The 144,179-nt window shown below is 40.8% G+C and overlaps 2 protein-coding genes across 4 annotated transcripts; one reads left to right on the forward strand and one right to left on the reverse strand.

Moving 5' to 3' along the window:
* The first annotated feature begins 1,510 nt into the window (after window positions 1-1,510).
* coro2a (coronin 2A) lies at window positions 1,511-99,793 on the forward strand. Of its 2 annotated transcripts, none has more exons than XM_062971726.1 (12): window positions 1,511-2,000; window positions 70,318-70,518; window positions 76,420-76,536; window positions 79,027-79,176; window positions 81,919-82,098; window positions 83,116-83,232; window positions 85,302-85,406; window positions 88,520-88,616; window positions 93,111-93,223; window positions 93,331-93,421; window positions 96,456-96,703; window positions 98,534-99,793. In XM_062971726.1, the coding sequence occupies exons 1-12, from the start codon at window positions 1,986-1,988 to the stop codon at window positions 98,663-98,665; spliced, it is 1,566 nt and encodes a 521-aa protein (XP_062827796.1). In that variant the 5' UTR covers window positions 1,511-1,985; the 3' UTR covers window positions 98,666-99,793. The 2 variants fall into 2 exon arrangements, with proteins under 2 accessions (XP_062827796.1, XP_008119503.1); XM_008121296.3 differs by lacking the exon at window positions 1,511-2,000 and adding an exon at window positions 62,138-62,841.
* Window positions 99,794-108,315: 8,522 nt separating this feature from the next.
* On the reverse strand, window positions 108,316-128,339 carry anp32b (acidic nuclear phosphoprotein 32 family member B). 2 transcript variants are annotated; one of them, XM_008121294.3, is made up of 7 exons: window positions 128,035-128,339; window positions 118,556-118,705; window positions 114,685-114,807; window positions 112,366-112,552; window positions 111,845-111,957; window positions 111,446-111,506; window positions 108,316-108,935 (listed from the first exon to the last, which is right to left on the reverse strand). In XM_008121294.3, exons 1-7 carry the CDS (start codon window positions 128,086-128,088, stop codon window positions 108,862-108,864), a joined length of 762 nt encoding a protein of 253 aa, XP_008119501.1. In that variant the 5' UTR covers window positions 128,089-128,339; the 3' UTR covers window positions 108,316-108,861. The 2 variants fall into 2 exon arrangements, with proteins under 2 accessions (XP_008119501.1, XP_003227936.1); XM_003227888.4 differs by having other exon boundaries at window positions 111,845-111,960; window positions 128,035-128,338.
* Window positions 128,340-144,179: the final 15,840 nt, after the last annotated feature.

Below are 144,179 nucleotides of genomic sequence, written 5' to 3' on the forward strand. Positions count from 1 at the left end.
TTCTGACTAATCACAGAGAAAGGCTTGGCTCACATGCCAGCATGGGCTGGGACAAGGGATGATTAAGTGTCGATGAATGGGGTTCCTTTTACTGAACAGGAAAAATAACAAAAGTGAGGGCATTTTCTGACCCTACCCAGGAATGCTATTGTCTTATAAGATAAACATGGCATGGCCCCTTAATAGGGCTGGTCTGGCAGTTCAAGACCCAGAGAAACAAAACATCATATATTAATATAATCATGCAAAAATGACAGAGGATGGGTTTGACTGTAGACATGCAGATTCCTTCTGATGCGAGAGGTCCCGTTCATCAAAGGCACTGGTGGTAAAATTGGTTCTTCCCCAAGAGGGCAGGAAGGCCCAGCCCGAGTAAGCTATTGTGTTGCAATGTCCAAGTAAAGTCCAAGAGATGGGTGAGGCTAGAAATTGATGAGGAAATTCCCAGCTTGATTTCTTTTCCCCAGGCTATGCATTGTGTGGGATGCAAGACATCTTTGGGTTCAGGAACAAGATTTCCCCCAAAGGCAAGGAATGGGGATCTCAGGAGCACAAAACATTAGGTTAACACAACATATAGGCCAAATAGGAACACATAGGAAAAAAAACATGGAGCATTTATACATGAGGAGCCTCCGGTGGCTCAGTGTGTTAAAGCGCTGAGCTGCTGAACTTGCAGACTGAAAGGTCCCAGGTTCAAATCCGGGGAGCGGAGTGAACGCCTGCTGTTAGCTCCAGCTTCTGCCAACCTAGCAGTTCGAAAACATGCAAATGTGAGTAGGTCAATAGGTACCGCTCCGGCGGGAAGGTAACGGCGTTTCATGCAACCATGCCGACCACATGACCTTGGAGGTGTCTACGGACAACGCTGGCTCTTCGGCTTAGAAATTGAGATGAGCACCAACCCCCAGTCGGGGGAAAACCTTTACCTTATATACATGAGAGACATAGTTTTCCAAAGTACCTTTAACAAGCCAGGCTTCCCAGAGGAAAAAGGGGAAGGAAGGCAGTCAGAGTGGAAGAAAAGGAGGAAAGGGGGGAAAAAGTGAGGAAGGAAGAAAAGGGGAAAGGAAGGAAAAGAGGGAGGAAAGGAGAAAGAAAGGAAGGGAAGGAGAAAGAAAGGAAGGAAAGGAGGGGGAAGAAGGAATAAAAAAGAGAGAAAAAATGAGACTTCAGTGAGTGGGGACCTGGCCCCGGTAAACTAGACATCCCAAGGACCCAGAGCTGGTTTTCTCCTGCAACATAAATATGAATTAAACCATGAAAACAATACGTGTCTATAAAAACATCATGGCGGGGTGGGGGGTGGGATTCTATGATTGTATGCAAATCAAAAATATTGCAATCGAGCTCTAGTTGCACAATGCATCCAGGTCGCAGAATTCGGGTGTGTGCAGTCCAAAAAAACCCCCCAAAACTCCCCAACTCCTGTTCTTCCAAGAGCAGCTCTGCTTTGCTCCCCTTCGGGGGCTTGCTGGACTCCAAGGGCGGCACACAAAGGCAGGCAAAGAGGGCGGGAGGGGATTGTACAGTATTTTCCTCTCTTCCTCTGGCTCCACCCAATCCCACAATGTTTGTGTGTGTATGCATGCACTTGCGCGCGTCTACTACCCTGCAGTGACTTCCAGGAGCGTGCTTGCAGCTTGCAGGCGGGATTGTTCCTTGCGTTTCAATATTCCCAGGGGCGTGTATTCTTTTCTTTTTTTTCTCTCCAGTAGAGAAAGAAAAGGGGATTGTTCTTTCCTTGGCGCTGCAAGGTTGCAAAGCGGGTCATGATTAATAAATGAACGGGATCCTTGGATCGGCCGGCACCTGTAAGGAGATAGGCGGCCCGGTCTCTGGAGACGGGAGGAGGAGGAGGAAGAAGAGGAGGAGGAGGAGGAGGAGGCACACAAGCAAGCAGACAGGCTGGCATCGCCGCTGCGGAAAGACCTGCCCTTTCACGCTGCACCAAAGGCGCGCGCACCGCTCCAGACCCGGGCTGCATGACCATTGCCAAGGTAGGGACACGGAGGCAGCAGCAGGAGCAGCAGCAGCTTCTGAGCAGAGAAAGAGGCAGGAGGGCTTCAGAGGGGCCAAAGAAAGAGATCAGCAGCAGTCCTGATCAGACCACCTCTGCAATGATAGTACAGTACTTATAATTCAAAGGTGGGAGCTATATCTATGCAAGACTTTTGCTTATGTGTATCTGTGTGGGGGTGTATATATATCAATATATTTTATACTTCTGCATATATATGTATATACACACATATGCAGTAGTATATATGCACACCCATACACACACACATATATACTTTAGCATATGTGTGTATATACACACAACATATATACACAGACATATACACACATACTTTAGTATATGTGTGTGTGTATACTCACATATGCAGTATATACACACTCATATATACACAGACATATATACACACACATATATATATATACCTTTGCATATGTGTGTGTGTGTATATATATACACACACACACATGCAGTAGTATATATGCACACTCATACACACATATACTTTAGCATATGCGTGTGTATATACACACACATATATACACAGACATATACACACATATGCAGTATATATACACACATATATACACAGACATATACACACACATATATATACTTTTGCATATGTGTGTATACATACATATGCAGAAGTATATCTATACACATATACACACACACACATATATATATACATACATACACACATTTATATACTTTTGCATTTGTATGTATATATATACACACATGCTGAACTTGCAGACTGAAAGGTCCCAGGTTCAAATCTCTGGAGCGGCTTGAGCACCCGTTGTTAGCTCCAGCTTCTGCCAACCTAGCAGTTCGAAAACATGCAAATGTGAGTAGATCAATAGGTACCGCTCCGGCAGGAAGGTAACAGCGCTCCATGCAGTCATGCTGGCCACATAACCTTGGAGGTGTCTACAGATGACGCTGGCTCTTCGGCTTAGAAATGGAGATGAGCACCACTCCCCAGAGTCAGACATGACTGGACTTAACATCAAGGGAAACCTTTACCTTTACCTATATACACACATATTTAGAAGTATATATATACAGACATATACACACATATATACATACACACATGTATATACTTTTGCATATGTTTGTGTATGTATATACACACACATGCAGAAGTATATATATACACACACATATATATACTTTTGCATATGTGTGTGTATATATCTATACAGTCATGTGTGTATATATCTATACACACATATACACACATATATACATACACACATGTATATACTTTTGCATGTTTGTGTATGTATATACACACACATGCAGAAGTATATATATACACACACACATATATATACTTTTGCATATGTGTGTGTATATATCTATACACACATGCAGAAGTATATATAATATATATATTTACACACATATATATCCACAGACTTATAAACACATATATATGCACACACACATATGTACATACACATACATATATATACTTTTGCATATGTGTGTGTATATATCTATACAGTCATGTGTGTATATATCTATACACACATATACACACATATATACATACACACATGTATATACTTTTGCATGTTTGTGTATGTATATACACACACATGCAGAAGTATATATATACACACACACATATATATACTTTTGCATATGTGTGTGTATATATCTATACACACATGCAGAAGTATATATAATATATATATTTACACACATATATATCCACAGACTTATAAACACATATATATGCACACACACATATGTACATACACATACATATATATACTTTTGCATATGTGTGTATGTGTATATATACACACATATGCAGAAATATATATACATATACACATATACTCACACACACACATATATATACACACACACCTAGATAGATATATTTCCACACACACACATACACACACACACACACATATATATATATATATCAGGGAATATTGACTCACACATTATATATGGGAAAGTCTTGTCCTATTTTCAGTCTGCCCTACACAGCCCTGGGGGATTGCACCCCAGCTCTCCGTCATTCTGAGTCTGAGGGTGGGGCAAAGGCAACCCAAGGAAATAATAATAATAACCCTTCCTTGTAGTTGCAGGTATTTGACAGCTTTTGTCTTGCCACCAAACCTATTTTGACTCATGGGAGGATGGATCAGAAATGCCCCTGATGGAAGAGAGCACTCAGCCCTTGTAGATCTATTTAGTTCTAGGTGGCCCACCAGGAAGTTGGGGGAAATATTTTATTTAACACTGGGTACCCAGTGTTGCCTAGGTTATTTGAAAAAGTAATTTTTTAAAAATTGTACAAAATACATAAAATTGTGGGTGAGCTACAACTCACATCATGCTAGGTTAACCCCTGAGAAATTCCATCAGTACTTAAAGTTTGTTATGTTGGGTAAGTTTGCTCTATATGCATCATGGGTGGGGTTCAGTGTGTTCTCTTGCTGTAGGGTAAACTACAACTCCCCTCAAACCGCACCAGTAGTTTGAATTAGCCATGGGGGTTCTGTGTGCCAAGTTTGGGCCAGGTCCATCATCGGTGGAAGTCACAGTCTTCTCTGGTTTCGGGTGAACTACAACTCCCAGAAAGGCAGTCCCCCCCCCCCCCCAAACCCCTCCAGCAATCAAATTTCAGCATATCTGTTGTGTGTGCCAAGTCTGGCCAGATCCATTGGTGTTTAGGTTCACAGAGCTCTCTGGATGTAGGTGAACTACAACTCCCCTGAATCAAAGTGAATTTTCCCCAAAGACCTCCAGTATTTTTTGCTAGTCATGGGGGCTCTGTGTGCCAAGTTTGGTCCAATTCCGTCTTTGGTGGAGTTCAGAGTGCTCATTGATTGCAGGTGAACTATACATCCCAGTACCCAGTTCCCTTCAAAACCCACCAGTATTCAAATTTGGGCATATCGGGTACGCATGCCATGTTTGGTCCAGATCCATCATTGTTTGGTTTCATAGTTTGTTCTGGATGTAGGTGAACTACAACTCCTATAAATCCCTCCAAAGACCTCCAGCATTTTTTCTTGGTCATGGGAGTTGTATGCCAAGTTAGTTCCAGGTCCATAGTTGGTGGTGTTCAGAGTGTTCTTAGGTTTCAGGTGAACTATACATCCCAGGGCCTACAACTCCTATACCTCATGGTGAATTCTCCCCAACCTCACCAGTATGATCAGTTGGTGATCAATTAGTTTGATGTGTTCCATAGAAAAGAATAAGGGTGAGGAAGTGGGCGGGGTCATGCAAATTCCTCACCAGTGGAGAGAGAAAGGAACCCTGGTATGCCCGTGGTAGAGGAAAAACAGAAAATCTAGGATGAAATTGTTTGTGTATGAAAGACTTAACTTGGGTGGTGGGCAGTATGGTGTTTGTGGAGGATATTGGCAAGCTCTTGGACGTGTTTACAGCGCTCACTATAACCTGCAATGTCATTGGAGGGAGGGCCATTGGTGTCTCCTGAGCAGTGGGAGCTATAGCTGTTTGTGGAAGTGGGAGCTGGTCTGTGGAAGAGGGCATCCCAGCCACACACATACATACATACCTATTTCCACTTTTATTATGTGTCTAGATATGGTAATTCTTCCACACTCATACATGCATATTTTCACTTTTATTATGTGTTTAGATGCTTAAATATTTTTACTTATGATCTTGGTATGCTACAGCAGGTCATGTTGGTGGCACACTTTTTTAGACCGCAACCCAGTAATTCAGTTTTTACCAGCAAATTGAAAGTTAAACCAATCCCTTATCAGAGATTCTGGACACATACATAAAATGTAATAATGTAACATGTGAGGGCACAACTATCTCATGAAAATCTTGCATTTCATATATTTTAAAATATATGAAATGTTTGGGACCAGGACTGTTTTGGATTTCAGTGTTTGTTCATATTTTAGAATACTTACGATAAGGGTTATTGTGAGTTTTCTGGGCTGTATGGTCATGTTCCAGAAGCATTATCTCCTGACTTTTCGCCCACATCTATAGCAGGCATCCTCAGAAGTTGTGAGATCTGTTAGAAACTAGGCAAGTGGGGTTTATATATTTGTGGAAGATGCATGTTGGGAAAAGGAACTCTTGTCTGCTTGAATGTTGCAATTGGCCAGCTTGATTAGCATTTAATGGCCTCACAGCTTCATAGTCTGGCTGATTCCTTCCTGGGGGAATCCTTTGTTGGGAGGTGTTAGGGGCCTTGATGGTTTCCTGCCTGGAATTCCCCTGTTTTTGAGTGTTGTTCTTTATTTACTGTCCTGATTTTAGAGATTTTTAGTACTGGTAGCCAGATTTGGTTGTTTACTCCTATCTGTTGAAATTGTCCACATGCTTGCAGTATATTTGTCCACATACTTGCGGTATATTTGCATATACATACCTAATGAGATATCTTGGAGATGAAGTTCACTCTAAACCAGGGATCCCCAAACTTTTTAAACAGGGAGCCAGTTCACAATCCCTCAGACCGTTGGAGGGCTGGAGTATACTTGGCCACCAAGCAATAATAATAATAATAATAATAATAATAATAATAATAATAATAATAAGTATTGGAGGACATGTCTTGGGCCATTTAGCCCAACCCCCTTCTGCCTTTGTGCACCAAAAGCACAAGTAAAGCACCCCAACAGATGGCCACTCAGCCTCAATGTTGTTGTTGTTGTTATTATTATTATTATTATTATTATTATTAGTTGGAAGAGACCCCTTGGGCCATTTAGTCCAACCCCCTTCTGCCTTTGTGCCATGGGGGCCAGATAAATGGTTTCAATGGGCTGCATGTGGACCGCGGGCCATAGTTTGTGGACCCTTGCTCTAAACTCATACTGTCAGAGTTCACTAGCAGTACAAGTGGAATATCCCTTCCTTGAAATGTTTGAGACCAGGAATATTTTGGATTTTAGAATACAGTAGAGTCTCACTTATCCAACATAAATGGGCCGGCAGAATGTTGGATAAGCGAATATGTTGGATAATAAGGAGAGATTAAGAAAAAGCCTATTAAACATCAAAATAGGTTATGATTTTACAAATAAAGCACCAAAACATCATGTTATACAACAAATTTGACAGAAAAGGTAGTTCATTACACATTAATGCTATGTAGTAATTACTGTATTTACGAATTTAGCACCAAAATATCATGATATATTGAAAACATTGACTACAAAAATGCGTTGGATAATCCAGAACGTTGGATAAGCGAGTGTTGGATAAGTGAGACTCTACTGTACCTGTTTTTGCATAAACATATACAATAAAGTATCTTGGCGATGGGAATCAACTCACTATTCAAAATTAATTTACGTTTCATATATGTCATATCCTGAAAGTAAATTATTTGCAATGTTTTAAATAATTTTCTGCATGAAACAAAGTTTGTGTCCATTGAATCATCCGAAAACACAGGTGTCGCTATCTCAGCCATGTGGACAATTTAGGATTTTGGAGTACAGTATTTTGGATTTTTCAAATAAGGAATGCTCCACCTGTAATATTCTTCTTTGTTTAAGGCTGCTGTAGTTTGATTCTGGGGAACTGGAAAAAAGAGTTAATTACAGGTCGAGACTCAGGCAAATGTAAAATTGCTAGTGGAAGAATCTGGAGAACTCTAAACTTTGGTTTTTGGCAGTGGAGAAACTGGATGGGCCTGTCGGATATGGCAATTTACAGGGGTTTGAGACCTATGAATAGGCACTGACCTGACCACAAGTGGGAAGAAAGAATTCCCTGTAGAACCTGTACCAATGGAAGAGAGTTTGGTCTCTTTCTCTGCCAGGTAGACAGTAATCCAGATACTTCTAAAATAGGTGTCTGTGGCCAGGCAAGCAAGTAAATACCTTGTGGACTAGTTGTTTTACCATGTCTTAGCTGACCTTGCATACTCAGTCGAGGAATGGGACGTAGTTCAGTACATTACTCCCCATCTTGCCTATCACAAATTACCTTTTAAATTTTATTTCTACCCCATGCAGAAGTAAAAATTGTATATTATTTATTTATTTATTTGTGGCACTTTTATCCCGCCTTTCTCAACCCCGGAGGGGACTCATAGTGAATGCCTTTAAAAACAGAGTACAACAACAACAACAACAACAACAACAATAATGAATAATAATAATAAAACCCAATACAACAAGTTAAATTACGTGATCCATAGGCGTAGTCCAGGGCTGTTCCATAAGTGAATTATACATTTCATATCTAATTAATGCACTAGATTTTCAATACTTGGTCGAATTGCCACGTTTTCACTTGTTTGCAGAAGGTCAGGAGGAAGGAAGCTGATCTAATTTCCCTGGGAGGGAGTTCCACAGCCGAGGGCACCACCGAGAAGGCTCTGTTTCTGTATGGCCATGTTCCAGAAGCATTCTCTCCTGACGTTTTGCCCACATCTATGGCAGGCCTCCTCAGAGGTTGTGAAGTCTGTTGGAAACCAAGCAAGTGGGGTTTATATATCTGTGGAATAATGTCCAGGGTGGGAGAAAGAACTCTGATCTGTTTGAGGCAAGTATGAATGTTGCTGTTGACCAGCTTGATTAGTATTGAATAGCAGTGCTATTCAAAAGAACAACACTCAGAAAACAGGGGAATTCCAGATAGGAAACAATCAGGGCCAGCTAACACCTCCCAACAAAGGATTCCCCCAGGCAGGAAGTAGCCAGGCTTTGAAGCTACAAGGCCATTCAATGCTAATCAAGCTGGCCAATTACAACATTCACACTTGCCTCAAACAAACTAGAGTTCTTTCTCCCACCCAGGATATTCTACAGATATATAAACCTCACCTGCCTAGGTAGTTTCCAACAGACTTCACAACCTTTGAGGATGCCTGCCATAGATGTGGGCGAAACGCCAGAAGAGAATGCTTCTGGAATATGGCCATACAGCCTGGAAAACTCACAGTAACACAGTGATTCCAGTCTTGAAAGCCTTCGACAACACACTATAACTGAATTGTTTTTGCTGCTTGTCCCTTAGGATTGCATACTCAAGTTTGTTACTGCAGATTCGTTTTAAATGCAATAACATCAAATATGAAAAGTTGTGCCAACAAAGTTTTACGTCAGCTTAATGTAATTTCTTAACATTGACTTCTTATTCTCACAATTGATTTGGTTACCTATATTATGTTTCTACGGGCAACACTATCTTTTTACTTTTTTCCAATTCTTCCAGCATCAAATGCCGGTTAACCACTCCCTTGGACGTGGAAGCAGGGTGTTAAATAATGGCGAAAGGGTGCTTTATGAGTGCAATGGGGAATTCCAGTTTATTAGGGTATAAGGGGCAGAAGAGTTCTGGATTTGTGTGGCATATCTTTGACCTCCTGGACTGTGGGCTTGTTCCAAGCACAGATAAAGTTGTTAACTAAAGCAGTGGGACAGATTTATTGCTCTGACTTTGCTCTGGAGCGAGATTGTGGAGAAGGTGGAAAAAAGGAAGAAGATTATTCTGTATTTTGACCTCAGGTTCAGAATGGCTTGATTGGCTGATGCAAAAGGAATAGGGTTTTATTTGTTGTGGAAGGCTTTCATGGCTGGAATCACTGGGTTGCTGTGAGTTTTCCGGGCTGTATGGCTATGTTCCAGAAGCATTCTCTCCTGACGTTTCGCCCACATCTGTGGCAAGTATCCTCAGAGGTTGTGAGGTTTGTTGGATATATAAACCTCACTTGCTCAGTTTCCAACAGACCTCACAACTTCTGAGAATGCCTGTCATAGATGTGGGTGAAACGTCAGGAGAGAATGCTTCTGCAACATGGCCATACAGTCCGGAATACTCACAGCAACCCAGAATAGGGTTTTATTTTGTTTCTTTTTATTACTTTGGCCAGGACTTGTGAATAATGGCTGTAGACATGTTCCTTGGCAGGTTACATCCACAAGTGTATTTTGAGCAGGGTTTGGGTGTTAGGTGATTGCCTAGAGAGGTTGCCTAGTGTTAGTTGAGCTGGCTACTAATTGCTGGGTGCTAATTACTAGGTGGAGATCTCAGCAACAGAGTCTGTTTTAGTACCTTTCAGCTTCTGGAGTATCGTGTGGATTTTTGTTTTGTTTCGTTGTTCACTGGTCAAGCCAGACACTTTATTCTAAATGGGGATCCCAGTTTTTCTCTAGGATCAAATTCTTAGTGATTAATTAAGGGGGATCATTGAGTCATTCTTCAGAGAGTTAACATGTGTTCACCGGGGGAAGAAACGTAACATGAAACATGGGTAGATATCCGTGACACTCCATAGAAGTCGGGATCAAAGTAGCCCTCTTCTTTTGTTCCCATTTTTGTCTTCAGTAAACGTGTGTTTATTAGAGCAGTTGGCTCTCCACATTTGCGAGTTTTACTATTGCAGATTTTATTATTCACACATTTGATTATAACGTTCTCTTTAGGACTCTCTAGGTCCTCCAGTGTGATATTATGGTCAGCTTCCACCAGAAGCTGAATCTAGAAATTCCCAGAGAGGTGTTCTCTCAGGTAAAAAATAGCAATACAGTAGAGTCTCACTTATCCAACATAAACGGGCCGGCAGAATGTTGGATAAGCGAATATGTTGGATAATAAGGAGGGATTAAGGAAAAGCCTATTAAACATCAAATTAGGTTATGATTTTATAAATTAAGCACCAAAACATCATGTTATAACAACAAATTTGACAGAAAAAGTAGTTCAATACGCAGTAATGCTATGTAGTAATTACTGTATTTACGAATTTAGCACTAAAATATCACGATGTATTGAAAACATTAACTACAAAAATGCGTTGGGTAATCCAGAACGTTGGATTAGCGAGTGTTGGATAAGTGAGATTCTACTGTAATTTGATCCAGATTTTCAGTTCCACAGTGGTCCTGTGCCCCTAAGCCCAGTGAATATGGATTATGTTGATTATATTTTATCTGCCATGGCTATATTTTATGCAATACTGGAATTTGTAGCTTAGTACACACCAGAGTTCCCTGGCAGGGAATTTCCATAAAATGTCATATTTTAGATTCTATTGGATAGAGCCATCACATATAGAGGGAGATCAAAGCTTTATAATTGTGTATTATGGATGTACAGTTCTTCTGAGCAGGATTAGAGGGATTATGTGATGTGGAAGGCCTTCATAGCCGGCATCACTGGGTTACTGTGAGTTTTCCGGGCCATGTTCCAGAAGCATTTTCTCCTGACGTTTCACCTACATCTGTGGCAGGCATTCTCAGAGGTTGTGAGGTCTGTTGGAAACAAGACAAGTGGGGTTTATATATCTGGAATGTCCAAAGTGGGAGAAAGAACTCTTGTCTGTTTGAGCGAGTGTGAATGTTTTAATCAGCCACCCTGATTAGCATTGAATAGCCTTTCAGCTTTAGGGTCTGGCTGCTTACTGGCTGGAGAATCCTTTTTTGGGAGGTGTTATCTGGCCCTAATTGATTCATGTCTGGAATTCCTTTGTTTCCTGAGTGTTGTTCTTGATTTACTGTCCTGATTTTAGAGTTTTTAAATATTGATAGCCAGATTTTTTTTCATTTTCATGGTTTTCTCCTTTCTGTTGAAATTGTCCACATGCTTGTGGATTTCAATGGCTTCTCTGTGTAGTCTGACATGGTGGTTGTTAGAGTGTTCCAGCATTTCTGTGTTCTCAAATAATCTGCTGTATCCAGGTTGGTTCATCAGGTGCTCTGCTATGGCTGACTTCTCTGGTTGAGTTAGTCTGCCGTGCCTTTCATGTTCCTTGATTCGTGTTTGGGCAATACTGCGTTTGGTGGTCCCTATGTAGACTTGTCCGCAGCTGCATGGTATATGGTAGACTCCTGCAGAGGTGAAAGGATCCCTCTTGTGCTTTGCTGAACATAGCATTTTTTGGATTATCTTGGTGGGTCTGCAGATAGTTTATAGGTTGTGTTTATTCGTCAGCTTCCCTATTCGGTCAGTGGTTCCCTTGATGTATGGTAAGAACACTTCCTCTGGGTGGATCTTTACTCTTGGTTTTACTCTTGGCCTTGCAGCTCTTCTGATGTCTGAGGTGGAGTATCTATTGGACTGTAGAACCCCGTTTAGGTGGTTCAGTTCACCTTGGAGGAGGAGGTGTTTGCAGATCCTTTTTGCACGGTCTGCCAGGGTTTTAACTGTGCTTCTTTTTTTGACTTGGGTGATGGTTGGAGTTTTGATGTAGGTATATATCCTTGCGAAACTGGAAGATTAAGGATATACCACTGCAGATAAAGTAGTATCAATCTGCTATAACTCGATAGTGTTAACTCAAGAAGGGTGTAAGCACTAGCCCTGCACCTACCTCATTGTCACCATCTCTATACCCATCTTAAGACATGGATTGTGATGAGACTCCATTGATAGACAGGGGAGGATCTTCTTTTGAAAACACTGAATTTCACATGTGGAGAGGTCTACAGAACTAGTGACAAAATCAAGCAGGACTAGCATACTTCTTGTCCTCACACATTTTTTTCACAGAATATGAAAGCCTCAGGTTGAAGATGAGACAACATATTGAGTGTAGTTTCTTGAAACAAGTCACCTCTCCCCTTTTGATAATGTGGATAGAGCAATGTTGCATTTTCAAAAGAATGCAGTGAGTGAGAAAGAAGCCGTTAATAGTATAATGAGATACATTTGTAATTCCCACCCACTTAGTTTAAAATAATGTTTAGAGGCAGTTTGACAGTTTTCAAGTGTTTAGGCCATTCTGTTGCCAACTTAGAGGGTTTCCATTTAAATAATAGAAATGAATGAAAATGTTCTCAGCAATCGGGTACTTAAAATAAAATACCATAAGGAGTAACAAGGAACAAACGACTTTCATAAAGCAATGCTCCATGTCCAATATCCATATAAATATGGGTCCTGCAATTGTCCATGGGCTCTTTGGTGTCAGGGATTTCTTAGTGTCTAAACAATTGCTTCATGTGGTCCAGCCATTGGATCCTCTTGAGGAGGAAGAAAAAGTTTGCTTGAGTGATACGTTGAGAGCTGGGTTGTGTTCTTTGCTTAGTTCAGTGGTTCTCAACTGTGGTTCCAGAGATGTTTTGGCCTTCAACTCCCAGAAATCCTAACAGCTGGTAAACTGGCTGGAATTTCTGGTAGTTTTAGGCCAAAACATCTGGGGACCCATAAGTTGAGAACCACTGGCTTAGTTGGTCTTTCATCCAGATGTCTGGCATGCTTCATGAACTTGCTTCCTGATTTGACTTGGGCCTCTCTTAGTGTGACATTTTAATTGGTATGGAATATCCTATGGAATTCTAGGATTTGTAGTTTCGGGAAAACTACATGGTGTTGTAGACTCTATTTCAAAGGAAGGAACTGGTTAAACCAACTCTGCCTAAGAAAATCCTATGACATTCATGGAGACACTCTGGATGGGCAAATTGAAGACACATGTGCTTACACTTACAATTCTCTGCTATAGAGCTCTATCCCAAATTACAAATCCCAAGGCTTCATAGGATCCAGCCATGCCGGTTGAAGATGAGACCAAACTGCGATGATTGTGTCCCGTGAAAGCGATCTGGCTCTTTGGTTTCATGGCTCGTACTTGGTTCACCTCAGACGTCCTGTGACCCAGATGGGCTTCTCTTATAGATAGGTGTGATGACACACAGTTTCAAGTGGTTCTCTGATGTGGGAGGCCAGTAGTTTCTCCCACCATATGATCAAAAATTTAATGCCCATTGACTACAACTGTTTATTTTCTGGAAGACTGGTCCACAGAGCATCACTTTAAATAGCACTGATCTAGGTTAGGTCTTATCCCATATAGTTCTTGGCTCCTGCTTTGTATCCAAGCCTGGAAGTTCATCTACTCTTTACTCTACTGTGATGATAATAACGCAGATGATGACAGTATAATATTTATTTATTTATTGCCTGCCTCTCCTTGCAGCTCTAGGTGGGGACATGACATTATTACTTAAATTTTTGAAATGCAGTGTGTAAGATTGTGGAATCTGACACCATTTAAATCTATTTCAGCATAACATTTCATAGACTATTACACAATTTGTACTTCTCACCAGTGAAACTTTCTAAAACGATCCCTTGGTCTTCCCACAATTTGTGAGAAGTTATAGTAATGGGAGATCTTCAATGCATATGTTCCTAAAATACGATAAAGTTTAAAAAGTTTTGGAATTATGTCTTAATTTCTTTGTCAGACATGTTAAACCATATTGAAACAAGCTCTTGTGCTCTCCATCATCAAAGGACCTAATTAAACTTTTAAATATAAAGACTTGATTTCTGCAAGAGCCTAGTTGACTAAGGCAAAATGAACCTGAGCTTGATTTCAGTTGGTTGCAAATCACCGCTGAGATCTCTTTTTCTTCCCGGATAAAAAGTAGAAACCTTGTAGAAAAGCTAACACACCAGATAAAAACTGCAAAAGAAGAAAATGATGAGGCAAAAATGCTTTGATATGGTAACAATTTATTACATATACAATATTTGAAACCATGTCATTTGAACTTTCAAGGACAACATTTGAACTTTTGGATATATTTTGTGTGTGTCAGGATCAACTTGAGAAACTGCAAGTCACTTCTGGTGTGAGAGAATTGGCCATCTGCAAGGATGCTGACCTGGGGGTGCCCGGATTCATCCTGTGGGAGGCTTCTCTTATGTCCCTGCATGGGAAGCTAGAGATGACAGATGGGAGCTCACCCCGTTCCCCAGATTCGAAATGCCGACCTTTTGGTCTGCAGTCCTCCAGGCCACAAGGGTTTAACCAATTGCGCATCCAACTTTTGGATTAGCCCATGTCAATCATTTACAGCTAATAAATAGACATATAAACAGTATATTTTGATTTACTGATACTGAATTGATACATAGATCTTGCTATTAGGTTGAATGCCACATTTATTTTCAGTTTTATTTCAGTTTCTGTGCTTTATGCAAACAGTGTCCATTCTGCTTTTCCCTTCACTATTAAACAAATGTAATTTCGTTAAAAATTAAAATGAAAGCATAACAGGTCAGTAGGATCAGTAAGGCAAACCTGTGAACTCTTCTTTAATACACAGAGGACTTCAGATAGTACACAACTTCCATCATCCCTTGAAGTTAATATGAAGTTAATGAAAGGTAAAATGATACTTTGATAAGTTGTGAGGTTTTGTTTTTTTTTTTTGCTGCTTCGGGAGTAAAACGAGCATTTTACCAGAGGCCAAGGAAGAATTTCATGCCCACCCACCACACAGTCCATGTTGTTAGAGATAGTTGGATCTTTTCTTCTTGTGGGTGCAATGCAGGCAGGAGAATGAAAGAGACACTGTGATCTTATATTGATTTACTGAGTCTTGGCTGCTGTGATGTCTCCATGGATTTAGTCATTGGCCAGGCAAAGAACTTGCTTCGTCCAAAAACTTTCAGGTATGTGATATTCAAGACTCATTTGCTGCAGCTGCTCTGTTAAATACTATTCTCTGTGTTTCGGTGTTTTTATCAGTGATGCTGTATTGGTGTAGGATAAAGGCTTCCTCCACTGGTAGGCAACCTTAAGCTTAATACAGATATACATCAGTATTAGGCTTGTGCATTTTGGCTGAACCTCGATCTGTTTCTGCTGGCTGGATTTCGTGAGATCCCCAGATCTGTTTTCTTGCGCCTCCTGAAAACTGGTGGGTAGCTGAATAGCTGTTTTTGGTCCGCAGTCGAAAAATGTGGCTAGATCCAGCCCCTTGCTGTCATTTTTAGACTATCAGGATGAAAATGACTACACTTGGAAGACACATCAATCACTGGTAGCCCACCAAGTTTCATAATGTTTGGGTCATCCCCTGATTTTTAGAAATTTCATTACTCTTTAGATTTTTTTTTGTGTCAAGAGCAATTTGAGAAATTACAAGTCATTTTTGGTGTGAGAGAATTGGCCGTCTGCAAGGACGTTGCCCAGAGGATGGCTGGATGTTTGATGTTTTACCATCCTTGTGAGAGGCTTCTCTGATGTCCTCGCATAGGGAGCTGGAGCTGACAGAGCGAGCTCACCCACTCTCCCTGGATTTGGTCAATAAGCAGTCCCGATGTCACAAAGGTTTAACCCATTTTCCCACAGGGGACACCTTTTTAGAAATAAAATCTCCTTTAAAAAGGCACTATTCCTTCCTGCAAATGTCAAAGATGCATTTCCGTATCACATAGCCCAGTGCCCCACTATTACACGTTCTTCTTTACTAATAAAAAACAACAGCAAGCCACTTCTTCCAAAGCTTTTGTATTTCTTGCTCGCACTTTCCCAACTTCCAGTCCCACTAAATAAAAAGAATCAAGAAAATAAAGGAAAATAAAGGAAAATTGAAAAGTCTCAATGCTAGAGAGAGGCCTAGCCAAGCCAAAAAGTAAAGCTGAAGGCGAGTGGCAAGGCAATCGGACTGAAGCATCTCTCTAGAGCCAGGACGTAACTGAGAGCAATCGAGGTGCTCGCCCCATTAAATAGACACAGCTTGCGTAAGACATGTCACGTCGGTCTTCCATTCTGATTGGCGCAACACACAGGGCTTACAGGGAAACCCCGTAGGAGCACTCAGCAGCCTCTTTGCGTGCTGCGTAATGCCGAATAGAAGAGACGGAACCATGACTGGCTGCTGCGTTGCCCATTTCGGACGAAAAAAACAAGGCGGCTGAGCCCTTACCATTACAGCCAGCCGAACAAGCCAAAAAAGACAGATTGGCCGAATGGAACCGACTAAACCGAATCCGTGCAAAAGCCTAATCAGTACATCAGCCTGTCCCTTGTCTTGAGCCATCTTAACAAAAGCAGTGCTAAATTAACCATTTCCATCCAGGTTATTGCATGAGGCCCCCAAATGTTGTTGTTGTTGTTGTTGTTGTTATTATTATTATTATTATTATTATTATTATTATTATTATTATTATTATTATTACCTACACTGCTGTATAATCCTGTTTCTGAATCGAGATTATCTGCTTTGAACTGGATTATATGGCACTGTATAATCATATAATCCTGTTCAAAGCAGACAATCTTGATTCAGAAACAGGACTATATGGCAGTGTAGATCCAGCCTGAGCTGGTTTATTTCTAAACCAACCCAATGTGTCTGTTATGACTAGCAGCAGATCCAGAGCTTGGAATAAAAAAATGCACATATTGTGTACTGCACCTTCTAACTGATCAAGAAATTCTGGGAAACTTCATATATAAAAAGGAACTTTTCTAGGCATTGCAAATTTCAAGCAGAGATATTTGGAGATGGCAAGAGTGAGACGCGTTTTCTTTGAATTCAGTCCTGAGTCATGTCTGTTCCCTGAGTTGGTGACATTCCTTCTTAATTGCACATAAACTAAAAATATATAGGTGCCATACAAACTAAAAATATACTGTGGAGTGGTATCGCAATAGTGTTTTCGCACTATTGAAAAGCAGTTGTGCTTGTTTAAGTTGGGAAGACCATTTTTTGCTGTTTCTATGATTGCTGTTGCAGTTTCCTGTGACTTTATTCCTTGAAGCTGCCTTTGAGGATTGGGGAACCCTTCTAAATGTAATGGGGGATTTCAGGGAAATACAAGGGATCAGCAAAAACATCAGACGTCTTCCTTTCTGGACCTCTTGATTTATGCAACCGTTGGACCTTAAAAGCAGGGTACCTTTCTCATTCCTATTATTTTATTCATTCATATATTTCTTATGTCTCAATTAAGGGATTCAAGGCTATAGCATGACCAGTTTGACATTCTTGCCCCTTGGACAATGGCAAACCCAAAACCTTCCTCCAAGAGTGGAATTCACATCTTCCAAACAGATTTCTATGTGCATAGCAGTAAGCAGTGGCGATGCTGCAATATTGTGCAGAACAGCTTTGTGCTCTACTATTGGTCAGTACGGTCTTGGCCAGTGAAAGTAAGCAGGGATTTATAGAGCAAATTCTGTTCTCTTTTTTTCTAGTTAATGCATTGAGTTAATAATCCATGTATTTAAAAGGCCTGCTGTACAGCTAATGGTTCATGATTATCTTACTGAAAGTGACAGCGGGGACCTTCTCTGCCCTGCTTTCAATAAAAAATTCCCCTCATCAGTTGCAGTCAAGGAGGACTTCCACTTACCTAAGTGTGATCCTTTAGACCAGGGCTTCTTAAATATTGCCACTCAAGACCCCAGGAAGAGAACTTGTACGATTCACATATTTTCATCTGCTGAAATTTTCGGCGGATGTCCCGCAGCGGCCATTTTTTGGGCTTCAAAATCCCAGGACAAAGCAGCAAGCCTGGATGTTGGAGGCAGAAATCCTGGGACCATATGTGGAGCTCTACTCACATTCTGGGTTTATTTTTTTTTTTTGGCCCCTGAAGTAAAACATGTGATTTGGTGCTGTCTGAAAGCACCCGTAGTCAATGGTAGCCGTTGTCAGTGGGTGTATTACCCACTCCAAGATTGTCTGATTTTAAAGGAAGATTTGGAGTTCAGACTAGAACCAGAAGCAAATTTTCCATTCCGCTGACAAAGAGGTGACAATCATAATTGGATTTAGATATTAATTATATGGTAATATGATAAACATATGCTGATGTTCCTTTTTCTGGTATTAGAGGGTGCCATAGAAGGATAGGTAAATAAGGGAGAAAACTTGGAGCAGTTTTAGAATAAATTTGTATTGTTATATTGTGTGTTGAGGCCTTGGCCTTTGTAAGCCACATCGAGTCCTTCGGGAGATGCTAGCGGGGTACAAATAAAGTTTAATAATAATAATAATAATAATAATAATAATAATAATAATAATAATAATATCTCCTTTCTGAGACATGTACTAATTGTGGTTTATCTTGTGGCTAAACCACAATTAGTACATGTCTCAGAAAGGAGATTTCTTCTAAAAACTGCTCCAAGTTTTCTCCCTTATTTACCTATCCTATGGCACTCTCTAATACCAGGAAAAAAGGAACATCAGCATATGTTTATCATATTTATCTTGTGGCTGGAGCCCCCGATGGCGTAGTGGACTAAAGCCTCGTGACTTGAAGGTTGGGTTGCTGACCTAAAAGCTGCCAGGTTCAAATCCCACCCGCGGAGAGTGTGGATGAGCTCCCTCTATCAGCTCCAGCTCCATGTGGGGACATGAGAGAAGCCTCCCACAAGGATGGTAAAAACATCAAAACATCTGGGCGTCCCCTGGGCAACGTCATTGCAGATAGCCCATTCTCTCACACCAGAAGCAACTCAAGTTGCTCCTGACACGAAAAAAAATCTTGTGGCTTTTGTATAGAAACCAGATTTTTGTTTGTTTTTAATGCCAGAAATGAGCAAGTGGTGGCTTGCATGATAATGTATTTATTGACCACAAATATTTTTTAGTAGAACAAAAGCATGAAGCTGTTTACAAAACTCTCCCCAAAACAACATTAACAACAACCAGTTTTAAAAAGTGGCACTGTAATTAAATTGACTTGGTGATAGTGAACAAAAACCACACAGAATATAAAATAACTACGACAGTGTGTGATATTATTTTTTTCTATTCTCTTAAGTTGGCTAATAGTTGTTCCCTATTGAACATGTCTACTTGTTATGGCTACATTGACCCCAGATTGATCCTGGAATGAAGCGGATAAATAACAATTATGCTCCTTGCTGGCAGCAGTGATTCTCAGTATAGTAGTTGCCTCTGGGTTTCTCATTTCTAGCAATCCTTTTTCCACTGAGAATGAGCAGCATTGTGGATGACACATAACTTGCACATTTCTGCAAGAAAATATGTAAAGGTGACTGTTTTGCTGTTGACTCATAGCTCCTTTTTTGGCTTGTTTTCAGTTACTAGATTCCTTCTGTCTTCATATTCTCTTCCCTTTTTTCCTGTAGCATCTTTGTCGCTTTCTTGCTATATTCATCAGTGTTTCACCTAAACTTGTTCACGACTAAAGGGGATTGAGAAAGGACAATAATATGGTAGTACCTACAGAGAATTATGTATGATTCCACAAACGTCTGTGGGATCAGAGGCATATATTTTCGAATTTCATTGAGGACCTCAAGTGTAACAAGAAAAACAGGTTCTGCAGAGATAAACAAAATCATAACTAATTTTAGTTTTATAATAATTTTATTGAAAGTTTAAAAATACATTAAATTTACAAAAAAGGGGGAACTGAAATAGAATAAAATAAAAGTCCAAGGTTGCAAAGCTAAAATAGTGGAAAGGAAAAGAAAAAGAATGTGAAGTGGTTTCCAATCTTCATTTGGTGGCTGCGTATGCATTCAGTTATTCATGTCCCTCCAAAATTTTCACATAATTTTTAGAAAATGGAAATTACATCCATTTTTTAGTATCTCCGGGGAAATAGGGTGGACTATACATAAAGTTTATTATTATTATTATTATTATTATTATTATTATTATTATTATTATTATTATTATTATTTTATGGTCTTTGGAAAAGCTTTTGCACATTTCTGCCACATATAATAAAATGTTCTTTTGTGTTGATCACACTTCCAAGATACATTAGACACTTCTTTATACATTTTGCACAATTTCTCTGGGACACATATTAATGATACAACATTTTTCTTTAAGATCCTAACATAATGTAAATTTCACCCTTTTGACTACATATTTCCCCATTATGACTGTAAATTTATGACCAAAGTGGCTTTTAATTTTGTCCCATTCATTTTAGGAATACTCTTGCTGGATCCCACTCTGAATGAAGAAATCTCTGTTGCTACGGTATATATTAGGGCTGAATATGTTTGTAGCATTAGTCCTGCAGAAACATTCTTGGCTAAATTCCTCTTGACATTTCTCAGCATGACACCAATATAACTAACTGACCAAGCATTTTTATGCACACCATGGGAAGTTACTAATCAGAAATGTTCATTTGGAGTCTTCCCAAATGTGCATTGGTGCACATGGACAGACAGCTAATGTGCTACTGAAAAGAAATAAATTAATTAACTATGTAATCCCATATATACATTTTTCTCCTCCTTCTTAATCCCTTTTCCTTGTCCTTTTGTGTTGTGTCTTTTAGAATGTAAGCTGTCAAGCAGGAACTCACTCATTTCTCATAACTTGTGAATCTTGTTGGGAGCCTTTTTGAATGAAGTAAAATGAATTAAATAAATGTCGATACAGAAGTCAGTCCCACTGAGTTCAAAGGGGGTTTAGTCTTTGTTTGTGTGTTCGGCGCACATAGCTAAGAACTTCAGACATGGAAAATTATGAAAAGGCCTATGTGAGATCAAATAATAGAAAAGGAACCCGCGTACTTGTATAACTGTACCTGAAAGATGTTTATGTGAAAGTCACAAAGCAAGGGAGATAAGTGATAAATGGCTATATTTCTGTAATCTATCTCAGGATAGATAGACTTCTTCCAGAAAATTAGAAACATTGGGGGTAAATTTCAGGCATGATCAAAAACAATGATGGAAAGGACCTAACAGAAACCGAAGAGATTAAGAGAAAGTGGCAGAAGATCTTTATAGGAAAGATAATAATATTGAGAATAGCTTTGAAGGTGTGGTGAGTGGATTAGAACCAGACATCTTGAGGAGTGAGATTGAATGGGCCTTAAGAAGCATTGCTAATAACAAGGCAGCAGGAGATGACGGGATCCCAGCTGAACTGCTTAAAATCTTGAAAGAGGATGCTGTCAAGGTGATTCATGCTAAAAAGGTAAAGGTAAAGGTTTCCCCTGACGTTAAGTCCAGTCATGACCGACTCTGGGGGTTGGTGCTCATCTCCATTTCTAAGCCGAAGAACCGGCGTTGTCCATAGACACCTCTAGGTCGTGTGGCCGGCATGACTGCTTGGAGCACCGTTACCTTCCCACCTATTGATATACTCACACTTGCATGTTTTCGAACTGCTAGGTTGGCAGGAGCTGGGGCTAACAGTGGGCACTCATTCTGCTCCCGGGATTTGAACCTGGGACCTTTCGGTCTGCAAGTTCAGCAGCTCAGTACTTTAACACACTTGGCCACCAAATGCCAGCAAATATGGAAAACACAAGAATGGCCATCAGATTGGGAAAAAAATCAACTTATGTCACTATACCAAAAAAGGGAAACGCTAAGGAATGCTAAAACTTTCGCACAGTCGTACTTATTTCACATGTCAGTAAGGTAATGTTCAAAATCCTACAAGGTAGACTAGCAATGCATGGAGCAAGAGTTGCCAGTTGTACAAGCTGGCTTTAGAAAAGGCAGAGGAACGAGAGACCAAATTACTAATATCCGCTGGATAATGGAGAAAGGGAGTTTCAGAAAAAAAAACTATTTTGATCTGCTAGGTGGATAGGTGAGCTGTGACTGATCGCGGGTGCTCACCCCGACCTGGGCTCGAACTGGCGACCTTTTGATTGGCAGGATTTCAGTGGTTCAGCCTGCTAAGCCCTTTATAGGGTTTTCTTGTCGAGAGTTGTTGAGATGGGGCTTATCATTGAGAGAGTACAACTTCCCCAGGGTCACCCAGTAGCTTTCCATGTTCAGTAGATACTTGAACCCTGCTGTCCTGTCATATATTGTTATAGCATTCCGTGAAATGCTCTCACTTTTACTGGTTTTATGGAATTCTGGGGCTTATAGTTTAGTGAGACCCAATTGTCTCTCTCTAAACTGTAAATCCCAGGTTGCTTTATTCCATATGATGTTCCCATGGCAGTGGAATGCTAGCACTCTAATACTGTAGTTTGTTAAGGCCATTGATCTCCCGAAGTCCTAGCTCAATACTCTTACACCTATGCCATACTCCCCTTTGTTCAAAGGACAAAAAAGACTAAAGCATATGGAGAAATTGAAAAAACCACAGTCTTTTTATACCCTTCAATATCTTTCCATATCTCAGAGATTTCTGAAGAACACTGCAAAGATCTGGCCTAGGTTTACCATGTCCATGAGCAGGACCAGTGTTTCTGTTATAACTACTATTAACTAGATTTTGTCATTTTCTACATCATAATGCATCCACATCCAGTCCGTATCTCCTCCGTCATGCAGGTTCTGATATGTTAGGGCTCCTTTTCATTCATGAAGTCTTACAGAGGTTCCAGATGTCTTCCACTTGTAACTTAGACATCATCATGTAAAGTAGTTTTGTACTCAGCACTCTATAAGGCTCTATTTATGCCTTCTCACAGAGAAAACTGGAAAGAATGTGTTCAGTTGACCTATTTTGCCTATAACCTTTTCACTAGCTATCTTGGACGTATTTCCAGAAATTCTTGCTTTTAGGTTTTGTAACCTAAATGATATTCATTGCTGTCTTGGAGTATCAATTTGCTTTTTTCCTGCTCTGTTGCAACCATGGTCGGTATATCATCTTCCTCCAATAACTAAGGAAATAATTTGCCAAGACATAAAAGCTTTGTAAGCTGAAGTTTGCCCTATCGCTGAAACTAAAAGTACACAATTACATGCAGGGAAAACTGATAAGGAGTAATATTTTCTCGGTGTCCAAGTAACAGAATGAAGTGAAATGAAGCATTGTCTCTAGAGAAAGTAGACTGGGGGATTTGCAGTTTATTTATTTGTTTCATTTTCTGCCCCCTTGGTGATCCTTTTTATATTAGTTTGGAAAGCAGGAGTCTGGTCAGCAAGAAAAATAGACTTACTTAGAGGAGAATTTGTAAGAGACAATGAGACTTTCTTCTGAGATTTGGCTTTGATTCTATGTTGTATTGACAGAATTATGCTACTTTGGGGTGGGGGGGCATCCAAGAATATGCTCGTTGGTCAAGGTGGTGATGGAGAAATTATTTGTTACAACACATGGTCATGTTTCTACTATAATAATAACTAAACACAGCTGTCTATTCTAAACAATATCTGAGAAATATGCACCATGATCAAGGTTCAAAGCATAGAACACAATATGTATATTAGAGCATCATATACATAATAATGCTAACAATAATACAAATAATAATACAACTGATGACCAAATTTAGTCAGCTGTAGTGGCACACTGTCGTAACTTACTACTCTGTAAGAGTACAGAGTATAAAGATTTATAGACTGCAATCATCCAGATTTAAATGCTACACAGAGCAGTTTTCAGTATAAAACATATATCAAACATATATCAACCAGACTCCAACTAAAATTTGTTAGCGACACAATATGTTTACATTCAGTCTCTCCAAAATGGTATGTAATATGCATCCTGAGGAGTCCTATAGAATTGCTCCAAGACTTCAGAGACTTTGATTTGTTTTGACTCCAAGCCAGGTTTGAGCCAATTGATTTGTGCACTGATATATTTAGTTTCACAGCATATTACATACCATTTTGGAGAGACTGAATGTAAACATATTGTGTCACAAACAAATTTTAGTTGGAGTCTGGTTGATATATGTTTGATATATGTTTTATACTGAAAACTGCTCTATGTAGCATTTAAATCTGGATGATTGCAGTCTATAAATCTTTATACTCTGTAAGTTACTACTCTGTAAGTTACGACAGTGTGCCACAGTGTGCCACTACAGCTGACTAAATTTGGTCATCAGTTGTATTATTATTTGTATTATTTGTATTATTGTTAACATTATTATGTATATGATGCTCTAATACACATATTGTGTTCTATGCTTTGAACCTTTATCGTGGTGCACATGTTTCTACTATGTCATTCATAGGCCTGGGTTTCACTTGGGTGGTAAACCTGTGTGTGGGTTGGAGAGCTTCAGCCTCAAGAAAATAATGATATCCATGTAGAAAGGTAGTTAGAATCATTGAATCATAGAATTATAGAACTGGAAAAGACCCCATGGGCCATCCAGTCCAACCCCTGCCAAGAAGCAGGAAAATTGCATTCAAAGCACCCTGACAGATGGCCATCCAGCCTCTGTTTAAAAGCCTCCAAAGAAGGAGCCTTCCCCACACTCCAGGGCAGAGAGTTCCACTGCTGAACAGCTCCCATAGTTAGGAAGTTCTTCCTAATATTCAGAGCTGGGGTCTAAGCCTAGCTTTTTGCCTTAATATGTTAGCATTCTGTATATGTGACATGTTTTTGTTGCAGGAGAACTATGACACCCAGCTACAGTTCCGCAGCCAGGATGAATCATTGTTACCTTAAGTGCCAAAATCATCTTCTGTCTGATAGTGTCTCATTATGATATAGTTCTTCGACTTCTTGCCACATCATTGCAGTTGTTTTTTCCCCCAACTAGCCAACATTTCCTCCATTCCACTACTAGTTTGCAATGTTGTTCTGCACCCACCGTAAAGTCCTTACCCGTAGCTTCCTATCTCCCATACCGGTTCTCCATAATACTATGTAATGATTTTTGTTTCTTAGTTATAAATGTCATTTCCTAATTTGTTTTATCATAAAAACATGGAAAAGTTTCTTAAACTGTAAAAACTTTGTTTTTGTGGGACATCCTGCAGTACATTTTGCTAGTTTTTCCAATGAGTATCTCATCAAGTCTCAACAAATTCAACATAGTTTGTGGCAGTCACATAAACAAAGTTTCCGGAGTATAACAACTACTTTCAAAATAAGTACCACACAATTAAATCAGAAACTGATTTTTTTCCTTCAAATTTTGTTATGTAGTGCAATCTTCCTTGTGATTTCTATTTCTCTAGATTGCTCACCATGCAGAAGTGTCTGAATTTCTCCTTTATTGATGCAAAATGAACTTGGCATTTTAAAGAACAGTATACAACAATATAGGAGCCCCCATTGGCGCAGTGTGTTAAAGCGCTGAGCTGCTGAACTTACAGACTGAAAGGTCACAGGTTCGAATCCAGGGAGTGGAGTGAGCGCCTGCTGTTAACTCCAGCTTCTGCCAACCTAGCAGTTCAAAAACATGCAAATGTGAGTAGACCAATAGGTACCGCTCTGGCGGAAAGGTAACAGCGCTCCATGCAGTCATGCCAGCCACATGACCTTGGAGGTGTCTATGGAAAATGCCGGCTCTTCAGCTTAGAAATCGAGATGAGCACCAACCCACAGAGTCGGACACGACTAGACTTAACGTCAGGGGAAACCTATACCTTTACCTATACAACAATATAACAATGGAAAATAAAATGCCAAAAATTATAAAAGAAATCCAAATGCCAGAAGTTTCATCTGACATTAGCTGAATGGTGCTGAACTTTTTCATTGCCTTTCAGGTCATGCATCAAAGTTTTTTGTACGTCATCTGGCCTAGTTATCAGACCAGTAGTCCATAACATGGTCCTCTGTACTCTGACTGGTGGGAACTCTCCATTGCATCAGTCAGTAGAAGTTTTCTTACAGCAAAGTGGTTGCTTTCCCACTGACCAGTGATGGTCCTGTCTATATAATAATGATAACAATACTTTATTTATATTCCACTCTTCTCCCCAAGGGGAATCAGAGCGAATTACAACATATGAACAAACACAGGCAAATATTCAATTCCTAGTTACAAAAGAAAATACAGTGAAACACAAATACACAGACAAAGGCAAAGGCTTCTCCTTTCCAGTTCTGGAGGTGAGGCTCATCTCTGGCTATGGGTCTGGGGGAGATTCTCTTCATTTCCAAGCCAAGGAGCCTGTGTTTAAGTAGACACCTCCTGGTCATGTGGCTGACAAGACTGCTTGGAGCGTATTTTTGCCTATATGATGCCGTGAAGCCAAAATATATGTAAAAGCATCTGTTGCCCATATTTCTTATTCACTGCGTCTACCACTTCCTTCTTATCCTTCTTTGGCTGCAGGGTTATTTCCTTTAATAATAGATATTAAATGTAAATGGGTTGGAAGAGAAAATTTCTGATAGGACTCTATAAAATGCTCTTAACTCACCAATCTGTATTACTAATGATTAATCAATGGGGATGTTTCTCCCTATTTTTATGTCACTTTCTTTTTTTTAGAGACCATAATTTTGAGCACAAAAGACATTGGGTTTTAGGATGTACTGATGTCTGTCTTCATAACTGACCTGTATTTAGGTAATTAGAGGAGCTGGTGTGGTGCATTGGTTTGAGTGTTTGGATTAGGATTTCTGGTTCAAATGCTCACTCAGCCATGGAAAGCCACAGAGTGGCCTTGGGCAAGTTTCTCTTTTTCAGCCTAATGGGAAGGCAGTGACAAGGTAACGATAAAGGTAAAGGTTTTCGCCTGACATTTAAGCCTAGTCGTGTCCGACTCTGAGGATTGGTGCTCATCTCCATTTCTAAGCCGAAGAGCAGGCATTGTCCGTAGAAGCCTCCAAAGTTATATGTCCAGCATGACTGCATGGGGCACTGTTACGTTCCTGCCGGAGCAGTATCTATTAATCTACTCGCATTTGATGTTTTCGAACTGCTAGGTTGGTAGAAGTTGGGGCTAACATCAGGAGCTTACTCTACTCCCCGGATTCGAACCGCCGACCTTTCTGTCAGCAAGTTCAGCAGCTCAGTGGTTTAACCCACTACGTCACCTGGGTTTTTATTTTGTTAATAGAGTCCAAGAATTCCCACATTGTAATGTCAACACTCGCTGGTATGTACACAGCTCTGTTTCCAGTAATAACAGGCAATTTGTCATAATTCTAAAGAAACAACCTGCAATTCCAGACAGATCAAAGCCTGGTAATGGGAAGTATCAAACAAGGACGAGTGTTTTGGCATCTTTTTAATGTTACTAGCAGCAACAAATTTTCGTTTTGGCTGAATGTATGCAAAAGTAAGGCTCCTTTTCTACGCTACCATATAAAATCCAGATTATCTGCTTTGTCAATATGGATTATATGGCAGTGTAGAAGTTTCATTCCACAAAGCTAAACATACATCTTTGTTAATTTAGATCTCAAATACAGTAGAGTCTCACTTATCCAAGCCTCGCTTATCCAAGCCTCTGGATTATCCAAGCCATTTTTGTAGTCAGTGTTTTCAATATATTGTGATATTTTGGTACTAAATTCGTAAATATAGTAATTACAACATAACATTACTGCGTATTGAACTACTTTTTCTGTCAAATTTGTTGTATAACATGATGTTTTGGTTCTTAATTTGTAAAATCATAACCTAATTTGATGTTTAATAGGCTTTTCCTTAATCCCTCCTTATTATCCAAGATATTTGCTTATCCAAGCTTCTGCTGGCCCATTTAGCTTGGATAAGTGAGACTCTACTGTAACAATTTAATTTTTCTCTCAGAATAAGTGGTGGGGTGAAAAGGGGGGAGGAAGAAGAATTATCAGACAATCAGAGACATAAAATAACTCACTGCATTTCCATTGCAGGTTGAATAACTTGAGGGTAAATGTTTGCAATAGTAAGAGCAATAAAAGTGCCCTTTGCCTGTATCTTGGTCGGAAAGAACAAATTATCTGTTCTTCAGATCAGAGTCCTACTGCTATTTAGTCCCTTAGCTTCTAATTACCTTGTTTTGTGCAGTCTAGTTGACTCTGACTTATGGCAACCCTCTCTTAGGGTTTTCTCAACAAGATTTATTTGGAGGAGGTTTGTGACTGCCATGGAGTCCTCCGTGGCGCAGCGGATTAAACCACTGAGCTGCTGAACTTGCTGACCGAAAGGTCGGTGGTTCGAATCCGGGGAGCGGAATGAGCTCCTGCTCCAACTTCTGCCAAGCTAGCAGTTTGAAAACATGAAAATATGAGTAGATCAATAGGTACCGCTCCAGTGGGAAGGTAAAGGTGCTCCATGCAGTCATGTCAGCCACATGACCTTGGAGATGTCTACAGACAATGCCAGCTCTTCAGTTTAGAAATGGAGATGAGCACCAACCCCTAGAGTAGGACAATACTGGACTTAACGTCAGGGGAAACATTTACCTTTATTTTACTAACAAAATGGCCAGAAGGCAGCATGAGCGATGCTGCCAATCTGGACAAAGCGATTTGTGCCAACAGATTTATACAGTGTGACAATTCTGACCTTGGTTAATTCCAGAAAGATGGGCAGTCCATTTGAGAGTCCTGCAGATCTAGGTCATTTTTGCTCTAGGGAGGTGCTAATTCTCTGGGAAGAAGTTGAGGAAATAGTAGTGTTGGCTGGCCAAAGGCAAATCTATTCTCAGGCTTCCTCTTCAAAAATTGCTGTTTGGATGTGGGTCAAAAGCGTTCAATTAAGTCAGCAGGGAGGAGAATGAAGAGGAATGAGATCTTGCGTTTCCTTGTAAGATCAGGCAGGAGCACACTGCTACCTTTCTAAACTGATGCATCTCTAAACATCCTGCCCACACCGATGTTGCTTGGCATGCTTAATACATGTCGAGAATTCACCCATGAAATGTTGGAGGTTTGAATCTCCCAACTAAATTATACAAGCATTTTGTGTGGGTGTATGGGTCAGGGTTTGGCCTTTGAATCCTTAATACAGGCATGTGCAAACTTCAACCCTCCAGGTGTTTTGGATTTCACATCCCACAATTCGTAACAGCAGGTAAGCTGGCTGGGATTTCTAGGAGTTAAACACTTGGAGGGCCAAAGTTTGTCCATGCCTGCCTTAATATATTAGATGAATATGTAATGGTAGTGGAACTCTTTTAGGAGATCCGGCTATTCTAAGCTGGTTTAGATGTAATACCGAACCATGGCTTGAATGCTTTATTTTTCTCTCTTGGCTGCTATGAGGCAGACTTTGATACAGGTAGAGTATCTATATATATAAAAAGAGTGATGGAATCCTGGCACCGAGCAAAACAACAAAACTAAACACCCCCCAACCTCGAAATTTCACAACACAATCCATCATCCACGCCTCGAGGTTGAAACCACAAAATATCACGTCACGAACCTCCACAGGGCCTAAAAAACCCCAAAAACCGGAGCTATTCAGTGCAGTTCCAATGGGCCACAGCAACACGTGGCAGAGCACAGCTAGTCTTTTATATGGAATTCTGAAATCCAAAAATCGTCATCATACCCACAGCTTTGCTTTCTGATGGTTCAGTATACACAAACAATTTCATGCACAAACTTATTAAAATATTTTGCATAAAATTACCCTCAGGCTTGCGGTAGTGCAGCAGGTTAAACAGCTGAGTTGCTGAACTTGCTGACCGAAGGTCGGCAGTTCAAATCCGAGGACTGGGATGAGATCCCGCTGTTAGCCCCAGCTTCTGTCAACCTAGCAGTTTGAAAACATGCAAATGTGAGTAGATCAATAAGTACCACTCCGGCGGGTAGGTAATGGCACTCCATGGAGTCATGCCAGCCACATGACCTTGGAGGTGTCTATGAACAACGCCGGCTCTTCAGCTTAGAATTGGAGATGAGCACCAATTCCCAGAGTCAGACATGACTAGACGTAATGTCAGGGGAAAACCTTTACTTTTTCTTATATGTGTAAGGTGTATATCAGAAGTCCTCAAATTTTTTAAGCCATGGGCAGGTTCACAGTTCCCCAGGCTGTTGGAGGCTGGACTACAGTTATTTTTAAAAAATTAATAAACCATGAACAAATCTGTGCATGCTGCACATATATCCTATTTGTAGTCAAAGAATCACAACAAAGAATACAATATTTAAAATGAACCATTTTAACCGACATAAACTTACAACTAACCATTTTTTTTATTTACTATATTTATATACCGCTTTTCTCGCCCCAGGGGGGACTCAAAGCGGTTTACAACATAATAATGGCAAAATTCAATGCCTAACATACATATGAAACAAATCATAAAATCTAAACAAAATATATAGCTATGCATTAAAATCAAATAAGATGATTAAACTTAAAATAAAAACAACATTTAGACACAAGAACATAAAATTAAAACCATTAATAAAAACATAATCACTTTTTTTGTGTCAGGAGTAACTTGAGAAACTGCAAGTCGCTTCTGGTGTGAGAGAATTGGCTGTCTGCAAGGATGTTGCCCAGGGGACGCCCGGATGATTTGATGTTTTTACCATCCTTGTGGGGGGCTTCTCTCATGTCCCTACATGGAGCTGGAGCTGATAGAGGGAGCTCATCCCTGCTCTCCCTAGGTTGGATTCGAACCAGCAACCTTCAGGTCAGCAACCTAATCTTCAAGTCATCAGTCTTGCTGGCACAAGGGTTTAACCCACTGCACCATCGGGGGCTCCTACGAATGATCCAATGGGAAGTGCGGGTCTGTTTTTGGCTGATGAGATAGTCAAGTGAATTAGGATTATTGTTATTGTGTGCTTCCAAGTAGTTTCAGAATTAGGGCGACCCTAAGTCTAAAGTTCAGGGAGGGACCCGGGTAAATGTCCTTGGAAGGCTGCATCCGGCAGCAATCTGGACAAAGCGATTTGTGCCAACAGATTTATACAGTGTGACAATTCTGACCTTGGTTAATTCCAGAAAGATGGGCAGTCCATTTGAGAGTCCTGCAGATCTCATAGAATCATAGAATCATAGAATAGTAGAGTTGGAAGAGACCTCATGGGCTATCCAGTCCAACCCCCTGCCAAGAAGCAGGAAATGGCATTCAAAGCACCCCCGACAGATGGCCATCCAGCCTCTGCTTAAAAGCCTCCAAAGAAGGAGCCTCCACCACAGTCCGTGGCAGAGAGTTCCACTGCCGAACAGCTCTCACAGTGAGGAAGTTCTTCCTGATGCTCAGGTGGAATCTCCTTTCCTGTAGTTTGAAGAATGTGTTCCAAGATATCTTTGTGTATATCTTAGAATTATAAAATTTTAAAAAACCCAAAAAAATCCAAAATACACACTTCTGGTCTCAAGATTTTGGATAACAAGCTGTTCAATTTTTACTTTGTTTAGCCTAAACCAGAATTGTGGTTGCTTTTCAAACCAGCATCTGAAATCAGGGCTGGCTACAGTATCAAGTCCTGAAATGTAAGGGGTTGCACAACACACAATTTGAAATTTGAGTATAACCGTGGTTCGACTCAAATTCGAAAAGGGGGAATCATTGCATAAAGTTAAGAGGAAATGTTTCACCCCAAAAATCTTTCAGTGTTTGTTCATGGAGCACCAAACCGTGTTGGATTTATTTATTTATTGTGTCAGAAGCGAATTGAGGGTACTGTTATAATTTATTTTAAAACACTAAATTATAATTTATTTTAAAACACTGTTATAATTTATTTTAAAACAGGCTGTGCCGCAGGCTGTTGAGCAGCTGCAATAAATCACTCTGACCATGAGGTCATGAGTTCGAGGCCAGCCTGTGGCAGGGTGAGCACCCGTCAATTAAAAATAAAAAATAGCCCCTGCTCGTTGCTGACCTAGCAACCCGAAAGATAGTTGCATCTATCAAGTAGGAAATAAGGTACCACTTATAAAAAAAAACGTGGGGAGGCAAGTTTAACTAATTTACGACCTGGAATGAGGAAGTGCCGTCAGAGTGGATGATGAAGCAGCTGCTCCCCCCTGTGGAATCGAACATCCCCTCAGGAGAAGGTTAAGTTGCCTCTGCGTCTGTCTGTCTCGGTCTCTGTTTGATGTGTTTATGGGCATTGAATGTTTGCCCTATGTGTGTATAATGTGATCCGCCCTGAGTCCCCTTCGGGGTGAGAAGGGCGGAATATAAATACTGTAAATAAATAAATAAAAACTTGGCATTATACTAGATTTCCTTTGACCAGAAGGGCACTTGGAGTGCCTCTGTGAGAAGGTCCCACATTGTTCCATGTGGCAGGGCTCAGGTTGCATTATAGTAAGTGGTCTGTGGTTTGCTCTTCTCTATACTCACACGTCGTGGACTCCACTTTGTGGCCCCATTTCTTAAGATTAGCTCTGCGTCTTGTGATCTATTCAGCGCCTTCCAAGTCGCCCAGTCTTCTATGTGCCCAGGAGGGGGTTTCTCATCCGGAATCAGCCATGGATGAAAGTTCCGGGTTTTAACCTGCCACTTTTGGACTCTCTCTTGCTGAGGTGTTCTTGAGAGTATCTCTGTAAATCTTAGGAAGTTGTTTCTTGATTTAAGTCGTCAGCATGCTGGCTGATATCTGAACAGAGGATGGGGCCAGAGATGTCAATGCCTTGGTCCTTTCATAACTGGCTGCTACATCCCAGTGAATATCAGGTAGTGCAATATCAGCTAAACAGTATACTGTATATACTCCAAGTATAAGCCTAGTTTTTCAGCCCTTTTTTTAAGACTGAAAAAGCCCCCCTCGGCTTATACTCGGGTGAGGGTCCTGGTTGGCTTATATTTGGGTCAGCTTATACTCAAGAATATATGGTACATTTATTATTTTTCTCTATTATTATTGGTATCATTACATTTATTATTTTTCTTTATTATCATTGCTACTATTACATTTATTTTACTCTATTTTTATTGTTATTATTAATACATTTATTATTTCACTCTGATCTTATTTTATTATGACACAGCAAACAAGATAGATATGCTGGATTTCGTATCACAGAATCACAAGTCGAACACTTCCCAAGTGTCTAGGACTGTGTGATGTATTTTCGGATAATGCGTGCAGATCCCAGTAGGGTGGCCTTTTGCAGTTGTCATATCGTGATTTTGTCAATGTCTATTGTTTCCAAATGCCGGCTGAGATCTTTTGGCACGGCACCCAATGTGCCGATCACCTTATTGCATTTATTATTTTACTCTATTTATTACTACTTGTATTATTTTCCTTTATTTATTATTATTATTACATGTATTATTTTACTCTATTATTATTAAACTAGCTGTGCCCGGCCACGCGTTGCTGTGGCGAAGTATGGTGGTATATATTACAGTAGAATCTCACTTATCCAACATTCGCTTATCCAATGTTCTGGATTATCCAACACAGTCTGCCTTTTAGTAGTCAATGTTTTTGTAGTCAGTGTTTAAATTCATTGTAATATTTTGGTGGCAAATTTGTAAATACAGTAATTACTACATAGTATTACTGTGCACGTAACTACTTTTTCTGTCAAAATTGTTGTATAACATGATGTTTTGGTGCTTAATTTGTATAATGATGACCTAATTTGATGTTTAATCGGCTTTTCCTGAATCCCTTCTTATTATCCAACATATTCACTTATCCAATGTCCTGCCGGTCTGTTTATGTTGGATAAGTGAGACTGTACTGTATATTTATAATCTTATATTATCTGCTTAGAACTCGATTATATGAGGTCCCTTCTACACAGTTGTATAAAATGCACACTGAAGTGGATTATATGGCAGTGTGGAGTCAAAATAATCCAGTTCCAAGCAGATAATATAAGATTATAAATGGGTTATATAGCTGTGTGGAAGGGCCTTGAGTCTACACTGCCATATAATCCAGTTCAAATCAGATAATCTGTATCTTATAGGCAGTGTGGAAGAGGCCTAAGTGAGGCCTAACTCTGCCTGTCCCCTGGGCTGAGTGGGTTGCTAGGAGACCAAGTGGGCAGAGCTTAGCCTTCTAACTGGCAGCAATTGGATAAAAAAAATATTTATCTCCCTCTAATTAGGACTTTATTTTTCTTTTCTTTTTGTTGTATGAACGTAGAGGCATGGATGAAGGGTTGTGCTGCCAAGTTTAGTGTTTCTGGGATGTGTAGTTTTGTTGTTTTGTCCTAGGCCGAAATGTCATTACCCTTTTATATATATAGAAGGATACATAAGCACATTTACTTTGAAGAAGACGAAAATAATGATTTGATCAGGGTTGGACAGTCTTATCTTAAATTTGAGCTTGATGTAGATATTCAAAAACATTTAACCTACTGATGCCTCAATTAATGTAATTTTATTGGTATCTATTTTTATTTCTGAAATTTCCCACCCTCGGCTTATACTGGAGTCAATGTTTTCCCAGTTTTTTTGTGGTAAAATTAGGTGCCTCGGCTTATATTCGGGTCGGCTTATACTTGAGTATATACAGGTAATTTCTCTAGTAATGTAAAGCGTAGACATCCTGTGATGATGCGGCATGTCTCATTAAGAGCCACATCCACTGTTTTAACATGATGAGATATATTCCATACTGGACATGTGTATTCAGCAGCAGAGTAGCAAAGCGCAAGGGAAGATGTCTTCACTTTATCTGGTTGACCGTGTTAGATGAAATGACTCAACTGGTCCCCACTGATAATCTGCCAACGTGAATGTTACAAAGTGATGTAATCTTCATTAGAGTATTGGAAAATTGACAGGACTGAACTCACTGTGTTGAAATTGCTCCATCTTTGTATCAGAACATTTCAGAGAGTTCCTTGAGAGTTCTTTGAGAGTGCATGTGGGAGTCTTTTATTAAAAGTACTCCTTGGCCTTAGCTTCTCATACTTGATACAGATGAGAAAGGTAAGTGCACAGTAATAAATTGGCTTCCTTTACGATGCATTATGCTCCGGGGATGTACAGGGATTTTCTTTAAACTTTGCTTTGAGAGCTGAACTGTGAAGACAAACAATACATTTACTTGTGAGAGCATGTGGAATCTGTCCACCTTGGACACGTCATTGTGAACAACAAATAGGGCAGGAGCATTGCTCTCCCCAGGGATGGAGGCTCGGACCCGCCTGCGGCCGACTCCTTAGCAACTCTGACAAACAGAGATGATTTCACACACGTTGCGGTGAACGTTCAAGACTTTCCGTCTTGCTTTTGAGATAAAACAGCAAATGAGCAAATTAAAACCCTTTGAAAAATGAAGTAGGTATCCAGCGATATTACATTTTTCATTTTTTCAGGAAATGTCCAGGCACACTGGGGCACGATCATAACCCTTTAAAAGTTAATTCTTATGATTTAAAGAGGCTTTAGTTCTAACTCTGATTCTCAGTCTGTGGTGGTAGATTCTAAGATCCCTGGACAGGCTGGTATGATTTAGATTGTGTGTTACCTTTGGAGCACTTGTTTCACTTGGTTTTCCTGCAGTGGATATCTGAAAGATGGTGTTAGAAAAGACAATCATTTTACTGTAAGCGATTCTGATAGTTTTTGTCAGTAAGTACCTGTGATATTTGGTTTGTAAAATTAATGTTTACATTTTATAAAATAAATTTGTATTTTACTTCTTTTTTCTTTGCTTATTTTTATTTATTTTTATTTATTTATTTTCTGTTTTTTTATTATTATTATCATCTTGTTTAACTATCTCTCTTACTTATTCAATCCTTGGTTTTCATCTTGTACTTTAACCTCTCTAATCTTTCACCAATGTTTTCCTCTCTTTCACTGTATACATTACTTATATATCACAATAAAAATCATTATTAAAAAAATTGTATTTTACTAATATAGTTAAGACAAGGTTGCTGTGAGTTTTCCGAGTTGTATGGCCATGCTCCAAAAGCATTCTTTCCTGACATTTTGCCCACATCTATGGCAGGCATCCTCAGAGGTTGCGGGTTCTTTTGAAAACTAGGCAAGTGAAGTTTATATATCTGTAGAGTGACAGGAGCCCCGGTGGCGAAGTGCGTTAAAGCGCTGAGCTGCTGAACTTGCAGACCGAAAGGTCCCAGGTTCAAACCCCGGGAGCAGCGTGAGCGGCCGCTGTTAGCTCCAGCTCCTGCCAACCTAGCAGTTTGAAAACATGCCAATGTGAGTAGTTCAATAGGTACCGCTCCGGCGGGAAGGTAACGGAGCTCCATGCAGTCATGCCGGCCACATGACCTTGGAGGTGTCTACGGATAACGCCAGCTCTTCGGCTTAGAAATGGAGATGAGCACCACACCCCAGAGTCAGACATGACTGGACTTAACGTCAGGGGAAACCTTTACCTATTAGAATGACAGGAAACAATCAGGGTCAGCCAACACCTCCCAACAAAGGATTTCCCCCTGGCAGGAAACAGCCAGGCTTTGAAGCTGCAAGGCTATTCAATGCTAATCAAGCTGGCCAATTGCAACATTCACACATGCCTCAAACAGACAAGAGTTCTTTCTCCCACCCTGAAGATTTCACAGATATATAAATCCCACTTGCCTAATTTCCAACAGACCTCACAATCTCTAAGGATGCCTGCCGTAGATGTGGGTGAAAAGTCAGGAGAGAATGCTTCTGGAACATGGCCATATAACTCGGAAAACTCACAGCAACCCAAATGTAACTATGTTACTCTGACATTGAAAGGTTCATAGACTACATAAATTGACATGGTGGCTGAATTTGGCCTGTGGGTCTTGTGTTTGACGTGTGTGCTCTAAGCCCTATGTCAGACTAGAGGAATAATGGCTTATGTTCAGATTGCTTTTCTGTGGGCAGCATGCCCAGGCAAACCAAATCAGAATGTCTCTTTTTAATTTTATGATGTGCTCATGTCCATGAGGAGCTCTGCATTAGAGACAATTACACAGGAAGAAAGACAGAATGTTTCTTAGGATGAGACTGATTTCATTCCAGTTTCGGATGTAAATAGGTCTGAAATAATTGCATATGTACAGTAGTTTCTGGGAAATTATGCTCCACAAAGCTTGTCGGTTTTACTAAGGAAATTATAATACTCTGGATTAGGATCTTTCGAATACAAAATATTAGATTCAGATTCTTTTGAAGACTGACACATACTTGAACATTTATAATCTGTTTTCATGTTAGGATTCATAATTCCATTTTCATTCCATTCATCTTGCCTCCCCTCAAATATACTTGTTCTTGTTACACAACTGTGTGTATGAGGTCAACTGAACAATGTGAGTGTACACAAGTGAGTAAGACTTTGGTTCCTCAACACTGAAATCCCAAGTAATAATGACTATACTTGGAGCTGAAGCATACTATAAAACCATACTAGAGGACTCAGGCCCCTTCCACACAGCTGAATAAAATCCCACATTATCTGCTTCAAACTGGATTATATGGCAGTGTGAACTCAGATAACCCAGTTCAAAGCAGATATTGTGGATTATCTGCCTTGATATTCTGGCTTATATGGCTGTGTGGAAGGGCCCTTTGAGAGGCCAACAAATACTTTGGGGGGGACGGGGACAATTTTTGGAATTGGGGGTTATCCTCTATTTGTCTTATTTAGAGTTGCATAATGGATCAGAGGGGCCCTGGTGGCACAATGTGTTAAAGTGCTGAGCTGCTGAACTTGCGGACCAAAAGGTCCCAGGTTCAAATCCCGGGAGCGGAATGAGCGCCCACTGTTAGCCCCAGCTCCTGCCAACCTAGCAGTTCGAAAACGTGCAAATGTGAGTAGATCAATAGGTACCGCTCCGGCCAGAAGGTAACGGCGCTCCATGCAGTCATGTCAGCCACATGACCTGGAGGTGTCTATGGACAATGCCGGCTCTTCGGCTTAGAAATGGAGATGAGCACCAACCCCCCAGAGTCCGTCACGACTGGACTTAACGTCAGGGGAAACCTTTACCTTTACTAATGGATCAGAGTGTACTCCAATAGAAAAGGCAGCACACCAGCCTATCTTGGAATGAATGTTGTCCTCCAGATCTTGGATTGCAACTCCTATGAGGTACGGTTATCATAACCTGTGGTGCACAATGACTGGAATTTCAATACAATATCTGGAGAGCTTCTTACTACAGTCAGCTGGGTTAAGGACATAGGGCCCCTGTGAAAGTGGAAAAACTTACAATAAAACATGCTATATTTTTACCTGCAATAACACAACTCTAGGGCCCCTTCTACACAGCTGAATAAAATCCCACATTATCTGCTTTGAACTGGAATATATGGCAGTGTGGACTCTGATAGCCCAGTTCGAAGCTGATATTCTGGGATTATCTGCCTTGATGTTCTGGGTTATATGACTGTGGAAGGACCCTAGGAATCATTGGTTCCCAATCTTTGGTCCTCCAGGTGTTTTGGACTTCAACTCATATAGTTCCTAACAGATGGTAAACTGACTGGGATTTCTGGGAGTTGAAGTCCAAAATATCTGGAGGACCAAAGATTGAGAACCACTGATCAAGAGATTACAGTGTGGTTCTTAGGTCAACTTCCAATTCTGTGGAACTTGACTGTAGAGTCACACTGGATGACATAAATAATTATGGAGAGCCCATACAGTAGAGTCTCACTTATCCAACATAAACGGGCCGGCAGAACGTTGGATAAGTGAATATGTTGGATAATAAAGAGGGATTAAGGAAAAGCCTATTAAACATCAAATTAGGTTATGCTTTTACAAATTAAGCACCAAAACATCATGTTATACCACAAATTTGACAGAAAACGTAGTTCAATGCACAGTAATGCTATGTAGAAATTACTGTATTTACGAACTTGGCACCAAAATATCACGATGTATTGAAAACATTGACTACAAAAAAGCATTGGATAATTCAGAACGTTGGATAAGTGAGACTCTACTGTACCATATTTCCCCGAAAATAAGATACTGTCTTATATTTATTTTTCCCCAAGAAGACACACTATGGCTTATTTTCAAGGGGTGTCTTATTTTTAATAAGTACTAGCTTGGGGACCCGGCGGTGCCCGGGTCAATTGAGAATGGTATTATTTGTCTTTCAATGTTATGTATTCTGTTTGGAGTGGGTGAACTACAATTCCCAGAATTGTGGCTTAATCCTCCCCAAACCCTGCCAGTATGAAAAGTTGGCCATTTTGGGGCCTGTGTAGCAAGTGTGGTCCAGATCTGTCATTGGCTGGTCATCGCCTAGGTGCAGTACTGTCTGGATGGGGGTGAATGACTACAACTCCCAGAGTCCCGGGACAACTTCCCCAAAACATCTGTCAGTATCCACAGCAGGCAATGTTCAGTCTGTGAACTACAACTCCCAGAGCCAAAAGACAATCACCCCGAAGTTTGGTCTAGATCTGTCATTGGCTGGGTTCAGTAGTCTTAGGATGCAGGTGAACTACAACTCCCAAAATAAAGACCCATTCTCAAAAACACCTGCAGTATGTTCAGTTGGTCATGAGGATTCTCTGTGCGAAGTGTGGTCCTGGTCCATTGTCAGTGGGGGTCATTGTTTCTCTGGATGCAGGTGAACTATAAGTCCCTTTTCCCCAAACTTGTCCAATATGTTCAATTGGTTATGGGGGTTCTGTGTGCCAAGTTTGGTCCCGGTCCATCATCGGTGCAGTGCTCATTCATTGCAGGTGAACTATAAATCCCAGTACCTACAACTTCCAAATGTCCAGGTCAATTGCCCTCCAAACCCCCCAGTATTGAAATGTGGGCATATCAGGTATGCATGGCAAGTTTGGTCCAGACCCATCATTGTTTGGGTTCATAGTGTTCTGGGTGTAGGTGAGCTATAACTCCTTTAAATTCCCCAATAGGAGTCAGAGTGCTCTGACTTGGTGCGGGCTGAACTACAATTTCCACCATGTGGCCGTCAATCCCCCAAACTCCTCCAGTAAATGTAGTTGCAGCTCAGTTCTGTTCTGTTTGTTATGCAGACAGATTTGAAAGGAAAGGGCAGTAGGTGGGGACATGCAAACTACACAGAAATGGAGAACCCTGGGATGCCTGCCTGTGGTGCAAGGGCAGTCGGCGGGGTCATGTAAATTTCATAGCAATGGAGAACCCTGGGGTGCCTGCCTGTGGTGGAAGAAAAAGCAAAATCTAGGATGAAACTGTCCCCAAATGAAAGCATTCCTTGCGTGGTGGTTCGTAGTGCTTGGGGAGGACATTGACAGGGTTTGGGATACATGTTCATGGTGCTCGCTGTAACCGCAATGTCAGTGCAAAGAAGTGACTTGCTGGTTTCTCCAGACTGAGAAGTATAGCCTGTTTGTGGAGGCCAGAGGCTGTCTGTGTGAGTGGACACTTGTGCCACATACACAGACGGGTTTTTGCTTTTATTATGGATTTAGATTTAGATTTAGATTAGATTAGATTTAGATGGTACAACTATCTGTGTTAATGGATTGATTTCTCTGGGCTCAGTAGCAGGTGGCTTGCTGAAGCTTTTCCCGTATCCTCTGGTGTTTGTGTGGGGTGAGAGAGACCCACAGACTATTGCTGGTTGGTGCTGTCTTGCACCTCACTTCATTGAGGAGACGTTTACGGTCTTGACGGGAGAGCCAACCTTGTAGGCTGCATAACCATGCCTATCACTATGTCTTATTTTCCGGGTATGGCTTATATTGCACAAATGCTTAGAAATCCTGCTATGGCTTATTTTATAGGTATCTCATATTTTTGGGAAAACAGGGTACATGATAAAAAGTTTAAAAACATTGTTTTCAATTGCACATGGTGGCTGTGGGATTTTGAGAACTATAGTAAAAAAAAAAAGGAAAATTTCCATGTTCTGTTCCTAGCTTTTCATCTGAATATGTTTCTGGTGCCTCTTACTCAGCCACACCAGAATGTGGTGGAATGATAGGAAATGGGGCAGAATGTTCAGAGCTGTTTTTTTTTTAATATATGGAAAGGAGCATGTTTTGATCTCTAGTCACAGACAGTTGCTATACTGGCCAGAACTGGGACAATTGTTATTTGTGTTGCACTCATGGTTGGCAGCATGAATCAACCCCTTTGTAATAATTGTGCATGTGAGAGATGGGCTCTGACCCTGTGAGCTTTGCGTATCAAGAGGACCTGTTTTGTCTCATAGTGCAAGGATGCTTTTTTTGCTGGCACATCTCTTTTTTATGCAGTGTTCCTTCCCTTAATAACTTAATTTTTGTACCCTGCCTCCAATTCCCCAAAGGGACTCAGGGCGGCTTACATATGGCACAAAGTGCCTAAAACAACACATAAAATAAACACACAGTACAATACAAAATAAAACCATTAGTATATAAAACAACAATTTGAACTTAGAACAGCGCCAATAACTGTTTTTACTACAGTGTCATCTGTCGTAAAAACATGGCCAACTGTAAACAAGAGGAAAGGAAAGGGATAGTGCCTTGAACCTATTGGTAAAGCTTTAACTTCCAGTATAACTATCATAACTTAGAACAATGAAGTCATAATTGGTACGGAGGACCCAAAAATTCCTAAAGAGACCATCTTAATCAAACCCATGAATAACCAAATCTGCAAAAATGAAAACTACAGACGCAGAGGGCTAACTTAACTGTATTATATATCAGTCACACATTAATTGTGACCTACCTCACCAGATTTAGTATACCAGGCTTAAAATCCCTCTTTGACTTCTGCTAGGAACTCGGTTGGCAAGCGTTTGGTAGACTTTAACATAGCCTCAAGCGTTGAATTTGTGATAGGTTCCAAGTCTAATTATGCCCAAATTTAATTAGGGATGCCTGCCAAAGGTTGATAACATTTTTCTCTTTGCGGCTGTGACATCATTTTGATATTGTGCAGTATGAACCGGATACTCCTTAGGACTATGTGCTGTTCTGCTTCCAGCTCTTTTCAAGATATTCCAAGACTGGCTTTGGGACTTTGCAATGTCCTATAAAATAAATATGTCCTCCCCCATTGATCTGGTGTTCTTTGGGCTACAATTCAGTCATGGGACCCTTCTACTCTACCATATAAAATCCAAATTATCTGCTTTGAACTGGATTATATGGCAATGTAGACTCAGATAATCCAGTTCAAAACAGATAAAGTGGATTATCTGCTTTGATAATTTGGATTATTTGGCAGTGTAGATGGGGCCTTACTCATGGGTTCTAGATCTGGAAACCAGATCTAGATTTAAACTGCTAATAGTGATAAAGCGGGTCCCCATGTGAGCCGCTCCGAGTCCCCATTGGGGGAAATGGAGGCAGCATAGAAAAATAAAGTTGTTGTTGTTGTTGTTGTTGTTACTAGTCCTGTAGTGATAAGGCCCTGAAGTGGTAAGGGTAAATAAATTCCAGGAGGAAATCCAGCCCCGGAATAAGCAAGTAATGGTATCCCTAATCAGAAGAGGAAGATTATATGGCTTGGAACTGAAAATAAATGCTGTTGCAATAGTTTGAAACATCCAATTAAGGGATGCAACCGAAGTGGCCAATGTATTTGCTGTAAATCTTTGCCTATTGGGCAGTTTCTCTCTTGGCTAATACTGCCAAATAATGCTTTTTCCTCCGCAATCCTTTTAGGGCAGGCATCCAAATGGAAGCATTTTGGTATGTGGAAGATGCTATGAAGGGGCGGGAGGGGGGAAACTAGTTTGTCTGCTTCTGACAGCCCTGTACAAAAGAACTATATGTGAATTATTCTGTCTAGGCACTTAAGTGCATCTCTTGCTGCTTGGATTCTGTTCCTTCTTTTTCCGGGAGATGCTGCGTAATGGAATGCAAATTATACTCCTGAGAGCCATTTGCGCATGAATCTGCCTCCTTACTCTTTAATAATGCAGGTAGCTGTTTTGCACAGGGTGGTATTTTGCCTTGTGGAGTCATGAGTCCAATTTTACCATTGATTTTTGAAGTGTTTATAAGACTGCAATGACCGCTCTCTTGTTATTTTATTATAGTGGACTAGTTAAAGTGTACTACTAGTACTACTAGTACTACTGCCATCTTGCCCTTAAACCAGTGCCTGTCATCAGTGATGGACTGGATGAGGGCGAATAAATTGCACGTATTGTTGTTCAATCACTTAGTCGTTTCCAGCTCTTCGTGACCTCATGGACCAGTCCACGCCAGAGTTCCCTGTCGGCCGTTGCCGCCCCCAGTTCCTTCAAGGTCAAACCAGTCTCTTCAAGGATACCATCCATCCATCTCGCCCTTGGTCGGCCTCTCTTCCTTTTTCCTTCCATTTTCCCCAGCATCATGATCTTTTCCAAGCTGTCCTGTCTTCTCATGATGTGGCCAAATTACTTCATCTTTGCCTCTAATATCCTTCCCTCCAGTGAGCAGCCGGGCATTATTTCCTGGACTATGGACTGGTTGGATTTTCTTGCGAAATTGCACGTAAATCCAGACAAAACAGAGGTACTACTAGTTAGCCAGAAGGTGTGGGATTACAGCCTGTCTTGGACGGGGTCGCACTTCTTCTAAAGTCACAGGTTCACAGTCTGGGCGTGATTCTGGATTCATTGCTGACCCTGGAGCCTTAGATGTCGGTGGTGGCCACAAGTGCCTTTGAACAGTTAAAACTTGTGCGCCAGCTGTACCCATACCTTGAGATGTCAGATCTGGCCATGGTAGTCCATGCCTTGATTACTTCCTGCAACACTCTCTAAGTGGGGCTGCCTTTGAAGACATTTCGGAAGCTGCAACTGCTGTAGAGATCGATGTTCGGGTTACTAATTGGAGCGCCTTATCATGAGAGACGACTCCCATGCTACAGCAGCTCCACTGGCTGCCAATCTGTTTCCGGGCTAAATACAAAGTGCTGGTTGTTACCTATAATGCCCTAAATGGTTCAGGTCCAGACTATTTGCTGAACCGCATCTCCGTTAACAAACTAGCCCGAGAGCTGTGATCTGTGAAGGAGGCCTTATTCTCCATTCCACCTTCGTCTCAAGCAGGGTTGGTGGGAACTAGAGAGGGGGCCGTCTCCATAATCACTCCTCACCTCTGGAACTCCCTCCCAAAAGAATTAAAAACTGCCCCTCCCTCTTCACCTTTAAAAAGTTACTATAACATACCTCTGCACATATGGAGAGGAGGAAGACTTAATATGTGTTAATATATAATTTTGTTTAGATATATTAAATCTTTTTAGCTACTGAACTGTTCTCAGCCTGTAAACTGTTGGGAACTATCTTACCTCCAAACATGGTTTTAGTTATTTTAAAGTTTATCCTGTTTAAATTCATATTATGTGATATGCTTGTTAGGGTTGTCAAGTTCTTTTTTTGTTAATTTCTATTTGGTATTGAGTTTATAGTAATGGTTGTTTTATTTTCTTAGATGTGTATCGTTTAGATGCAATTTGTTAAGATGTCTTTTTCCTAGCATTGAATGTTTGCCATAAGTGTTGGAAACCGGCCTGAGTCCCTTTGGGGAGATAGGGTAGTTATAAATAAATAAATAAATAAATATTATCATTATTATTATGGCTTCATCTGCTTCTGCTTCTTCTCCATCTCCACCCCACTTTCTTTTTATTCATATATTACTTTCCCCTAGGATACCTATCTTCTAGTTAATTCAGATGTAATGGATTTATTAGCAAGTATCACACTGGAGTAAAAATCTAATTCAGAACAAAAGATTAACTGTCTGGGGAAGGAAATACCGTATTTACTTGAATATAATGCACAATCAAAGGTAATGTGCACCTCACTTTTGAAAGTGTGCTTTACAAAAAAAAAGGATTTGCTGTCGAATGTTATGCGAGGAGGTGGTGGCCGTGAAAAGGCTGGTGGGAAGCTACACTCCTCCATCTGGTCTTCCCAACAGCCTTTTCACAGCCACCACTGCCTCTCTCTCCTCTGTCCCCAACGGATATCCTGCCCAACAGTGCAGATGGGTTTAGGTGTTTGATTTTAATGAACCATCAAATCTAATGCACATTTTCATTTTTAGTGATGTAACTTAGCCAAAAAAGATGATGGTTAGAATCGAGTAAATATGGTATTACCTGGTTTCGGCTGGAGCCCCCGGTGGTGCAGTGGGTTAAACCCTCCTGCCGGCAGGACTGCTGACTTGAAGGTTGGGTTGCTGACCTGAAGGTTGCCGGTTCAAATCCAGCCCGGGGAGAGTGCGGAATAGCTTCCTCTATAAGCTCTAGCTCCATGCGGGGACATGAGAGAAGCCTCCCACAAGGATGGTAAAAACATCAAAACATCAGGGGGTCCCCTAGGCAACGTCCTTCCAGACGGTCAATTCTCTCACACCAGAAGTGACTTGCAGTTTCTCAAGTCGCTCCTGACACACACAAAAAAAACCACCTGGTTTTGGTTGTACCCATCAGCAGCGAATGTGGGAATTAGTTCTGTCCTCTACACAACTTTAATATGTCAATGACTAACATAAACTCCACTGCAAAATCATTTTAAATACTACATACAGATTCCTTCTTACAGGGAAAAAAAAACCCTTTAGCTGTTGCTGATTCTGCCAATGTGGTTGCATAAGGTCATGCAAATAGATAAAGGATGCTATTAATGCATATTACCCAAAGTGTGTTCTGGCTGTGTAGCTTCCACATTGCAGTAGTACAAGGAGTGAGACAAGAGTATAACAAAATTTGGAGAGAAAAAATCTGTTCCTGGTTTGAACGTGTTATTCCTGTTTAATTGAGCTGTACTTACTTTTAAAGTAGTTGTTATACTCCAGAAACTTCGTTTTTGTGGCTGCCACAAACTACGTTGACTTGGTTGGGAACTTGATGAGATGTTCATTGAAAAACTACAGCAAAATGTGCTGCAGGATGTTCCACAAAAACAAAGTTTTTGCAATTTAATAAATGTTTTCCATGTTTTTATTATAGAACCAATTAGGAAATGACATTTATAAGCCATGGTGTTACATGGTGTAATCAAATACAAATTTTGGGCTCCTTAGTGATTAAGGTCAGATCCATTTTGCTTATCCTCCTCACCTACTGTATAGAAGACAATAGATTTCGGCTGTTTAAATGGTGAGACATAGTAACAACATTGCAACGTCTTGGGCACATTTGGGTAGGTACTGTATGATAGATTTGAATCATTGGCTGAGCACTTTGAAACTGTTTTGCAGTTTAGGAATGTGGTAATTGGGGATGTGAAGTTAACAGGCATCTCTCTAATCTGCTTTTAACATTGTTTTATCATTCCTCTCATTTTTGAAGTCTAAATTTTCCCAAGGAAGACTGCAGATTATCTTTGTTATAAGAACACAAAGTCTTCTCACTCTTTTCCCCTGAATGCAGAAATAGTAATCTTTCCCAGATGAGTTTCCTTTGAAGGACAGGTCCATGGCCATAACAATAAAGGATGTTGTCTCATAAACTGAAAGGCAAAGGAGAGGTAGACAACTCTTTATCCATATTTAGCTTTTGGCTTTCATTCACAGCCTAACGTAGCCTTGGAGTGGGAAGACTTGAGTTCAGGTGAGCTCAGTTGTGAACCTGAGGGCCCTTCCACATAGCGATATAGCCCAGAATATCAAGACAGAAAATCCCATAATATCTGCTTCGAACTTGGTTATCTGAGTCCGCACAGCCATATATTCCAGTTCAAAGCAGATAATGTTATTCAGTTGTGTGGAAGGGGCCTTAGTGGGCTACTTTGGAGCTGTTTTTGCTGTGTGACTAAAAGTCATTTCTGACTTGTGGGGACTTGGCAAGATTTGTTCAGAGAAGGTTTGTCTTTACTTACATTCTTCCAGCTTCAGAGGAAGATGCCCAAGGTTAACTAATGGGTTTCCACAACTGAGGGCCCATCCAGACAGTATCTTTATCCCAGGAGCTCCTGCAGCGATTAGGAGGGTGGCCAGGCACTCTTCCCTGTAAACCTGGCAGCAATTGCTACGAAAGACAAAAAACTTTCAGGTGTGTGAATATCTCTACAATTGGAAATTATGGAATTTTTTATCTGGGTTTGTTCCTGGGTTTTAGATATTTGTTCCTCCTGGTTGGTCAGTTCCTAAAAAGAAGGTGACACTTGAGTAGAAGGCAAAACCTTTGTCCTGAGAAGAGGAACTTTGTCCTTCACCTGTTTAATGAAGTTTGTGGCAGAAAAATGAAGTTCTTGGGTGTAACGAACTAAGAACGACTAAGGTTCTTTCAGGCAGGGGGGAACCTTTAAATCCCACCGCTGCCACCAATTTGTAAAGAAGCTAATTACGACTGCCACCAATTTGTGAAGATGCAACCACCAAAGACTCAGGGAGGAGACCTTTTACGTTTTTTCTTTCTTCTTCTTATTCACTTTAGATGGTAGCGTAACTTCGTTTATAATATATGCGACAGAGGCTTCGATGTTGGAAAATCAAGAACAAGTTTATTCAGGCACAGAGCTTAGTGGTTACAATATTGTTTCTCACTTAGAGGTATTTTTATTAACAGTTACAATACTAGAATGAGATGAGTCAAAGTCTCTAAAGTGTCACTTCTTTCTATGCTACTTTTAAACCGTAGTCACCCCTGTGATATACGATCACAGATTCTCTGTTCCTTACCAGGACACAGACTTAATTAAATAAGTCACCAAACTTATTTTAAACTGACTCAAAATGACCAATTGAGTCTCCTCGATCCCATCAACCTAGGATCAATCTTCCCTGTGCCTCATCAGAGCACAGACTCACCCTCTTTTTTTAAACTCTGCACTTCTTCAACAAAATGGCAGTTGGTTCCACTTACTTCTCCATGGCAACCAGCCTCTGAGTGCTGAGATGCAATAACTGTAATACTTACCCTTTTAAAACATAAACATACAATTAAACATGATATCTGTAAACCAAAAATTTGTACTTCATTACATTGGAGTACAACAAATACTTTCACATTAAGTAGTACACAATGAAACAGGAACAGATACTTTCAAACCAGGAACAGAATGTCATCATTACTGTAGTTAATCAGATCTTGTTGTATGAGCATCTGTGCAGACAGCTTTCGTGGTGTACTTGTGCCAGGGAACAATAGAATGATCTTGATGTGTTATTCCTCATTATGTGTATGCTGACAACATGGGTACAGTTTAGGAAATGGGAAAAACTTACTACTGGCTGTTGGGATATGGTTGTGCTGGAGAGTCAAGATTGATTTTCTAGCAGGTGTGTTTAGGGTGATAGCCTTACATTCAGCTATGTGGGATGGGTTTTCAAGACTCACTTCCAGCAAGCAATAATTGGTGTAGTTAAAGATGTCTCCCCAATCTTGTGAGACAATTCTTCGGGAACAAATAAATAAATAAACTTTATTTATATACCATCCTATCTCCCCAAAGGGACACAGGGCGGTGAACAACAAAGTCAGCAAACATTCAATGCTGTGCAAAAGAAAAACACATAAACAAATAACCATCCCACCCAAAACCCTCGCAGATCCATATTTAAACCAAAAATAAAACTCATAATATGTAACATTTAGAATTCCATAGTAATCCATCAAGAAAATGAAGGCACCATCCATCAAGAAAACGAAGGGAACAGGCAAAATAAACTAGTTTTCAGGGAGTGCTTTTAACACTGAAATTAATTCCATGTATAAGAACCAAAATGCAGGACCACAGCATGGCTGTGGCTAAATTCTTGCAAGGAATCCTGCACTAATAGGAATGTACTGTTTGCATGTTGAGTTTGTCTGCAATATGTCTTTGTGGCAGAAGGAGATGTGGTGTTCTTGTCTGCGTGCCTTATGTTTCTTGTAGCGTCTCCTTTCACAAAAGGAGCTCCCTTCTGAGGTACAGCACCCAGTGTAAGATATCATTGCGTGAATGGAGGAAGCAGATGGCAAGTATCTGGCAATTTATTATGTTATGCAGGCTGCAAAATAGTAAAGGAGGACAAGACCACTCCTGAGCTGACACTGGACCAGCTGTGTGTTCAGACCTTGGTTCAGGTACTATACATGCAAAGAGGTTTCTTGATTTGTACTCTTAATGTCACCAAATGATGATTTAGACTTAAAATATGGAGTTTTGGGACTGATATTTGGTGAGAATTCTCTGCTAGAGGATTTCCTCACAAAACTGCAGTTCTCAGGATTCCTTAGAGACAGGGAATGTCCATTAAACTACTTTAATTCTGTGATGTATAGGTGAGTATTCTATCTATCTTTCTATCTATCTTCTATATATATAAAAGAGTGATGGCATTAGGGCAGCGGACAAAACAACAAAACTACAGGCCCTCCAACCTCGAAATTTGACAACACAACCCATCATCCACGGCTCTAGGTTGATACAACAAAAAGAAAAGAAAAATAAAGTCCTAATTAGAGGGAGAGGAATAATTGTTTTTATCCAATTGCTGCCAGTTAGAAGGCTAAGCTCCGCCCACTTGGTCTCCTAGCAACCGACTCAGCCCAGGGAACAGGCAGAGTTAGGCTTCACTTAGGCCTCTTCCACAGATTATCTAATTTGCACTGGATTATATGGCAGTGTAGACTCAGTTATATAACCCATTTAGAATCTTATATTATCTGCTTTGAACTGGATTATCTTGACTCCACACTGCCATATAATCTACTTCAGTGTGCATTTTATCCAGCTGTGAAGAAGGGGCCTCATATAATCCAGTTCTAAGCAGATAATATAAGATTATAAATATACAGTAGAGTCTCACTTATCCAACATAAACAGGCCGGCACCTTTACCCTTGACCTAAACTACCACCAATTCCTCAATACTTTATTTCCCATACCACCATACTTCGCCACAGCAACGAGTGGCCGGGCACAGCTAGTTTATTTATATCTCACCTTTTCTCCTCCAAGAGACTGAATGAGGTTTAGGTGATAAAAAGAAATACTGTATAAATAAAATCACATTGAGGTTAAATACAGTATCAAACCCTTCTGCAAACTAAACATACTTAAGCCATTTTTAATAGGACTTGATTTCCAGATCAGTGACATGTTGATTACCCTCCTCTGGACACATTTTAGCTTGTCAGTATCCTTCTTGATACCCAGAACTGAACATAGCTTTCTAGTCAAAACATAATGGAGTAGTATTATAATATATATTGATGCATCCTAGAATTGCATTGGCATTTTGGAACTCCCGTCATGCATCTGATTCATGTTGCTCATGTAAAGCTAGTGGGATTGAGAAATGTGTTTAGAGCTCAAGCAGGTTCAAGGTGGAAGATACATTTCTTCAGGGAGACTGGACCTGACGTCTGTCTATCTATCTATCTAAAAATATGTATGTACAGTATGTTGCTTGGTTGGTTGGTCTGTTTGTAACACAAAGGCTCCTGAATGGCTTGTTGGATTTGGACCAAACTTGGCACACCTACCCTTCATGATCCAACTTAAAATAATTGAGGAGTTTGAACTATTAAAAATCCTAGAGTACAGGAAAAGAAAAGGAACAAAGTGGATTGGCTATGGCTAGGTCTTTTTTCCGTGTCAGGAATACTTTGAGAAACTGCAAGTCATTTCTGGTGTGAGATAATTGGCTGTCTGCAAGGATGTTGCCCAGGGGATGCTAGGTTAAGGATTGCCTGTTGTTAGATGAAGTGGCCTTCTGTGAGGTCACTGGGAAAGAAAGGGAGTGTTGCTGTTAGTTGACATGTGTATGAAAAGAAACATGGGGCGGGGGGGGGGGAGAGCCACAAAGAGAGCCTGCCCACCGTTGCCAGTGTTGCCATGGAGGCTTTATGTGGTAGGCCTTCTTAGAACTGGGAAAGGAGGAATGTCGGTGGGCTGTGTCACCCGGGCAATGTCCCTTGTTGAAGGACTGCATTGTGCCATATTCTAGATTGTGAATGCATCCGGTGAGGGAAATGAGTTTCGAATGCAAAGGTTCAAGGGCAAGACCCCGGCTTTTTAAAGATCCTTCATCAGATCTTCCTACAACTTTTATAAGACGTCTAAGAATCGTCAGTCTAGTGCTGATTGCTGATGGTCTTTTCCTCCTTGATTCCCCTTATTTGGGCCATGGGCCATATCTGTGTTGTTCCCTGATTATCAAAAAGGGATTTTTGACTCTTTGACAGGCAGACAGAATCTTAAGATTGTCTGATCCACAATCCACTTTGTTCCTTGATTCGGGCACATTATTTATGTGCAAGATCTCTGCGTATTTTCGCTCAAGATTTAGTTTATTTATTGAGATCCAGTCCTGCTCTTTCTTTAAGCATCTGCTATATTTGCCTTGAATTATATTTTTTTAATAACAAAATAGAGAAAATAAGGAAAGGAGGTAGGGAGGGAGACGGAGAGACAGCATGGTTAGTGGTTTGTACGCTTGACTTGGAGTCTGGGGAGCAAGATTTAAATCATGATTCAGCCATGGAAACCCACTGGGTGGTCTTTGGCAAGTAGTAGCCACCTTGAGTCCCTTTGGGGAGAAAGGCAGGTATAAATAAAGATAATAATAATAATAATAATAATAATAATAATAATAATAATAATACTCCCTCATCCTTGGAAGACCCTATGATGTGTTGGTCAAGGTGCTGGACATCACTTATAAAGCCCTATATGGCTTTGGTCCATCCTATCTGGAGCAAGGTGTCTCCCGATATATCCCAGGGCATGAACTTGCACATTCACATACCTTCAAGTCACTTGTCAATTTCCAGCAACCCCATTAATTTTATAGAGTTTACTCTGACAAGAAATATTCCAAAGTGATTTAATCAGTTCTTTCCTTTGACATATAGTCTACAGTAACTGGTATTATTTGGTCATTCCCTATCCAAGGACTTACAATGTTTGACAGTGCTTAACTTCTAGATCAGGTGGGATCTGGTGCCTTTAGAGTACTTAGGCTTTAGAGCTGTTGTGGCTCAGCCTGAGCCTGAGAATGGGCCCATTCAGCCAGTAATTGTCCCTGCACCTGCTTTGCCAGGGGACTCTGGGTTTGGGCCTGACATGCAGCCAGAATCTGTTCTAGTGGATTCTGGGACCAGAGACCGAATGGTTGCAAGTAGGCATTGTGAACCACATTCCTCCCTGCAGTCAAGGCCAGATCTCCAGGTGCCAGATGGACATTCTAGTTTAGAGGAGGATAATGAGTTTGACAGGAGGGGAGCGATAACTCATCAAAGGAGGAAACGAGAATGTTTGCGTAGAAATAAACGACTGCTTTTTAAGCGCTCTAATGAATAGTTTTCTCATGAGAGAAAGTGTTTTCTCATGGATGAAAGATCTTGGATTTTCCTTAAATGCCTGGTTCTTCTCTGCCACATCAGAGGTGGCAACATTGTAATTCAAGAGAGAAAGATCTTTGCTCTGTGTTCTTTTATATTCTTGCAGCCGTGGATTTTGCTTCAAGTTCCAGCCTTGTTTGCCTTTGAATCCGGTTGAATGTTCCAGTAACTTTGCTGTTTGAATTTCTATTACCTTGGAGTTTGATCCTGCAAATTAGTCTTGTTTCCTGTGGTTCCAGTTTGTATCATGCCTTGGAACTGAATCTTGTTTGGACTATTCTTGATGCCTTTCGTGGGACTGAGTTCGATATCTGGTTTGGATTATGTTCTTTGAGTGACTTTCTTAGACTTTTGCTTTAAGATTTTCAAGTACATTGCTTTTGTGGATTTAAACCCATTTTATTGACTCTGAACCTTATTTGCTTGTGCTTACTTATAACCTTCAATAAACGGATTGTTTGCTTTTATTCTGGTGCTCCATTGTGGTTTTGATGTGCCTACGCAGCCTGGGGGTGCAACAGGAGCTGCCATAGCTCAGAAACTATTTGTAGCCAAATGACAAGGCCAAATATATAAAATACCTGCTGAAGATTCAGGGCCCTTCCACACGGCCCTATAGCCCAGAATATAAAGGCAGAAAATCCAACAATATCAGCTTTGAACGGGGTTAAATCTTTCTATCTTTAGAAGCCTGTTACCCATAAATACTCCGATCTGTTGCCAGCATGTTTTGCATATCTGCATGGGGAGCCCTTTTACCTTCCCGCTGAGGTGGTACATATTGATCCACTCACATTGCATGCTTTTGAACTGCTAGGTTGGCTGAAGCTGGGGCTGACAGTTGGGAGCTCATCTTGGCTCGCTACTTTGAACTGTCAACCCTCCGGTCGACAGATTTTCCTACAGCTAATGGCTTAACCCGCTGCGCTTTCACAGCCCCTTAGGACTGCAATATCTTGTGGCAGTTGACCATTTTTTTCAGTTGACCATGTCAACATCTCAAGATACCCTTTCTTATTAAGGTTAAGAACATGTCAAAGATTCTTTGAATCCCTGATGCTTATTGCATTCTATACTTCCATCTTCGTACCTGCCGGATGTCTTACAAGGGCACATGTGATCTTTTACTCAACATACTCTAATAAAAGGACTTGCGTGGGACTTCCTACTACTCGAGGAAGTAGGAGTTGTTAAATAACCGCATTTTTTCTTAAAATGATGTTGACCAGCAGAGGGCATTTGTCAGCCCACTAGAATGAGTCTCTTCATTTAGTCACACAGAATCATGTCGGTGTTTCTCAGCATTTCCTCTAGAATCATAATAAAATGACGGGTTTTGTTATAAGGAAAATATCTTTGCTTTTTTTCCTCCTGCGATGCGACTTTTAAGAATGGGATATGATTCAATTACAGTAGAGTCTCACTTATCCAACATAAACGGGCCAGCAGAATGTTGGATAAGCTAATATGTTGGATAATAAGGATGGATTAAGGAAAGGCCTATTACACATCAAATTAGGTTATGATTTTACAAATTAAGCACCAAAACATCATGTTATACAACAAATTTGACAGAAAAGGTAGTTCAATATGTAGTAGTGCTATGTAGTAATTACTGTATTTATGAATTTAGCACCAAAATATCACGCTGTATTGAAAACATTGACTACAAAAATGTGTTGGATAATCCATAACGTTGGATAAGTGAGACTCTACTGTAGTTGCGTTTGTTGTTGTTCATGCATCACAACAAATGACTGAAAGGATTAGAAATGCATCAGCCTACGCTACCTGTGTCAGAGTGAATGGGCAACATTTGAGGAGCATCGGCATTCATTTGTGTTCGTCTGGTGCATGTCCACACATTTTGTTTGCTGTAGAGCATGTTGACTACTGACAGTTTTATATTCTGTTCCCCAAAAAAGGTACAACAGAATGAAAGTGATGTTTTAGGATCCCACTGGGAAAAATCTGAAGAGGGGAAAACTGTGTTTAGCGATCACTAGGTTTCACATTGGATATCGATTTTGAGAAACTCCTTCCTTTGTGTCAGTGTCAGCCAGCCTCAGCTCTCTCCAGAAGCAGATTGCTGGCTTGCTAACAGCACTTAAAACGTCCTGTTCAGCATTCTGCATTGATCACAGAGTCAGCACCTTTTTAGAACGGCTTGCAAGCAGAGGCTTGCCTCATCTTAGTTTAGTCAATGCACAAGGTAGTAGCAATGGAACTTCCCAGCAGAGATTGTTAAAGATGGGTAAGGAGGAGTGTAAAAAAGGTAAAAGTAAAGGTTTCCCCTGACATTAAGTCCAGACGTGTCCGACTCTGGGGGTTGGTGCTCATCTCTATTTCTAAGCCGAAGAGCTGGCGTTGTCCATAGACACCTCCAAGGTCATGTGGCCGGCATGACTGCATGGAATGCCGTTACCTTCCCGCCGGAGCGGTACCTATTGATTTACTCACATTTGCATGTTTTCGAACTGCTAGGTTGGCAGAAGCTGGCGCTAACAGCGGGTGCTCACTCCGCTCCCCGGATTTGAACCTGGGACCTTTTGGTCTGCAAATTCAGCAGCTCAGCGCTTTAACACACTGAGCCACTGGAGGAGTGTAGCCCAGTGGTAAAATACATAAGACAATCAATGGAGAAACTTCTTGGCTGGCATTTCAATGCAGGGCTGAAAAATGCCCCCATATGAAAGCCTAGACATCTGCTGTCAGTCAGTATAAATCAGGGGTGGGCATGTTTCTTGTGTCCACCCTTGGCGTCTTTAAAAGGGGTAAAAACACCCCCACTTGTCTTTATTCTCAAGGCCAAGAACAAGCCACGAGAGTAAAGACAAAGATCCACTCAGAGGAAAGGTGTTCTTACCATACATTAAGGGAACAACTGACCAAATAGGGAAGCTGATGAAGAAACACAACCTGTAAACAGTCTACAGAACCACTAAGAAAATCCAATAAATGCTACGTTTAGCAAATGACAAGAGGGATCCTCTCACCTCTGCAGGAGTCTACCATATACCATGCAGCTGTGGACGAGTCTACATAAGAACCACCAAACGCAGCAGCATTGCCCAAACAAGAATCAAGGAACATGAAAGGCACTGCAGACTAATCCAACCAGAAAAGTCAACCATAGCAGAGCACTTGATGAGCCAACCTGGACACAGAATATTATCTGAGACCACAGAAATGCTGGACCACTCTAACAACCACCGTGTCAGACTACACAGAGAAGCCATTGAAATCCAGAAGCAATTGGACAATTTCAGCAGAAAGAAAGAAGCCATGAAAATTAACAAAATATGGCTACCAGTATTGAAAAACTCTAAAATTAGGACAGTAAATAACGAACAATACTCAGAAAACAGAGGAATTCCAAACAGGAAACAATCAGGGCCAGCTAATACCTCCCAACAAAGGATTCCCCCAGCCAGAAAACAGCTAGACCTTGAAGCTAAAAGGCAATTCAATGTTAATCAAGGTGGCCACTTGCAACCTTCACACCTGCCTCAAACAGACAAGAGTTCTTTCTCCCACCCTGGACATTTCACAGATATATAAACCCCACTTACCTAGTTTCCAACAGACCTCACAACCTCTGAGGATGCTTGCCATAGATGTGGGTGAAACGTCAGGAGAGAATGCTTCTGGAACATGGCCATACAGCCAAGAAAACTCACAGCAACCCAGTGATTCTGGCCATGAAAACCTTCAACCACACGTTTCTTGTGTTATTGGTATTTCAGTAAGACTCCTATAACTGCTGAACCGACACACAGTTTCTCTGACCTTTGCCTGGGAAAAGATGGTTTCTTTTGGAATTTTTTCTAAATTCTCCCAGTAATTCTATGGTATGTTTCTATTGTCCCAAATCCTAGGATTTGTTCCCGGTGCGCCAGCTCCTATGTCTCCCAATCAAGACATCTAGAGATAAGGACAGAATCAGATGTCAGTTGTATTCCTTTGTTGCCAGATCCTTTCTTTATCAACGATAGAGAGCCCCAGATCTGGCATCAACAAAATGTTGTGGTCCTTCAAAATAATAGACTTTGTTCTGATTGACTCAAAGTTGAAATCCGTTCTCTCATTCGCTTGAGCTGCTGAACTTGCTGATCAAAAGGTTGGCGGTTTGAATCCAGGGAGCGGGGTGAGCTCCTGCTGTTAGCCCCAGTTTCTGCCAACCTAGCAGCTCAAAAACATGTAAATGTAAGTAAACTTAATGTCAGGGGAAACTTTTACCTTCACCTAATTTATATTCTGCTTTTTCTCTCCATATGGAGACTCAAAGTGGCTCACAACTAAAATCATTTCAGTACAACTTAAAATATACAAATATACAAATATTAAAACAGTATTAAACAATATTAATATTAAAACAATCAAGGTTAAAACCATAAAATCACGTCACAAAATTGCAGCAGCCCTTCATTCGTATAGTAGAGTCTCACTTATCCAACATAAACGGACCGGCAGAATGTTGGATAAGCGAATATGTTGGATAATAAGGAGGGATTAAGAAGAAGCCTATTAAACATTAAATTAGGTTATGATTTTACAAATTAAGCACCAAAACATCATGTTTTACAACAAATTTGACAGAAAAAGTAGTTTGATACAAAATAATGCTATGTAGTAATTACTGCATTTACGAATTTAGCACCAAAATATCACGATGTTTTGAAAACATCGACTACAAAAATGCATTGGATAATGCAGAATGTTGGATAAGTGAGACTACTGTATATATATAAACTTTGGGCACCATAGGGAAGAGTTAACTTCCCTATGGTGTTTGTTTTGCTGTCTGTCGTCACTTTCTGTCCCTGTGATAAGTGGATTTTTAAAAATGTGTCTTGTTGTGGAAACAAGGATTGTGATAAAGCTTCAGTGGAGACGTCTTTACTGAATGATAACTGTTTCAGGAGTGAATTTCCTTCTAGGGTAGATTTCTCTCACTTCCTGTTGTCTCACTCACTCCTGTTTGTAACTATGAATCATTTGTAAGTCAAATGTTTGTAACTGCCTGTACATTTATTGTCAACATGTTTTACAGCTGTGTATGGGTTGTGTATGGTGGGAATTTTAGTAAACCTTATTGGAGAAAACATGGATTCATTGCTTTACTGGTGTCCATCCCTCTTGTGCTGGTGGGGGCTTTTTCGACAGGAAATTCCATGTTGGTCTAGGCCAGAGGTTCTCAGCCTGTGGGTCCCCAGTTGTGTTTTGGCCTACAACTCCCAGAAATCCCAGCCAGTTTACCAGCTGTTAGGATTTCTGGGAGTTGAAGGCCAAAACATCTGGGGACTCACTGGTTGAGAACCTAGGAAATTCCTAGAAATGATACCAACTCCAATCTATAGTATGCTGGGACCAGATGTCAGGTTTTTTAATGCTGTTTGATCATATCAGGTAATTGTGGTGCAGCTCGGAACATATCCTCCATGCATACGAGGTTTTGACGATAATGATAATTAACTATTTGGTTAATTTCTACACCACTTAACATATTTAGCAATATCTTGAGATTGGAATGTGTCAGTGTGGTGATTTCAGGGATGAGAAAAACAAAGCCTGCACTATTTATTTTTAGGAAAAATGCAGCTGCTGGATTATTTATTTATTTATAGCTCACCTTTCTCCTTGTATTCAACCCAAAGCAAAAATGCTAAAATGGTAAAATTCTAGAACCCTGATAATAAAACTTGAAACACAACAAAATAAGTTAAGTTGAAATGCCATCAAATATTTAAAACATGGCAATAAAGTGAAAAATGTATAAAATTGAAACCCCGCAGTCAATTAATCATTACATGCCTATCTGAGTAGAAAGTAGAGTTGTGCACTGATCCGTTTCAGCCATTTTACTTCAGCCAAATCGGTTTCTTCGGTGGCTGTAATAGCTGTAATGGCAAGGGCTCAACCATCACGTTTTCCCATTTGTAACTGGACCACGTGGCAGCCGATCACTGCTTTGTCTCCCCTATTCGGCACCACAGTTGCGTCCTGGCTTCAGTGTATTTTTTGGCTTGGCCTCTCTCCTGAATCTTTTTTAATTTTCTTTTATTTCCTTTCTTTTCCTTTCCTTTCTTGATTCTTTTTATTTAGTGGGACTGACTGGGAGTTGGGAACATGCGGGATGGGTGGGTGGAGTTTATGTGTTTGGAGGTTTGGAGAGTCACCCTTTAGCTTCTTTTCTGTTTTAAATAAATAAATAAATATGGGGTCTACCGGTATCCAACCAGCAGAAGCGGATCGACCCAAAATGCACAAGCCTAGTAGAAAGGCCTTTATCTGCTGATAAAAGGAGAGCAGGGACAAGGCCAGCTTAAACTCTTCCTGGGGAAAATAATTGACAGGCTGGGAGCAGCCACTAAGAAGACGCTGCCAAATTAAATCTGCCAGAATTGTGCATGACATAACCAGTTAGATTGCCTTCTCATTTTTTGCCCTGTTAACACCTCTAAATTACACTGCAGACATCCTCTTTGTGACATTAGCTGTTGGCATAGACACAAAGTCATGTCCATGATGCCTGTCTCCACTATGAGATTGCACATTTGTAAAAGCCCAGCTGTGAATACCAGCTTTGTTAGACATGCTGTAATTGTGAATCTCAAGATTGTCACAAGTGTCAAACCAAGGTTGTTAGAAAGTGTAAAGTGGGATATCATAATTTAGATCAGTGTTTCTCAAACTGTGCTCCTGCAGGTGTTTTGGCTGGAAATCCCAGCCATCTTACCAGCTGTTAGGAATTGTGAATGCTGAAGTCCAAAGCATCTGGAGGAGCACAGTTTGATAACAACAACAACTTTATTCTTATATCCCGCCACCATCTCCCCGAAGGGCTTACAGATGGCACAAGGTGCTAAAAACAACATAAAAGTGAATACAATATACAATAAAATAAAACACATGCAACAAGTAAAACATCAGTTCAGACTCAATCAAGCTGTGATCCTCTAACCGTGACGGTAAATTACTGGCATCATGGTTGGGCTGTAAACATTGGAATAAAATAAGTGCCAGCTGCAGTAATGGAGCGAGGGCATGGAATAAAGTGCAGGATGTATGATCACACTGATTTAGATGATTGAGTAACAAGGGACTGATTTTCAGAATTTAAAAAAGCCAAGCTATAATGGAAGGCTGGTAAGTTTATGGCTGATGAGACCTTTTAACCAGGAACTTCATGGGTTATTGCTTAGGCTTTTTGTCACCACCTGAGGAACCACCTTGTAAATATCTTTGAGACTATTTTAGTTTTAATAAGTTTCTTAGAAATATATCAACATCAGTGACATTGTATCTTGGGCTCTCCTTTGCCCTTGGATGGGGTGCCCTTGTTTGCCCACAATATTATGGTAGATTGGAAAGTGATAGGTAAAAGTGGGTAGAGTTTCACCATTAAATAGTGTGAAGCAGAAGCCCAGTAACTTAATGGTGAGCTTCTAGGGTTGCCAAAGTGAAAAAATGGAGAAAGTTTGTGCCTTTAATGGTTAAATAGAACAAAGCTTTAAAAATATTTCATGTCAGTGATACACCTTTTGGACATGCATCATTTTGCGACACAAGTAATTCAGTTTTACTAGCGAACTAGAGGTTAAACCAACCCCTGGTAAGAGATACAAACACATTCATAAATTTTAATAATGAAATGTATGGGACGCAACTTGTCTCATGAAAACCTTTCATTTATATTTTTAAAAAATATCTCAGGTTCTAAGCTCAGAGGTTTCTTGTTACGTTTGTGTGACACCACCTACACACTGTAGCCGACACACTCGTGCTATCACATGATTTGGAAAGTTCTGATGTAGAAAATGGGGTTTTGGTGTGTGTTGCTTTTTACCTGGACAAGCAATAAATACTGAAATTCCTTCTTCTACACCAGTGGTTCTCAACCTGTGGGTTCCCAGATGTTTTGGCCTTCAACTCCCAGAAATCCTAACAGCTGGTAAACTGGCTGGGATTTCTGGGAGTTGTAGGCCAAAACACCTGGGGACCACAGGTTGAGAACCACTGGGATAAGGGATACGCTGCTGGGGAAGCTGTGGGTGGGATTCTGGCGGGGTATTGTGAGTTTAAAATGCAATTTTAATTGTATTTATTATAAGTATATTTTAGCCTACATCCACACAGTATTGATTTTTTTTAACTTTTGAATTTGCACTGTTTTAAATTGTGCGACGGTTAGCTGCCTTGAGTCCTCATGAGGAGAAAGGCAGAATATAAATAAAGTTGTAGGCCAAAACACCTGGGGACCCAGGAGCCCCCAGATGGCGTAGTGGACTAAGTGACTTGAAGGTTGGGTTGCTGACCTGAAAGCTGCCAGGTTCGAATCCCACCTGGGGAGAGCGTGGATGAGCTCCCTCTATCAGCTCCAGCTCCATGCGGGGACATGAGAGAAGCCTCCCACAAGGATGGTAAAAACATCAAAACATCTGGGCGTCCCCTGGGCAACGTCCTTGCAGACGGCCAATTCTCTCACTCCAGAAGCAACTCCGGTTGCTCCTGACACGAAAAAAACCCAAAAAAAAAAAAAAAACCTGGGGACCCACAGGTTGAGAACCACTGTTCTACACAATCATTAAAAATGCAGGAGACCTCTCTAGTTTTCTAGCTTCTGTAGATGAGAGGTTTGAAATGGGAATCTCCCAAATTATAGTCAGATGAAAATAACCCCCCTTTTTCTTAATAATATTGCGCAACATCAGACCTGTAAACCGGTGATCTACAGTCAAATGGCTGCACAGGGTTGCTATTTGAGATTGACTTAATGATTGGAAATGGGCTTACATATCCCACTTGCTTGAAGTGTCCTCTTCTACTGTTTCTGAGACCTGTTTCTGTTTCTGGAGGCTTTTAAGCAGAGGCTGGATGGCCATCTGTCAGGGGTGCTTTGAATGCGATTTCCTGCTTCTTGGCAGGGGGTTGGACTGGATGGCCCATGAGGTCTCTTCCAACTCTACTATTCTATGATTCTGTGATTCTATAAAAGCCTTGTGATTCGAAGGTTGTGTTGCTGACCTGAAGGCTGCCAGGTTCGAATCCCACCCGGAGAGAGCGCAGATGAGCTCCCTCTATCATATCCAGCTCCATGTGGGGACATGAGAGAAGCCTCCCACAAGGATGGTAAAACATCAAAACATCCAGGCGTCCCCTGGGCAACGTCCTTGCAGACAGCCAATTCTCTCACTCCAGAAGCAACTCCGGTTGCTCCTGACACGAAAAAAACCAAAAAAACCCCACCTGTCTTAAACTAGGAAGCCAATCACAGCCTCCTCCTTTACCTCCAAAGCTGATCTAAGTTCTCTGTGTGATGGCAGAATAAACATTCCTCTCCCTTAAAGGTTCTTGATCTTTGTAGACCTAAGTTACATCTATGCTGTAGATTTAACTCAGTTTGATACCACTTTAACTGTCATGCTGCAATGGAATTCTGCAATTTGTTTGGTGAGACACCAGAACGCTTTGTCAGAGAAGGCTAAAGTGTTGTCGAAGGCTTTCATGGCCGGGATCACAGGGTTATTGTATGTCTTTTGGGCTGTGTGGCCATGTTCCAGAAGTATTCTCTCCTGACGTTTCGCCCACATCTAGATGTGGGCGAAACGTCAGGAGAGAATACTTCTGGAACATGGCCACACAGCCTGAAAGACATATAAGGCTGAAGTCCTTGTAAGACTCCTATGATCCCAGAGTGTTGAGCCCCAGTAGTTAAAGTGGTGTCAGATTGCATTAATTCTACAGTGCAGATGCATCCCTAAACAGCCTGTTATTCCATTTTGTTCAGATCATTCTTCAGAGGGGATTAAATTTTCAAGCACTGTACAATATTGAGTGAAAATAAAAAGTTACTTACTCTTAATCCATTTGGTGCTTTTGTCTTTGACAATTTAGAGAAGGGGAAGAAAGGGGGCAAGTGTGGAGAGAGGGAAAAGCATACAGTGCATGGGAAACAGGCTACGGCAACATGTGTCTGTCTCGAGGAGAAACCCATGCTGGTGGAAGCCATTGGAGTTCAACTTGAGCTGTGGTTGGTGCCCTCAAGCTGATCAATCAAACTGCAGGGCAGACTAGTGATGCCCTGGGGTCACAGGTAAACATGCAAAGACTATAAACAGAGCTGACTCACCTGACTGGCAGGAAGGCAGCTATGGCCACGCCTAAGCAAGCAAAGTTTCAAGTTCCAATTCCATTGTGTTCTTTACTCCACACACACTGGACGGGTGGTGCAGGCTGAAGGTAGACGTGGATAATAAGTCAGCGTGGGTTGCTGAACCAATCTGTGCCCAGATCTTTTTTTTATGGAAAACCCTGTAGCACTTTGTTTTTCATGAGAGTGGTAGAACATGGCCAAGGAGACCTTTTAGAAGCACTTATTTACTGTGAGCAGTTTGCAAACAAATGAAAGGTAAGTGGTTTGGATAGGTACTGTTTCTGTAGTATGCTATACATTGATATAGTACCATTATAGTCATACCGGTCTGCACAGTTTGTGATCTACAAAACTAGCCCTCCAGCTGTTTATGGAAGCTGTCCTAGGGGCTTGGGTATAAGGCTTCAGGAGCAGAGGACATTATCAGGCAGCTGGCAAATTGCAATATGCTGATTTTGGGTAGAGTGGCCAAACTAGCTGAAAAGTGGGTTAGGAAATCATACCCCCTCCTCCTCAGAAAGTCAAACCCATATACAGTAGAGTCTCACTTATCCAACGTTCTGGATTATCCAATGCATTTTTGTAGTCAATGTTTTCAATACATGGTGATATTTTGGTGCTAAATTCGTAAATACAGCAATTACTACATAGCATTACTGTGTATTGAACTACCTTTTCTGTCAAATTTGTTGTATAACATGATGTTTTGGTGCTTAATTTGTAAAATCATAACTTAATTTGATATTTAATAGGCTTTTCCTTAATCTCTCCTTATTATCCAACATATTTGCTTATCCAACGTTCTGCCGGCCCGTTTACGTTGGATAAGTGAGACTCTCCTGTAATTCAGTTTCAGAATGCAGTTTAACTGCATGGAACTGTTTGCTGTTGAAGGCTTTCATGGCTGGAATCACAGGGTTGTTGTGGTATACCTCACAACCTCTGAGGATGCCTGCCATAGATGTGGGTGAAACATCAGGAGAGAATGCTTCTGGAACATGGCCATACAGCCTAGAAAACATACAACAACCCTACATTGAACTGCACTATATGGCGGAGTAGACTCGTATAATCCAGTTCAATTACAGGTAAAATGCATTCTGAAACTGCATTATATGACAGAGTAGATGAGACTACAGTCTTTCTGGGCATACTCTCATGCTTTTAGCAGCAGCTAGATCAGGGGCTGCTGTGGCACAGCAGCTTAAATTGCTAAGCTGCAGAACATGCTTACTGGAAGGTTGGAGGTTCGAATCTGTGGGATGGGGATGGGTGAGCTCCCATTGTTAGCCCCTGCTTCTGCCAACCCAGTAGTTCAAAAACATGCAAATGTGAGTAGATCAATAGGTACTGCTTTGGCAGGAAGATAACAGCCACATGACTTTGGAGATGTCTATGGACAACGCTGGATCTTCAGCTTAGAAATTGAGATAAGCATCAACCCCCCAGAGTCAGACACAACTAGACTTAATGTTAGGCGGAACACCCTTTACTTCGATCTGGGGACATTTGTACAAAATATTTTTTTCATGCCAGGAAGAATATCACCTGACATCTGCACATTTCTGGTTTCCCAGTTGGTCACTCCATCAGCTCTGTATTATGATTTGACAAAGGCCTGTTCCTGGATTGCAATATCAAATAGCAAAAATTTATTATAGTGCTAGTGTTAGGTTGAAGTTGGATAGTAAGATGTGCATGGTTGAAATAAACATAAACGAGCAAGACAGGTCTTTGCCCTCATGAAGCTTAGATTTATATTTTAATACAGAACATAGTGAAATTACATCTTGGGCTAGGGGGTCCCCGGGCAATATAGTCAGTGACCATGTGGCTGGTGGAGTCTTCCTAGCTGTCATCCGAAACATGATTTCTCCAGACTCTGTTTTAACAGTATGGGAGACAGCAAAGCTAGAGGTATGAATGAAAAAAATTGGAGGAGCAACCTTTATTGTAATCCTGTAATGTGGACAAGAAAGGTACACATATGCTGCTCTCCATTATCTGTTGTCCATGCAGAATAAATAACCAGAAAGGAATTGATATTACGGAGTAGAAATAAAGTGGAATCACTGCAAAAAGACTTAGCTGTAAATAAAATAAATTTGTCAACAGGGACAAATGTAAGATACTCCACTTAGGCAGAAAAAACAATGCAAAGAAACAATGGGGGACGATGCCTGTCTCGACAGCAGTATGTGTGAAAAATATCTTGGAGTCCTCATGGACAACAAATTAAACATGAGCCAACAATGTGATGCGGCAACAAAAAAAGCCAATGGGATTTTGGCCTGCATAAATAGGAGTCTAGTGTCTAGATCCAGGGAAGTCATGCTACCCCTCTATTCTGCCTTGGTCAGACCACACCTGGAATCACACTGTGTCCAATTCTGGGCACCACAACTGAAGGGAGATGTTGACAGGCTGGAGTGTGTCCAGAGGAGGGCGATTAAAATGATCAAGGGCGTGGAGAACAAGCCCTATGAGGAGCGGCTTAAAGAGCTGGGCATGTTTAGCCTGCAGAAGAGAAGGCTGAGATGAGACATGATGAGGGCCATGTATACACATGTGAGGGGAAGTCATAGGGAGGAGGGAGCAAGCTTATTTTCTGCTGCCCTGGAGACTAGGATGCGGAACAATGGCTTCAAACTACAGGAAAGGAGATTCCACCTGAACATTAGGAAGAACTGCCTAACTGTGAAAGCTGTTCAGCAATGGAACTCTCTGCCGCAGAGTGTGGTGGAGACTCCTTCTTTGGAGGCTTTTAAGCAGAGGCTGGTTGGCCATCTGTTGGGGATGCTTTGAATGTGATTTTCCTGCTTCTTGGAGGGGGTTGGACTGGATGGCCCACGAGGTCTCTTCCAACTCTGTGATTCTATGAAAGCATTCAGTCATTTTGACATAGTTTAACATAGTCAGATTCCAGTGATAAAACAAGCAAATGCATGCAAACTACAGAGAAAGTAAGGCAGTTGGGTCTTCACTGGTCTCCCCATCATATTATGGTTGAAGATTTAAGAAAACTGTATACATTTATTTTATTTATATATCATTTTTCTTCACATATGGTACCAAAATGTATTGTCATGTATTCTATCTGATTGTATTTTCTGTTCACACAAAAGATCGTAATTGAGTTCATTTGTCCAAGCTGCAACCATTGCTCGTCCCCATGTAAGCCGCCTTGAGTCCCTTCAGGGAGATGGAGGCAGGATACAAAAATAAAGTTGTTGTTGTTGTTGCAACCTTATCTTCCTATGCTCTGAAAGATTTTCTGATCACATATTTGTTTTTAATTTGCATTTTTATTTTTATTTTTTTCACTTTCATTGAGTCCTGTGTCCCTTTACCTCTGGGAGTGCATGGATGAACGTATGAGTTTCTTTCAAGTTGATGCCAGAAATGTGGCAGTGTGTAATGTGGCCAGTATTCAGTGAGGTTAGCCTATATGCTCTCATTGCCTCCCACACTTTCCAGGCCCAGGGCTACCACAGTGTCCAGGAGGCCAGAATAAGAAATACAGATTGTTCTGCATACATGGGGGAAATGACATAGGAATATATTTCCTCAAGTATTCATTTATTCCATTAGTTTCCTCTTCCCCACTGTTTTATAGCTTTGCAAATATATCCATTTAAAATTGGTGAATGAATGAGCTTGTGGACAGAGCTGATATTGTACTTTTACCATAACCTGCCACTGTGCAGTCTGCAGTCTTGTGTATAGTCATCCATGAGCAGGTCCCCTTGAAAAATTTAGGTGGTATGTTGTAAAAGGCTTTCATGGCCAGAATCACAGGGTTGTTGTGTGTTTTCCAGGCTGTATGGCCATGTTCCAGAAGTATTCTCTCCTGACGTTTCGCCCACATCTATGGCATGCATCCTCAAAGATTGTGAGGTATACCTCACAACCTCTGAGGATGCCCGCCATAGATGTGGGCGAAACGTCAGGAGAGAATGTTTCTGGAACATGGCCATATAGCTCAGAAAACACACAACAACCCTTTAGGTGGTATGTTTGGCAACCAGGCGTAGAGTCAATGATTTAGTGTCCCATACTGGTAGAGAAATGGGAAGGGCCTATATGGAGAACATAAAGTGCTTTGAGTTAGCACAACACTCCCCTGTTCACAGGCTTCAGTCTGCACAGATATACAGAAAGATGTCCTCAAAGATTTAAAGGAAACATGCCTGGTATGCTCTTCAAAGGAGAGATAACCATCATACTCTGTTTAGTGCCAGGAAATCTGCTTGTTAAATTCCTTTGTACTGTGTAAAGAAATCACACAGTATATTCACACTTACAATGCAGAAGAAGGGATTAAGAAAGCTGTTGGAATTCAGCCTCAAGTTCTGTTGGCAAAACACTTGCCCTCTTCACATCGCAATATGCTTTGTATTTATTTATTTTTTAAAGGCTTATCCAGCTGAGACATCATAATATGTACTTCCACCTTGTGACATTGTCTTCAGAAGAACTGAATATTGAAAGGCCCTGTAGACTAACTCAATAATAAAAATAATAACTTCATTCTTCTATCCCACCCCATCTCCCTGAAGGGACTCGGGGCAGCTCACATGGGGACCAAGCCCAATAATACACAATAAAATACACCCTCATAGGTACATTTAACTTATAACATGTAAAAGCAAAACTTCCAGTAAAATCAAATTAAAACAGCTCAACAAGGCGCAATGAGTGTATTCAGAATTTGGAGGCATGCGGTTAAAATTACGTAAGTGCAATAACTGGCAAAATAATGATGAGATAGATCATATAAAGTGCAGTTGCTGGCAATAGGTGGAGGCATGGATATCGTCAGATTATACCAAAAGCACATTGATCAACCAGAGAAGTCAGCCATAGCAAAGCCTTTGATGAACCAACCTGGACACAGCATATTATTTGAGAACACAGAAATGCTGGACCACTCTCACAACCACCATGTCAGGCGACACAGAGAAGCCACTGAAATCCACAAACGTGGGCAATTTCAACAGAAAGGAGGAAACCATGAAAATGAACAAAATCTAGCTACCAGCATTTTAAAAAAACTAGAATCAGGTCAGTAAATATAAAGAACAACACTCAGAAAACATGGGAATTCCAGGCATGAAACAATCAGGGCCAGCAAACACCTCCCAACAAAAGATTCCCCCAGGCAGGAATCAGCTAGGCTTTGAAGCTGAAAGGCTTTTCAATGCTAATCAAGGTGATTTATTGCAATAGTAACACTTGACAAGAGTTCTTTCTCCTTCTCTGGACAGTCTACAGATATATAAACCTTACTAACCTAGTTTCCAACAGACTTCACAACCTCTGAGGATGCCTGCCATAGATGTGGGCGAAACATCAGGAGAGAATGCTTCTGGAACATGGCCATACAGCCCAGAAAACTCACAGCAACTTTGCTGTAACATTATTTCAGACCTTCTTTGTTTGAACACCAAATTAGTCTGTGTGCAGCTGCCTTTGAAGGCTGCCTTGTGTGGTCTACTTGATTCAATCTTGACAATAGCCTGACAATTGACTGGATTTGGTGGCACTTAAAAAATCATTAGACTTCCTTGCAAAGATATCTTCCAGGTGCCAGTCTGCCACTGCCCTTTCAATTTTTCAGTAGCATTGGTCTAGGCTTTCATAACCAATGTTTTCCCTATGAAGTTTTTCATAATCTAGAGACATCGGCTTATCCAATCTCAGTGGCACATCTTCCTGATTCAAAATTTTGATACTAGTTCAGCCCTGCCGCCCAAAACAAAACGGCCACTGTTGTATGTCTCAGATTGCAAATGGGCAAAATGCCAACATCACAAGTCAGCTTTAAGGCAGGCTGTTATATGATAAATGGAATTTTCAGTCCTCTGTATTAACCTCTCTAAATGTACAGTAGAGTCTCACTTATCTAACATAAACGGGCCGGCAGAATGTTGGATAAGCGAATATGTTGGATAATAAGAAAGGATTAAGGAAAAGCCTATTAAAAACAAATTAGGTTATGATTTTACAAATTGAGCATCAAAACATCATGTTATACAACAAATTTGACAGAAAAAGTAGTTCAATATGCAGTAATGCTATGTAGTAATTACTGTATTTACGAATTTAGCACCAAAATATCACGATTTATTGAAAACATTGGCTACAAAAATGTGTTGGATAATCCAGAACGTTGGATAAGAGAGTGTTAGATAAGTGAGACTCTACTGTACTTGGATGAGTGTTGGTGGACACTCCGGCAGTGAGTGAGTGAGGTGTTATACTTATGCAAAATGTGTCCCTATTTCCCCCTGTTGAAATTGCTATTCGAAATCCTGAGTCCTTTCCACGTGCTAGAGCTCCAGTTGATCCAATGAAGACAAGCGAGGATGAAGCAGGAACAGAAATTGTTTGTTCGCAGATGGCCAAGGTGGATGTCAGGGTCCAGAGCGTAATCCCAGATCTGGCATGCTTCCCCGTTACAAGCATGGACATTTCATAGACATTTCACACACATTTGGAAAAATGAGAAATTGTGATTATTAGAGTGGTTTCAGGGTGCCATTGGTTAAAGGGGGCTGTCTGTTTCTGGCTACCAATTGGTTGGAAGTTTAAAGATCCATGAATCTCGGTTGCTGGTTGTTAGAGAGGTCTGGTGGGAATTTCAAGACATTCATTGGTTGAATTTGAAGCTGTCTGCTGATTGTTGTGTCTGTCTACTCTGCGGGGCAGAAGGGTTGGGAAAGAATGTGGTCTGGGTCATAGAAACCAAGAGTTTATCGGGTTGTTGTGAGTTTTCCAGGCTGTGTGGCCTTGATGTATGTATGGTAAGAACACTTCTCCTCTGGGTGGATCTTTGTCTTTATTCTCGTGGCATGTTCTTGATCTACCGTGTTTCCCCGAAAATAAGACAGTGTCTTATATTAATTTTTGCTCCCAAAGAGGCGCTAGGTCTTATTTTCAGGGCATGTCTTATTTTTCCACAAAGAAGAATTCACATTTATGGTTGGATTTTTAAAAAAATGAAAATGTATTATCTACTGTACAGTAGTTGTCATCACAAAACAGCATAACCAAACTGTGAATTCTTTCAAGAATTTCTATATTATATTTTATTGCTATACTATTTTTAAATTACTGTTTTAAATTTCTGTTTGTATGTAAATTTATGTTGTTGTTGGGCTTGTCCCTTCTGGGAGATGGAGGTGGGATACAAGAATAAAGTTATATTATTATTATTATTATTATTATTATTATTATTATTATTATTACTTGATACTACCTTTATTTCCATGTACAACAATCTATGGTATGTACATTTACCGATCCTCCATGCTTCGAAACAAAAACTTTACTAGGTCTTACTTTCGAGGGAGGCCTTATATTTAGCAATTCAGCAAAACCTCTACTAGGTCTTATTTTCTGGGGATGTCTTATTTTAGGGGAAACAGGGTAGGTCAATGGTTCTCACCCTGTGGGTCCCCAGTTGTGTTTTGACCTACAACTTCCAGAACTCCCAGCCAGTTTACCAGCTTTTAGGATTTCTGGAAGCTGAAGACCAAAACATCTGGGGACCCACAAGTTGAGAACCACTGGTTTAGGTGGTTCAGTTCACCTTGGAGGTGGTGGGGTTTGCAGATTCTTTTTGCATGGTCTTCCAGGTCCATCCAAGCCCCAATTTTTTGGGGGTAGGTTTTACAACAAAATGAAAGTCTGGTGATTTCACTTCAGCCTTTTCTTTGTCCCTTGCAGATGTCATGGTGCCCTCAGTACCGCACTTCCAAATTCCGCCATGTTTATGGAAAGGCAGCCAACAAGGAGAACTGCTACGACTGTGTCCCTATCACCCAGAGTGTCCATGACAACCACTTCTGTGCTGTGAACCCACATTTCATTGCCGTTGTGACAGAATGTGCAGGTGGAGGAGCCTTTCTTGTAATACCAATCAGTCAAGTAAGTGAGGCTTAAATCTGTCCATATAACTGGCGTGTTGAGGGGGAGAGAGATGCAACCATCTCCTTGTAAAGCAAAGATGAGAATCATGCAACTCCAAGATGTTTGTGCCGTCGCGCCTGGGGCTATAGCTCTTAGCGAAAGAGGCATGGACGTGACATCTTTCCCCAGGGTATTGCTTCTTGCCTTCCTTTAGGGAAGCTGGAACTCCCAAGGACCAAAACAATGTAGATAACTAAAAAACTGGTTTTATTGTTCACAAAAGGTTATCCCAATAAGCTGGAAGTTTCAAAGGGGTAAAGGAAAAATATACATTACAGTCTTTGGTTGTTTTAAGTCCAAGGAGCTCTGTAGCTGAGAAGCTTTTCCAGGTCCCTCTTTCTCAATGGCTGAGAATGCCGGAGCAAACCTCAGCCTCAGTCCAAATGGCCTATGTTTGAAGATACAGTCTTCCTCTGGTAGAAAGCTTGATGGTGGAATGAAAAGGGAATCAGGAAAGGGTGGAGTCAAACAATTGAGCTGAGGGAGCAATATAACTGGTGCAAACATTGATTGACAGATATAAATAACAAATCCAACTACATTTACAGGGTAAAGGCAAAATCAGGCATGTGTTGTCGAAGGCTTTCATGGCCGGGATCACAGGGTTGTTGTATGTCTTTCGGGCTGTGTGGCCATGTTCCAGAAGCATTCTCTCCTGACGTTTCGCCCACATCTATGGCAGGCATCCTCAGAGGTTGTGAGGTATGGAGAAAACTAAGCAAAGAGGTTAATATATATCTGTGGAAAGTCTAGGGTGAGAGAGGTCAGTGTGAATGTGTAGTTAATCACTTAAATTAGCATTGAAAAGCTTATCTGCTGTCTTCTTCCTGCCTCTGGGGCATCCTTTGTTTAGAGTCGTTAACTGCCCTTGGTTGATTCATGTCTGGAAACCCTCTGTTTTCAGAGTATTGCTTTTTATTTACTGTTCTGATTTTTGAGTTTTGTAATACTGGTAGCCAGATTTTGTTCATTTTCATGGTTTCTTCCTTTCTGTTGAAGTTGTCCACATGCTTGTGGATTTCAATGGCTTCTCTGTGTAGTCTGACATGATAGTTGTTAGAATGGTCCAGCATTTTTGTGTTCTCAAATAGTATTCTGTGTCCAGGCTGGTTCATCAAATGCTCTGCTATGGCTGATTTCTCTGGTTGAATTAGTCTGCAGTGCCTTTCATGTTCTTTGACTCTTGTTTGGGCGCTGCGTTTGGTTGTCCCTATGTAGACTTGTCCACAGCTGCATGGTATCCGGTAGACTCCTGCAGAAGAGAGAGGATCCCTCTTGTCCTTCGCTGACCGTAGCATTTGTTGGATTTTCTTCGTGGGTTTGTAGATAGTTTGTAGGTTGTGCCTCTTCATCAGCTTCCCTATGCGGTCAGTAGTTCCCTTGATGTATGGTAAGTAAACCTTTCCTCTGGGTGGATCTTTGTCTTGACTCTCATGGCTTGTTCTTGGCCTTGCAGCTCTTCTGATGTCTGTGGTGGAGTATCCATTGGCCTGTAGAGCCCAGTTTAGGTGGTTGAGTTCACCTTGGAGGAGGTGAGGTTCGCAGATTCTTTGTGCACGGTCTGTCAGGGCTTTGATTGTGCTCCTTTTTTGACTTGGGTGATGGTTGGAGTTTTTATGAAGGTATCTATCTGTGTGTGTAGGTTTTCTGTAAACTGTGTGGCCCAATTGTTGATTGGGTTTGCGGATGACCAGAACATCTAGAAATGGCAGTTTTCCTTCCTTTTCTTTTTCCATGGTGAATTGGATGTTTGGGTGGATGCTGTTAAGATGGTCCAGGAACTTGCTGAGTTCTTCCTCTCCATGGCTCCAAATCGTGAAGGTGTCATCTACGTATCTGAACCAAACAGTTGGCTTTTTTGGTGCTGTTTCTAGGGCCTGTTTTTCAAAGTATTCCATATAGAAATTTGCTACTACTGGGCTGAGAGGGACAAGTCTACATAGGGACAACCAAACGCAGCGCCCAAACAAGAGTCAAAGAACATGAAAGGCACTGCAGACTAATTCAACCAGAGAAATCAGCCATAGCAGAGCATTTGATGAACCAGCCTGGACACAGAATACTATTTGAGAACACAAAAATGCTGGACCATTCTAACAACTATCATGTCAGACTACACAGAGAAGCCATTGAAATCCACAAGCATGTGGACAACTTCAACAGAAAGGAAGAAACCATGAAAATGAACAAAATCTGGCTACCAGTATTACAAAACTCAAAAATCAGAACAGTAAATAAAAAGCAATACTCTGAAAACAGAGGGTTTCCAGACATGAATCAACCAAGGGCAGTTAACGACTCTAAACAAAGGATGCCCCAGAGGCAGGAAGAAGACAGCAGATAAGCTTTTCAATGCTAATTTAAGTGATTAACTACACATTCACACTGACCTCTCTCACCCTAGACTTTCCACAGATATATATTAACCTCTTTGCTTAGTTTTCTCCATACCTCACAACCTCTGAGGATGCCTGCCATAGATGTGGGCGAAACGTCAGGAGAGAATGCTTCTGGAACATGGCCACACAGCCCGAAAGACATACAAAATCAGGCATGATATAACAATTCAAATATTGCAACTTACAGTTCCACATATAGATGGCGCCACTCGCACTGTCACAATGTTGTTGGATTCCAGTTCCCAGCATTCCTTCCCAGCAATTGTGCTGGTTAGGGCTGTTGGGAGTTGTAGCTGAACACCAACTGGAGAGCCACATAATTCCCACCTTTGTTCAAAACCCAGATTTGTTTTTAATAAGAGGTCATGTTTTGAGCTCAGCTGAGAATGGAAAGGCTGGCAAGACTTCCTTTCGGAGGAGAGTTGGAAGGCAGGTTTGAAGACTCTGCGGGCTCTTGTCCAAGCCTTCTTTGAAAAAGGATCTGGTTTCAAAAACAGTTTTTTCCCCTTGCTAAAAGAAAATATAGTGGAGAAATTTGCCTTAGAAAAGAATCATGATTCTTGGAAGCATAATTCTCTCTTATTTAGAATGGCCTCCACACTCCCCTCTTTTAGGAAATTATTAAAAACCCACCTTTGCACCCAGGCTTATGAGGAATAGTATGTTTAACCGCCTGGCTTCCCGTGAAATGAATGTTTAATGGAAAAGGCTTTAAATATGGATATGCGTTTTAACTTATTGATTCAGCTTTTAATATTTGCATGAATTGTTTATTTGATTATGTTTTTATTGATTTGTTATTGTTTGTGAGGATTTATAAAGCGGCACCATGATGTGGTGATTTGACTGGAAAGGCATGTGTCGACACCTGATTGGCTGAGCCAGCCAGGAGCCAGAATTCCAATTGGCTGCTGTCTCTGGCTTGCTGCTGAGACAAACGGTTCTAACTCCCATTTTCACCTCAGAGAATGAAAAGAGCACTGACTGGAAATGGTCAGGAAGGAAATGGCTGCCAACTCTCCGAAGCCTAATTATTTATAAGGCAAATGAGGCATATTTAAAGACTGTTTAAAGGGACTGTTTATTTTCTCTGTTCTCTGTGTGAATTCAGAGAGACTGCTGTATATATTGCTGCCCTGTTTGATCTTTTGAACTGAAGTACAATAGAGTCTCACTTATCCAACATTCGTTTATCCAACGCATTTTTGTAGTCAATGTTTTCAAAACATCATGATATTTTGGTGCTAAATTCGTAAATAGAGTAATTACTAAGTAGCATTACTGCGTATTGAACTACTTTTTCTGTCAAATTTGTTGTATAACATGATGTTTTGGTGCTTAATTTGTAAAATCATAACTTAATTTGATGTTTAATAGGTTTCTCCTTAATCTCTCCTTATTATCCAACATATTCGCTTATCCGACATTCTGCCGGCCCGTTTATGTTGGATAAGTGAGATTCTACTGTAAAGATACTATTACTTGTTACACAAGCCTGAGTGACACTTTATTATACTGCAGGGTTTATCTTGATTCAGAAACTGTGATAAAACTTCTATTTATTTATATCTACAACCTTCAACATTGTTTATCTTGTTTACTTGTGTTGTATTACCCAGTTATTTATTATGTATGTCTGGCATCAAATTGGTGCCAATATTGTTGTGAGCTGTCCCAAGCGCCCGGCGGGGGATACAAATAAAATTTGTTGTTGTTGTTGTTGTTGTTGTTGTTGTTGTTGTTGTTATTATTATTTCCAATACATTTTAAAAATCTGCAGTGAAAGTTGCAGAAATTGATTTTGGATTCACAGATGGCCTTTGGGCTGTGTAATTCCCACCCCTTTTTAAATTGTGAAATTATAAGGATGCGGAGCCAGCCAGTTAATGATAATGCCATTGTTCTGGCAGCAAGCTCTTACTGATGCAGGGACACAAAGGGTGGGCGTTTCTCTTGAGTCTCCTCATTAGGAGTGATTGAATTTATAACCACTTATTTGAGACTAAGCCTCTTTTAATCCAGGATGAAGCATGTTTGGCTTCTAAACAAACATGCATGGGATCATGCTGGGGCTGACCCATGCACATTCGGTGCAAAACCAGGTCAGAATTCCCCACCCGCAGGAGGAGCCGAGGAAAAGGAGACTAGGATCGTAATCCTTCAGGCAGCCTGTTTTCGGCATGCAAGGCACCCACTTGCTTCTTTTGGCGGGTTTACATTTCTCTCCCAGCCCACAATTTCAGAATTGCTGCTTTAAGCTTTACCTCTAGAGCTGTTATCAGTAAAACAGGCAAGTACTGTGTTTTGGTTTAGGCTTTTCCCTCCCCTTCCTGCTCCAATCACTCATATTGCCCTGTTGTATACACATAAAGAAATGTTGTCCAAGCCATGTAATAGTTGGCTAAAGAAATCACGCTGTTTCTATATTCAAACAATTAAGGATTGTGTTGTTGAAGGCTTTCACAGCCGGAATCACTGGGTTGCTATGAGTTTTCCAGGCTGTATGGCCATGTTCCAGAGGCATTCTCTCTTGGTGTTTCACCCACATCTATGGCAGGCATCTTCAGAGGTTGTGAGGTCCGTTGGCAACTAAGAAAGTGAGGTTTATATATCTGTGGAATGTCCAGGATGAGAGAAGGAACTGTTTGTTTGTTTGAGGCAAGTGTGAATGTTGCATTTGGCCACCTTAATTAGTATTGAATGGCCTTGCAGATTCAACTCCTGGCTGCTTCCTGCCTGAGGGAATAATTTGTCGGGAGGTGTTAGCTGGCCCTGATTGTTCCTTGTTTGGAATTTTCCTGTTTTCTCAGTGTTGTTCTTTATTTACTGTCCTGATTTTAGAATTATTTTTTTTTGAAATACTGGTAGCCAGAAAATTAGTAGATAAAGAGCAACACTCATAAAACAGAGGAATCCCAAGCATGAATCAATCAGGGCCAACAAACATCTCCCAACAAAGGATTCCCCCAGGCAGGAAGCAGCCTTTCAGTACTAATCAAGGTGGTCAATTGCAACATTCACACTTGCCTCCAACAGACAAGAGTTCTTTCTCTCACCCTGGACATTCCACAGATATAAAAAAAACCCACTTTTCTAGTTTCCAACAGATCTCACAACCTCTGAGGATGCCTGCCATAGATGTGGGCAAAACGTCAGGAGAGAATGCTTCTGGAACATGGCCATAGAACCCGGAAAACTCACATCAACCCAATTAAGGATTGCTTTCCTATCTCCAGGCTGTCCATTCAAGAGAAGGCTTTCCACTAGAACTGTATTATATCCTGTTTTTTTCTAATTACCACATATTCTACTTCTATTGCCTTAACCTGAGGAAGTGGTTCCAGCTCTGTTCCTTTTTGTGGACCACAAATGGTACCTGAAAGTTTTCATGGATCACCATGTCAATGTGTGATTTGTTTCCTTTTTTGTTTGGAGTCTAAGCTGCCGCCTTTGTTTCCAGACAGGAAAGCTCGATCCACATTACCCTCGCATCTGTGGCCACAAGGGAAACGTTTTAGACATTAAGTGGAATCCTTTTGATGACTTTGTAATAGCTTCGTGCTCCGAAGATGCAACAGTAAGTTTTTGGAAGCTTTTGGGGTTAGTATTATGTCGCCACTTTTTGTAACCATGGCTAACTCAAACCACAGCTTCCAAGTGAACGAGGTTGCAAACTGCAGTTTGGACTCACGTGTCATGCCTTTGGAAGGCTTAAAAGAATAACTGCTAAAAAGTTACTATGGTGTAACTAAGGGCCCTTCCACACAGCCATATAACCCAGAATATCAAGGCAGAAAATCCCATAATATCTGCATTGAACTGATTTATCTGAGTCCACACTGTCATATATTCCAGTTCAAAGCATAAAATGTGGGATTTTATTCAGCCGTGTGGAAGGGGCATAACTCATGTCCTAAGGGTAAAAAAACTGTATTCAACTCATATTCAGTGCTGGCATAACACACAGCAGTCTTGAGGATTCATATCTACTTCAGGTTTTTTTTTTTATCCCTGAGGGCTTGAATCCAAGTTTAGTACATTGACCTTTTGTCCTGTACTTTTCTGGAAAACTTGGATTATTTTATATGTGCCTACATGTGCCTGGAAATTGAGAAGTATAGTACATCTGATCATTGCAGGACCATCCTTTAACACTGAAGTGAGCTCACATAGGAGAATGTGTGGCTGATAATGCCACTCTCACTTCGATTTAATAAAGATGTGTGTGGCATTAACATGGTCATGACAGACTAGGAAAACTTGAGTTAAAGCAGAATTATTTTGCTTGTGTAGACAAACATCCAACCACTGTCCAGCCTGGAATGGTGTCTCAGTAAACAAAACATTGGGCTATTGATAAGCTAAAACATTGTTTTTTGGGGAAAGAAATAGGAGGCAAATTGTGGGAGGATTTTTTTAAAAGAAAAAAATGGAATTTCAATTAGGGGGCATATTTCTATTGGAGAGGATATACCGTATATACTCGAGTATAAACCGACCTGAATAAAAGCCAAGGAACCTAATTTCACCACCAAAAACTGGGAAAATGTATAGATTCTAGTATAAACCGAGGGTGGGAAATGCAGCAGCTACTGGTGAAGTTCAAAATAAAAATAGATACAATAAAATTAGATTGAGGCATCAGTAGGTTAAATGCTTTTGAATATTTACATAAAACTGTAATTTAAGATAAGACTGTCCAACTCTGATTAAACCATTATTCTAACCTTTTTCAATGTTAGTATGCTTAAGTATCCTTCCAGTAATAATAATAGAGTAAAATAGTAAATGTAATAAAAATAAAAATAGAGTAAAATAATGGAAATGTAATAATAATAGAGGAAAATAATAAAAGTAATAATAATAATAGAGTAAAATAATGTAAATGTAATAATAACAATAATAGAATAAAATAATAAATGTAATAATAATAATAAATAGAGAAAAATAATAAGAGTAAATGAATGTAATAAGAGTAAATGAAAATGTAATAATAATAATAATAATAATAATAATAATAATAATAATAATAATAATAAATTGGCAAAAGGCCACCCTACTGGGATCTGCGTGCATCATCCGAAAATACATCACACAGTCCTAGACACTTGGGAAGTGTTCGACCTGTGATTTTGTGAAATGAAATCCAGCATATCTATCTTGTTTGCTGTGTCATACAATAAAATAATAATAATTAGAGTAAAAAAATAAATAACCTTAACTCAAGTATAAGTCAGGGAGGCTTTTTTAGCCTAAAAAGGGATGAAAAACTCATCTTATACTCGAGTATATAGGGTATACTCAGAAATCACTACACAATATGGTATTTCTTTTTTGATGCTTCCAACTTAAACTTCAGAGACATGCAGGAGAATGCCAACAGGGACATAAAGTGACTGCTGTCTCTTTATTTCATGAGTTGAGAAGCTGGTTTTTTGTTCAGACAGGCAATCCTTTGGTCTTGCTCAATACTGGCCCTTGTTATTAGTATGGCCATGGGGTTAGGTGGTAAATGGATCTTATGCTGTGGGGATAGCATATCCAGTTTTGATTTTTTTTTCCATTGAATCCAATGCTGGACCTTCCAAGACTTGGCACTAGCAGTGGTCTTTGGCAACTCAGCTCCAGGAACAGCATCAAACAAAATAAAGAGTGGATTTGCTACTTTGACACCAGCAAATCCAGTGGCCACCCCTGCATGGCATTGATCAAAGGAACCAAATCCAGGAGGAATATTTGATGTGGACTCCATGCCTGTTTTTCTGTTTTCTTCCTCTCCGTCCCCTGCAAGCCATCTTTACAGCCCCAATTCCTCCACCTTTAGCTACTGCTTAATATTGTTGCTAATCCATGTTGTTGATCATGACTGCTGCTGTTTATGATGAGTGTAGATCAGGCATGGATAAACTCTAGCCCTTTAGGTGTTTTGGACTTCAACTCCCAGAAATCCCTATAATTCCTATTTTGGGAGTTGAAGCCCAAAACACCTGGAGGGTCGACGTTTGCCCATGCCTGGTGTAGATGAATGGCACCTTCTTATACTCTACTGCACCGTTGTATTCCGTAGGTTAAAATCTGGAACATTCCTCAGCACTTACTCACCCAAAGCATCACTGAGCCACAGAAGGAGCTTTTTGGTCATACGCGCAGGGTGGGGCTCATTGAGTGGCACCCCACTGCAAGTAATATCCTTTTCAGCACTGGATACGATTACAAAGTGAGTTTGTGGGAGCTTGAGAACCTTCATGTTGAATCTGTATTTGTTTGTTTTTACGTGGGTGATAGTACGTGGCATCTGATGCCAACACAGTTATGAGAGGTAGAGGAAGAATTTTGTCTCGTAGTGTCTCCTTTTGTTCCAAGTCACTGTGGCCACAATCTCATTTAATATTGCAAATTCTAAAATAGAGTTTCGAATTTTTTCCTGCATGATCAGGTGCAAAATGTGCTATGCATGCTAAGCCAAATAAACGTATTTCTTGGAGAAAAACGGCCACAACTTTGTTTACAGTGGGAATCAAGGGTTGTGTTCATTGATCGCAGCAGTGGAGGCCTGGGACCCCCAGCCACCTGAATGAATCCTTTGCTGGTGGCTGCTCGGAGCTCACTCCAGCACGGATAATGCCTTATCACACTAAAGCTGAAAGGTTAGGCAAAGAGTCTGCATCCCATCTGAAATCCTGTGACTGCCTCCTGCAGAATCCTGGGGCTTGTAGTTTAGTGAGACCCAGGACCTCTCTGGCTGAGCCTTTTAAAGGCCCCTCCCCTAAATGACAAGTTTCAGGACTCTACAGGAGACAGCCACTGGGTTTCAGGTGGGATGCAGACTCTTTGCCTACTCTTTAAACTGTAGTGTGATATCGGCTATAAATATTGATATCGGCATTTGACCAGATTGGAAACCCACACCTGGGCCAATCTGGCCAGATGGTAGGCTCTGCTAGCAGGCATCTTTCCACTCATTGGCTGTTCAGTGGACCAACCCAAACCTTTCTGCTGACAGGAAGATTAAAAGAGGGGGGTTCTGTCACGTAGCAGATGAGTGCAAACACCATGCTCTGTGTGTTGTCAAAGTCTTTCATGGCCAGAATCACTGGGTTGCTGTGAGTTTTCCGGGCTGTATGGCCATGTTCCAGAAGCATTCTCTCCTGACGTTTCACCCACATCTATGGCAAGCCATGAGAGTAAAGACAAAGATCCACCCAGAGGAAAAGTGTTCTTACCATACATCAAGGGAGATTCCACCTGAACATTAGGAAGAACTTCCTCACTGTGAGAGGTGTTCGGCAGTGGAATTCGGCAGTGGTGGAGGCTCCTTCTTTGGAGGCTTTTAAGCAGAGGCTGGATGGCCAGTGCGATTTTCCTGCTTCTTGGCAGGGGGTTGGACTGGATGGCCCATGAGGTCTCTTCCAACTCTATGAGTCTGTGAACTACTGAACACATAGGGAAGCTGATGAAGAAACACAACCTACAAACTATCTACAGATCCACTAAGAAAATCCAACAAATGCTATGTTCAGCAAAGCACAAGAGGGATCCTTTCACCTTTGCAGGAGTCTACCGTATACCATTCAGATGTGGACAAAACACAGCATTGCCCAAACACGAATCAAGGAACATAAAGGCACTGCAGACTAACTCAACCAGAGAAGTCAGCCATAGCAGAGCATTTGATGAACCAACCTGGACACTGCATGTTGTTTGAGAACACAGAAATGCTGGCCCACTCTGTCAGACTACACAGAAAAGTCACTGAAATCCACAAGCCTGCAGACAATTTCAACAGAAAGTAGAAAACCATGAAAATGAAAAAAATATGGCTACTAGTATTAAACACACTCTAAAATCAAGACAATAAATAAAGAACAACATTTAGAAAACAGGGAAATTCTAGACAGGAAACAATCAGAGCCTGCTAACACGTCCCAACAAAGGATTCCCCCAGGCAGGAAGTAGCCAGATCTTGAAGCTGCAAGGCTATTCAATGCTAATCAAGGTGATTACTTGAAACATTCACACTTGCCTCCAACAGACAAGACTTCTTTCTCCCACCCTGGACCTTCCACAGATATATAAACCTCACTTGCCTAGTTTCCAACAGACCTCACAATCTCTGAGGATGCCTGACATAGATGTGGGTGAAACCTCAGAAGAGAATGCTTCTGGAACATGGCCAGACAGCCTGGAAAACTCACAGCAAACGATACTCTGTTCCGACCTTAGCATGCCACCTTGAATGTCTAGGTAAGTTGGGCATCATGTTTATTGAAGGCACCTGTAGCCAGGCTCCTTCTCCTTCTGGCCAATTAGCAACATTGTTGGGTGGTATGCTTCAACTTGGGTTTGCATGTAGAACACTTTTCCTAGTAATGTACAGAGCTTGGAAACATTACTATTCCAGACAGAAATCTCCAAATCTCCCAGCCATCTAAGGGTGCATCTATACTTGAGAATTAATGCAGTTTGACATCACCTTAACTGTCTTGGCTCAGTAGTATAGAATCATGGGAATTGTGGTTTAGTGAGGCAACATCACTCTTTAACAGAGAAGGTGCCATGATTCCATAGTGATCAAAGTTAAAATGATGTCAAACTATTAATTCTACAGTGTAACTGTACCTTCAGCCAGTGTAGTAGTATGACAAAAATAATGCCTGTAAGCTGTACCTTTGTAAGGAAAGCGTTAAGAGGGAGAAGGACATCACTGGGCAAAATCACTGCATGGTTCTCTTGTCTTTTGTCTCTACTACATGGTTCTCTACTCCCTATGGCAGTGGTTCCCAACCTTTGGGCCTCCAGATGTTTTGGACTTCAACTCGCAGAAATCCCAGCCAGCTTACTAGCCGTTAAGGCTGTGGGAGCTGAAGTCCAAAACACTTGGAGGCCCAAAGGTTGGGAACCATTTCCCTATGGACAGATACCTTGAGAAACATTCATGCCTATTTACCCTCTGCCTCAGATCATGATCTGGAACCTTGACACCAAAGAGTCCGTCATTCAGGCCCCAGTGCAGACAATCAGCTTCCACACGGATGTGGTCCTCTCTATGTCATTCAACACGGATGGCAGTCTCTTGGCCACAGCCTGCAGGGATCGGAAAATACGGATCATCGATCCCCGCGAGGGAACCCTCCTGCAGGTAGGCCGGGTGGCTGCGATGGGCTAGCTCTGAGCGCAAGGAGGCTGCTTGCTAGTTGTCCAGGACATATGTTAGGGATGACATTTTCTCCTATATGCAAGAGATAATGAAGCAACTGCATGGTCAGAATATCTGATCCAAGAGTTGTGCTATATTTGAGAATGCCAGCCACACACAGGCTTGTTCCTAGTATCAACCATAGACCAGATAAAAAGAAATGGTGTAGGAGATGCATTGCCTATTCAGACAGCAGTGCATAATCTGCAGCCCTGCGGGGACTGTTTATGGTCCCCCATCTAAATCTAGGAAAAGCAATCAGTTCCTATCACTGGCAAAAAGGGATCTGTCCCTAGTCTTCGGGGTGGGGTGAAGTTTGCTTCTTGTGCCCAGTTTTTAAAACCTGCGTTGACCCTGCAGCCAGCATCACTAGACCAAAGTGCGTAATTGTGTGAAGCCTGCAAATCCTGGTTTATGCTCTCTGGAGTCCAAGTGGCAGCTGCTTCCCTTGTGAATGTACATTGTTTTCATCACAATTGCCACAGCGTGATCTCTATTTCACGCTTCTGTTCCTAAAACCCAGGAGGCCCATGGGTATGGGGTGGGGTGCGGATTAAGGATTGCAGAGAAGAGTGAATGAGGCATTATGAGCTGCTTTCAGATTATAGAAAAAACATGTGAAAAAGATCTCAGTGTTGGAGCTTTTCCCAAGTAACCTTGAGAGATGTCAGAATGGGAGCCAGAGGCCTCATTACCTGCAGAGGTCCCATTCCAAGATTCCTTTGGAGAGATCTCATACCAGAAAGCCAGTATTATGTGTGCCTTCTCTTTTCCTCTCTTGCTGGAATATTGCCCCAAATGAATATTTGTGAGCGGCACTAGCTGTGGTACCCTCACCCAATATGCTATTCTGAGTAGGTATATAGAACTTGTTAACATTTTAACATGGGTAGACAAAATTCATGGAAAGAACTGTGTGCACTTGATTGCCTATTAATAACACACCGTGTATTCTTACAGGAAGCAAACAACAAGTCTCACAGAGTGAATAAAGTTTTGTTTCTAGGAAACATGAAAAAACTGCTCTCCACGGGGACCTCCAGGTGGAATAACAGGCAGATTACACTATGGGATCAGGTGAGTTGCTCTTTATATGAAAGCCAGGGCCCTTCCACACAGCCATAAAACCCAGAATATCAAGGCAGAAAATCCCACAATATCTCCTTTGAACTGGGTTATCTGAGCCCACACTGCCAAAGCGGATAATGTGTGATTTTATTCAGCTGTGTGGAAGGGGCCCCAGATCTCACTAGTTCACAAGCAATATCTGCTGCAATCTTTCATTCTATGCAAACAGGAGTCTCAGCAGATTTCACTCAACTTAAAATGACCGAGAATGGCTGTAAACAGCAAAATCCAGATTTCACTCTATTTAAAATGACTGAGAATGGCTGTAAACATGGTGAAATCTCATAAACTGTCCCTATTTGATGGGGACAGTCCCAAGTAAACCTCTGCCACCCTACTTTTTCATCTGGTTTATTAATGTCCCATATCCTCTCTCCTCTCATTTTTCTCCTTTTTGTCCTCAGCTTCCTTTAATGCAGTGGTTCTCAACCTGGAGTCCCCAGATGTTTTTGACATACAATTCCCAGAAATCGCAGCCAGTTTACCAGCTGTTAGGACTTCTGGGAGTTGAAGGCCAAAATATCTTGAGACCCACAGGTTGAGAACCACTGTGCTAGGAGGTGGGTGGTTTAATTGGAAGAGAAGATGGCAATAGAAAGTAGGGCCATTTGATTTGGGACTCTTTCATGCTACGCAGAGAGTGCTGTGATTCCATTTTAACTTTCATGGTTCCATCCTATGCTGAACTGCTGACCTGGAGATCTGAAGGCTGGTGATTCGAATGTGCTAATCGGGGTGAGCTCCCGTCTGTTAGCCCCAGCTTTCCATCCAGGGACATGAGAGAAGCCTCCCACAGCATGGTAACACATCCGGGCAACGTCTCTGTAGACGGCCTATTCTCTCATACCAGAAGCAACTTGCAGAACACTCTCAATTCGCTTTTGACATTATTAAAAAAATCCTATGGATTTTGCAATTAGCAGTTTGGAGAGGGGTGTTTAGAATTCTCAGCCAGAACTCTAGTACCCCACCAAACTACAAATCCCAGTTTTCCATAGCATGGAACCATGACTGTTAATTCTAATCAGAGCACTGTAATTGTGTAGTGTGGAAAGACCCATTGTGGAGATCATCAATCTAATTGTCGATAGGTTGGAGCCACACATTGGGTCCACCAAAGGAAGTCAACTGCAGAAACACCACATAGAAGACCAGTTTGATGACCTTTCTGCTGGCAATTTGGCGCACAATTCCCTCAATTGTATAATCTCACAGCTTTGCGTGTCTGCTTCTTTGATCCTCAATGCCTCTTTCTTGTACCCATGGTCTTGTCTTTCCTCCAAGATGTCATTTCCATTTTGGCTTGCTTGCAGAGGAATTTCTGCATGTTACAAAACATTTTTAGAGCCCAGACTCAGTTCAAGTAGTATCCTCCCACCCAGTTGGGTCTCATGGTTATGTCTTCTTACTTAACATTGGGTCATTGAACACCTTCAAAACTCTCCCCTTCCCTATAACTGCACATTACAACTTTTAGGCAAGTTTGCTTTCTATTGCTTGATTCTCTGCAAAATTACAGTGTTCCCTCACTTATTGCGGGGTTTAGGTTCCAGGACCACCCGCAATAAGTGAAAATCCATGAAGTAGGGACGCTATATATTTATACATTATTTTAGTAGTTATACACTATTTTAAGTGTTTATCAACCAATTGTGTATTGATAAATCGCCTCCTCCTCTTGTTGCCGCTTCGGCTTCTCCTTCCTCCCTTCCTTGGGCTGTAAATTGTAATTTTTATGATTTATAATATTATTTTAAGAGTTTATTGAAAAACCGTGAAACAGCGAATCCATAACAAGCAAACCGCGAATTAGTGAGGGAACACTGTATAGCATGTTGACACCACATTAACCGACATTGCTCTAGGGTATTAAGCTCTAGGATTTGTAGTTTCCTGAGGTATTTATTCTTCTCAATCAGTGTGCTCTTGTGCAAGACAAGAGGAGTCACATGATTGATGGCTTTTGTTGTCTTCAACTTACAGCAACAGTGTCTTGTTTTTCTTATTTTTCCATGCAGGATGACCTTTCTGTGCCTTTACTTGAGGAGGATGTGGATGGCTCATCAGGTCTCTTGTTTCCTTTCTATGACCCAGACACAGGCATGTTTTATGTCCTGGGCAAGGTGAGTTCTTTTTTTCAACAGAAAAGTCTAAATTGGTTGGGCTGCATCCTGAGGTTGGAGTTAGTTGCCCTTTTGCCTCACACGTGCCATTCTCCCCAGTGGAAAAAATATTGATGGTTGTAGAAATAAATAAATAGATACATAGAAGTTTTACCACAGTTTCTGAATCAAGACAAACCCTGCAGTATAATAAAATGTCACTCAGGCTTGCGCAGCAAGTAAGAATATCTTTACTTCAGTTCAAAAGTTCAAACAGGGCAACAATATATATATAACAGTCTTTCTGAATTCACACAGAGAACATGGGAATAAACAGTCCCTTTAACTATGCCCCTGGTGGTGGCGCAGTGTGTTAAAGTGCTGAGCTGCTGAACTAGCAGACCAAAAGGTCGCAGGTTCAAATCCCGGGAGTGGAATGAGTGCCCGCTATTAGCCCCAGCTTCTGCCAACCTAGCAGTTTGAAAACATGCAAATGTGAGTAGATCAATAGGTACCGCTCCGGCGGGAAGGTAACAGCGCTCCATGCAGTCATGCCAGCCACATGACCTTGGAGGTGTCTACGGACAACGCCGGCTCTTCGGCTTAGAAATGGAGATGAGCACCAACCCTCAGAGTCGGTCACGAGTGGACTTAGCCTTTTTACTTAAATATGCCTCATTTGCCTTATAAATAACTAGGCTTCAAAGAGTATGGCAGCAATTTCCTCCCTGACCATTTTCAGTCAGCTGCTCTCCTCCTTTTAACTGAAAGTGGCAGTTAAAACCGTTTGTCTCTACAGCAAGCTAGAGACAGCAGCCAATTGGAATTCTGGCTGAAATGTCAGGAGAGAATGCTTCTGGAACATGGCTATACAGCCTGGAAAACTCACAGCAACCCAGTGGTTCTGGCCATGAAAGCCTTCAACAACAAATTGTAAAAATTATGTAAACATACATATTAAAATGTCGTTCTATAAAATATACATATTAAAATGTAATTTTATAAAATGCATATTAAATACACAGGGCAGAGATTAATACACAGGACACATGCTAAAAGCTGGCTGGGTACATGCAGCTCTCCGGATGTTGCTGGACTGTAACTCCCTTCAGCCCTACTCAGCGTAGCCAATAGTAGGAAATGCTAGGAGTAGCAATTCATTAGCATTTGGAGGGCTACAGCATTTACCCAGTCCTGCTTCTGGAAAGACTGGATTGACCAGCATGACACTTGGTAGAGAGGGAAAAAAACAGTGCTTCCTATTCAGCCAAGCTCAGAACAGAGCTTGGTGTGATACGGGAATTACACTGTATTTTGACATTTTTGGTTTTTACTTGATGCAGCCATAAGGGGTCAGAATTAGAGTGGAACAGTAGTAAATGTAGTAAAATAATTCAACATCTCTTTGCGCACTGTTTCCCTGATCAGTGCTTGCTTTTTGCTGTGAAGGGATAAGGCATTCCCATTCAAGGAGAAAAGCATCTTGTCTGAGAGGGTAGTTTCTAATGAGGGGAGACCTAAACCCTCCTGAGCCCCACTCTATTTCTGCAGAAATACAACACTGACTAGTTCATACTGACTGCAGTGGAATCCTGGGATTTGTAGTTTTGTGAGATAATTACCCTTTGTTGCCAGAAAGCTCAGGTGCTACAACAAATCCCAGGATTTCATAGGATATTGACATGGCAATGAAAGTGATTTCAAACTGCTGTATGTAGGGGAGGATAGACTATAACTTTCTCATACCCATAAGGTAAAGGTTTTCCCCTGACGTTAAGTCTAGTCGAGTCTGACTGGGGTTGATGCTCATCTCCATTTCTAAGCTGAAGATCTGGCGTTGTCCATAGACACCTCCAAGGTCCAGTGGCCGGCATGACTGCATGGAATGCCGTTACCTTCCTATTGATCTACTCAAATTTGCATGTTTTTGAACTGGCAGAAGCTGGGGCTAATAGCAAAAGCTCACCCCACTCACCAAATTCAAACTGTTGACCTTTCAGTCAGCAAATTCAGCAGCTCAGCGGTTTGACCACTGCACCACCAGGGGCTCCCCATACCATGGCTAGCTGGGGCTTTATTGTGTCTGATGGAAAGCTTAATGTTTATTTACTTACAGTATGTAACAAAATTTGAAAAAAAAATCTGTTCCTGGTTTGAAAGTGTTATTTCCTGTTTAATTGTGCGAAACTTACTTTGAAAGTAAGTCGGGCTTGGGCTGTGGCGCAGGCTGGAGAGCAGCTGCAATGAATCACTGCAATGAATCACTCATGACCAGGAGGTCATGAGTTCGAGGCCCGCTTGGAGTCTATGTTTGTCTGTCTTTGTTCTATGTTAAAAGGCATTGAATGTTTGCCTATATGTGTAATGTGATCCGCCCTGAGTCCCCTTCGGGGTGAGAAGGGCGGAATATAAATGCTGTAAATAAAATAAATAAATAAATAAAGTAGTTGTTATAGAAAGTAGTTGTTATACTCCAGAAACTTCAGCTTTTGTGGCTGCTACAAACTGTGTTGAATTGGCTGAGACTCAATGAGATAGTCATTGAAGAACTATATTGGAAACAAGGCAAGTGGGGTTTATCTGTGGAATGTCCAGGGTGGGAGAAAGAACTGTTGGCTGCTTGAGGCAAGTGTGAATGTTGCAATAGGCCAGCTTGATTAGCATTGAATAGCCTGACAGCTTCAAAGCCTGGCTGCTTCCTACCTGAGAGAACAACACTCAGAAGACAGGGGAATTCCAAACAAGGAACAATCAGGGCCAGCTAATACCTCCCAACAAATTATTCCCTCAGGCAGGAAGCAGCCAGGCTTTGAATCTGCAGGGCCATTCAATGCTAATTAAGGTGGCCAATTGCAACAGTCACATTTGCCTCAAACAGACAAGAGTTCTTTCTCCCACCCTGGACCTTCCACAGATATATAAACTCCACTTGCCTAGTTTCCAACAGACCTTACAAGCTCTGAGGAGGCCTGCCATAGCTGTGGGCGAAACATCAGGAGAGAATGCTTTTGGAACATGGCCATACAGCCTGGAAATCTCACAGCAACCCATGTTCATGAGGGAAATCAAGTGTATTCTTTTCAACACCTCTTGGAAATGGCAGTCAATTTTTTTGTCTTGTAAATTATTTCCAGGGAGACGGGAATATTAAGTACTATGAGATAAGTTCAGAGAAGCCATACCTCCATTACCTGATGGAATACCGCTCCCCTTTGCCCCAGAAAGGAATCGGTGAGTATGCCGCAGTTTCCTTGCTTGTTATATGTCCTTGATGATAAGACCGATGACTGTGGACGGCTGATGGGACAAGGGAGGGACAGCTGGTCCTGGGCAGATAACAGTCCTGCTTGTTAGCTTTTGCTTGGAGTTTCCCTCCCCTCAGTTTTGTCACAGCTATACAGCCTGGCCTTTCTTTTTCTTTTTCTCCTTTACCACTGAAAATACTGATTAAACAGCCTTAGCCAAGCTGGTGCTTATCATATTTCTTTGTTTATTTGTTTATTTATATTCTGCCTTTCTCCTTGTGAGGACTCAAGGTGGCTAACAGTTGCACCATTTAAAACAGTGCAAATTCAAAAGTTAAAAAAATCAATACTGTGTGGATGTCGGATAAAATATAGTTAAAATATAATAAATACAATTAAAATTGCATTTTAAACTCACACTCCCCCGCCAGAATCCCACCCACAGCCTCCCCAGCAGCGTATCCCTTATCCCAGTGGTTCTCAACTTGTGGGTCCCCAGGTGTTTTGACCTACAACTCCCAGAAATCCCCACCAGCTTTACCAGCTGTTAGGATTTCTGGGAATTGAAGGCTAAAACATCTGGGGACCCACAGGTTGAGAACCACTGCCTTATCCTTCCCTGAAGATCAAAACATCTGGGGACTCACAGGTTGGGAACCACTGCCTTATCCTTCCCTGAAGGCCAAAACATCTGGGGACCCACAGGTTGAGAACCACTGCCTTATCCTTCCCTGAAGGCCAAAACATCTGGGGACCCACAGGTTGAGAACCACTGCCTTATCCTTCCCTGAAGGCCAAAACATCTGGGGACCCACAGGTTGAGAACCACGGCCTTATCCTTCCCTGAAGGCCAAAACATCTGGGGACCCACAGGTTGAGAACCACTGCCTTATCCTTCCCTGAAGGCCAAAACATCTGGGGACCCACAGGTTGAGAACCACTGCCTTATCCTTCCCTGAAGGCCAAAACACCTGGGGACCCACAGGTTGAGAACCACTGCCTTATCCTTCCCTGAAGGCCAAAACATCTGGGGACCCACAGGTTGAGAACTACTGCCTTATCGTTCCCTGAAGGCCAAAACATCTGGGGACCCACAGGTTGAGAACCACTGCCTTATCCTTCCCTGAAGGCCAAAACATCTGGGGACCCACAGGTTGAGAACCACTGCCTTATCCTTCCCTGAAGGCCAAAACATCTGGGGACCCACAGGTTGAGAACCACTGCCTTATCCTTCCCTGAAGGCCAAAACATCTGGGGACCCACAGGTTGAGAACCACTGCCTTATCCTTCCCTGAAGGCCAAAACATCTGGGGACCCACAGGTTGAGAACCACTGCCTTATCCTTCCCTGAAGGCCAAAACATCTGGGGACCCACAGGTTGAGAACCACTACCTTATCCTTCCCTGAATGCCTGCGGACACAGAAAGAAGACAAGCTGGGATGAGGCCATTCTGGACTTTCTTGCAGGAGGTTATATATGTGTTAGGTCACAACCCTGCCATCCCCAGTCAGAATAACTGTTCTGTCTTTAACAAAGCGCTACAGCTGAAGAAGTTGATGTAGCAGCCATCTCTTTCCAGTTGTCTATCCTACATGTAGTTTCTCCATGTAGTTTCCTAGCTTTAATAGCAGACCCAGGCTGGATCTACTCTGCCCTATATCCCAGGATCTGACCCCAGATTATCTGCTTTGAACTGGATTATATGAGTCTACACTGCCAGATAATATGGGATAACAGGTAATTTGGGATCCGATTCTGGGTTATAGGGCAGTGTAGTGTAGATTCAGCCCTATAGTGGAGCAACAGGGTGGAGAAAGCAACTGTGACCCTGTGTCGGCTTTAGGATTTTGAGTCCTCTGGTCCCATTGGCTGCCCTGACTGGAGGGCTGGAGTTGCTTACCTATGGAGAAGGTTCACAGGGGCTGTGAAAGAGACAGAACTTTTTAGATTATGGAATTTTAGTTGGAAGACACCATAAGGTCCAGCCCTCTCTGCCATGTAGGAATACACAAATAAATAACTCTCAACAGATGACCATCCAATTTCTGTTTAAAATCCATCAGAGAAGGACACTCCACCACCCTCCAAGCCATCATATCTCACTATTGGACACATTTTGCTATCAGGAAATTTTGCCCAATATTTAGATGGAATCTCTTTTCCTGCAGTTTGAATTCCGTGCTCCATATCCTAGTCTCTGGAGCAGCAGAGCATATTTTCAATATTATATCATTTTAGATATTTAAACACTTGCAGGGACATGAGAGAAGCCTCCCTGCTAACACATCTGAGCGTCCCCTGGGCAATGTCTCTGTAGACGGCCAATTCTCTCACACCAGAAGTGACTTGCAGTATGTTCTCAAGTCACTTCTAACACGATTTTAAAAAGATATTTAAACATGGCTATCATGCCCCCTCTCAACCTTATTTTCTCCAGGCTAAACATATACCCAGCTCCCTAAGCCACTCCTCATTATGTTGGCTTCTAGGCCTTTGACCATTTTGGTCGCCCATTTTTGAAAATGTTCCAGCTCGTCAATTTCCTTTTTGGATTGTGGTGCCCAGAATGGGAAACAGTATTCCAGGTGAAGTGTGACCAAAGCAGAATAGAGTCTATTACTTCCTCAGTCTACATGCATGGGCAAACTTCGACCATCCTGGTGTTTCGGACTTCAACTCCCAGAAATCCCAGCCAGCTTACTGGCTGTTAGAAATTGTGGGAGTTGAAGTCCAAAGCACCTGGAAGACGGAAGACGGAAGTGTGTCCATGCCTGGTCTAGACACTATATTACTATTATTATTATTATTATTATTATTGCAGCCTCCGGTGGCACATTGGGTTAAACACTTGTGCTGGCAGGACTGTTGACCAACAGGTCGGCGGTTCGAATCCGGGGAGAGCAGGTGAGCTCCCTCTGTAAGCTCCAGCTCCCCATGTGTGGACAAGAGAGAAGCTTCCCACAAGAATGGTAAAACATAAAACATCCAGGTGTCCTCTGAGCAACATCCTTGCAGACGGTCAATTCTCTCACACCAGAAGCGACTTGCAGTTTCTCAAGTCTCTCCTGACACTGAAAAAAAAATATTATCGTTTTAAAGAAGTATGAATTTTAGTTTACAGATGCCATGTTTAACTGTGTTTTAAAAAGGGTTAATATTTCAGTTACTCTGCACCATGAGTTGGTTGCCATGGAGAAGGGGGCGGAGCCAACTGGTTTAGCTGAAGAGAGAGTAGAATTTGGAGGGAAACTCAGTGTGTCTGTGGTCAAAGAACCATAAGGAAGGTTAGTTTTTAGAGTTGGTGCCCTTATGAGGTACCGGGAGACTGATTCTGGTTGAGGGATTAGGGTGGCTCAAATGTTTGATTTTTGAGTCAATTTTAAAATAAGTTTGGTGACTTATTTTAAGGTAGTCTGTTGCCAGATAAGGAACAGATAGTCTGTGACTGAAATTCATGGGGTGACTGCAGGTTTAGGCAGTGGAGAAAGAAGTGACATTTTAGGAAGTTTGAATCACCTCATTCTGTTATTGCAACTGTTAGTGCCTCGAAGAAGAAAAGGTTGCTGTAACCATTAAGCTTGTGCCTGAATAAACGTGTTATTATTCTCTCAAACATCTCAGTCTCTGTCATATATACACACATCAAGAATAAACAAGAAGAAGAAAGAAGAAAAATAAAATTTAAAAAGTCTCCTCTCTAAGTAGCTAGTGGCTACGTATTCCTATGGTGGTGGCAAGAGTTGATAATCCCCTTAACATCTGGTGACGGCATTATAAACATCTTTACTCTGGTGGCAGCGTTTAAAATAAAAACATCTTTAATAAGTGGTGGCAACGGATATAAAATATATAATAATATAAATATAAATAATTAATAGGAACTCCTCCACATCTCTGCAATCGGTGTCAGAGGTGGGATTTTTTAAAAAAGGTTTCTCCCCCTTCCTGACATCTTTGCAATTTGGTTTTTCCCCCTGCCTGGAAAAACCTCAGCCGTTATTAAACATCATTGCAATCATCATCATCATTATTCATACCCCGCCTTTTTCCCCATAGGGACTCAAGGTGACTAACAATTCCACACTTTGGTCATAGTTTAAAAAGCGCAGTACAAAATTTAAAAACAATTAAATAATACAGTATGGATTTGATGCAACCTAGAATCACATTGGCTTTTTTAGCTGCCACGTTACCTGATGATCCCACACAGGGTAGGAACTGAAGATGGAAAAATGCTTCAGGGAGGAGGAAGTTATCTATGGAGAGAAATTGTGTTTCTCTCTTGGTTGGAGAAGGAGAACAGAGAGTGGCCATGGAGGCGGAGAGGTAGGAAGCAGGTAGCTGCCATCCTCTATTTTTTCCCCTCGCAATCTCCCTGGCCCTTTTCAGAAGTGCAGTAACCGCAACTGTATTCCCCAACCCCATGTGATAAGTGAACATGCAGTTTAACCCTATCTCAATCCTTTTTCTGGTCCGTAGGTGTCATGCCAAAGAGGGGTCTGAATGTCTCATCTTGCGAGATCTTCCGATTCTATAAACTGATACCAGTCAAAAGCTTGATTGAGCCAGTTTCTATGATTGTGCCTCGGCGAGTAAGTGGATGCGTCCCTTTTGGAGAGGTGGCTTTTGAACAGGGTGGGGCTTTCTGTGGAGGCTGGTGGTTCACAATCGATAAGCCTGTTCTGCCGTTTCTTTGCAGTCTGAATCGTACCAGGAAGACATCTATCCAATGACAGTTGGAGTCCAGCCAGCGCTGACTGCACAAGAGTGGCTAAGTGGTGCTAATAAAGGTCAGCAGCACTAATATCTGAAGGGCCAGAATAAAAGAAATTGCCTCAGCTGTCTAGTCTCTCCACCACATTATATTAACTGCAGAATTACACATCCAGGGTGGATGAAAATGGCTCCTACAAACCACTGTGTGCAAAATAAAATGAGGTCCCATGCTGTTAGTCTCCTGTACAGGATGACTCCCGTAACAAAGGAACCAATACCTGCAGTTTCACCTACTTTCATTTTTCCAGGTGATTCTATGATTAACGTTTTTTGGAAGTTACCATAAAGTGTTCCTGAGGGCCTAGCAAATTCCTGGAGATGATAGTCTAGGAATTTTCTAAGCCCTCCAGGATGACTCTTTTGGTAATTACCAATGGAAGACATTCATTTCAATAGCAGGGTTGTTGTATGTCTTTCGGGCTGTGTGGCCATGTTCCAGAAGTATTCTCTCCTGACGTTTCGCCCACATCTATGGCAGGCATCCTCAGAGGTTGTGAGGGATGGATAAACTAGGCAAGGCAAGGAAAAAATATATATCTGTGGAGAGTCCAGGGTGTGTCAAGAGTCTTTTGTCAGTTGGAAGCAAGCATTAATGTTTCAGTTAATCACCCTAATTAGCATTGGAAAGGTTGGTCACTTGCCTGAGGGGCATCCTTTATTCAGTCATTAGCCATCCTTGGAGCTCCTCTGTCCTCAGAATGTTGCTTCCAGCTACTGTTTTGATTTTAGAGCCTTCGGCAACACAATTCAATAGCCTTTGCTATTGTCTATGGTTTCCTGTTTCCACAGTCAGTTCAAGAATGCATACCTGCTGATACTGGGGTTTTACCGCAATGTATAATGGTTCGGCTAAGAGACTACCTCCAAGCAATGAGCTTCCCTATTTTTGTTTTCTTGGGATTAGTGTCCATGGTGAAGAATGTGCCACACCTAGACCTGTGGTGGCACAGGAAAGTCACTTCCTTTTGGCCTAGCCTACATCCTGGAATTTTTATATAGGTGAAATGGCCTCTGAGCTCTGTGGAAGAAAGGCAGGACACAAGTGTGGGTGCGACATACTGAGGAAGGGAAATAGAAAACCTTTACTTCAGATCCTCTGTTGGTAGACTGCTCCTACCTCTTGGTACTGAGTAGTCCACTGCTCCCATCATTTGGTTAGTAGAAGAGCCTTTTTAACTCTTTGCCCCTCCTTATGTCTAGAAAAAGCCAGAATAAACTATGCATAACATGCCGCTGGTGGCGTAGTGGGTTAAACTGCTGAGCTGTTGAACTTGCTGACCGAAAGGTCACTGGTTCGAATCCAAGGAGCTAGGTGAGCTCCTGCTGTTAGCCCCTAGCAGTTCAAAAACATGCAATTTTTTTTTCATGTCAGGAGCAACCGGAGTTGCTTCTGGAGTGAGAGAATTGGCCGTCTGCAAGGATGTTGCCCAGGGGACGTCCAGATGTTTTGATGTTTTACCATCCTTGTGGGAGGCTTCTCTCATGTCCCCGCATGGAGCTGGAGCTCATCCGCACTCTCCCCGGGTGGGATTCGAACCTGGCAGCCTTCAGGTCAGCAACCCAACCTTCAAGTCACAAGGCTTTTATCCCCTAGGCCACTGTGAGTAGATCAATGGGTACCACTTCAGTGGGAAGGTAACAGCGCTCCATGCAGTCATGCCGGCCACATGATCCTGGAGGTGTCTACATACAACGCAGCCTCATCGGCTTAGAAATGGAGATGAGCACCAACCCCCATGGTTGGACACGACTAGACTTAAAATCAGGGGAAAGCCTTTACCTTTACCTTAACTATGTAACACAATTTTTGTTCCTGGGTTATAAATCTAATTTTCTAATTACAGTAGAGTCTCACTTATCCAAGCTAAACGGGCCGGCAGAAGCTTGGATAAGCAAATATCTTGGATAATAAGGAGGGATTAAGGAAAAGCCTATTAAACATCAAATTAGGTTATGATTTTACAAATTAAGCACCAAAACATCATGTTATACAACACATTTGACAGAAAAAGTAGTTCAATATGCAGTAATGTTATGTTGTAATTACCGTATTTACGAATTTAGCACCAAAATATCACGATATATTGAAAACATTGACTGCAATAATGGCTTGGATTATTCAGAAGCTTGGATAAGCGAGGCTTGGATAAGTGAGACTCTACTGTAGTTCTATCATAAAAACATGGAAAAGATATTAAACTGCAAAAACTTGTTTTTGTGGAACATCCTGCAACACATTTTGCTATAGCCTTTCAATGTATATCACATCGTCTTGGCCAATTCAACCAAGTTTGTGGCAGCCACAAAAATGAAGCTTCTGGAGTATAACAATTACAGTAGTCTCTCACTTATCGAACACTCGCTTATCCAACGTTCTGGGTTATCCAACGCATTTTTGTAGTCAATGTTTTCAATATATCATGATATTTTGGTGCCAAATGCGTAAATACAGTAATTACTACATAGCATTACTGTGTATTGAACTACTTTTCCTGTAAAATTTGTTGTATAACATGATGTTCTGGTGCTTTATTTGTAAAATCATAACCTAATTTGATGTTTAATAGGCTTTTCCTTAATCTCTCATTATCCAACATATTCGCTTATCCAACGTTCTGTTGGCCTGTTTACGTTGGATAAGCGAGACTCTACTGTACCTTCAAAGTAAGCACTGCACTATTAAACAGGAAATAACACTTTCAAACCAGGAACAAAAAATTTCGATTTTTGTTACATAGTGCAATAAGAGAGACTATGCAAAACTACTTTATTCAAGTAATCAGTACAAGTGTTGGGGACTAGTTTTACTTTGGCCTCAATCTCAATTTCTTGGGGAGAATTTCAGAATTATTTTTGTTGCATTTGGTGTTTTCTCGTTCGTTGGTCTTATATATAAGCTTCAATATTAGAATGATTTAGACTTGATTTTTTTTGTAGAGGGATATTATTCTTTATCTTGGCTATTATATCTTTATAAGTATTTTGGTTGCACTTGAATCCTCTGTGTCACCTGATCTTTGTTCAAAATGCTTCTTTCTTTGCTTTCAGGTCCTGTATTGATGTCTCTTAGGCCAGGCTCTGTAATCTTGAACTCTTTACCACCCTTTCCTGAGAAGGAGCCAACTTTGGAAGAAACAGAATCTGTCAAAATAGCTGACACCTCTGGAAAATTAAACAGAATCCAAGAGAAGTGGGGTTATAGGACAGCAGACAAAAGAGGAAAGGAAGACAGGCCAGTGGGGTTGTCTAATGGCTTTGACGTTTTTGAGTGTCCTCCACCCAAAACAGAAAACGAGGTATGGTACTGTCAGAAATATTAAAAATTAACTAGGTATTTTTAATTACAAAAATGTGAGTCAAGCACTGAAAGGGTAAAATGGATGGAATGACTCGGCAAAAGCTGTAGTTCATTATAAGCAAGTGCGCTTGTAGCTTAGAAAGCCTCAGTGTGAGGGAGGCCTCAGTATGAGAAGGCCTCAGTGTGAGTAGGCCTGATATGAAAAGCTTCAGTGTGAGGAAGCCCCAGGTTGAAGGCTTTGTGTGAGAGAATCTCCAGTGTTAAGGCTGCTGTGTGTAAAGCTACTGTGTGAAGATCCTGTGTAAGCTTGTTACGAGAGGAGGCTCTGTGAGAGCGAAGCTGTTTATCTGCATGAGAAAGAAGACAAGCGTGGAAGCAAAGAAGGAAGTATAAAGAACTTTGCGTTATGGAAATCTTGTTTTTGTAAATAGTGCAACCGTGTTATTTTGTTACAAAGAAAAGCCTCCAAAGGAAGAGATAACATTGATCTGTATGTTTTTGTTCTTTTTATCACTTTTGGCTACTGGTGCTGGGTCACGCTGCTGCTAATAAGTTACTCAGCTGTATATTTATGAGGAGGATTTTTGTTAATAAGCTCACACACCCAACAGGTACTGTGACAGAGAAAAGACACATTGATGAACTTGAGTGTCTGTTATACATAACAAATTTAATGGGATTATTTTTCATTAACTGAATATAGGATGAATTTCCAGAACATACCATACATTTTTCCATACATTCTAGTGGCATCCGCTCTTTTCTTTCTTTTTGCTCAGTTTTTTGTGTCCTTATTTATTGTCTTCATTTTTTTTCCTTTTTCTTGGTTTCATACAGTTTCAAACAGGCATTACGTAGTTATCATGGTGGACAGATAGAAACATTGGTTAAGGATTGTAGATGATGTTAAATAAAAGCTCTTATGTTCATCTGTGAACCAAAGTCACTCTGTAGGGTAATGATGTACTTCTCAGCTTTGTAGAACAATTAACAGGAACTTTACTGACTTCAAAATGGTTAAACAGAGCAATAATATTTACAATTATTTATTTATTTACAGTATTTATATTCCGCCCTTCTCACCCCGAAGGGGACTCAGGGCGGATCACATTATACACACATAGGGCAAACATTCAATGCCCATAAACACATCAAACAGAGACAGACGGACGCAGAGGCAACTTAACCTTCTCCTGAGGGGATGTTCGATTCTGGCCACAAGGGGGGATCAGCTGCTTCATCATCCACTCTGACGGCACTTCCTCATTCCAGGTCGTAAATTAGTTAAACTTGCCTCCCCACTTTTATAAGTGGTACCTTATTTTCTACTTGATAGATGCAACTATCTTTCGAGTTGCTAGGTCAGTAACGAGCAGGGGCTATTTTTTTTTATTTTTAATTGACGGGTGCTCACCCCGCCACGGGCTGGCCTCGAACTCATGACCTCATGGTCAGAGTGATTTATTGCGGCTGCTCAACAGCCTGCACCACAGCCCGGCCCCAATAGTCTCTGATTGCTTATAGAGAACAGTAGAAATAAACAGTCCTTTTAAAGTCCATAAAATTGCCTCATTGCCTTAGAAACAGGGCCTCAGAGCTGACAGACATCCTGGCTGTTTCCAGTCAGCATGCATGCACGCACTCAATGTGGCAAAAACCTGCTCAAACAGTTCCTCAGTAGCATGGCAGAGAAATTAACCAATCAGATTCCTAGCTGTTGGCAGGCTCAGCCAATCAGCTTCTTACACATATCTTTCCAGTTAACCCATCCATAATAGGGTCTTTACAAACCACAACAACATTGACATGTGATATCTCTGCCTTCCAGCTGCTGCAGATGTTTTACCGTCAGCAGGAAGAAATCCGGAGGCTCCGTGAACTGCTGATCCAACGGGACGTCCAACTGAAACAACTGGAGCTGGAGATTAAAAACCTTCGCATGGATTCGGGTCGGTTTTGATTGGATCTGGCTTGGCTGCCTTTGAGAGGCAGCTCCAATCTAGGACAATGTTTGCCCCAAAGTACCTTGATGGGGAAATGATGGATTGGAAAGATGACTTATGATTCACTGGCAAATCATTACCTGCCTCACGTGCCCAATTCCCAGAAGCTGGAGACCACTGAGGCTCTTAACTAGTGCTCTGTTTACTAGTCACCTTCCTTCCTCAACTAAAAATGGTCCCAGATTCATTCTGAGTTGGAGAATCTCAAGGGGAAGACAAAGGCCAGCAACCTCCTTGTACCTGTGTGTGCCTGGTGCTTGAAGTGCTGGACATCTCTCAAGTTGCAGCCTCGGTGCCCAGCTGTGGTTGGCAGCACAGTTGTCTGGGTTTTTAAGGCTACCATCTACACAGCAGGATGAAGACAAAGCCACTAGGAGCAGCTCAGGACTCTCTTGTTCCCTTCCAAAGTCGGGTGGCAGAGTGGCATGGTTTTGCCTTGGGTTGTGTTTCCTGTTGGCTGGAGCAGTGTGGGTGGGACGTGTCAAGTCATTGCCTTCCTTTCAAAGATTTTCCTTTTGGGGGGAGCATAGTTGGGTTCAAGAGGTGAAGTCAAAAGACAGGATTCTGGAATGAATGCTGTCCCTTCGGGTGAGAAGGGTGGGATAGAAATGATGGAAATAAATAAACAAATGCTCACATGTTGAGCATTCAGAACTGGATGATAGCCTAGTTCTGAGAAGTGGAGCAACTCAGAACTAAAGCAAAATCTGTAGCTCTAGTTAATACACTCTTTCAGTTCCACCTGTAAAAGTTGCTAAGGATCACTTCATGCCTTAAACCAATCCTCCAAGATGGCTTTCTTCCAACTATCTCAGACTTTTGTCTTCTGGGTTGCTGCTTCTCTGGGTCTCCAAAGGTTCTACTAGAACTAGTATGGGACATTGCAGTACGAAGTCCAGCAAAAAAGCTAACGTCAGCTTTCAGGTAATCTTGATCATTCTCCGTCCTTCTCTGTTTTGCCAGGTTCAGAGCCATAAATTATGTGCTTTAGCTTTCTATCACTGTAAGATCGCAGTATGTTTTATTCAAATCGTTTTACATTTTCTGCTTTGAGTTTGCACTAAATGCTTTTTTTCCCCAGCCTCCCCACTTGTTCCTTTGCCTTCTCATTTTCATGCTTGTCTATGCAAAGCACTGCCATCCAAACAGTTGTCCTTGGCTAATCTCAGGGTCGATTATCTCAAGTGATAGTGAAGTCCTGGGGAGAAATATTGCTTTGAATCTCTTGGGCATATTGTTTACTGTACTTTAATGTATTTTCTCCCAATCAGGAAGACCAGAAATTTTAATAAGCAAACGAAAAATAAATGTGACAGCACCAACTGGGGCTGGAAGAAACATTTGTATGTCGTCTCTCCAGGAGAGGAACACTAAATCCCTCCGCTCTTTAAGCTGACACCAGGGTATACATATGGTGGAAGCTGCTTTATTGACAGCTGACATTTTCAATTTCTTTTGCCCAATTAACAGTATTTGACACCGTTCCAAATGTTCCTGCTTACACAGAGGCATCATTACGCCATGAACTTCAGTTCTTTTCTGCCTCTTTTCCACCCTGCTATGGGGAGTAAAATGCTTGATCAACTTTTTTATCCCCTTTAACTTGGCCCTGCAACACGAGGAAATTCCTATACAAACAGGCTGCTCAACTGGGGAGTCTGCAAGTGAAGCCAAGCCTGTCCCACTGACCCAACTGGGTAATCTACAAGTAATACACAACTGGCTACGTCTGTTTGCACCGCTCTTTCCCTTAACACTCCTATGTCAGCTTTTATTCAGCTGCTTGTTGCTCGCTGCTGCTTTGTCCCTTATCAGCTAATGCAAGTTACTCTGCTAAGGCCAATAGTCAGGGAAGCTGCTTCATGTTTTCTCCAGTCTGACTGGCCTTATTGTTCTTTCCTGACTGGCACTGAAGGGTTTTGTTTCCTTCCAAGCTTTCATCAGCAAGCTGTTGCAGATATGCACAGGGCTGGTCCCTCCTCCTGTTTTGTTTTGCCTCTGATACCTTGATGTGTTTCACATGTCCAACATATGTTTTGAGTATTCTTGTACATTCTCACCAGTTTGACTGGCGTTAGGTACTATCTATATCAGGGGTCCCCAAACTTTTTAAGCCGAGGGCCGGTCCACAATCCTTCAGACTGTTGAGGGGCCGGATTATCATTTGAAAAAAAAAAAATCCAATGCACACTGCACATGTCTTATTTGTAGTGCAAAAACAACAACAACAACAACAAAAGAACAATACAATATTTAAAAATAAAAATAATTTTAACCAACATACATTTATCAGGATTTCAATGTCTAAAATGTATTTATTTATTATTTATTTATTTACTGCATTTATTTACTACATTTGTATCACACCCTTCTCACCCCAAAGGGGACACAGAGTGGCTTATAAATTATATGTACATACAATATATTATATTATTAGCATAGCACAATATTAGCATTATATATTACTTTATTGAACTATACCACTATACTGTAATATTATTAGTAATATTATATGTAATATAGAATATATAATTAATATTATTATATGGTATTATTAGTGTTATATTGTATTACATTATAATATTATTATCAATATTATATATATATATATATATATACACACACACACACACACACACACACACACACACACACACACAATATATTATATTATAAAACTGAGGGCGGGGGCCAGGTAAATGACCTCGGAGGGCCGCATCCGGCCCCCGGGCCTTAGTTTGGGGACCCCTGATCTATATGATCATTTTGTAGAAATTCTCTTTCAGGCCAAAACTTAGAATATCTTTTCATTCTTTTTACCACGTTGTTTCCCAATTCTCCAACTCAATATTCTGCCACCCATTGAGTCATTCTAATAATAGTAATACTTTATATCCCGTCACCATCTCCCCGAAGGAACTTGGGGCGGCTCACAAAAGCACTCCAAAGTGCCACGCACATAAAATACACACTAAGTAAAGGTAAAGGTTTCCCCTGACATTAAATCTAGTCGTATTTGACTCTGGGGGTTGGTGCTCCTCTCCATTTCTAAGCTCTACTACATAAGCATATAAAGGAGCCCTCGGTGGTGCAGCAAGTTAAACCACTGAGCTGCTGAACTTGCAGACTAAAAGGTCAGTGGTTCGAATCTGGGGAGTGGAATGAGCTCCCGCTGTTAGCCAACCTAGCAGTTCGAAAACATGCAAATGTAAGTAGATCAATAGGTACCACTCTGGTGGGAAGATAACGGCGCTCCATGTAGTTACACCGGCCACATGACCTTGGAGGTGTCTACGGACAATGCCAGCTCTTCAGCTTAGAAATGGAGATGAGCACCAACCCCTAGAGTCGGACATGACTAGACTTAACGTCAGGGGAAAACTTTTACCCTTACTAAGTACAGTAGAGTCTCATCCAAGCTAAACGGGCCGGCAGAAGCTTGGATAAGCGAATATCTTGGATAATAAGGAGGGATTAAGGAAAAGCCTTTTAAACATCAAATTAGGTTATGATTTTACAAATTAAGCACCAAAACATCATGTTTTACAACAAATTTGACAGAAAAAGTAGTTCAATATGCAGTAATGTTATGCTGTAATTACTGTATTTACTAATTTAGCACCAAAATATCACGATATATTGACAACATGGACTACAAAAATGGCTTGGATAATCCAGAAACTTGGATAAGCGAGGCTTGGATAAGTGAGACTCTACTGTATATAAAACAATGACAACATAAATTTACACAGCACTTTCACCTAAAAATGTTTTAAACAAATATGAGTGAAAAATGTGAAATACTTGTGTCAAACCACGGTTAGTAGCATGCCTCTATAGTTTGATATGCAGAGTGTGAAAGATTGTTTACCCTTAAGGATATAACAGCCTTTTTTTAGTCTGTGTGTCCCTGAACACAAGTCCTGATGAAAGAAAAAAGTCAGCTGTGCTTTAAAGTAGAAACTGAAAGTAGTTCATTCACTAAGAATAACAAAAATACTGTGTTTCCCTGAAAATAAGACAGCGTCTTTCCTTACGAAGTTCCACGATGGCCTTGGCTGGTGCAGTGAGAGAAACACTCTTGGCTTTTTCTGTAGCTTCTCTTCAGCTTCTAGCTTCAGCAGCAACATCTTATGGCTACACCAGTAACTAACAACTAACACCAGCAGTGAGCAGCTAACCCACAGTTTTATTCACTAGGCTTGTTCACACACTCAGCTAACACACTGCAGCTGCTTCCCTCTTGTTTCAAAGGTTCTGATCCTCATTATCACTTAAGAAAAATCTGTAGTATCTTCTGAGTATCAACAGTAGGATCCTCTGTGATCCATTCCTCCTCATATATTTTACGTACAGTAGAGTCTCACTTATCCAACATAAACGGGCCGGCAGAATGTTGGATACGTGAATATGTTGGATAATAAGGAGAGATTAAGGAGAAGCCTATTAAACACCAAATTAGGTTATGATTTTACAAATTAAGCACCAAAATATGTTATACAACAAATTTGGCAGAAAAAGTTGTTCAATATGTACTTAATGCTATGTAGTAATTACTGTATTTACGAATTTAGCATCAAAATATCACTATGTATTGCAAACATTGACTACAAAAATGTGTTGGATAATCCAGAACATTGGATAAGCGAATGTTGGATAAGTGAGACTCTGCTGTATATGTATCTTCCCCCTGTTTTCTCCATTTATAGGCTATTTCCCAAGTTTAATTGCTGATTCAAAGTCTTTATGTTTCATATATTTTATCTTTTTTTCAACTTCTGATATAGTCCACCTTGATATTGCAGTTGTAGTATCTCTATACTTTGCAATATTTGTGTGTTGTTCGGTTTCTTTTTTTAGCTCTTCCTCCATTTTTTTAATTTCCTGAGTGATCTTTTGCTGTTGTTCTTCTCTCTCTATTTACAATCCCAAAGATTGTTTTATAAAGAATCTTCTGATCACGGTTTTCCTTGCATCTCAGTTCCTGATTCCCATACCTTGATCTAAATTATCTTCAAAATAATTCTTTAGCAAGTGCAGAACATAAGGCTAGGCTGAATCACAAAAACTGTTGAGTTAACAGACTGAAGATTGTGGCATGAAACATTTAGTACAGGGTTATATGGCGGGATGCCATATCCCACCTGAGCCAGTGTGTTGCCTCTTGCTCTAGAGTTGCAAGAACGAGCTGATAGTTTTTGGGTTCTTAATGGAAGCTTCCCATTCATGTATCTTCCTTAGGGCTTTTCAGAAAGAAAAAGTATTCCTTCTACCTCCCCAGAAGAATGTCTTGTTAACTACAAAACTCCCCACTGGCTTGTTAGAACTGCGTAGTCCTTTTCTGTGCTTATTACTTCTCATTTAATCTGCCAGTACTTGTTGCTTGAAGTACACCTTCACAGCCAATTTATGCATGTGGTGCAGTTTCCCCTGGATTGTACATATATTCAGAGTATTTCCTGGCTAAATGTGCTCCTGAGAGGGAAAAGAGAGTGGTGGAGGCTCTCTATGAACAAAGATGGCAGCGCAAAATATTCTTGCCTAGTTTTATGTCATAAGAACTATCAATGTGCATATTTCTATTTAAGGAGAGCGTTCAGAAGGGCAGTTTCCCACTCGCATTCTATAAACCAGTGGTTCCCAACCTATGGTCCATGGACCACCAGTGCTCCCTAAGAACTAAAATATGGTCTGCGGCCTCACCATTATTACACTGTTGCAACGAGAGTGACTGGTCTCGCATAAAGTGCCGAGGCAACAGGGATATCGGGAGAGGCTGACTATCCACAAAAGGTGTGACAAGCCTCCTGACTGCTGCTTCTCCTCCTCCTCCTCCCTGAGCGGAACTGTTCCATGTGGCGCCTGGAAACGGAGGGCATCTTGGTGTTGTTTTTAGGCCTGTTCCTGAGGTTATTTGGGGTGCTGATTCAGAAAATTGCTTTGGATAGACCGCATCCGCTCTAGATTATTAAGTATAGTTTTCTGTGAGCAAGCAGATGGTGACTACTGGATGGCATTTGTTCTGTGTGAGAAACTAGAGCTGATGTGGTCCATCCAATGCAATTTTCTGAATCAGCACCTCAACCAAACAGAATCTGTAGTTTACCAAACACTGATTTGTAACCCTTTTCGTACTAATGTTGGAGAGTGGTCCCTGATCCAAGTAGTCCCTGGTCAAAAAAAGGTTGGGAACCACTGCTATAAACAGTACAATCCAGGAAAAGCTGTATGACTTGATTCTTCCCTTGGGTAAATTGGTTCTTGATATTCAGAATGGTATAAGGAAGCAGCAAAACAACAGAAAACAACGAACCATATTTGAATACCGGTGTTACATTTCTGTACTAAATGCGTCAAATATTTTCTATGAAGTGGACGTGGAATTTTTAAAAATGCTTTTTAAAAAATCAACATCTTTGCCACATTTACCTACATTACAGTATAAATAATCAAGCTGGTTATTCTGCAGTCAAATAGACCATCATTTTATCTAGTGGCTGGAAGAGGCTGGTCTAGAAATGTGAAAATGAGTGGGAATGGGAGTAAACCACAACAAGACCAGAAAAACTTTTTTTTAATGGAGGGCAGGTGAAATGTATTCTTTTCCATATTATCTCTAGGCCAACCAATATGTGTATGTGAATAACCAGTGCCTCATGGAAATACTGATCATGTATCAATAACCTCAACTATGTCTGTCAAGCGATTTCTCTCCAAATTGTTGAATTTTGCTTGGTAGTCAGACAGCTTTTTCCCAATGTGATTTCAGTATCCAAAGCAATGTACCTACAGCCTTTTTGTTACTGATGTGGTAGGCAATCTACTATAACGCCACCTGAAACAGCTGTGGAGTAAAGTCCAGGATTTATATTTATGAACTGGGGAACTGTGTGCAGCATTTGATTGTACAGTGACAAATCCTGATGCTGGGACTACCAGGGCAGGTATGCTAAAGAATGACATCTTGAAATGGGCGGGGATTTTTTTTCTTGTTTACATGCAGAATAAATTACTTCAAAACATTTGTCAGCTATGTACGGCAAGGGGAAAAGAAGTTTTAAAATGCTTTTTCAAAATGTATGTTGATTTTTATTTTTATTTTTTAATGCGTTGATCTGATCAGCATAGATATGTTACCCATTTATCAAAAGGATTCACTAATCCCAAAACTACTTGAAACAATAGTAAGTACTGATTGCATTTTGTTTTCAGCAAAGGTGATCTAATCACAGCACTTGAAAATTATTTTTAAACTATCACTTCTGTATTTAAGATAAAAAACCTTTTGAGATAGTATGTCAAAGCAAAGCTTTACTTGTGCTCATTTCCTGGAGGCAAGGGAGAAAGACAGTAATGATAAACCGGTTATGCTTTATTAAACAGTGCCTAATTATGTTTAAGGATGGATGGATGACAGTGTTGATTTTTTTAAAAATCCTTGTATACTGGTTTCAAAATAGCGATTAGTTCCATTGTCTTAAATTGCATAGCAGAGCCAATGTTTTCACACCATGGAAGTATGGGGTCATCTTGAATAAAGGCAAGAAACTTTGCATTCCATGCTATGAGAAATTGGATGGAAGGTGATGTTCAAATGTCTAGATGAAAATTAGGGGTATCAGTACTTCCACATAAGAGGTATAACCCTAGTTGATTATAAAGTGTGTTCATTTTCATTACAGGGTTTTGTACTTCGTGGGACCTGGGCTACAATCCTATATGTATTTACAAGGGGTTAAGCCCCATTAAACTCAAGATTAATGTCCATGTTGTGTCCCCTGGGGTGAGGTTTAAACAAGGTAAACCAATCATTACCTCTATTCAAAAACAAAGTATAGGTTGACAGTCTAATTATGAATGGGGATGACTGTATTTTTAAAGCAAGAGTAGCCATATCAGTGCTCTCTATCCATCAATATGTGCCAAGGAACATTTTTTTTAATCATGTCAGAAGCAACTTGAGAACATACTGCAAGTCATTTCTGGTGTGAGAGAATTGGCCATCTACAAAGACGCCCAGATGTTTTACCATCCTGCTGGAAGGCTTTTCTCATGTCCCTGCAAGCTAGAGCTGACAGACTGGCGCTCACCCTGTCTTACAGATTCAAACCAGCAACCTTCAGGTCAGCAACCCAACCTCTAGGTCAGCAGTTCAGCTGGCACAAGAGTTTAACCCACTGCGCCACCTTAAGGAACAAATGGTTTAACTTGCTGCTGGGGTATAGCAATGCGCCTACATGCACAGCAGCAGGGTGGGCTGGAATCCCAACCTTATTTGGGATACGCCTGATTAAACATAATGGGGGTAACCTGAGTAAACATGAACAGGGTTGCACCATTAAGAGTGATTGCACAACTTGTGTAAGAAATGTGTTTGTGACTGTTGCAACATTAGCCCCCTGTAGTGGCAAATAGGGTAGTTCTTATTTGTGTGAACTGAAAACAAGTTTAGAAATAAGTATGTAACAATTTTCCCTTAGTGCAATGGTTCCCAACGTTTGGTCCTCCAGGTATTTTGGACTTCAACTCCGAAAAGTCCCAGCCAGCTTACCAGCCGTTAGGAATTTTGGGAGCTGAAGTCCAAAACACTTGGAGGATCAAAGGTTGGGAACCACTGCTTTAGTAGATTATGAAATAGTTTGAAATAGTTGTCCCTCCCTTTTCACGTTTTTCACACTTGCAGTTTTAATTATGCGTGAGCTTGTGCTACTGCCCCCACTGCTCGAAGTCGGCGCTGCCATGGATTCGGCCTTTCCTCTTCATAGCCACTTGAATATTTGTTTTGTCTAGGCAGAGAGATATTGGGAGAAATAGAAGACAAAACCAAGCCAGACCTGGAGGGTGACATTGCAAGTACACATGAAGCTTGTTCCTCCGTTTGCCACGGGTTTGTTTCCTTGTGGCACACAGGAAGGATAAGCAATTCCCAGGTGTAATGTCACTTACCTTAAGGATTTGTCTCCTTTTTCCTATGCATTTTTCTTGGGCAAAGGAAAGGCAGTACTGAGGGAACAGAAACACAAGCCACACAGGAAGATAAAAGTGAGCAGGATCTGCAGGGCAATTGATACTGAAGGCACATACAGGGCTGTTTTCTCCTGAAGATACTCAGTTTGCCTCCTTTATGCTGGGGCTGCACCCTGAATGCCCGTGAAAGTGGACTGGTTACAAAAGTACACCTAAAAAGCAGCTACATCTTGTGTGCTCTGTAGTTTTGTGTGAACCCCCAATATCTGAAAATTTGATATTGGCCAGATAAGTTGACAACCTGACCATTTCAGGTGTGAAAATTTCTGATCTTTATGGTTACTAAACCTTGAGTAGCAAAGCCTTATTCAATCTGAAATCAAAAGAAGGCACTGCTAAGCCTTCCAATGACTTCAATGCTTTTAATTCACTGTTCCATCTCCTGGCTTGCAGAAACAGAATAAATTCTGTCATCTCAAAATGTAAATCAGTGAAAAAAAATCAAGCTGCTCCTGGGGCAGAATTTTATTTTTGAAGTGCAGAGTATAAGATACACAACCCTGCCAGTAGCATGGTTTTCAAGAAAGGAAAAGGCCACAAGTATTTCAGACCAAAGTCTGAACATAACAACTTTACAAGGTTAGTTTACCAAATAACGTTTATTTCATTCAAGTTCTTAAAAATACTTTTCTGTTGTTGCATAAAACATCCTAATGTAAAAAATATCCAACGGCTTAGAAAAGGAAAAGGAAGGCAGGGAAAGCAAAGCATGAAGAACAGTCCCCAAAACGTCAGGACTCTATTTACAAAGCCTCGTCGCACAGAAAGTAAAAAGAGGACTACAGTCAGTGGGTAGTGTGTCGCCCCTGACCATCAGGACTGACCCATCACACTTGTTCTTCTTGCTATGGCAACAGTGGGAGATGAAGGCCTGGGAACCCCAAGAGGAGAAGTGAAAGGGCTAGCCCCAAAGGGCTAGATCCGTAACCACCAGGACAGATCAGCTGCGGGGTGTGTGGAATGTCACAGGAATGGCCGACTCTTTGGCTCTTCTGAGGGCTGCACCTGGGAGGGAGGGTTTGTTAGACGACTGACTACAGGTGTGCCTCACGGGCTCCTCAAGTTGCAGATCATCCAAGGGGGGCCCCAAGCAATACTGAACAGTCCTTTGGGGGCACAGAAGGCCCTAGTCATCATCTTCATCCCCTTCATCATCAGCTTCTCTTTTCCTTTTTTCACCTTTTCCACTCTCCTCTTCATCTATACAGGGAAACATAGGCAAAAATGTCCCATAAGTGAATGTGACATGGCTGTATTATCCCACATATCTATGATAGAATCATATAGTTATAGAATCATATAGTTGAAGAGACTACACACGGAGGCCATTCAGTTCAAACCCCTGCCATGCAGGAAAGGCAGTCAAAGCACCCTGACAGATGGCCAACCAGCCTCTGTTTAAAAGCCTCCAAAGAAGACTTTAAAATGCACTTCAAGGCAGAGTCCCACTGTTGGAACAGCTCTTACAATCAGAAAGTTGTTCTTCATGTTCAGGTGGAATCTCCTTTCCTGTCATTTGAACCCATTGCTCCATTAAGTTCTGGTCTCGAGGGGAATATAAAACAAGCCTGCTCCCTCTTTCTTATGGCTTTCAAATGTGTTGTCGAAGGCTTTCATGGCCAGAATCACTGGATTGCTGTGAGTTTTCCAGGCTGCATGGCCATGTTCCAGAAGCATTCTCTCCTGATGTTTCAGCCATATCTATGGCAAGCATCCTCAGAGGTGGTGAGGTTTGTTGGAAACTAGGCAAGTAGGAGTTCAATATATCTGTGGAATGTCCAGGGTGGGAGAAAGAAGTCTTGTCTGTTTAAGGCAAGTGTGAATGTTGCAACTGATCACCTTGATTTGCATTGAATAGCCTTGCAGCTGACTACAGCCAGAGAAGTCAGCCATAGCAGAGCACCTGATGAACCAACCTGGACACAGCATATTACTTAAGAACACAGAAATGTTGGACCACTCATCAACCACCATGTCAGAGTACACAGAGAAGTCATTGAAATCCACAAGCATGTTGACAATTTCAACAGAAAGAAGGAAACAATGAAAATGAACAAAATCTGGCTACCAATATTAAACTCTAAAACCAGGACAGTAAATAAAGAACAGCTCTCAGGAAACGGGGAAATTTCAGACAGGAAACAATCAGGGGCAGCTAACACCTCCCAACAAAGGATTCTCCCAAGCAGTAAGCAGCCAGGCTATTCAATGCTAATCAAAATGATCAATTGCAACATTCACACTTGCCTTAAACAGACATGAGTTCTTTCTCCCACCCTGGACATTTCACAATTATGTAAACCCCACTTGCCTAGTTTCCAACAGACCCCACAACCTTTGAGGATGCCTGCCACAGATGTAGGTGAAACGTCAAGAGAGAATGCTTCTGGAACATAGCCATCCAGCTCAAAATACTCAAAGCAATCCTTTCAAATATTTAAACATGGAGATTATGTCCCCTCTCAATCTTCCCCTGTGTATTAAGCCATTCCTCAGAGGGCACGGTTTCCAGGCTTTAAAGGCTGTAGAAAAGGGGAGATTCAGGACAGCAGGGAACTGGGAGGGTGAGGCTTAGACCCTAACTCTCAGTGAGAACTGTCTAAAAAACGGACGCGAGTAAAATAAGTGATTATTGTTTCAATACTTTCTGGTCTGCAACCATCAATGATATCCTTTCAAACCAAAGCTGACACAGCAATTAAAAAGTATTTCAGGTGTTAAGGCACCCTCAACTGAAGAAAGACCAACAAGGAGAATGTCCTATTAGTATCAGGATCTGAAAGCTACTTGTTCATCACAAACACTGGAGCTTACACCCCAAGATACAGCTTTTGTATACCAAGCAATATTATCACTGTAGTCTTTATTTTCACTTCTGTTCTAACTGGAAGGCTTTTCCTCCACATTTACATTCCTATGCAAAGTATGCAGTGTTACCATCATACAACTAGGAAGGCACAGTTGACACCACTATGTGCCCATAATGAATCATGTATGGGCACACAGAAGCACTCAGTTTTCAATTGCAGCTTTCAATTTCTGTGAGAAACTGAGACTGTATCACTTTGTTTTATATTTTTGTGCTTAGAAATGAAGCACAGACAGCATTTGGAATTTGATGGTAACATTTTGATTTTTTTAATGTTCTAGTTCTAGGTGTTGAACAGCAATGGCGTAGGACAGATGAGATTTTACGATGTTGGTTAATATTTAAATCACTCACAAATGCATACATAATATAAAAACCAAAGTTCAGAATCAAGGTCAAAAAGGTGTGGAGATTTGACTGTTGTTTTTGTTACTTATCCCAATGTTTTGAATTGGATGGCCTACACATTTAAAACACTGACTGCCACCTATCTAACATTTCCCATCACCACTCCTATTATCATAGTCATCAACAATAATTCCATCTTACCACTTTCCCCAACACACCATAAGCAGCTCACTGTTAAAAGCCCTTACATACCCTTCCTAAAAGGCCTGCCAGAACAGAAAGTTCTTCTATCCTTGAGAATTGTAGTCTTCCTACAACAGTGTTTCTCAACCTGTGGGTCCCAGGTGTTTTGGCCTACAACTCCCAGAAATACCAGCCTATTTGTCAGCTGTTAGGACTTCTGAGAGTCAAAGGCCAAAACATTTGGGGACCCACAGGTTGAGAACCACTGTCCTAGAATAAAAGAGTTTGCATGAAAAAAAATTGAACTCACCTTCATCCTCTTCCTCCTCCTCTTCATCTTCCTCCTCCCCGTCTCGTCCAAATTCTTCCTCCTGAAAAAATAAAGAGCAGTTAACTGCTGAAAGAATAGGGCTTTTTCGTCCACTGGCAAAATCATCCCTGGGCAGGCACTCAATTTATGTTAAATTAATGAAACTTGAACTGCAAGTTCAATTATTTCAGTTTTCTTGGAGATGGGCAAACAGTTTGCTGTTCGAATTATGAGAGTGTACACAAATGGCACAGTTTCTGTCAATATTAATCTATTTCAGGGATTTCAATGCAAAGAACAGCAGTGTACAGGATCAGCTACCCTTCTGGCTACTTGTCAGATAAAACCTAATGATTGCAGCACAGGGAGGTGAAAAGGCTGGAGATGCTTTCAACCAACCTCTCCACTGATTTCATCTTCCTCATCTTCTTCTCCCTCTCCTTCTTCATCCTCATCCTCCTCATCAAACTCTTCCTCCTCACCATCTTCCTCTTCCTCTTCCTCCTCCTCACCTTCTGAAAAAGAGACAACGTTCACACATCTTCCATAGAAATCCAATTCTGCTAGCCATGAACACAAAGGATACATGTTACATTTATATTTTGCGCCAACTAGTGGATGCTACAGTTACATTTCTAGAAAAAAAACGATTTGTCCATTTCTAAAGTTTACATTTACAGTCATCATTAGCAAGACACACTATTTTATTCCTTTACTTAAGAATGATCCTTCTCCAACAGTTCTCTCAAGTATGGTACAAAAATGATTTCAGCCGAAGTATGATATAAAGTGGGCCAACTCAACTCAGCTCTTCAACAGAAATCTTCAGTTAAATTCTAAAGTGACATGAGCAAAATGAGTTTTTTAAAGGTAGCCATACCCGGGCACCAGCTCCAGCCCACCATAAATACTAGCCTCACCTTCCTCGTCTTCCTCATCAACACCATCTACTTCAGCATCAGAGTCAGAAGCTTCTTTATCTTCCTGATCGTATCCATCCAGGTAGGTGAGTTGAGGAAGAAGCTTGAAAACACTCTCTCGGTAGTCATTTAGATTTGTTACCTCACAGTTGAATAAGTCAAGGCTCTTCAGAGAGTCCAATTTTTTCTGAATTATGCAGACAAGGCAAAAGTGTCAATTTAATAATCAGAGCAGAACTATCTTTACTTCACAACTCTGCCTCAAGCTTTGGTTGGTCTAGAATAGTGGTTTCCAACCTTTGGTCCTCCAGGTGTTTTGGACTTCAGCTCCCACAATTCATAATAGCTGGTAAGATGGCTGGGAATTCTGGAAGTTAAAGTCCAAAACACCCGAAGGACCAAAGGTTGGGAATCACTAGTCTAGAACCTGGTAACACAAAAGGGTTTTTTTCCTAATTTCTCAGTGCATTTTTTTTTGAGGAAATGATTTAGGAACATCACAGAAACAGCAATATAGTTCCCCCGAAGTGATTTCAGCCTAATACCCATTATTCTTCTTACAAGGTTTTTTTCCCCCCGTCAGGAATGACTTGAGAAACTGCAAATTGCTTCTGGTGTGAGAGAATTAGCTGTCTGCAAGGATGTTGCCCAGGTGACACCTGGATGTTTGATGTTTTACCATCCTGTGGGAGGCTTCTATCGTGTCTCCGCATGGGGAGCTAGAGCTAACAGATGGGAGCACACCCCGTTCCCCGGATTCAAACTGCCGACTTTTCAGTCAGCAGTCCTGCCGGCACAAGGGTTTAACTCACTGAGCCACCGGGGGGCTCCCTTACATAAATGAAGTACAGTAGAGTCTCAATTATCTATTTTTATTTTTTTTAATTACTAATTTTTATTGCAAGTTTTCTAAACATGTACAGCGAAAGAGTGAGAACATATACTAATAGAAAAGTAAGAAAAAGAATAAGAGAGCCCAATAACCCTCCCCACCCCCCAATACCTATGTAAACATATAATAATGTAGATTAAAAAATACGAAACAAAAAAGGAAAAAAGAAATAAATAAATAAAAAATTGACTTCAGTTCATTTTCCTTTAACCCACAATTATCCCGTTTCTATAACTCTCAAAAATGTAATTAAAAAGAAAAAACTTTCTTCTATCTTCCAAGAATTATTCCTCCTTTTTTCTTTCATTTATTTTGGATTTGTCTTTATATAGCTCTCAAACTTTGTCCAGTCAGTCATCTTAATTCCTTTTCCATTACTCTGCTTTAACATATATGTTAATTTGTCCATGTCTTTAATTTCCATAATTTTGTCTATCCATTGACTCTTAGAAGGGGTCACATCTTATCTAAGACTTGCTTATCCAACGTTCTGGATTATCCAATGCATTTTTGTAGTCAATGTTTTCAATATATCGTGTTATTTTGGTGCTAAATTTGTAAATACAGTAATTACAACATAACATTACTGCATATTGAACTACTTTTTCTGTCAAATTTGTTGTATAACATGATGTTTTGGTGCTTAATTTGTAAAATCATAACCTAATTTGATGTTTAATAGGCTTTTCCTTAATACCTCCTTATTATCCAAGATATTCGCTTATCCAAGGTTCTGCTGGCCCGTTTAGCTTGGATAAGTGAGACTCTACTGTATACCAAATGGGAAACCAGGGGCTATCTGTGTGCAGTGAAATTTGAGCTTCCATCAGCCCAAGGGCAATCAAGGATAATTGAAAAATATCTGCTAGGAATACATCTTCACTCCATTTGCTACAGAATCATTAGAGTTGGAAGAGACCATGAGGCCCATCTAGTCCAACCTCAAGACACACTACCTATTGATGTTTAAGCAGGACAACCCCTTACCACTTCTAGAGATTCAATAAAAAGCCATTCTTGTTTAGTCGTGGAAACATTCTTGACCTCAAACCTAATTTCAGGAAGCCAATAATATACTGAAATCCTTAAATGAAAATGGTTCAATAAAAGGATCTCTTATCACCAATTCCTCAATTGCTATTCTTATTTAAATGAGTTATATCAAAATGGTTTAAATGGAAAATGGATTCCTAGCAACTGAGTTGAAGTTACTGAATGTGATATATCATTCTAGAAACTTTGTGATGAAATGACTTTTTGTTGAGAGTTTATGTAGTAAAACAATTTCATCTTTTTTGAGACTATAAAACCTTTATGTTATCCTTCTTGCAACTGTAAACCTTTGCTCTTTTGAGACTGTACAACCCTTCTGATTTTAAAGTGCACAACAGAAAAGTGGGAGTTTGCTAAATAAATCAGTGACATACCAATGGTTCCAAGGTACCAATGTCCTTCAGTTTATTTCCACTGAGATTTAAATGTGTGAGGTTGGGAAGTTTTTCTGCTAATACATCAAGACCCCCAGAAATTCGGTTGTCACTGAGTTCAAGCTGCAACAGGGAAAATAAAAGGAAATAAACATGCATATCAGTAAAAGGGTGGTTAGAATCCAAATATAGCTAACCTTGGGTTACAAAGAATATTTGTAAACATACACATATCAAGATTAAATACTTGCATCAAAACTAAATACTTGTGGTTTTGTATGTTTTTATGAATTCAATATGAATTGTTTTTAATACTAATGATGTTTAATAGTATATTAATAAAATAAAATATATTTATATATTTTAAATTACATTGTAATGTTTTTAATGTTAGCCTCTTTTGAGTCTCCTTATGGAGAGAAAAAGCAGGATATAAAATAAACACAATAATAATAATCTAGCAAAAATACAAAAACCTCTTACACTTAACTCTGTTGCCACAGTGACTCCCACTTCTTACATAAATGCCTAGCTATATTATGCTACAAATTTAACTCAGGGTTCTACCTGTGGAACTATTATGATTCCTTCTAAAGAACCCCAGAAACCCTAATTAGACGAATTCATCTGCTAAACAAAGGCATTGCTTTGCTCACAAAACTACAGTTCCCACAAAAAAGAAGAAATCCTATACACACTTACTTGGAGTAAATATGAAGCAAGGATGTGTAAGGTGGTATTTAAATGCACAGTAGTAGAAATGTCCTTATCCTTGGAGTTTAAATACCCTAAAAGCATCAGATCCTTTCTGATCTTAGAAACTAAATGGGGTTAGCTCTGGCTACTATTTAGATGAGAGACAACCAATGAATAAGTGTTGTGAGCTATATTTCAGATGAAGAAACTGGCAGAACCAATATTGCTTGCCCAAAAAAACCCGTATGAAATTAATAGGGTCACCATATGATGACAGACAACCTGGAGGCATATACACACACAAACAAGTCCTTATATCTTTTTTAAAATTCAAAAGAACTGTTGAAATCCAAACAGGGAATAAAAACTGTGAGTCAAAATGTAGTATGAATATACAATGAATTAGTTACATGGAGAAGAAGTAGAGATAACTGGTAGATTACTGCTGTGGAGTATTGTCCTACAGGTCCGAAATACATATGGAAGGTGAGGAGAGCAGAAGTGATCATATAAATGCTGACGGAAACCCAAATCAGACTAGCCTTCAAAGGGAGAAGACTGGAAGTCCTTGATTTCTCCAGGTAGTTTATATGATTCCTATTTATTGTGTGCAAAGATAATAAACAGATAGCATTTTTCTTTGACGCTGCCACTGTCTCTCTCATTTGTTGGAACTTAGATGTTAATTTTGCATTAAGTGTGGTTTTCCACACCTTGACATACTTTTGGATATTTAGATTCTTTCCATGTCTTCAGTGCTGAGCTGTTTCGAGCCTTGCTGCTGCAAGGAAAATATTAATGAGTTGTTTATGAGTAAGGCTTTTATTAATTTGCCCTAGAGGATATGATCTTATTGGACATTTCTGAAGTAAATTTTAATTCTCCCATCCAAAATATTTTTACTTGAGGGCAATACAGCTACATATGCCAAAGAGAAAACCTTTTACAGCAACTTCTCCAGTATAGTGGAGACATGTTATGATGTATAAAGTTTGATATGAATGATCTATATGTTGTCTTAGACTTTCACTGTAATTGTAGTATCTTTATAATCTGAGATTGTCATATGTAGCTCCACTAAGTTTCTGTGAATGTGGTACCTAGATCAGATCCCAATCTTCACTCCAGGATTCAATTTATACAAATTTTACTTAGATCTTTGACTATTTTGAGATTCTCAATCCATTCTATGTGATCAGATGCTTCTAAAGCATAAAGAGAAAGACAATTAGGCTGTGATAATTTTCAACCTTTTGGCACAGTAAATGATATTTCAAATGTTTCGGTATTTGATATCTCAAATGAATCCTGCCTGATCCAAATTAATGAAGGCATTGATTCCTGTAGCTTAAATTGATGTCGAGATTCTATAATCTTGGATAATTAGGCAAATCAGTCTGTAAATCCCTTGTATTTTTCAACAGAACAAATGGAATCACTAGCCCTATCTCACAAGCTTCATTTAACAGAAACATAAGTCTCTTGCTCAGCTGTTTTCTTAGAGCAGCTTGATGACCAAAAAAATACAGTCATTTTTATAAAAATGTCTTAGAAACTATATATATCTGATGATAGTCCAAAATGCTCAAATAAATTTGGATAATCAAAGCTGGTCCAGCAAAATCGTGTATAGACACACACTAAGTGTTACTGTGTTGGTTGCAGCCCTTCAAGGTCTCCTGGGAACCAATACAGCCCCTGAACCCTTCCCACCTCTATTTTATAGGTTCAGAAGTATAATTTGCCAAGTTATACAGAATGTCAAGCAAACTGTATTTAGAGAAGCAAAATTTCTGATTTCATCCAAATTATCTAAAATAGGGAGACTGAATTTTAAATAGGTAGAAAAAAACATACAGAAAAGGGTACTCAATACAAAATTACAAGGGCTTTGATCATTTGATTATAGAAGCTCTATGTCTGATCAAGGAAATCTTGCACCACCAATGCAACTCAGGCATACTGGTGAAACAAGTCTGCCCTCTGGTTTCAGCCACTTATAAAATAGCTTCAGAAACAAATAGCTGAATGCCCTGAGTACATTCTTTATATGCAAATTCACCTTTTAAAAGCCCAATGCTTTTAAGAAAAGCAGCTTCAGAAGTAGAATTTGCATAGAATCTGCCCACTACTTCTCCTCTTTAGACCCTTCCCAATCACATTTCTCCTTGGCAGAGTTCCAACCATAACACTTCTGCTCCATATAGGTCTTTACAACCCTACTGGGGGCAAGCCACTTGGATGAGTGAAGCGAAGGGAAGGGGTTAGCACCATATCATTTGCTTTAACTCCATCACTGAAGCAGAATTTCTCTAGGAAAAATACCCAAGAATCTCTGGCTACTTCATAAGAGAGCCCACCATTTTCACATATGTTATTTTAAATTTACTACACTTTCTCAAACTCCTTTTACACTTGAAATATCTGAAGATTTAAACAGACAGACAGTTGTCATGTTATACTATTTAAAGGAATTCATATAAAAATAGTGTCCTTTAAAAAGTGTTAAGTATGTTTAAATATAACAAACACACTGCACTGTGTACTTTATTATATTTTTCCTCTATCACTTCAAATTATTTTGGGTTTGAGGGAAAAATACATAAATTTATAGAGCACATAAAATCAATGTGGCAAGCTAAATATAAATCAAACCCTAACCAATTTAGTCTCTGGAAAAAATTCTGAAAATTCCCATCACAGGTAATTTCTTTTTGCAACTCTTCTTTGTATAGAAGTTACAACACTAAACAAGGGCAGTCTTTTGATCAGATTATCCCTTAAGTCACTTAACATATTACAAAAACCCAACCCCAAAATCCCCCACACAGTTATTAATTCATCTCTTGGGGGTAGAATGACCAAGGGAGATATTGAGTACTCATGAAGTTTGAACTTCTCTCCCAATGTCTTTGGCACATGTTGTTTTAAACTTCATCCACAAGTGAACTTTCTAACAGTGGTGTAATGTGTCTTAATGTTTGCCTTACACATTCATTTATTGTAAATATATTTGCGACTCATCCTGTCATAACCTGGAAAATGAGAAGTAGTGAAGAAAAAAGGAGAGAAGTACAAATTAAAATACACACAGCAACAGGGCTTTGCAGCTCCTTCTAGTCAATACCTCTACTTCCCACAATTCTCCAACATGAAAGAATAGAAGACATCTTACCTTTTTTAATTTGGGGAGCTTTGGGAGATTCAGTACAGATGCCAGTCCCACATTGATTAAGCTGAGAAATTCCAAGTTGACAAACTCTCCTGATAGGCCCTCAATCTTGCCTTCATTTGATCTACAGTTGTCAAGAACAAGTTCTTGGACCTGAAGTAAAACAAAAACAACACTCATACAGCCTTAAAAAGAAAGAAAACAATACCTCAGCATAGAAGGGACCCTAATAAAACTCAAGACAAAAATACCAACCTAAATATTTTGATTAATCATAATTAGTACCACAAATATATCTGTGTAGAAAAACTTAAGAACAGATGTGTTTAGCATGTATGACTATACCTAATACAGTAAAAGCCAACAACATATACGGTAAGCATGCGTAACAGAACTAATGTACATTTGGTCCTCTGTATCTATGCATTCTGCAATCACAGATTCAATCAACCATAGCTCAAAAATATTTGACTAAATAAAACAAATAAAACCCTTTTGCCATGCACTAAGCACTGTGCTGATGTGTAGACATGTCTTGCTGCAGTCTCCTTCCATTTTACAGACCCTCAGTTGTTTACCATTTTATATAACAGATGCCATTTTACTAGGCCATTGTATATAAATGGGAAGAAACATCCATGGGGGAAAGGGTCCTGGAAGCAACCTGATTAAATACCAAGGGCCCACGGTATATAGAAACCAACTACATGCTCCAAGAGAGTTCTATAGTAGTGCTCCCTTACCACTGCTTGCCCACTATCTTTTTCGCACATTACCTGATGATACCAAGAGGGCAAAGCAGTGAGTGGTAGGAAGAGGAATGCATTGCAGTTGGGTGACTGTCCCAACTAGAGATAATGAATACAATATCCTACATGAGCCAACCATAAGACAACAATATGCAAGGAAACAATTTGTCCAAATTATACTTCCAAGATCACAAAAACTGTTACATTCAAGGAAATGTTCTGGCTGAAAACATTGGTCAATCTTAGAAAGTGAAAGACGATTTCCACTCTTGGGGGGAGGGGGGGGATGGGACAGCACAGAGCATGTTCCTATTAGGCATGTCAATGCTTCTAGCTGTAAGTATTAAGAGAAAGTAGCTAGCTACTAATATTCCCTTTTGTTCACATGATAATCTCCAAGAAAGAGCTGTATTTACTTCATTAAGAGCCACCTAAACGCTCACTCTATTGTTGCAGCAATATATATATTGAAGTAACAATTTTCAAGATGATATTTTTGCTAACATGTTGCATTTATTTCATTCAGTTTCAAATATACCGGTATATTTGAATAACTCCTGGTTAAGAATTCCAGACCTCCTCCAAAGAAAAGGAAATCATCAACATCGTTTTAGTATTATCATATGTATGACTATTACAGGAGACTTTTGTTAGAGCAATATAAATTTGAACAAATCTCTAAGCTACACAAAAGGCATGGGGAGTGGAAGGAAATCTCTGAAAACAAGTGAAGGCAATTTTAGCAAATGTGGAAGTAGCATCCATCAGGACCCATTGCATATGTTTATGTGGTTTGAACCAACTGTCCATGAAAAATCTGCTCCTAAACTACAACCGAAATGCATTATTATAAAAATATAAGTGAAACAGAACAGAAGCTCGCATTTTCTGCTACCAATAATGGTTTTCAATGGTCATTCTAGTCTTCCTGTTCCCTTAGTTAAAACCACACTACTCTTGCACAAACCTGCTGTAGTTCTAAGGTCTGCTGATGCTAAAAGAAATTTGACAAAAGAAGTTTTAAAAGCCCATAAACGATAAATGGTGTGGAATGTTAAAGGATCAAGAGGTGAAAAGAGAAAGAAAACTAACAACCAAATGGAGGAGAAATGGAGCAACTGGAAAGGGAAGATGTGAGAGACACACATATTTATGGTATGGAAAGAATCATCACGTGATCTAGTTTAATCTCTTCTTGCTTTGCACCAAGATGCCATTTTAGAATTTCTTCGGGGAAAGCAGTAAGAGATGTCAAATGAAGTTGAAAGAGAAATATAATATTTAAATGGAGCAGTGACTTCAACTGTAGTGTGTCCTTCCATTCCACCCATTCATCCGTAAAAGAGACCAACCATGTTCACTTGGCAGATATTACTGACTAGTGGAGCTGGAAGGAGAACATAATGGAATAGCTATAATTACAAATTGAAGTATTCTACCTTGCAGCAATTTTTATATATGGCCTCACTTGAACAAAATATATTATGGCTTATAAGCTTTTCTAAAAAGTTTAATACTAGCACTCAACTGAGGATTTAAAAGTACTGTATATGTCATCTTATAGAATAAGCATGCTTGTCAAATTAGTTGATAATCTAAATTTTGGTGCAACACGAAATTAACAAAGATGAGAAAGGTAGAAAAATTTTCTGTTGGAAAGTCAGTGGAAAGAGACCAGGAAAAAGGAAACACATCCCTCTGGCTGTTTTTGTAGCACTAAATCCCCCCCCCCCAACCAACCAATCTGGTGAACTGCCTTCTGAAAGCTTCTAGATAGAAGACACTTTTCACCATCTTTCACAGTGCAAGGATTCTTTCTTGTATCAAGTGACATTCACTCTACACTAAACTTGAAACTGAAGCCTTTTAATGTAATCCTGTCCTTTTTTACTCAGAAGGAAATTTAAGTATATTCAGTGAGGCTTATTTTCCAGTAAGTAACTTTCCAGTAAGTAACTTTACAGCTTTGACTTGTGAGAAGACTTAGCAAAGGTACTGCAGAAATACAGTGTGTTTCAAACCAACCCTCTAAATGGAGAATATCTCATTAGGCCTTATGTTGTGGGGGTGCCCCCTTGCAAATGACTGGGGCCAAGGGCTATTATTGTGCAGGTAATCAGCAAACGTACCAACAGCGGCCAAGAGCTCTCCCTGAGCTCCATGGTCATCCGGCAACAGAGATGGGGACAGCCAAAGTACGGTGCCCATCCAGTAGGGCCAAATGTGTGAGGTTTTGTGAAGTGTGAGGTTTATGTTGGTTGTTACTGTTGTATGTTGTTTCTGCACTTTTTGTATTTTGTGTGTTCCACTTTTGAGTGCTTTGTGAGCCCCTTTGGAAGATGGTGGTGGGGTATAAATAAAGATGATGATGATTATTATTATTATTTAACTATGCCCCACCCTTTTAAGGGGCAAGGATTTCATTCATGGGCAGATCATGGTTGCAAAGATACCACAATTTCAAATTGGGTCCATATTTTTGAAACACCCAGTATAGAGAGGCTATGGTAACTTGTTACTATAGATTGAGCATGCAATCTTAGCTTACATGTAAATCAATAGGCTATAATGTAATTCAACTCAATGAAGTATGCTATACATTCCCCTTACTAGAGAAGGAAGGTGACCCCTATAAAGTTTAAAAGAAGGAATGCAGAATTGTCATTTGCTAAGGACTGTGTATTTCTGTACAAAACATGTAGTTAGAAAGGCTAAAGGGGTGAGCGACAAGCTGGGAGATTCAGTCTTCAGCTATTTATTTATTTAAAATGTCTACATAAATAATCAAATTAACAGTTGCTATTAATAAAACAGAACTCAGTGCATGAAAATGCACTCTAATTCAGGCAGATGAATTCCCCCGTGGTTTCCCAGCAAAGGAGGTTTGGCCAGAAGACAAACAGCACCAGTTTTCTCAACCAACATAGCAAAGAATATCCAACTTTCACTGCCACTAATCGTGGAAAAAATAGAAAAATGTCCAAGAAAAAAGGGTGTGCTAGGGAGTTTATCTGCTCATGCCAAACCTGGTCTCACCCAAGAGTGAAGTGACATATATTTCAAGGGCTATTCCATATTGCAGTAGAAAGTGTGCATCAGTATAGATAATTTCACCATTAATTCATAAGAACTAAGACCTACCATAAGCCATAAAAATAAAGGTGCTCAACAATATTAGGTTGCTATCCTTGCAGCTATCATAATGAAAGCAAATGCCACATGCAATTGAATTTATGTGTAGAATTAGCAGTGCTTTTACCAGTATTTCCTACTTGTTTTAAAAGATATGAAAACCCAATGGCATTCATGTTCCTTCTCCTAGTCATGCAACTGAATGTATCCAAAATAACTACCCCCCCCCCCCCCCCGTTCCATTTGACTCAAGCCTATTCCACAGGGCAATGTGAGTTTTCAGAATAATCTTTCAAGAAATGTTTAAGCAGTTAGATCTAGTGTTAAAGAAAATAATTAGAACCAAACAAATTGCATAAAATCTTCCCCTGAACAGCAATTTTAGTGAACAAACTGTCCAATCACATTATCATAAGTTAAAAAGTTCATCATTAGTGTAACATGTCTTTTTGTCACTGCCAGAAGGCAAACGAACCATGCAAACAGGAAAGGAATAGCTTGCCCTCAGTAAATAGAAAATGGCCACAGTATTAGTCATTTGTGAACACATTTTCTACAAATATAGTTTTTAAAATAGCCGAAATATCCAAAATGATATTCAGCTAAATATGTCTATTTTATAAGCCAAATAAGTTTTTCATGATTCTATTTCTCAGACTTTTAAATGAGTAAAGGAATAACACAGACACAAAAGAACAGCACAGTAAAAGCATTTATTGCCTCAGGACTATTTTTAATGTTTAAAATTTCAGCTGTTGGATTAATTTTTTTTGGGTTTTTTAAAAACAAAATTCTCATTTTGCACAGTTCTTTCATTTCACCAAAGGTGGCAGTACCAATTAATTTTCTGTCATCTCCTTTCCTCCCTGCATATCACAGAGTCACTAAAACGCATTGATCTAATTCTTGCCAATTTTTTCTAAGAATATCTGGAAATGGTATTACTTGTATAAACTGCTTGTGATGTTTTGGGACAAGGCAACTGATACAGAACAGGTTAACTTATGCACAGGTTTAAAAACATGCAAGCCTTGTGCCGAGTTATTAAAATATAACTGGCAGAGCAGCATTACGGCACTCCCAGGAGTAAATGCACAGCTGAACCAGGAAGCATAGATCAGCACCAGAATTATGCAATTCTGCATCAAAGCACCAAAGCAGCAAGCAAAAATACAGGAAATGCCAATTTCAACTTGCTGAACTTGTGGCACTCATACATTAACATACATGCAAAACTCTCCTGTGACTACTAAGGCCCCTTCCACACAGATGAATAAAATCTCACATTATCTGCTTTGAACTGGATTATATGGCAGTGTGGACACAAATATAGCTGTGTGGAAGGGCCCTAAGAGAGAAAAGAGACAAACTATTACCTAAAACAAGCTGGTTTAATAGAAATCCTTTCATATAAAATGTCTTTCACTTATTAAGATGTATGAAAGAATATTCAAAGCTGCTATTCAAAAAAGGGCAATGTCACAGAGCTCTGCAATTTCGCAAACCCAAGAGCAGCCGACCAAGCAAAATGTTGAATAACAGTTCACTGTCAAGGAAGGAAGGGTTTTCAAAATGGCCTGAAAACCATTCTGGAACAAACATGTGACGAAGAGACACTAGTATTGCAGCCCCTTCCACAGTCACTATATCCCAGGATCTGATCCCAGATTATCTGTTTATCCCAGGTTATCTGGCAGTGGGGACTCATATAATCCAGTTTAAAGCAGAGAATCTGGGATAAGATCCTGGGATATAGGGTAGTGTATATGGCTATGCAACTGCCTTCCTGGTGAGATTAGATCAGCCCCCACCTTCCTGTCCTTCAGAAAGATGGAAAGACCTGGCTGTGGGGCCTAGCCTTTGGGGCAGTGCAATGAGGCAATAATAGGAAACCTACACCACTGATCGGAGCCAAGCATGGGGTCTTGAGTTGGTTTAAACAGCTGATTTTAAAGTAGACATAACTGTTTTTAATGTTTGTGTATATTTATAGTTATTTTATGTCCCGGCATAGAATGCTTGCTGTATATATGTTGTGCTCTCCCCTGAGTTCCCTTCGGGGTGAGAAGGGCAGAATACAATTTTTTTTAAATAAATAAATAAATAGTGTGGAAAGGGCCTGATTCTCACCTGAGTGAGAAAAAATGGGATATAAACATCAATATTAGTAATGTGTTGCCGAAGGCCTTCATGGCTGTAATCACTGGGTTGCTATTAGTTTTCCAGGCTGTATGGCAATGTTTCAGAAGCATTCTGTCCTGACGTTTCGCTTACATCTATGGCAGGCACCCTTAGAGGTTGTGAGGTATATTGGAAACTAGGCAAGGGAGGTTTATATATCTGTGGAAGGTCCAGAGTGGGAGAAAGAACTCTTTGTCTGTTGGAGGCAAGTGTGAACGTTGCAATTAATCACCTTGATTACCATTGAAAAGTCTTGCAGCTTAAAGGCTCGGTTGATTCCTGCCTGGGGGAATCCTTTGTTGGGAGGTGTTAGCTGGTCCTTATTGTTTCCTGTCTGGAATTTCCCCGTTTTCAGAGTGTTGTTTATTTACTGTCCTGACTTAAGACTACACAGAGAAGCTATTGAAATCCGCAAATATGTCGACAATTCCAACAGAGAGGAGGAAACCATGAAAATGAACAAAATCTGGCTTCCGTATTTTAATAATTCTAAAATCAGGACAGTAAATAAAGAGTAACAATTTAAACAGGGAAATGGCCATACAATCCGGAAAACTCACAGCAACCCAATATCAGTAATATTGACTGTGCCACATCTACCAAAGGGGCCTCCAGAGACACTAAAGAAAAAAAGAGCAACTTAACAGACTGAATCTACTCTTTTACCAACATATTTCTCCACTCCTTTGGCTATCTTCACTCCTTACAAATATATTTTCATTTCACATGCTTCAAAAGCCAAGACATTATAACAAGGTCACATGACATGTTGGTCCCTTGACCTTTGAGGGCCTTTGCATTCTCTTAAGGATAGAAATCAAACAGAATGAACTGTTTGGCACATGGGTGAAAGCCATGAGTGCTAGATGGCTTCACTTTAATTCACTTAGTGGCATGCCTGCTGTGCAAAGCAAGGGAATTTTTTTAACAAAGGGGAGAAACATATGCTAAGAAATGTGTTGTTGAAGGCTTTCATGGCCGGAATCACTGGGTTGCTACAGGTTTTCCGGGCTGTATGGCCATGTGCCAGAAGCATTCTCCCACATCTATGGCAAGCATCCTCAGAGGTTGTGAGGTCTGTTGGAAACTAGGCAATTGGGGTTTATATACCTATGGAATGTCCATGGTGGAAGAAAGGACTCTTGTCTGTTTGAGGTAAGTGTGAATGTTGCAATTAATCACCTTGATGAGCATTGAATGGCCTTGCAGCTTCAAGGCCTGGTTGCTTCCTGCCTGAGGGAATCCTTTGTTGGGAGGCGTTAGCTTGCCCTGATTGCTTTCTGTCTGGAACTCCCTTGTTTTCAGACTGTTTACTGTCCTGATTTTAAAGATTTTTAATACTGTAGAATAGCAAACCACAGACCACCTACTACAATGCAATCTGAGCCCTGCCACATGCACAATGGAGGATCTTCTTATAGCAACACAAAAGTGGCCAGCTACTGGTCAAAGAACATTTAGAATAATGCCAAGCTTTTAACTCTGTGTCTGTTTTTAACTGCATACAACTATACTCTCTGCTTGCTTCTGATACAATAAATAAAATAATACTGGTAGCCAGATTTTGTTCATTTTCATGGTTTCCTCCTTTCTATTGAAATTGCCCACATGCCTGTGGATTTTAGTGACTTCCCTGTGCAGCCTGACACGGTGGTTGTTAGAGAGGTCCAGCATTTCTGTGTTCTCAAATAATATTGAAAGAGCAATGACCCAGGACAGTTTAAGGACAATGGCTATGTCTTTGTGTGATATACGATGTTATTTTATGGGATGTGTTTAATAATGTTTAATGTTTCATTAGAGGAGGGTCAACTTTGATGTTTTATACTTTTTTTATCGAGAGCATTGAATTGTTGCCAACACCGTGAACCGCCTCGGGGTTGAGAAGGGTGGTATATAAATACAGCAAACAAACAAACATGCTGTGCTCTTTATTTGCTGTCCTGATTTTAGAGGTTTATGTATCTTCGGCAACATCTATGGCAGGCATCCTCAGAGGTTGTGAGGTATATTGGATATATAACCCTCACCTGCCTAGTTTCCAACAGATCTCACAACCTCTGAGGATGCCTGACCTAGATGTGAGCGAAACGTCAGGACAGAATGCTTCTGGCACATGGCCATACAGCCCGGAAGACTCACAGCAACCCATATGCTAAAGAAAGCTGGTTTCTGTGTACTGCTGACTGTGAAGGCTGGAGGAAGAACAATTTATTGGAAATGTGCAGATAAGATGCTGCCAGAAAAAAAAATAAAAAAGGGGGGAGCAGAGAGGAAATGATTGCTGAAAGGGAAAATAACCAGACAGAGACGGTCAAAGTTGGGACATATTATGAGAAAATGCGACTCACTGGAAGAGCCCATCCTGCCTGCTAAGGCGCGAGGCAGCAGGGAAGAGGAAGACCGCATTAAAGATGGATGCCGCGGCCCTGAGCCGCACGCAGCAGCCGAGGCCGGGCTCTCAGGACGCGGAGGCCTCTCCTCCACGGAGCCGCCGCTTGATGGCCGTCCACAGACAAGGAGAGCTCCTTCTGGCTCTCCCCTTGAACGCTTGGCTGCTTTAACTGCGGCTTTCGAACCATTCCCTCTAGTTTGGTTTTCAATCGAAGGGGCAGATCGAATGCCTATCTCTTTAAATAGACGCCCTCCTTAAAATCACAAAGGGTTTTTTGGGGAGGAATCTAAATTACACCGTTTTTGTTTTGTTTGTGAGAGAAGTTTTTTGGCGGGAAGACGAGCGTTCCGAAGAAGGAAGGAGGGAGGGAGGGCAGCGAGGGAGGAAACCAGGGCGCGCGACCCCGTCCTGTTCGCCCGCTCGCGCGCGCACGCGCTCTCTCTCGTTTAAAGGGGGGAGGGGGAAGGGCGCGCGCCAGGCGAAGGAGGGCGAAGCCCCAAGCTCGCGCTCTGTTGGCGCAGCAGTTGCCCGTTTAAGAACGAAGGGAAAAGAAGAAAAAAAACAAGTGTTGGGGGGCGGAAGCTGCGAAGGAAATGGAACGCGGTGGTGTGGTGGCTGTGCGCGCGCTCTCTCCAAAGAAAGTGAGGCGCCAACCGCTTCTCTCGCTCTCTCTTTCGCGCGCGCGCGCGCACTCCAAAGGAAAGTGAGGCGCCAACCGCCTCCCTCGCGCGCGCGCTCCCTCTCTCTCTCTGCAGGCAAGCCCACGCGCCCTCCAGTAAGAGACGCAGCGGCGGAACAACATGGCGGCCGCAGAGCCTCTCCTCAGCCGCTGGAGTTCTTCCTCCACCCGCCCGCCCGCCCGCCCTCTTTCCTTCCCACCCCCTCCGCGCCCGCTTATCTTCGCCGCCACGAGCTCCGTCCCCGTCCCCTCAACCTCCCTCAAAAGCCGCGCTTGTGAGGAAAGGGAAGGGCAAGTGCGGCCCTGCTGCTACTCTCGGCGCTTTCCCGCCCAGAGGCGGACTTACATCCGGCGGGGTCCGGTTCCGCAGCTCCAAGTGGATGCGCTTCTTCATGTCCATGTCGGCGTCGTGTGGTGGCGTCGTCGTCGTCGGAAGCAGCAGCAGCGGCAGCGACGGTGCGGGCCCGGAGTCAGGCCCTGTGCGCACGGCGCGGAGTGGACTCGCGGGGCAGCGCTGGGGCGAGCGAGGGAGGGAGGCAGAGAGGCAGGGGGAGTTGCGAAGGGCGGGAGCGCCGAGCGCCTCCTTCGTCGCCGTCGCGACTGCAGTTAAACTGGCAACGAGGCCTGGCGAGGAATGGCTGAGCGACCGGCAGGGGGCGCCGAGGAGGAGGAGGAGGAAGGGGAGCCGCCTCCCGGAACCCCTCCTCTACCAGCCGCGCCTCCCTCTCTCCCTCGCCTCGTCTTCTCCACAGGCATGGCTTCCATAGCTCTCGCAGGTCCATCCTCTCCTCAGCGCCCGCCTTTGGTTTACAAGAACAGGATTTTCGTGGCCTTCTCGAGGCCGGGAGTGGATAGAGAGCTGCCCTTGATCGCTCACACTCAGGAATTATTATTATTTACCACATTTATATTACGGATTGGTTATGATAAATGGAAGCTCTTGTATATGCGATCCAGAGAACAATAACATGCCACTCAGGGTTGCCGAACAAAAATACAGGAACTTTACTGATGCCAAGAGATCAAGAAAGTACAATTTACAGTGTTCCCTCTGATCACTGTCCACAGTTATAAATGGTCCTTTGTCGGTCCACAAATCTGCTTCAGAGAAGAATATAGTCCTGATTCTTCTCCCTCCTTTTTCAGCAGCAAACAGGCCTCAAAATAGCAAGGCCCCTCTGAGTACACTCCTCTCTTCCACTAGCAGTACTCAGCACTGAAAACGTGTCCAAACTGGTTCTACAGCAGCAGAACAGAAAGAGTATCAAACCAATCGCTAGGTTTTTGCAGGCTCAGCCAAATGGCTTCATGCACTTCATTTTCCAGTTAACACACACAGCACAGTGCCTTTGCAAACCATGACACATGGCTCACACATTGTGAGCCATGAAGTGCAGCTTTAGTAAGTATTTTTCTACCCCGCCACCATCTCCCCGGAGGGACTCCGGGCAGCTAACACCGGACAGTGGCCCGAAAACAGTAAACAAGTACAATTAAAAACATATTACAATGAATAAAAAACAGTAAAATCAACATTATGCAAACAATACATTACATTAAGCATAAAAGCTCATTAAAACAAAGTAGGTAAAAGTAAAATAAAATAAAACGAACCACCAGGTTGGTGGAGGGGGGATAGTATGGAATGGCCAAATTGAACTAAAGTGCCATAGTAAAGTTATAAAGTGCTTTGGGGCAGAGGACAAAGTGCAACCATTTCTTGACCGTTGGGTGGGGATAAACGTCTAATTTATTACAAGAACTGAGAACAGTGCTGAAGAATATGTTAAGTTAATTTTGGTCATGGGGAGTAATTACTCAAAAGCGCAATGAAAGAACCAAATTTTCAATTGTTTTTTAAAAGAAGCAAGGGTGGGAGCCTGTCTGACCTCCCTAGGGAGGGAGTTCCAGATCCGGGGGGCCACTAATGAGAAGGCCCGCTCCCTCGTCCCCGCCAACCGAGCTGCGATGGAGCGAGAGAAGGGCCTCCCCGGATGAACGAAGAGATCGTGCAGGTTCATGGGGGAGACACGGTCATGAAGGTAGGCAGATCCCAAACCGCTTTCTGTTCACTTTCGTCTTCAAGAATTATCTACGACATTTATATCCCGCCCTTCTCACCCGGAAGGGAACTCAGGGTGGCTTACATGGGTGTCATTTCATGCCTGAATAACAAGAACAACTAAAAGCAATTAACAATTTAAAACAACATTAAAACAACATTTGTAAACATTAAAGTATTGTGCATAAATCTAAAGCTAGATAATCATATTCATCAATCCAAAGTCAATAATATATAATATTGTATGTAAATTTAATTTGTAAGCCGCTCTGAGTCCCCTTCGGGGTGAGAAGGGCGACATATAAATGTAGCAAATAAATAATTTCCCACATTATCTGCTTTGAACTGGAATATATGGCAGTGTGGACTCGGATATCCCAATTCAAAAGCAGATATTGTCGGATTTTCTGCCTTAATATTCTGGGTTATATGGCTATGTGGAAGGGCCCTATATTGCACAGGTAATTATGCTGCGCCAAATGCTTGCTCCCAAAGCCATTATTATTATTATATTTATTTATACCCCGCTTTATCTCCCCCCAAGAGGATTTAAAGCGGCTTAACATTAAAACATTAGCACATTATTTAGAATATACAAATATGCAAAAATTAAAACACAAACAGCACTAAACAATTCAGTTGAAATCCATCAAAATATATTTCACTTAAAAACCACAGCACACTCCCCCCCCCCCCCCGTCTTAATCTTAGGGCCCTTCTACACAGCCATATAACCCAGAATATCAAGGCAGAAAAATTCCACAATATTTGCTTTGAACTGAGTTGTCTGAGCACATTGCCGTATCATCTAGTTCAGAGCAGAAAATGTGGGATTTTATTCAGATGTGTGGAAGGGGCCTCAGAATATAAAGGCAGGAAATCCCACAATATGTGCTTTGAACTGGGTTATCTGAGTCTGCACTGCTTTATATTCCAGTTCAAAGCAGAAAATGAGGGATTTTATTCAGCTGTGTGGAAGAGGCCTTAAACACCTTCTTTGCCTGTCTGGCCTGAAAAACAACAGGAAGGGGGTCGTTCTGACTTCCCTGGGAAGAAGGGAGTTCCAGAGGCAGCCACCAAGCAGGAAGGCTCGCTCTCTTGTTCTCACCAACTGTGCTTGAGATGGAGGTGGGAATGAGAAAAGGACCTCTCCTGAAGATCTCAGGAGAGGTTTGCACAAGGAGACGTGGTTAGCCAAATAGCCTGGATCCGAACTATTTAGGGCTTTAAAAGTCATAACCGGCACTTTGAATTGTGCCCGGAAACAGACTGGTGGCCGGTGGAATTGCTGCAACAGGGGGGTTATCTGTTCTCTGTAGCCAGCTCCAGTGAGCAACCTGTCTGCAGCTCTTTGGACGAGCTGAAGTTTCCGAGCACTCTTCAGAAGGCAGTGAAAACATTAAGGGCCTTTCCACACAGCCATGTAACCCAGAATATCAAAACAGATAATCCACAATATCTGCTTTGAATTGGGTTATCTAAGTCCACATTGACATATGATCCAGTTCAATGTGGATTTTGTGCAGCTGTATAGAAGGGGCCCAAAACTTCTGTTGGGAAAGTTTCCTGGCACGTTTCTGTGCTTTGTTTTCTTCTTGGGCTGAATATGAGCCTTGCCTCCTCAAACGTGGTTTAAAAAAAAATCTTATCCAGGCTTTTAATTAGCCATATTGGTTAGTGAAATAACTTTTACAAATGATTAATGCAGGTATGAAAACAATGTGTCTCCCCAACAGTTGACATTTGGAAGTTGTGTTTACATTAGAGGTTGGTCTCTAAACTGTCCTTTTCTTTATTCAAGAAATTTGAAATGAATCCCAGGAATCATTTTATATTAGATGTAAAGGCAATCCTCTAGTTACAAACATCTAACTTACAAACAACTCCTAGTTAAGATTGGGGATCAGACAACAGGAAGTGAGAGAAATCTACCCCGCGGAAGGGAAATCTCATAGAAGAGTAACTATAATAGGGAAAAGGTGTCTCAACTGAAGCTTTATCTCCAATCCTTGTTTCCATAACAAACCAAAATTTTCAAAATCCAATTTTCACATGGACAAAAAGAGGTGAAATCTTCTGAGCAGGCGCAGACAGCAAAACAAACACTACAGCGATGTTAACTCTTTCGTATGCGATCCAAAGCTTATATATATGGCTGGAGTTACACTTTAAAAATGTACCTGTTCCGACTTACAAATTCAGTGTAAGAACAAATCTATAGAACCTTTCTCGTTTGTAATTTTGTGGACTGCCTGTAATCAGTTCTGCCACTCAGCATTGAATGATACTAATTGATCATCTCATTTTAATCAGCCTCTCCCATTGCCAAATTTTTACAGAGTGCAAGCAAAATCCTTCACTTAAATCCTCTGTTGCACTTCCATTTTGTATTCTTTCCATTAAAAGTAAACATGCCAGGGGGTTGGACTAGATGGCCCATGTAGTGTCTTCTCTGATTCTATGAAATACCCACGTGAAGGTCTGTCCACACAAAGATCTGCCCATGCGAAGCAGGTGAATATATCACTGAATGAGACATGTAGAATAATCATGGGATGTCTTAAACCTACACCTGTTGATAGACGCTATAAGCTAGCAGGCATTGTCCCCCCTGATGTGCAAAGTTGTTGCCAATTGTGAGAGAAATAAGGTTGAACACTGTAAAAGCCACCCACTGTATGACTACCAGCCTCCTCCTGGTAGACTTAAATCAAAGTGTCATGACCTCATTTCCTGGTGTTGTGGGGAACCATGAAAGTAGATCATGCCTTGGCCTGTAGCACACTTGAAGCAAGGGAGAGCTGACCAGGATGGAAGATCTCCATGGAAACGGGGTGGTGAAGGGGAGGGCCAGGGTGAGGGATATGAGGTGAGAGGGAAAGCAACTGTGGATGGAACTTTGTAACCATACTATATGCTTTGAGAAATAAAAGTCTTCCAGTCTGCATGTGAGGTAATTTCTTCTCTAGAGAGCTGCAGAGCAGAACTCAAGGAAATGTTTTATGAGAACCACCACTCCTCTAAATGTTCCTCCAGCAACAGCAAGAATATCCCTCTGGGTAGCAAAATCAGCCAATTCCAAATGGATGGCCCCCCACGAGGGTCATTCTCCACAGGCAAACCAATAATGGGCAAATTGGAGGTCCCTGAACAGACTCTGAGGCGGAGTGGGCAGATCAAAAGACAACCTGGCAAAATGGCACCACCTAGAAGAATCCACCTTGTATGACTGCGGAGCAGAACAAACAAATCAGCATCTGTATTCTTGCCCACAACGCCCAGACTCATGTACAGAGAAAGAACTGTTTAAAGCCACAGACAATGCAGTCGCTGTTGCCAGTTTTCGGTTTAAATCTATTTAGCAGCTTGTGATCCCTTTATTTTATCAGTTTTAAACTTATTTATTATGCAGTGCTTTTGACATGAAATAAAAGTTCTGACTCAACATGCAAACAACTAGCAGTACAATCGCCTTCCCTAACTACTTCTCTTGATAGTTTAAATTGTTTGCTTCAAAGGTAGGTAGCTCGTGAATTGCATATAGACCCCGATCTCTGCTGCTGCCACCAAAATTCAACAATGAGAGAATGGTCCATTTTTGTTTTCAAACTAGTTGCACAGAGAGTGCATATCTTATTTTAAAGTAAACATTCTGCTCCCCACCCTCTTTTGTGTCACAACATTGCAACATCAAATGTAGACTGTGGCCCCTAGTGGGTTTTGGAGAGGTAATGAAGATTCCTACAATTTTCAAACCTTAATTTACTGCAAACATTTTCTTCCCACTGCACTGCCATAAAAACAGCAAACCCACAGTCAATTCAACATTATTTTTCCTGCCACTATGGCCTCTTCCACATTATCTGCTTTGAACTAGAATATATGGCAATGTGGACTTAGATTACCTAGTTCAAAGCAGATATTGTGGGATTTTCTACCTTGATATTCTGTCATACATTGTTTTTAATTATATAACTTTGAATTTCTTGTTTGTGCTGGGCTTCAAAACCTGGCCGCCTTCTACAAAGGTGAATCCTTTTTTGGTCTGGTTGAATTGCACTGAATAGCCTTGCAGCTTCAATGCCTGGCTGTGTTATAGCTAGGGGAATTCTTGTTTGGCAAGCAGGAGTAGCACCTCAATGAAAGAGCCGCTTTGAAGCCTGGCTACTTGCTTTGTAGGGGAATCATTGTTTGGCCAGCTTGAATTGCACGGAACAGTCTTGCAGCTTGCAAGCCTGGCCACTTTCTACCTTGTGGAATCTTTGGTTGCCCAGGTTGAATGGCAATTAATAGTCTCAGTGTGGCAAGTATGAATGCTGAAATTAGTCGCCTTGATTAGCATTTAATGGCCTTGCAGCTTCAAAGCCTGGATACTTCCTGCCTGGGGGAATCTTTTGTTGGGAGGTGTTAGCTGGCCCTGATTGTTTCCTGTCTGGAATTTCCCTGTTTTCAGAGTGTTGTTCTTTATTTACTGTCCTGATTTTAGAGATTATATTGTTCTGTACTATTATACCACAGTAAATATTATATATTATATTTATAATCTTCTATTATCTGCTTAGAACTGGATTATATGAGGCCCCTTGTACACAGCTGTATAAAACTGTTATATGGCAGTGTGGACTCAAGAAAATCCAGTTCAAAGCAGATACTGTGGATTATGCACCTTGGCATTCTGGGTTATATAGCTGTGTGGGAGGGACTTGAGTCTACACTGCCATATAATCCAATTCAAGTCCGATAATCTGTATTTTATAGGCAGTGTGGATGAGGCCTAAGTGCACTTTGCCTGTGCCCTGGGCGCCATTTTGGCTGAGGGAATTGCTAGGACATGAAATGGGTGGGGCCTAAAGGGGGCGGGGCCTACCTTTATGAGCCGTTTCTAAAGGGGGAAAAGGCTCTTCCTCGCCCTCTAATTTGAGCTGTGCCGTCCGCCAGACAAAAAAAACTATAAAGCTGAAACGTGCCGTCCTTTATCCGGGCGAACGGCAAATCCCTATAAGCTGTCCTAAAAATATTGAACGACTGAGTCTGGAAAACTTCAAAAAAAGGATGTTTATTCATACAAAGTTGTAAACTCGGCACAGATCTTAAAGTTACAGAAAATGAAACAAATTTCTATAGGTTTTAGTTACAGAATTATCCCTGGTTCCAGAAGGCAAAGGTGATTATAAAACCACTACACCCTAATCACGCTGTCTATATTAGAAGGAGAAACTCTTTCCTTCCCTATCTTTACAGCAAAGATTAGTTCTAGAAGCGACGGAATAACCTTGTTCCTCTAACTAGATTTTCTATTCCAGATCAGTATAATTCAATACTTATCTAATTTGGATAGGCTTAGATTGGCCTGGTTTTGAGGATGATTTGTCCCAGTTAGCTTTGCACAGCTGCAGCACGTTGGAAGACTATAGCCAAAATGAGGCTCCAAAATGGAGACTAGACCCTGGTAAAAAAGGGCGGTCCTAAGATGTTGTACTCTTTGACCAATCATTGCAAAGAAGACTGCAGCCAGCTCTTGCAGACTCCAAGCCACTTTTCCTGGGCCTTTGCAGCCAGAGGCTGAAACAAAATGTAAAGGAGGGAAAACAAACAAACGACCAATAGGTAAGGCAAACCATCGTCCTGGGGGACGGAATATGAGCTTTATTTTTCTAGGGTTTTTTTGTTTGAAAGACATAGACTGGATGACTATGTCTTTTGTGGCCAAATTTGGTGTGATTGGGTTCAGTGGTTTTGTTGTTTACTCCATAGGAAAAACGCACATTACATTTTTATATATATAGATTACTAGCTGTGCCCGGCCACGCGTTGCTGTGGCAAAGTGGTGGTGGTATTGGTTAAAAATTGTTGTGTAATTTTTATTTGACGTTATTTGTATTTTTTAATTAATTTTATTGTAAGTTATCTTTTTATTTATTATATTTTATTATTTTCTTGTATTATTTTTAGTTATTTTCTGTTATTATAGTATTTTATTGTATTAATCTTTTAGTGTTTTTTATTATTTTTTATTGGGTTGTTAGGAGACCAAGTTGGAGGAGCTTAGCCTTCTAACTGGCAGTAATTGGATAAAAGCAATTATTCCTCTCCCTCTAATTAGGACTTTATTTTTCTATTCTTTTTGTTGTATCAACCTAGAGGCGTGGATGATGGGTTGTGTTGTCAAATTTTGAGGTTGGGGGGCCTGTAGTTTTGTTGTTTTGTCGGTCGCCATGATGCCATCACTCTTTTATATATATAGAAGATTATATATTGCTGTGTGGAAGGGCCCTTTCAGAAAATGAATAGAGGCCTGTAGATATTGAATCCTAGTCTGGCACCAAGATTATTGCTGTTCAACTTGAAGTGGCTGAAAGAGGAATAAGAGTAAAAGCCAGAGCAGATTCACAACTCCTGTGTTTTGTTGCTGCTGTTAATGTTATATTAAGATAGCTTAAATTTATTGCAACCCTCTGAAAGAATAACCCCCAAGACATCTGTTTTTAACCTGATTTTATACCTCGCGGCATGGCTTCATGTCAAAGACAGAACGCCACAAGATAAAAGATAAAGTTTATTGGAGTTACAGAACCAAAAAATGCCCGTAAAAGACAAGGGCTAGGCAAACACTGGCCTTAAAAGTAAAAAAAGACAAGAAAAACGTTCAAAAGATAAACCGGATTAAACCGGAGTTTAATCCGGGTTAAATCAAAACAGCTTGCTTCAGCCTGGGAATAAACAAACAGAAGCTGGTGAACAAAAAGTTCAAAGGAATGCAACTAATTGGCAGCAGATGCTTCTCTGCTGCCAAGAGCTATGTTTGAGTAACTTAGAGGTTACTCCTCCACACAGCAGGCAAATTCCCGATACAAACACAGCAGACGAGGGCAGAAGCAGTCAGCGAAGTCCCAATCCGTTCCGAAGGTCGTAAGGCCGATGCAGATGTTTATAGTTCACCAGTTCCAACGATAGACACAGGTAGGAGAATCCGAGGCCGTAGTCAGTCAGTCCGTAAGTCCAGAGTAAGCAGATGGCGTCCGTCAAGAAGACGACGGAAGGTCAAAGCTATTAAGATTAAGCAGAGGTTGCACAACAAAACCCCACACAATTCCTCCCGCCGTCTGAGCCCAATGTCCAGGATAACTTACGTAGTCAGCAAACGAATCACACCCGTCTTCAGGAAAACTTCCCACACAGATCCCAAGCGTTCGTCCAGATTACCTTGCCCAACGCAATTTGCTATTGCTCCCAAACCCCATTTTATGCCAGTTACAAGTCCTCATCGCTATCAGCTGTTCTCCTTAGCCCGGGCGTTTCCTCATCACTTTCCTCATCAGAACTGGAACACCTTTGACTACGCCCCGCAGCATCCCCAGCTGTGGATCCCGTCCCATCCCTCCAGCTTGTCCACGGGTCTAATCCTGAAGGTCCCCAATCGCCTTCCATACTATCATTGCCAGTGGCACCCAAATCCTCCCTTACACGAGTCCATTCCATGTCATCCTCTTCCGAGCTAACCATCTCTTCCTCCATTCTCTCAGTAAACCCCTCAAAAGAATCCTCGTCAGATGGTTCTGCAAAGATATCTCGCAGCCGCTTCCTTTCTCGCTCCTCAAGAGTATCTGACTCTCGAGGAGTCTTACGCCCACGTCTCCCAGTAGTAGAGCCATGAGGCTCAACCATAACACTTCATTAAGTCAATTCATCTGCAGTCTTCCTCCTTGCGGCTGTCTTCAACTACTGAGCATTACCATGTCATGCCATCTCAGGATAGGTCCAAAGTACAATAGCGCCAATACACACATATTGACTTCTACAGTAGTGAGAATTTACCTTTGATTTGTTCTCAGGCCCATTTATTTGTCTTGTTGGTTATACAGGCAGTCCCTGGGTGGCAGACAAGATAGGTTCTATAGGTTTGTTCTTAAGCTGTGTAATAATATGTTTGTAAGTCGGAAAAGGTTCATTCTTGAAGTGTAACTCCAGAGAAACACACACACACACACACACACACAGAGGGGGGTCACTTTGGATAACATGGGAAGGGGTAACACCCCTGTAAAGCTTGTTTGTCTGCGCCCCTGTTTAAAAGATTTTGCCTCACTTGCTGTCCCAGTGACCATTTGATTTTGAAAGATTTGGCTTGTTGTGGAAACAGGGATAAGTGTTAAAGCGTCAGTGACAACACCTTTTCCCCATGATAAGTTCCAGGAGTGAATTTCCCTTCCTAGGAGTAGATTTCATTTCACTTCTTATTGTCTCATTCCCATTTACTACTAGGAGTCATATGTAATTTGGATATTTTAAGCTCAGAAACTGCCTGTACATGGTATCCATGGTATATCTCCTCTGGCACCCCTTCAAATGAATTTTTTTCTGTTTACTTTCTTCAGCGCCCAATTTTCTCTTCCATATGTAGAAATTTGAAATACTGTGGCATGGGTGATCTTGACTTAGGCCTTCAGCTATAATCACGTGTTTTTTTGGCTAAGATGAAGTGAACTATAATTCTTCAAACACCGTTTTTTAAAATCTAATTTCTTCATAGCAGACCATCTAAGTATTAGTCTTTGATTTCCTGATTACAGTTTCAATTTTGATTAATGTTTGAAGCAAAGTGTTGGAAATGTTTAACAATTTTGATGTCTTCCTCACCCACTTTATTCATCCACTTTATAAAGTTGTGTGATCTGTAGTCTTAATTTTTGTTTTCTTAGTATATGCTGTTTTTGCAGTTACAGTAGAGTCTCACTTATCCAACACTCGCTTATCCAACGTTCTGGATTATCCAACGCATTTTTGTAGTCAATGTTTTCAATACACCATGATATTTTGGTGCTAAATTTGTAAATACAGTAATTACTACATAGCATTACTGCGTATTGAATTGCTTTTTCTTTCAAATGTGTTGTATAACATGATGTTTTGCTGATTAATTTGTAACATCATAATCTAATTTGATGTTTAATAGGCTTTTCCTTAATCCCTCCTTATTATCCAACATATTCGCTTATCCAACGTTCTGCCGGCCCGTTTATGTTGGATAAGTGAGACTCTACTGTACTTCCCTAATTTCCTTTAGTGGTCATTCCAAGTCTGCTATTTCTTACTGGTACTGGCATACCTTGGTAAGTAAGTAAGTAAGTAACGTAACTACAACTGGTTCTAGCTATATAATGCAGTTTGAACTTCATTATACGGTCAGTGTACAATCAGCCAAAGTCTCAAAGCAGTTCCATTTTACAAAGTCTTTACATGGGAACCCAGCCTCCCTCTTTTCTTCTAACTAGATTTTTTGTAGCATTGGCATTAGGAAGCTGGTGAAAGAGGGCTGTAGAAATACAGGCTGTCAATGTTTATGATATGGAGATGATGCCATATTGCATGAATACCTTAGCTAATGAAGCATATTGTTCCTAGGGTTTGCTTATTTGGTATCTGAGATTTAAAATAACTTTTCATTGGTCTACCGTAAGCAATTAAATAAAACTGATTTGGGAAAGAATGTGATTGTTATGTAGATGATCCAACTACAAGTATATATACATATATTCAACAGGAAAGGTAAATGGCTGCCCCCAGATTCACTCTTTGAACATGCGTGAGGAGCAAAATAAAAAGTGAAGAGGAAAGCAGATTAGTCTTTCTTGCCAGCCACTTTGGCATGTTGAAAAAGCATAGAGCAGTATGTTTTGCCACCAAAAAAACCCATTAAAAACATGGAGACTGTAAAAAAATCCTAGGTTATATTTTGAAAAATGCTCTTCAGTGGTCTCTTCATGTTTTTGTTTACTGCAAGGCTTACTTTATCTAGGTTTTCATTTCACGTGAGGAATTTCAGTCTTGACTCAAAACATTTCTGAAATCTATTGAACTACATTTTTATGTGGTGTAGGAATTTATTCTTATTTTTCAAAGTTTTTTTTATCTCAGATACCAAATAAGCAACCCCCAGGAACAATATGCTTCATTACCTAAGGTATTCATGCAATATGGCATCATCTCCATATCATAAATTGTTAGTGTTTCTTCTTTCAGTTTTCACACCTTCCAGGTCTAATTTAATTCCAGTATAATACAGGGTTTTTGAAAAAGAACACTAGGGAGTTCTTTTTCAAACACCCTGTAGATCTCCAGTTGGCAAGTGTCATACATGGCCAACTTGTATGTTCACTATAAGCAGGAGGGGTGGAATTTGGAGGAGGGATATCAATAATTTTAGATATCAGATGATATATTACTAGCCAAAGATAGCAAAGACTTAGAAAAAACACTGAAGAAAGTAAAGGAGAAAAGTACAACGGCAGGTTTACAGTTGAACATTAAGAAAACAAAAAAGGTGGCCCAAGACAGTTTGCACAAATTTAAAGAAGACAGTGAAGACACTAAACTAATTAACTAATCAAGATTCTAAAGTGTAAAGCAGTATCATTGAACATTAAAGTTAAGATTGTCCATGTGGTTGTGAAAGCTGGAAAGTGAAGGAGGCCAATAGGAAGAAAATCAACTCTTAAAACATGATGTTGGCAAAATGTTCTGTGAATATCTTTGACTGTTAAGAAGACAAATAAATGTCCTGGAGCAAATCAAGCCTGAATTCTTCCTAGAAGTCAAGATACATATGAGAAAAAAATTGGTTATTAGAAAAGACAGTAATGTTTGGTTAGGTAGAAGGCATTTGGAAAAGAGAAAGATTGCATTCCAGATAGATAAATTTAATCATGAAAACCATGGCCATGAATCTGTAAGATCTGAGCAGGGCTGTTGATGATGGCTTGGAAGTCTCTCACGAGATAGTTGACAGCAGTTAACAGCAAATTTGCGCCGGTTTGATTTATGTCTGAGTCACTTTGAGTCCTGTTCTGGAGAAAGGTGAGATATTAAACAAGCATACTATCTTTCTCCTAACACAGACTGAAACTAATTGTCATAATAAAAAGTTTTAAAACCATTCTCAATCTGTGGTCTGTGGACCCTCGTAGGACTGCAGTGTCCTCAGGAGATCTGTGTAGGCTTGACGAAATATGAGTGTTTACAGTTCAGAAACAAATGAATGGGTGAAAGACAGATAGATGAGTGGATGGTCCAAGCATGTCTAGTTTGATAATCTAAATGAAATTATCAATGTAAGCAAACCCTCTGAGCATAATGGTCTAAAAGTGGTCTAAAAGTGGTCAATTGTACAAGATTAATTGAAATAAATGTTGCATTTTTCTCCGATCTATCACTTTTTTAAAAAATGGCTTAGATCAGTATGGCCACTATATTTGGGTAACCATCATGATGTGAAGTTTCCCCAAACCTGGAAATGTGCAGAAGATACAAATTAGTCCATACCTACTGTTCACTTCTCATGCCTTGTCTTTCCTCTGGTTTGATCAATAGTGCTTTCAGATGAATGCAACTGTATTTCCAAACCAGTGGAACTTTCGTTTTAGACTCTCACTTTTTACAAGAACCTAAAGGAGGAGTAACACTGGTTTTTCTTCTAGCAATTTGATTATACAGTAATTATCTTGGATATGTTATATCAGATTTTCCCCAGGAGGTGGCGCTCAGGTTACACATTGGTATCTCCTACTTCTGCAAGAAAACAAAAACGGGTGGATTGATTCTGGAATGGACAAGTGCTTAGATCCTGTCTTTTAAAATTTACATTTTATGAACAATATTCTAATAATATTGCTTTCAAAGCTTCTCTATTTGCTTGTTAGTATGAGGTCTGTCAATCATAATTTCCAACTGCACTGCAAATAAAAACATATGAGTAGACCTTAATCTGTGTAATCTGGGACGCAATTGAGGAAACTTGGGAAAGTAGATCTAGTGATAAAACCTCAGTTTGATTCTGACAGGAGGCCTAAAAAGAGCTACTGTCCCATCAGAAGCATCTAGCTAATGAAATAGAATGTAGTGGTGTTATTTTAATATTGTTTATTACAAAATTTTGCTTGCTTGTTTTATGATTGTTGCACTACTATGTTTTCTGTCTCCCTTGGTTTGTTTTACAGTTGTTGTTCTATTGTGTTTTCTGTCTATCAAATAAAATTTTACATATATGTGCATGTGTACACACATGAGAGAAACATCCAGCTGATGCCTGCAAGAGCTTATATTTTTTAAAAGGTGCCAGAAAGCCTCTCTTTTTTTTTTTTTACCTTCTCTCAGTAATTCTGTTGCTTACAGCTGGAAAATATCTACACATCCAGCACTTTGGAGAATGAACAGTCAGGAGTCAATCTTTCAGCTAATTAATATTTGCTGAACTGATATACTGAACATAATTGAAGACCTGCTACAAGTGCTGGAGAGCCCACATTTTTGGGGAAATATTATGTGCATGGACTTCCAGATTTCACTGAACTAGGTTCAATAAGGTATATTGTGTGTTATATACTTTTTGTCACCTTAACATACGCAGCTAGGACTGGAGAGGTGCAGGAGGGAGGGATTATCTAGTCTTCCCTTCTCGCCTTCAAAACTTGTGCTGAGTCACAACCAAATGTGTTTATCGTCCCTGAACAGACACCATAGGAAGAGCTGGGTAGTTGCTCTGAATGCTTTTAAGATTTTCATGGATGCCTTCATGCAAATATGTATAGCAAAACTAATTTATTCTTGCTATTTTAAATTAAATTACATTTACCATTCAGTTTACATTATTGTGCTACTTCACAGCTTAATTCTAGATCGTTAGGATGTAAACAGGTTCAATTGTGCCAGGTCAAAGCTAAGATAATTTGTTTTCCTGTGTCTAACTGAAGGGCATAGCTCATAGCAGGTGAAAATGGCAGAGTCATGCCATGAAAGAATGTGTTTTTCCCCCTAGAATACATGTACACAAGTTCCTCCAGTAGTACATGACTGACCCTCCACATTTGTGGCTTTGATTTTTGTCAATTTCTTTATTCATGCATTTGATTCCTCTCTGAGAATCTCTAGGTCCTTTAGTACAACTCTATGATTAACTTCCTCTGAAGCTGAGCATAGAATCATTCTGGAAGACCTGGGGCGTCCCAGAGAAAACACCTCTCTAGAATCACTATGTTCTCTAATGCAATTAAGGAGTCACCTTCCACAAGAAGTTGATTATATGGAAATTTCCATAAGGGTGCTCTTTCAAGTAAAACTATAGCATTTTTATTCACTTTTTTCAACAAGTTAATAAATTAGGAGGTGTCAGACTGGTATTCTCCACTTAATTTAGGATGATTATGCAAAGATAATTCAGCACTTTTTCCAGCTTTTGATATGAAAAATCACTGCAATGAATTCATACTATTCCTGGCAGTATTGTATATATATTGTGATGCTTTTTTGCAAAGTCATTATTGTGTGGCAAGCTTGCAGGTTTATAAAATGCTTCAGGTTATGACCTGGGAAATCAATTTCATCATGTAGAAAAGTGGTTCTCAACCTGTGGTCCCCAGGTGGTCTACAACTCCCAGAAATCCCAGCCAGTTTACCAGCTGTTATTTTTTAAATTATTTATTTATTTACAACATTAGTACCCTACCCTTCTCTCCTGAGGGGACTCAGAGCAGCTCACAACACTGGCAAAATTCAGTGCCCAACACAATTATACATCAAAACAATACATACAAATCAACTGATAAAACTATTAAAATCTATATATATAAAAGAGTGATGGCATCACGGCAATTCACAAAACAACAAAAGTACAGGCCCCCCAACCTCAAAATTTGACAACACCCCATCATCCACGCCAAAGGTTGATACAACAAAAAGAAAAGAAAAATAAAGTCCTAATTAGAGGGAGAGCAATAATTTTTTTATCCAATTGCTGCCAGTTTAGAGGGCTAATCTCTGCCCACTTTGTTGCCTAGCAACCAAGGGACAGCCAGGTTTCAGTTAGGGGACAGGCAGGTTTAGGCCTCACTTAGACTTCTTCCACAGATTATCTAATTTGCACTGGATTATATGGCAGTGTAGACTCAAGGCCCTTCCACACAGCTATATAACCCATTTATAATCTTATATTATCTGCTTTGCACTGGATTATCTTGACTCCACACTGCCATATAATCCACTTCAGTGTGCATTTTATACAGCTGTGTAGAAGGGGCCTCAGATAATCCAGTTCTAAGCAGATAATTTAAGATTATCAATATACAGTAGAGTCTCACTTATCCAATGTAAACAGGCCGGCAGGATAAATGAATATGTTGGATAATAAGAAGGGATTCAGGAAAAGCCAATTAAACATCAAATTAGGTAATCGTTATACAAATTAAGCACCAAAACATCATGTTATACAACAAATTTGACAGAAAAAGTAGTTCCATGTGCAGTAATGCTATGTAGTAATTACAGTGGAGTCTCGCTTATCCAACGTTCTGGATTATCCAACGCATTTTTGTAGTCAATGCTTTCAATATATCGTGATATTTTGGTGCTAAATTCATAAATACAGTAATTACTATATA

Source organism: Anolis carolinensis, chromosome 2 (genome assembly GCF_035594765.1).
Source record: "Anolis carolinensis isolate JA03-04 chromosome 2, rAnoCar3.1.pri, whole genome shotgun sequence".
In the NCBI taxonomy this organism is placed as follows: domain Eukaryota; kingdom Metazoa; phylum Chordata; class Lepidosauria; order Squamata; family Dactyloidae; genus Anolis; species Anolis carolinensis.

Excerpts from the sequence above, each read along its gene's own strand:
- coro2a (XM_062971726.1), top strand. Across the intron at positions 83,233-85,301 it reads AGATTACACTATGGGATCAG|GATGACCTTTCTGTGCCTTT; the intron begins GTGAGTTGCTCT and ends TTTTCCATGCAG. Across the intron at positions 93,224-93,330 it reads CTATGATTGTGCCTCGGCGA|TCTGAATCGTACCAGGAAGA; the intron begins GTAAGTGGATGC and ends GTTTCTTTGCAG.
- anp32b (XM_003227888.4), bottom strand. The coding sequence starts at position 128,088 with ATGGACATGAAGAAGCGCATCCACTTGGAGCTGCGGAACCGGACCCCG. Across the intron at positions 111,961-112,365 it reads TGATGAGGAAGACGAGGAAG|AAGGTGAGGAGGAGGAAGAG; the intron begins GTGAGGCTAGTA and ends TCTCTTTTTCAG. Across the intron at positions 111,507-111,844 it reads AAGATGAAATCAGTGGAGAG|GAGGAAGAATTTGGACGAGA; the intron begins GTTGGTTGAAAG and ends TTATTTTTTCAG.